Source organism: Hemicordylus capensis, chromosome 1 (assembly GCF_027244095.1).
Source record: "Hemicordylus capensis ecotype Gifberg chromosome 1, rHemCap1.1.pri, whole genome shotgun sequence".
NCBI lineage: Eukaryota > Metazoa > Chordata > Lepidosauria > Squamata > Cordylidae > Hemicordylus > Hemicordylus capensis.
In genome coordinates, this window is record NC_069657.1 from 77,716,747 (window position 1) to 77,823,208 (window position 106,462).

Below are 106,462 nucleotides of genomic sequence, written 5' to 3' on the forward strand. Positions count from 1 at the left end.
TTCATTAGCAATTTGTATATACACATGATAAGCCACTTCATTCTGTACTATTTTATCGGTTTCACTCAAGCAAGCTGATACATGATAGTTGCAGCTTTCATATGATACACATGGTTATGTAAGGCCAACCATGAAGGGGGAAAAAATACCTTGAATGGAAAAAATACTTTGGAAAATATGGTCACTATTTCTCCCATTGTGAGGGGTCCATATCCAGTCCCTTTATGGTAGACATCCACCTGAAACTAAGCATGGGACATGTGCTGGAACTGTTGGCTACTTGAAATTGGGCATGCATGACTAAAAATAAAATCTGGAAAAAGGCACCTGATGATATGAAAAATAGGCATGTGAATTCCCCCTCCCTCTCCTTCTCTCCCCCTCCACCCATCTCCCACCCTCTCTTCCCCCGCCCTCTCTCCCCCATATTATAGAGAGTGGCTGACATGATGCACAGCCTACTGTCACCATAAAGCGCTGCGCCAGACTGCTGTGCACTCATAAGGACCCCAATGCTGTTTAGAACCAGCAGTTGCACACGCAGCACTACCGGTCCCCCGCTCATATGCCACAGTGGGGGGAATGGTAGTAGCACTGCTTGCACATCCCTCAGTTTCGAACAATGTCAGGGCTCCTTACGAATCCACAGCAGCCCTGAGACGAAGCATTGTTCCCTCAGGAAAGACATTCCACTTTTAAAAAAACCTTTGTCCAGTCCTGTCCCCTGATAACTCCCAAAGCCAAACCACTTGACCCTTCTTTAGCACAGCTGACTGGATCATGAGAGACTGTAGGCCAAGGAGGTGTCTGATACTTCCATAGAATATCTACCTATGTTATTGCATCACACTGAAAACATATTGGTGGGACTCCTTGTATTTTGCTGGATTTTGCTAATAGGTGCAACAACAAAAAAGTATCTAAAAAGTTATATTTGACAACTCTTCACAATACAAAGGAAGCAACTGTCAGCCTCTCAAGCAGCATGCGATCTGCTAATTAACAGTAATGGCTCCTTGAGAGTCATTTTTAGGTTAGAAATGCTATATTCATATGACTGTCAAAAAACACTTTAAAACACGCACTCCTCAAAATCATATTTGATCCAGGATTTTTCATCTTCTGTTTTCCACGATTTAAGGAAGAAGAAAAAAGTCATTATGAAAGTGTTGTTTTCTTGTTATTTATTTACATCAGCAACTATAAAAGCATGTCTTTTTTAAAAAGCCCTCAAAAGCTGCCTCTACTAAAGGTATCAGTATAAACTTCAGTTCTATTCTCTTTCCCCCCAAATAGAGTGCATTTTTCTAAATGGATAGATTGCATTGAAATAATGTGGGTGCAAAAAGGAAGTTTGGGGGTGAAATGGTCATCACATTCCCTCATGGCTTCTTGAACACCTTTTCAGCTATGTTTGCGGCCTCAGGGATCATGTAGCCCGCATTATGATGTCACAGTGCACTTAGCTAATCAGATTTGGCTGTGTGATGATGTCACTGAGGGCAAAGCCCTTGCATTGTGCTCTTTCTGAATGGCAGAACAGTGCAGCAAGCAGTACAGCAAGACACCCGCCCCCACACACACATACACACACTAGCAAACTTGGGGACATGAACATCTTTGTTAAAATGAACCCATTTCAGCTCAGTTAAAGAATAGTATCATTTGGTATGTCTGAAGAGTCCCTGAGAAAGCTGGGTACTATCGTACTCAGAAAGGAGATGCTTAGTTGCACTATAAGATAAGCTTCAGTACTGAACTGCTCCAACAGTATATAGGTAACAGCTTATGTAGAATATATATGTTTGCAGTATTTAGTGTTATTTATTTAATTCTTGTGATCTTTATATGTTATTTACCTCTATTACTTTTATTTACTTTAAAGGTAAAGTTGTGCCGTAGAGTCGGTGTCGACTCCTGGCTACCACAGAGCCCTGTGGTTGTCTTTGGTAGAATACAGGAGGGGTTTACCATTGCCATCTCCTGCACAATATGAGATGATGCCTTTCAGCATCTTCCTATATTGCTGCTGCCCAATATAGGAGTTTCAGCAAGGATTCGAACCAGCAACCTCTTGCTCCCTAGGAAAGTTACTTCCCCACTGCGCCATTAGGTGGCTTATTTACCTTACCAATTCTTTAATTAATGGCCTTATTTCTTTCATACCCAGTTTTTGATGCATAATTGTTGTTGGTTGTGATATGTTAGTCTTCTTTAATTTACATATTGGCCCAGTTCAGATGTGATGGGAAACCGGAGGTCCCGGTTCCATGTTATGTCTGAACCAGACCATTGTTTAATACTGTAGCATATATTATTCATTTTGTGTACATTTTTAAAAGTTCCTTAATGAAGAGCACATGCTCAAAACATGTTTGGATCACTATTTGATTGTCCCTAATAAATTTATCTCCTGCATCCACTGGATTCTGTTTCTGTATTTGATGAGGAAAGCATTTGCACATATCATTATTAATTTATTATTATTATTATTATTATTATTATTATTAAATATTAATAATTCAATTTCTATACCACCCTTCCAAAAATGGCTCAGGACGGTTTACAAAGAGAGATAACAAACAAATAAGATGGCTCCCTGTCCCCAAAGGGCTCACATTCTAAAAAGAAACATAAGACACACACCAGCAACAGTCACTGGAAGTACTGTGCTGGGGGTTGATAGGGCCAATTACTCTCCCCCTGCTAAATAAAGAGAATCACCACAGTAAAGCATGCCTCTTTGCCCAGTTAGCATGTCAGACCAGCATCACTAACTTGCTTGTTATGGAGCTAACCTGGGTTCAGAAGAACTCATAGCTCATCATGAATCATAAGGAAACCTTAGCCCTACCAATCAAAGGCATATTGTTGTCTTAGACTATGGGTATTCCATCACCTTCATTTTGTCTGGATTCAGTTTTCTTCTGTTCACTCCAATTGTCTGGAGCTACCAACCTGTGGTTCAGATTGGAGACAGCAGCAGCTTCTGGGTGCTCAGTGAAAGAAATGCAGAGTGGGTTGTCATAAGCATAATGATGGCCTCCAGTCCAAAAACTCCAGGTGATCTCACTCGGTTTCATGCAGGTATTAAATAGCTTGGTGATGACCATGAGCCCTGTGAGACTTTGCATATTGTATCTCATGAAGCTGAAGTAGCATCTCCAATGACCATCCTCTGTGTCTTGTGGCAAAAATGAACAAAACCACTGGAGCAGCCTTTTTGGCAGACCCATACAAGAAAATAGTATGATTAAAAAAAAAAAGGCCACTGAAAAGTCAAACAAGATCAAGTGGCATTTTGCTGGTCAATCCATAGGTGAAGATCATCCACAAGGGTTACTAAATTTAGTCAGATTTAAATGAATTGCTAATGTTGTAGAGACTACAGTTGTCCAAACAACCAATAACAGCATGCAATTCAAGATAAACAGGAAAGAAAGTGAGGGGCTTCAAAAATGACATCCAAATCTCTCGGATTATGAAAAATTCAGCAATCTTATTAGTACTTACAATTTATATAGCATTATTACATTAACAAAACACTTTATAGCATTTTTGGTGATTATTGTGTCATAGGAACATTAGAAGCTGCCTTCTAATCAGATCATTGTCAGACCATTTGTCCATCTAGCTCAATATTGTCTACGCAGACTGGCAGCAGCTTCTCCAAGGCTGCTGGCAGGAATCTCTCTTAGCCCTATCTAGAGATGACAGGGAGCCAGAGAACTTAACTTGGAAGCTTCTGCATGCAAGAACACAGGTACTCATCCAAGAGCAGCTCCATCCCCTAAGAGGAATATCTTACAGTGTTCACACATGTAGTCTCCCATTCAAATCCAAACCAGGATGGATTCTACTTAGCAAAGGGGACAATTCAGGTTCACTGCCACAAGATCAACAATGCTGTGAGGCAGAATGTCCTTATTCTTTGTGTGTTTTACAGTTTGCATGCGGAGAAATGAGCTTGAGGGAGAAAGATTTGTCTTTAATGGCCTGGTTCATACAATTATTTGAATTTAGGTTTAATGTGACCTATCAGCATTAGCATGATTGTGTAAACCCATGGCAAGGTGGTTTGTGGCCCAAGATGAATCTGAGATTCTTGCCTAGGCCCATGCCAATGTCCACACAATCATGCTAATGTCGCTAACCCACATTAAACATAGATTCAAATTATTATATGAACACGCCAATGAACGTATGGCAGAGGTGGGGTTTGAAACCAGCACTTACATAAGGTTGGTAGCTGATCTGCACAACCGGCCAACGGCCAGCAACCAGTTCACCTGAAGCCCAGGAACTTGATCTGAAGACTGGAACATTTTAGGTGACCTTGTTTAGTCTCTCCCACCAGACCTACCCAGCAAAAAAGTCTATTTCAACACACAGAGGCTGTGCCAGCACTTATAATTCTTGTAAACTGTACCCAGTGCTATCAGTTGCTGCCTAGATTATCCCCAGAGAGCTCCCAAGAAAGTATCTATGTGTACTGAGTGGCCCGCAGTAGATCAGCTGAACCCTTGCTCTGCAGTCTCAAGGGGGCAGGAAGGCTGGCTTCAGGCACCACATTCATCAAGGCTGCTGGTAATTTTTCATTCTTGGATTGCACTCTGGGTGCTTGCGCTTGTCACCATGAAGATTACATTTAACAAAATAACTTTTGCTGAAGTCGTAAAAAGGTCTGGAAGCAGAAACCAAATTATCACCTGGGTGGAAATTATTCAGTCCAGTGGGAAGCAATGGGATGTTGTTGTTATCAAAAAGGTAGCAATTTAGGATCCAATCGGTCTTCTTTATAATCTGTGGAGTTTTGCCATTGAGCTCAGTAGGAGCTGGATTGCATCTTTGGACAGAAGCCCAGGATGGACTAAATGCTGTACACAAATTCAGAGGCACACGCACACCTCTGACATTGCCGGATCCTGAAACATGCCCTGGCAACTTGTACATAGTGAGGCATGCATTTTGACTCCTTATCCCCTTCTCCCTGTGTGACTCAAGCTACCCCGCTCTTCTTTTTTAAAATGGTGGTGTATGAAATTATCTGCCTCAACCAAACTCTGTATGAATTAATGGGAACATGTTCTCTTGGGAAAACAAGGAACAGAGAAAGGACACCCGTGAAATAAAACGGCCCTCCGTCCCTCGCTCAAGACTGGCAGGAATTGCCCCCGCAGGCAGGCAGGCAGGCAGGCAGGTAGAGCTTTTACTTCTCTTGATCAATATGCATGTATGCCGGATCTTTCTTTCCAGTCCACAAGAGACAGGAGGAAGCCAAGATATCTCGCTCTCTCCTGCTGAATGGTCCGCATGCAGCTGGGGAAAGCATTCAGCTGTTGCCTCTGAAAAGAACGGGGAATGCTGGGCGATGCTGATGTAACAGGCTCTCCGCAATTCTCATTCAGATGTGGTTGGCTGCAAGCTGGCAGCGAGCCTCAGCTACGCCTCCAACCCCGATGAGGTAATCCCAGCTCCCTTTTTTGGCTACTCCAGCAGGATCTGCGCTTTTCCAGCTCTAAGGTCAGCTTCCTCCCCTCCCCGAAATCCACTGGCTAAGGGAAGACATCCCCCGACACCTCCCCCTCCCCCAGGCTCCCTCTCCCCGCTTTTGAATGCACATCCCACTATGGTTTTTTTGGGAGGGGGAGGGAGGAGCAAGCACAGGAAGAAATATACCGCAATGGGTTTCACAGTTTATTCTGGCCTCCAGCTCCGATCTGAACAGGATTGACGGGGTTTCGCCAAGAATTTGCAGTGCTGCCAGAACCCACAGTCCCAACTAACCGCGGGACAGGAGAAAGTCCAGAACAAGCACCCCGCTCCCCGCAAGAAGTCGTAACTGCCATCTCTGCCCTCATTCGTTAGCTCCTGGTTGGTTCAACGTCTCCCTTCGGAGATGCATCACCTCAGGAAAAAATGGAGTGGTACTCTTCAGCTTTTTCCAGGCACCGGGGGATGTTGCTGTTGGGACGAACGGGTTCAGAATTAAGGGGCATTTTTAGCCCCCCAGTGCTGAGACGAGCAAAGACTTTGCACTCAGAATTCCCCGGGTCGCTGCTGCTCTGCCTCGAGCAGCTGGAGAGCAATTTGCCCGCTATTCTCCCCAACAGGGACCACCAAGAGCATAGTTCCGCGGGATGGACGTTCGAGTGGCTTCAGGACCCTGGACAGCTCCCCCGGCCTCCCACTGAATGTTTTGGTGCAGGTCCCATTTCCCCTTAAGGCAGCTCCCCCGTTGGGAATTTATTCTGGAGCCTGAAATGGTTGTCCAAGCCTTTCCTTGCTATTTTAAATAACCCCGAAGAGCCGGCTTATTTGTCACAGATCGGTCGAGGAGTCAAGGTTTGGACAGGTAAACTTCAGTACCTCGATAGCTCCCTCCAAGTGCAAGTCTTTGGGGGAAAGTGAAAGAAGAGAACCAAATAAGCCTCGGCCGCCCTGTTCTTTCTCCTTAGCTGAGTTTAGAGGTTCTCTGTACACGTAGGCGCACTCGCCCTGTATGCGAGTGATGTGGTGCTGATCTTCGCTCGAAGCTGGCTTTCAGAGCACCTCACCCCCCATGCCGCTACATATTTTGAAGCTCACTTTAAATATTTATTTCTGCTTCGCTGTAACACTACTCTGGATTCCTCCACCCGCCCCCAGTTACTCCTTTCTTGCCCCTGCGATGTTTCCCCCCTGTTCCGGGAGATTTAGAGCCAGGGCTGGTCTCTAAGCAAAGAAGCTCGTATTTGGTGTTGGTTGGGATTTGCAATTAGGAGACAGAACGAGGACTCCTATGAAGATGCTGTGCAAATACCGCCACATCCATCAGCTGCAGCATTCACACGAGTGACTGTCCTGTTTCCGGGTGGAAAAGGAGAATCTTCACCAAGAAACTTTGGCATCAAAGAGGGGGGAAAGCCCTCCCCGGATATTCCCAGTGTACCTGACTGTTCATAGGGTTATTGTAGCATGGGGATTGTTTCCCCTGGTAGCTAAGCTTATCTGAAAGAAAAAGGAAAAAGAAAATAAAATAAAAGAGAAAAATCCCATTCCCTCGGGCACTGCTGCATCTGACAGGGATTTAAGGGCTTACATTCAGCCTTCGCTGCAATCCACAATGGCAAATGAACCGGTGATTTTGAATGTTTATGACATGGTGAGTAAAACACAATCTGATGCCTCGTTCAGGGCGGGAGGTGAGGAAGACGATCCCAGGATGTGATTGGACAAGAGATGCTATTATGATGAGCCAAGCACTGGCCGGGCTGGATTTCCACAGCCATTCGTGACTGAGAGATGCTGCCGAGACATACTCTCACTCTCTCTCTCTCTCTCGCCTTCTGCAGCCCATCAGAGCAGGCGAAAGGTAAAAAAGGCAGGATTTCCCGGAGATTATGTGAGAAGCCCCCCCCCTTAATTTACAAAAGCCCATCTAGGGATGGGAAGAGGCAAGGAGAGATGCGACAGCATGGCTTATTCTCAGAGCTGGATAACCTTGACTTTCAAGTAGATTAAATACCCTGCACTAGGGAGGAATGGGGAGAGAGAGCAGAATAGAGCACTTTAATGTGCTATGGCAATTATGCAGCATGATCATATATGGATTTACTCAGGAATAATGTCCAACAGAGTTCAATGGGCTTACTCCCAAGTAAGGGTACAGAGGATTGCAGCTCTAATGCTACTAGCAATTTAGATGCTTTGCACTGGTGCAGCAAAAGAGCAGCCTAACAGAACTTCCCGACTAACTGCATCAGTGCACTAGGGAAGGAGCAACTTTAGATACCCTCCCCTTTCCCAGGAAGCCCTCTGTGCCACCCAGAGATATATCCCTGAGCATTGTACAGCCCTCAGAGGCATATTTTCAGGTGGCACAGAGGGCTCCTCGGGAAGGGGAAGGCATAAAACATTGCCAATTCCCTGCTGCACTAGTGCAGTTAGGAAGTTTTGTTAGACCACTCTCTTGCTGTACCAGTGCATCTTTGCTCTGTATGTCAGCAGTAGCATTATAGCTGCAATCCTATGCATGCTTTCTTGGAAGTAAGCCCATTGAACTGGGCCAGTCAATTCTCTGTCAGCTTAACTTACACAGGGTTACGAGTAGGTTAAATCACAGTTGTGCGGATAAATATAACTTGGTATACTGCTCTGGGCTCCTTGGAGGAAAAGTGGGATATACATGTAAAAATAAAATGAAATATTAAAGGTCTCAGGTATATGGGTATATGGAGCAAGGCCTTAAACGGTAGTTGGGTGTGTTTTATGATGACCATCATCACTAGAGCTACAAACTATTTTAACTAGCAAAGCCTCCACCCCTATGTCATAGGAAAAAATGACACACCCACACCCACAACCAGTCATGCTCATGGGAAACATTTATTTTAGTGGCTACATCAACTTTTTCTGCACCAGCCTCTTTCTTATTTATTTATTTGGGAGTGGGGGGTGAAGGGAGGAGCAAATGTCTGCTACACTGAATAGCAAAAACAGGATAGTCAAATAAATATTTGTGACACTGATTAAGGTACAGGAGAGCTCTGAAGACAACATCCTGTTTCGTTTGTTCCTTGTGCAAACTTTGAGAATTTGTTTACAGAACAACTCTGCATTGTAAGAATTGGCTTGGCTAAAGAGATAGCAGTTCCTCTTTGCTGACCAGATGTTTTCCCTGTCCTTTATGATCAAAGAATCCAAGAGTTATTAGACTCACAACACTATAACTATTTTGTTGTCAAATGAGACCCACCAACCTTTTCATAAGTGTCAGCTCTACCTCTCCCAGAAGTACAAGATACTTTATGAGCAGAGCTAGCAATAACAGAGAATCAACTAATGCATTATGGCAAAATATTTTAGGGGACGTAAGTGGGAACAATGATGAAAACATAAACTGAACCAGCAACTCGTATTTGAATATTAGACAATAGTAGACAATAGTAGAATATTTGAATATTAGACAAATAGTAGACAGTACAAGACAGCAAGTCAAAAGCACACCTTGGTTGTACCACTTCCCCATCAAAAGTGGGGCTCACTGATGGACCAGGCAGCTTAGCTCGCTCTGGGCAGCTTCATAATTAATAAGTGGGGAGACCAAAAGCAGGTGGCATTCCTTCCCCTGTGGGAAAGGAATAGTTCCTCCACTCTAATTTGCCTTCAGGGAAAGATATTGAAGGCATCCCTTTCATTAAAAATTGAAGTGCGACTGTACTGAAACAAGGCCTGCTATCTGGGCATTCAAAAGGGTGTGTGTGTGTGTGTGTGTGTGTGTATGCTTGTTAAAACTGTTCACCTTTTAACAGCTCTGTTAAAACAGCTCCCACAAAGCCACCTGCAAGGCAGTGTTTTGTGTTGCTGTTTTTGAAAACACACACGCACCCATTTTTTGTTTTGTTGACCAACATAAATTTGACAAGATTTCAGTATAATTTTATAGTTAGGTTGTTTTAGGATCACACTTAGGATCTTCCACTTGACTCACCTGGCCCAAATAGCAGGATGTGACATGTATCAACTAATTTGGCCCAATAGCAGCCCGTGCCATCTGCCTCACTAACCTCATTCTTCTATGTTTCCTCTTCTTCACATGTGCAGATTCCCCCTCTCTTGTATTATCTATGTTCCACCAGTGGGAAACTCAACTGCATCCCAAAAGTATGGTTTGATTTTAAGAATGAAGAGCTTGTAAAGAAATAGGTAGCACTCGGAGACTATCTGAAAAGATAAGATATGGCATAATCTTTCATGGGTAACCCAACTTCATCAGATGCTGAGTTGTTAGGGGAGAAACAGGAAAACTTGCAGTTGAAATAAGAGCATGGGAACATTCTAAGATTCTTACAGGGACAGGTGTTAAAATATAACAAGTGCAATCCTTCTAGTGTAGCAAGAAAACAGTCTCTAATCCTTGTCCAGAGAAGAGGTTTCAGTAAAAACCATCAGTTCTCCCCTCGCCCATATTCCAAACTATAAAAGCACCTTACTCAAGAGTATATCATCCCTTGATATTATGAGGCATTCAATAAGTAACTGATACAACAAATGTTCCTAGAATACACTTTTTACTTGGAAGTAACTCACTGAATTAAGTGGAACTGACTCTCTGGTAAGTGTGTGTAGGATTGCAGTAACAATCTTGATTATTCCTGTGAGCAGGCCTTTAAACTGTCTTGTCAATCATGTCCACAGGACTCTCCCTCTCCCAAAGTGAAATAGCATCTCTAAAGCAAATCCCTCAGAAAGGTTTTCAAATTACTGTTGATCAGATTCATTTCACTACCAATTGTTCCTTCATTTTCAGAAAACAAACATTTGGTTCCCTCAGAAAAGTGTTAGATGGGCAGCACTAGATGTGGAAGCCTGGTTAATATGTTTTTTTATCCAGAATGGTATGGTCCAAGTAGCAGGATAAGCTCTCCTTCCAATAATCCCCAAGTCTCAAAACCAAGCTGAAAGGATTTCTTCCAAAAATGAGTGTCATATTTTCAGTGACCAGTTATTTGGTTTTTTACTTTTCCTCTGCAAATGTCAGCAGAAGTGCATTTGGGAGAATGCTGTCTCTGTAGATTTGTGTTTTATGAAGTGGGGTGCCATCCACTAGGGGTGTGCATTCATTTTCACAATGAATAGAAACAGAACCAAAAGGGGCCTCTCAGTCCAGATCCCATTTGTATTTGTTATTGGAGCTCCATTCATTTTGGGGCCTGATGAAAATGCAGAACTCTTTCTGCTATTTGGTTTTAGTTGTTGCCTGTGACAGATATGGCAGGAGCTGCAGTGGGAGTTGCATCTTGGTGGGTGCCATCTTGAATATTTACACTGCCTCAGGATGCAGCTTCATCTTGGGGCACTGTGGGTATTCAAGATGGTGTCTGCTAAGTCGCAGCTCACATTGCAGCTCCTGAAGCCACCAAAAGGAGAGGAAAGCTGGTCTTGTGGTAGCAAGCATGACTTGACCCCCTAGCTAAGCAGGGTCCACCCTGGCTGCATATGAAAGAAGTGTGAGCACTGTAAGATATTCCCCTTAAGGGATGGAGCCGCTCTGGAAAGAGCAGAAGGTTTCAAGTTCCCTCTCTGGCTTCTGCAAGATAGGGTTGAGAGAGGTTCCTGCCTGCAACCTTGGAGAAGCTGATGCCAGTCTGTGTAGACAATACTGAGCTAGATAGACCAATGGTCTGACTCAGTATACGAAAGCTTCCTATGTTCCTATGTAACACAGGTGACAAAGACCAAGTATAAGTAAATTTTCTTTATTTTATGCAAAAGTTAATGGGGGTTCTAGAGCAAATGAGATGCTGCAGAATAATTACTTATCCTCTATAAGTAATTGGAGAAGCCAAGTTTAGCTGAGAAACAAGAGTTTGGGGTTTGTTACTTGCTGAATATGAGCTAAGAAAACAACAAACAGACTAACAGTCTTTTATGCAGAGGGAGGGAGAACCTCTCAGTTAGGGGTATAGCAATAGCAATAGCAATAGCACTTACATTTATATACCGCTTTATAGCCGGAGCTCTCTAAGCGGTTTACAATGATTTAGCATATTGCCCCCAACATTCTGGGTACTCATTTTACCGACCTCGGAAGGATGGAAGGCTGAGTCAACCTTGAGCCCCTGGTCAGGATCGAACTTGTAACCTTCTGGTTACAGGGCGGCAGTTTTACCACTGCGCCACCAGGGGCTCTTTGTATGAACCAGGGGCGTATGCATGAACCAGGGGCGTAACAAGGCTGGAGTGGGCCCAGAGACAAAATTTTAAAATGGCCCCTCGCTGATACACACACACTTCACAATATATAGTCATGTGACTTGCCTCTGGGGGGCCCCTCGAGGCGTGGGGGCCCCCAGGCAGCCGCCTCCCCTTGCCTAATGGTAGTTACGCCCCTGGCATGAACTGTTTGGTGCCAAACTGGTTTGTCTCAATCTGGGCCAGTTCGGCAGCTCAACTGCGAATCGAACTGGGGGAGGTCTGGTTCGTGATTGAACTGAACCAAGCCTGGTTCAGGTGGACCAGATTGGTGTTGATTAGGTGGGGGGGGCAGCAAGATGGGTAGTTATAGTGCCTCTTACCTGGCTGGCGCGGCTGTTTGCACCACTGCTTGCCACCCCCCTCCAGTGCAGCCCACAGCTAAGCGAGTGCCACCATGCCTCATAAGAACATAACAAGATAAGAACAGCCCTGCTGGATCAGGCCCAAGGCCCTAGTCCAGCATCCTGTTTCACACAGTGGCCCACCAGATGCTGCTGGAAGCCTACAGGAAGGAGCTGAGGGCATGCCCTCTCTCCTGCTGTTACTCCCCTGCAACTGGTTCTCAGAGGCATCCTGCCTTTGAGGCTGGAGGTGGCCTATAGGCCACCAACTAGTAGCCAATGATAGACCATAAAGTTATCCAAACCCCTCTTAAAGCCATCCAGGTTGTTGGCTGTCACCACATCTTGTGGCAGAGAAATTCCACAAACTGATTATGCATTGTGTGAAAAAGTATTTACGTTTGTTAGTCCTAAATTTCCTGGCAATCCATTTCATGGGATGACCCTTGGTTCTGGTGTTATGCAAGAGGGAGAAGAATTTCTCTCTATCCACTTTCTCCACACCATGCATGATTTTATAGACCTCTATCATGTCTCCCCACTGTCATATTTTTTCTAAGCTAAAAAGCATCAAGTACTGTAGCCTTGCCTCATAAGGAAAGTGCGCTAGGCCCCTGATCATCTTGGTTGCCCTCTTCTGTACCTTCTCCAGGTCTACAATGTCCTTTTTTAGATGTGGTGACCAGAATTGTACGCAGTACTCCAGGTGTGGCTGCAACATAGTTTTGTATAAGGGCATTATAATATTAGCCGTTTTGTTTTCAGTCCCCTTCCTAATGATCCCTAGCATGGAATTGGCCTTTTTCACAGCTGCCGCACATTGAGTTGACACTTTCAACTGTGTACCACTGGCAGCTTTGTAAAGGAGGCATTGTGGCACTCGCTTAACTATGGGCTGTGCTGGGTGGGGGTGGGGGTGGGGGCAAGCAGCTGCCCTGGCAGTCATTCCGGCCAGGTAAAGGTAAAGTGTGCCGTCGAGTCGGTGTCGATTCCTGGCAACCACAGAGCTCTGTGGTTGTCTTTGGTAGAATATAGGAGGGGTTTACCATTGCCATCTCCCGCGCAGTATCAGATGATGCCTTTCACACTTTAACTACCTCTCTTGCTGCCCTATACAGCCTCCCACGACCCCCACCCCTTTGCTTGTAAAGGGGAATCCTCACTGGATTCCCCTTTAGAAGTATAGCTGTGCTTGAACTGCTGAACCAGTTCAGTCAAACAAAGCAGACCGGCCGATACCACTTCGGCAACACACAGTTTGGTTTGCATTTGAACCGAACTGCGCATTTTGGTTTGTGCACTTCCCTACTCAGTTTGAATTCAAGACAAGTGAGGAGCAGACAAATTGTGACTCCACCCACAAGTCAGTATATAGATACATTCAAATAAAGAAGTATGCCTTGTATAAAGGACTGAGACAATGTCTGTAGCAAATCCCAACATTCCCCTTTTCATGGTTTTGTTCTTTAAATGAATCCCAGTATCGCTTGCAAATTCTGTAATTGTTCTCTGCCTAGAGTCTTTGTAAGAATGTCTGCCACCATTTCCAATGAGGCACAGTACTTTAGCTGAATCAAATTTGTTGGTGAGTTCACTCTACTGCACAATATCCCAGCCACTGCTGCAATGTCTGGTCATAAAACAGCAAGTTTCCAATTCCCATTCTGTATTTGTTATTTTCTAATAGTTCACTGTGTTCTTTTTCTTTCAGACAACCCACTTCCATTGGGATGTTTGCTTCTATTAAGTCCACAATCTTTTGTTTTTTATTTAGGGTATAACTCCGATCTTGTCTTTTTACTCAAATTCCTAGGTAATATGAGAATTCACTCAGATCTTAATTTCCAATTGTTTACTTAAGCATTCCACTAACTCATCATGATCTATCTTATCTTGATGGCACACTATCTAGTTTGTATTCGGACTGAACTGCCGGTCTGTGAACTGGTTTTGGTCGAACTGGTCCATTCTGTTGGCCCAGCTCAATGGTCCAAGGGGCTATATTTTAAAGGGGAATATGGCAAGGATTCCCCTTTACAAGCAAAGGGGAATCCTGCCTTGAAAAGGCTTCTAAGGGCAGCCACTGATGTAGAGGCTGGAACAATGCTGCTGGTGGGGGTGGGGGAGTACCGGGTTTCAAGGAGCAGCCACCACTGCCTTCGATAAGCACCTACCTTTATAGGTGCCCTCTCACTGCCCCACCTGGCCGCTCTTAGAAGTCTTTTCAAGGCAGGATTCCCTTTTCAAGCTTTTGGTTTGAGCACCTTGAATTGGTCTGCCACAGACCAGACTTGGTTAGATTGCAGAGCAGCCCACCTCTCCTGGAGGCTGGTTCGGTTCATGATGAAACCAGCCCAGTTTGTTGCAGATCTGTTCAATGTTGAATGGTTCATGCACACTCCTACTGACCAGTGCTTCTTTTTTTGGCTCCTCAAAGCCGGTGGTTGTTACACACACTCATTTATATTTATACCTCCTGCTTAATGTCACCATATAGAAATGCTGTCTTAACATCCAAGTGATGTACTTCCAATCTCCTTGATGCAGCAGTCTAATGGATGCATATTTGACCACAGGTGCAAATGTTTCTTCATAATCTTGTCCATATTTTTGTGCATAACCTTTGGCAACCAATCTAGATTTATGTCACTGGATATCCCCTTCTGCAGCATGTTTGGTTGTAAAAACTCATTTTCATCCTATGGCTTTTCTACCCTCTGGTAGCTCTACAAGAGTCCATGTTTTTAAAGTGATACAACGTCTTCTTTTGCTGCCTGCAGCCATTTATCTGTCTCTGAATCTGTAGGTTCTGGCATTTTCTTTTTTCTGGCTGCCAGTGACAATGTTTTAGGTGGAATCCCTTTATTGATTCTGCTTGAGCATCTCACTTCTTGTTCCATCTCAATCTCCCCCTTTTGATTGGATTCCTCTTGTTCTGTCTCAATCTCCCCTTCTCGATTGGACCTCTCAATTGTATCAAAGTCTATGATTACTTCATTTTGCTGCTGTGGTTGCTGCTTAAACTCTTCACTTATTGGAAAATCCAGGTCACAGTTAGACATCCCATTGGCATTTGACTATTGCCTCATCAAAATATGCAACACTGTGCAGTTTAACTGTCTCTGTGATAGGATCAATTATTTTGTAGCTTTTGCTATTGATATTCATTTTGCTATTCATTTGAATATTCCTTCTTCTGCAACCTAATTTTCTTCTTAGTTCTTTAGGAATGTATGCATATGCTTTGCATCCAAATACTCCAATATGCTTTATGTGCACACTCACTTGCAACATTAGCTTGCTTTCTTTTGCAATCTTTTTCATACATTTGATCATTTTTCAATATGCCTTTCATCAGAGGTTCTCTTCCTTTGAAAATAAAGCAATGGTCTCTTCTGAAAAGGACTCTACATCAGTGTTTCTCAACCACCGGTCCGTGGACCACTGCCGGTCCCCGAAGGGTTGAGTGCCGGTCCCTGACTGGGAGTCAAACCCCCCCCCCCCAACTGAAATCAAGGCACTCACTTACTCAATTTTGCACATGGCACGGAAGAGGACGAGTATCACGGAGGCATGGGACCCTTCTTGTGCCTTGCCTCCACGTGCTGCTGAGATCTTCCTACAGCTATCTTATTCCCTATCTTTACAGCTTCAAACTGTATGCGATGCGGGGGCATGGAGGAAAAAGTATGGCAGTGGGCGCCACTTGAAGGGCTGCTGGTTCTTGCATGCTCATTGTTTGCAGCCAAAGGTTGGTTGATTGAAACCCAGCTGCCTGTTGTGATCGAGGCGCCTTGAGAGGGAACGCTGTTTCCCTCTTGCATCAGTGGGGCTTGCTTGTATGTTGTTTTCATTGGCCCCATGTAGCTTTTGAATTTTTCTAATGGCCCAACATCCCCTCTCCACTGAGTAATCACAAGCACCTCCACTCCAGACATACTGGAGACAAATTTGTTCACCCAGGCTTTTAGATTCAGGGGTTCTCAGCCTTGGGTACCCAGACGTTGGTGGACTTCTACTCCCATAATCCCCAGCCATAATGGCCAAATGCCATTGTTGCTGGGGGTTATGGGAGTTTAACTGAGGGACCCAAGGTTAAGAACCCCTAATATTCCATGTTTGCAAAAGATTCCAAATTTAATTATTTTAATGCTTATATTATTTTCATTCTAAACTGCCCAGAGATGCAAGTTTTGGGCAGTATAGAAGTCTGATAGATAGACAGATAGATAGATAGACAGACTTGAAACCCCTTTACTAACTGCTGGTCCGGGAAACTGCACATGAAGAATGTAGCGGTCCTTGAAACTCTGCACGAAGAATTTAGCGGTCCTTGACTCCAAAAAGTTTGAGAAACACTGCTCTACATCCATGCCTTGTAGCTGTTTTTACACTCATTAAACTGTTTTGCAAACTGGGAACATAGTATGCCCCTGGAATACACACTTCATTTCCTCTATTTGCACCAAGATTATACTTCAGATAAACTGAAGGACATAAACTTAGGGCATGCATTCCTTAAATATAAGGTGCTTCCACATATAAAACATTGCCTACCATCAGCAACTTTGTAGGCTTGATTTTTAACAGATTCCTCTCTTTGTCTTCTTTGATTAAATTCTTGCAAACACCTGCACAAACCTCAAAGTCACATTTTATTTGATTTGCATAAAATTGACAATATTCTCATTCTTTAGGTAAGGTATTAAGCAAAAGTTCAATATTTGCTGGTTCAGGCATATTTATATTTAACTCAATTTATTTCCAACTTTTTCAATATCCCCCAAAATAAGTATATGTACTCTTCCAAACTCTCCCTCTTAGAATCTTTTATTACACAACTGCAGCATAAGAGAGACTTGACTATTCATGATTCTTTGTTGAAAGACCTCCTTCAGTCTTCCCCACATCTCTCATGCTGTATTTGTCTTCTATATAATAGATTAACTGATCACTTACAGTCAGAGATGTGTGTCCCATAGCTTGCTCATTTGCAGAATCCCATTTTAACTGTTTTTCATTCTCTGTTGCTTTTTGTTCCTCCAGAGCATAAGATAGTTCAAGTGTATCCAGCAACATCTTTACTCTGAAGGACCATCTTATGTAGTTTGTTTCATTGAGCAGTCCAGTGGGATACCTCCCCACAGATGCAAAATTAGTCATCTTGTCCCGCTTTCTTGCCTACATACTCTGTTATCTCACAAATTATTGCTTAACAACTGGGTCCATAACCCAATTTTAGGTAGTTTACAAAAGTTAATACAGTAAAACTCCATAAAAACAACATTTAAAACCTTAAAATCAGTTAAACAAAAACCATAACACACCCCAAAAACCCACCATAAAGATACAAGTATTTACCATGTTGCAGAGTAATTACTTACCCTCTATAAGCAATTGAATAGGAAACCAATTTTAACTGAGAAACAAGAGTTTGATATGTATTACTAACTAGACTAACATTCTCTTATGCAAAGAGGGAGAACCTTTCAGTTTGAATTCAAGACAAGTGGGGAGTAGACAAATTGTGACTCCACCCTAAAGCCAGTACATAGATACTTTCAAATAGATAAACATGCCCTGTACAAAGAACTGAGACAATATCTGTAGCAAATCCCAACATGGGTTCCCTCTGAATGGAACCGAAAATGAACTGTTCAGCCAGGGCCTGAATTGTCCTGAAATGAATATGCAAAAAATGCAAGTCCTGACTCCTGAAAATGAATGTCCTGCATACCAATGCTTTCTACTGGGAAATGGTCAGTTACACCCAGATGCACAGAAAGCCTTATAATAATTCTGCTGGTTATTTTCTGTGTTCCTACTACCTCCTACATTTTATATGTAGGATTCTACCAGATACTATCTTTTGTCAATTATCTGCCTACAGCGCTGTGTTGATTCATATGGCCAAGAGAATGGCTTAAAGGTTTACTGTGTGATGCCTTATAAAAGAATCCTGGCTCTGTGCCAGTATTATAATTATGAGTGTGTGGCATGCTATGAACATGATAGCAGCCATGGTCTAACCTACCCAGTTCAGAAAAGGTGAATGAAAAAAAGCTTTTGCAAGAATGTAGATAACACTCCAATTAGCATCCTTCTGTAGCTCATAAGATTTCCCTTTCTAAAAGTTAGTACACATCTTTGCCAAGTATAAATGCTACCTTCTGGCTAGAATAGTCACAGCTGTGGCCAAATCAATTGCCCAACAAATTCAGAATGTTTTCTGTGATGCACGAAGTACTTGCTGTTTCTTCTGCCAAATACAAATTATGAAAACCTTGGGTATGATCCAGCCAAACTAAAGCACTTTGAACTCCCACTGATTTCAGTGTGAGAGTTCAGTCTCTCCCATTATAATCAATGCAATTTCAAGATTTTTTAAATAAAAAATTATTTTTATTTTACATTTTTTTAACATCCCGCTCTTCCTCCAAAGAGCCCAGAGCGGTGCACTACATACATAGGTTTCTCCTCACAACAAACTTGTGAAGTAGGTTAGGCTGAGACAGAAGTGACTGGCCCAGAGTCACCCAGAAAGATGCATAACGGTGGCTAGATTGGGCCCTCAGCGAGATCACTGATTTTGAAGAGTGTGAAACAAACAAGCCTCACTTAACAGAAAGTAAGATCCGATTCCTTTAGGAGTATTTCTTTAAGTCAAATATACACACAAATAATACTTTCAAATACAGTAAAGTTTAATTATAAGATCCCATTCCTAAACACAGTGGCCGATATCCAGACTAATGTTACATGCACTGGAAAACATTCCCCATGTGCAGTGGGTGTGATTTTTGCCAGTCTTGCCTTCTCTGTACTGTGTACTGTGCTGCCTGAAACTATGTCCCTGAAGGTTACAGATCCCCCAGAACATATTTTCTGGAGGCACAGGCAGGGCCAGATTAAGCTAGTGCGGGGCCTGTAGCATATGTTATAAAGGGGCCCTAAAATTTTTAAAATGCACATAAATATTAAAACATAAGTTATTTACTTGCATAGTAAAGTAATTCAATTTTTTCATTTGCTATATTTTGGAGTATGGGAAACCAAGCCACAAACTTACACTTACTACCACAACAGTGAAGATTTATATACTGTTTTCCAATCAAAATTTTCAAAGTGGTTTACACAGACAAATAAAGAGTGGATAGATTATTCTCTGTCTCCAAAGGGCTCACACTCTAAAAAGCAAAGTGTGGTAGGCACCAGCAACAGCCACTGGACAGATGCTGTGCTGGGCATTCTCTTAAAAGGCACATTTAGCAGAAAAGGGATATTTTATCTAACATGGACCAAATAAAACAGGTAAAATTTTAACTTTAATTCCCAGAGTTTTTGATCTAGGAATGAAAACAAACATGCCAAGGAAAAGTGAAGGGCAAGATTGGAAAAAGGCACAGACCATATAGTCTGTTAGTTCTGCTATCATTTAAATCTACAGTCTAGCATTTAGAAATAGTACAGCTGGAAACCTATGCACCTGAACCCTGGAAGTGCCACAAACCATACAGGACTCAGGAGGCCAGAAGTTTCTCCCTGCCCCACCCCGCCAAGAAAGTCTACTGTTTACAGGAATCTTTCAGCCATGCCACAAGGGAAATATATTACATACAGTGCTTCAAATGCAGAACAGGGCATTTGCTTTGCAAATGGGTCGGGACAATGCATGATTGCTACTACAAGACTAGCAGCTTATCAAGCAAAACTAAAGCAATTACAGTCAGAAGTTTTTTCTCCTGCATCAGATTCTTATCCTGCAATTAATACCCACATAGTTGAGAACCAGTGTGGAACTGTGTAGTGATTAGAGTGCTAAATTCTAGGACTGGGGGACTTGTGTAGAAAAGTAACCAGCAAGGTCTTGTATGAGCTTTGCAAGACTCTCTGTGCATCCTCCCAGCTACAACTCGTTTGGCCAAAACTAGCAACACAACTGGAAATGTTATGAAGGAAAGGGGTGGGGGGTGGGGAAGAAAGGTCCAAAAGGCATCACCAACCTGCAGCTTTAGCTTTTGCAAGCAAAAGCTAAGGCTCCCTGGAGAAGGTCTGGGCTCTCTGTGTGTATCTTTGTTCTGCTCTCCTGCTCTCCCTCCCTGTTTCCCAGGCCCGGGATTAAAAAAAAAAAAGACTGCTCGCACCTTCGATTTTGTCCTAGCCTCTGCTTCAGATGATCTGCCTGCCTGGTCTGTCTCCAGCTTCACTTGGAACATTTTTTTTTCTGGCCTTGGGGATTTCTTGAAGTAAAAAAGTATTTTCCTATTTTTTTCCCTTGGAGACGTTGGAGTCAGGGCTGGAGAAGGATCTCCTGCAGGCTTCACGGTCACTTTCTCTCCCTGTCCCAGCTACCCATGCCACCTCACCCTTGCAGTGATTACTGCCTGCCCCCTACCACTCAGAGAGTGATAAAGATAAAGATCTGCTGAAAACTTTGCAAGTAATGGCCCATTACTTGTTGACAGGGGAGGGGCACACTACAGCTGAGCCTGCTAATCGGAGGCAACTGAAGTGAGAGCAGGCACTCACTGAAGCCACGGTGGAGGCAGGAGTCAACAGAGCCCACCTCTCAGCACACTCTTCCCCACGCACCAAGTAGAGAGAGAAGAAGGGGCAGTTGGAAGCTGGGCGTGCGGGGCCCTCGAAAACACGGGGCCCATAGCAAATGCTACATTTGCTACTACGTTAATCCACCATAGGGCACAGGCAGTGCAGAGGGAAAGGGGAGATTCGCAACAACCACCCCTCCCTGATTGTGCATGCTATTTTATTTTAATTTTTTTTGGCATGTGCAACATTAGTCTGGATGCCAGCCACTGAGAACAATCCAGAAAAAGTTAGGTGCATTTACTTTGCATTTAAACTGACACTTTATTAAGCACTTAACTTAAGAGCCACCGATTTCGACAGATGTTATGAATGGCTGGAACCACTGGTTATTACTTCTAAAAGGTTTTATGGAACTTAGATCAAATGAGTTCTAGTCTGACCAAAACTCCAGAATGGATTCTAAAATCCAGAATAGAGTTCACATTCCACTCTAGACATGAACAGCATGTACCCTTTTCCTTTCTGGAGTACTTGAGAGGGCACACCTTGGACATTGCATTGGACCCTTGTTAAGCAGGCAGAGAGGCACCTATCAAAGTGGTGATCCTCTTATATTTATTAGGGGAAGAACAACCAGCTCTATTAAAGCCCAGCACATCACCCTTCCAGTGTTTGTCGCTGGTGTCTGCCTTGTGTTTCTTCTTAGACTGTGAGCCTTTTGGGGATAGGGAACCATCTTCTTATTCCTTTTCTGTGTAAACCACTCTGAGAATGTTTTCATTGAAAAGCAGTATATAATAATAGTAGCAGCAGCAACAACATGATATAGGAGTATATCTACCTTTAGGTCTTGCCTTGCATGTTGTTTCTGGATCAGAACCCACCAGAAATAAGCAGTTCCCACATCCAGTCACTGGCCTGTCCCAACTGGAACCTGGAAATATGACCTAAAATTAAGGGCAGAAGATAGGAAAATATATGAAGCTGCCATCTACTGAGTCAGACCACTGATCCATTAGTTCAGTATTGTCTCCTCTGACTAGTAGTGGGTCTACATGGCTTTAGGCAGGAATTTTTCTCAGCCCTACTTGAAGATGCCAGAAATTGGAACCTGGGACCTTCTGCATGAGAAGCAGATGCTCTACCACTTACCTCATCCCCAGACTGATGGAACTGTGAGAATTAAGCATGGCAAACTTTCTTTGTAGTAATTTTCTTTGTAGTAATTTACCATAGTTCTGGTAAACTAACAGGATTTACAAGATGTGATTTGTTTAGATTTGTTGTAGAGTCCAAAATTCCTGGGATGTTTCCAAGGGTTGACTCTATGCCCTATTTGGAGCCAGCCTCTCAGAATCACAGGCTTATTTAGAAAAGATCAACATGTGAACACACAGACACAAACACACACACAAATTGTTTTGTGCTTATGGGCCATACTAAGTATCTCCTAACTAGTTACCTCACCTGCTATGGAGTTTAGAACGTAGCTGCATCATATTTGCCCAATAATGGTATCTCTGGCGGGTGGGGCGGTGATACAGTGGAGAAGCCATTGCTACAAAACTGATGGAATGGCATGGTGGCAGTTGGGATTGGAGTTGACATCTGGGGATAACAATTAACATGAATTTAAAGCCCTGCCTTGCCTGACAGAGAATGTGACCCTGCTGCGGCACATAGGAGCACTTGAGCCACAGGAAAGCTTAGCCCGAGGATGAAAGTTCAATTAAGGGCCTCTGTGCAGATATGAAGTAGCTGCTTCTTGAGGCCTTGATGTCTTGTGTATTCAGAGAATGCCGCTATTTAACTTAATCCTGCTAGAGATGAATTGGAGATACTGTGAATGCCTTGTCTTTAATAAAATGTTAATAGCTAGCATGAGGAGCTCCACATGTAGGATTTATTTTTTGAAGGATAAAATAAGGGCTACCAAGTTCCAAGGGCTCAATTTACTCTGAATAAGTTAAGGTAACCTCTGTTAACTTGGCAAAGGGGCAGTTTGGTTCTCTCTTAGTGGTGGCTCCCTAAGAGTAGCAGTGGGAGAACAACCATTCCTATTCTGCCAGAATCGTGTCTCTCCAGTTGCTGTTGCTGGTATTTCTTTTTAGGGACCATTGGGGACAGGGAACCATTTTTGCAATGTCAACTCCTTTGAGAGCTCTTTTTGTATATACATATTTTAATAATAATGATGATATTAATAATCTGCTGCTGCTTAAACTACTTTTCCTTTACTTAAACAAGCACTGCACAGGAGAGGGCACAGGTTTCTGTCCAGATAAGAAATCTGTAGAGCAAAAGGTGATCAGCTGGACAACTAATTGAAACTGGGTACTGAAAAGAGAAGCATTTCTGTCTCCTTTGTCCAACTCATCAACCCAAATTGAAAATTCTCTGTGGATTTTCTCAAATTGTCCTGGTTTGGCCCTTAAAATGAGCATAGCATCACAGCTTATAATATAGGAGAGTTATGCCACTGGTAATAGATTATGTGCTTCTACTGGAAATAGATTATGTGCTTCATCTGGAGAGGTTCATCTGTGGTTGCTGCCAACTTGTCTGGTGGCTACTCAGGAACAGGCCTTCTCCGTTGATGCCCCTGGACTTCGGAATGTGCTCCCTGTTGAAATAAGAGCCTCGCTTCCTCTGGCAATTTTTCAAAAGGCACTAAAGATGCATTTTTTACGCAGGCTTTTAATTAGATCTATGGTTTTAATATTTTTAATGTCGGGTTTAAAATGATTTTAATGTTTAGATGATTTTAATTGTTTGGTTGATTTAATGTTTGGTTGATTTTAATTGTGAATCTCCCAGAGATGCAAGTTTTGGGTGGTATAGAAAATTCTAAAATAAATAAAATAAAAATAATAAATACTGCCATTCATAGGATTTAACTGTTGGACATTCTGTTTGGTGTAAGAGCCAGGTGATGTGCGCAACTTTCGTTATTTGCTCTGTGACAATGATACAAGCAGCATAGGCAAATAGTGGCTGACAATGAGAAGAAATTACGCAAAATTGTCCCATTAAAATGGAAAGTTAGGAATTTCCCAATTTGGCATTTCAGTTTCAATGGGATACTCTGAGAAATTTTCCTCATCCTGTCAGCCAGTGAATGTATTTAGAGCATCAATACCTTGCTTCCCCATTAAAAAAAATCCCAAGGTAGCTTCCATTTAAAAATGCAGGGGAGGGGAGAATAATAAACACAATCAACAATCAAATCCAGTATCAAATTAAACACAGCAGATCAATAAGACAGCAAAAAGGGGGCAATTATTACAGAGCCATGCAGCAACAACATTCAGACGCAGCAGTAGAAACATCAAGATTCATTAAAAGCACAAACAAAAGCTTATCCCGGTTAGAGCCAAGCAGAAATAGTTGAGGAGAGGGCTCCACTATAAGGGCACCACTGTGGAAAAGCTCAAAGCGTCACCTTCCCAACCTCCCAAGCTGGGGGTATGTGCAGAAGGGCCCCCAAAGGGTATCTTAAAAGTCAGGTAGGTTCCCAAGGGAGCAGGAATTTTGTTCCTATAAGCAGCTACTTCCCATAAACATGTGCCATATGACTGCTGTGCATCTTTTAGCTGTCTTCGCTTCTGTCCTGTTTGAAAGCATTAGCATCTTAGCAGTCTCATTTCTCCACAGACTTGAACTGTGAACAGTCTTTTGCAGCTCTGCAAAAGACACGGGCAAAACCAGTGAGCTGGTGTCATTTTTGCACTGGGCCTTAATAAGTACACATTGCAGCCCACTGAACCATTATCCAAACACGATGCATTTGGCCAGATTGGTCCAAGCCCTGTTGGTACCCGAGGACCTTGGTGAGAGGCTGCCCCCTTCCCCATACTCATGATGTCCACAGATGAGTTTCCCTTCCAGACAGACCATTCTACTTCTCCCCCTCTTAAGAGCCCATTCCCATGATGCATTTCCCCCTCCTCCTGCCCACACGGATCCTCCCCTCCCCCTCCTTCCTTCCTCTCTTTCTTCCCCATCCCCCTTTCCTTGCCTTCTTATTTTGTGGTGGCCATAGCAGCACCATTGCTGCTCCTCAGTCACCAGTCTCCCCACTCTCCCTGCCTTTTGAAATGACAGGATTCAGACTTCCTGCTCTCCGTTCCTTGTGCTGGTCTTAGGGTGAGGGGATTAGTGGTGGCAGGGCAGACAGGGCAAAGTGAGGTGCCATGGGGTGCCAAGAGACATGGCAGCCAGCACTGTACCTCACGCAATCCACCTTCTGAGGTTGCTGGGTCACCATGACTCATTAGTAGGCCAGCCTTGCCTTTAGTCTTCACGGTCATGGCTTGATAATATTAGCCTGGCTCTCATCTCAGCAGTAATACCCGTGTACTCCCACTGATAACTCTGCAATTACTCAGAATTTGCATTAGGGAGTGAATGGAGAATCAAGTACTATACGTTTTAAGAAGAGCTTATTTGAAATGCTTTTCTTATGCTGACAGTCTTCAGCATGGCTGCCAGGATGTAATGAGTTTACTTTGGGGGCTGTTGGCTTCTCTGAATTTTCCAGCTGCCCTTTCATCAGTTATATTCTGTCATCCAAGTGGCAAGCAGCCAGTGGCTTGTAATAGGGGCTGTCTCCGAAACGGAAAGCATGTTTGGCTTATTGTGAAAGCAGTGGCTCCTGCTTTCTTGAGTGGCATCATCCATCACTGTATGCTGTAGGCATCATGGAAGGTTTTGTCCAAGATGTGTGGCTTTATTGTCAGAATCATTCAGTTGATGTTGGGTAGCTTTGTGGCCATTGTCATATTTTCCCATGGGTGTCGTATGGCTCCAGCTTCACAGATCAGTTGCCAAGGACCTTTTTACCTTATAAATCTATGCTTCTATAATCTTAGGAGTAGTGACATGGAAATCATGGTTGGCCTGGATCGGCTAATTAGTTCCCAACTCTTAAAGAACTTGGAAAATAAGGACAAATTTTACTTTTAAGACATGGTAGTGAAATCGGCCTGCAAAGGGGTGGGGGGAGAGATGGCAGTGGTTGTACTTTTGTAATCTAAAGATGTTTTAAGAGAGATCAGTGAGAAAGTAACAGGCTGTTGCCTTTTAAATGTATAGTAATCTATGGGAGTTTTGGCTGAGCTTCAGATTGTATTGCTTCTGATCTGAACCTTAGAATGCCAGGTCTTGGGATGCCATTGGGTTGGGGTTCACGTCTTGACACCTTCATCTGTCAATAGGTCTTTGGCATCTCCTTGGTTATTAGGGGCTGAGCTGCAACATTAGAAAGGTCAAATAGCTACAATTTCCTCCAAACCTTGTGTTGCTCCTAAGGGATCAACAAACCTCCTCTTTGGGGAATCCCTGGCTTTCTGCAACAGATGTGAGGCTGAAAGTAAAAGGCTCTGCATGTCTCTTGCAAACGATGTTTTCCTTGCTGTATTTAGATTTTGGCTTAGTGCATTTATTGATTGATTGATTGATTGATTTGATTTCTATATATTTTCTTAAGAGTTTTTGACTGCAATGTCATTTGCTAATCAGTCATGAAATTTGTCATGGACATTCATTAGTCAAAACAGCTTGCAGGTTTTCCTCTGGTCACTGCTTGGGAAATAGGATGAAGCCATGCTGGTAGTAGCTAAGGATGTCAGCAATTGCCACACACCTTGATTCACCTTAAGACAAATGTGGAAAACACTGATCAAAACCTTTTAGAATCCCCAATCATTCTTCATTTCTAATTTTGTTGGTCGGTGATATTTGGATGCAGCCTGAAAAATTTCTCCCTCTGCAAAGCTCATTAATAATTATGGAAAGGCAGTGGGAAATTCTCACTGAAGATTACATTGATGGCAGCAATGTATTTCCAGGATGGAGGTTTAGCTATGCTGTAAACCATTCTCACCACCTTTAATGAGCTCCATAGTGTGGGTGGCTGTGTAATACCGTTCAATGGTTTTGCTGTTACTGATGGAGAGATTGTGCTTAGCAACATTGCTTGGCAACCAATTGCCAGCATCTTGAGTTGTAGAAATATCACTTGATGCTGCTAAGAAGAAGTAGAAGATATATTACCTTCATTTGCTGTGTACAATGGCTTCTCTTGAGTACATGGCTCCTAGGCTAGTTGTCTCAGTATGTGTGCATGAATTAGAAATGCATGCTTGACCGATTCAGATGCATGTAACATAAACATGGACATCCTTCAGGAGAGAGTGCACAGTAATCCCAGCAAAGTTGTGATCTGCTTATATTTAGCAAGGGGAGAACTGGCCCCATCCAACCCCAGCACAGTATCCCTCCGGGAGTTTCCACACAGGGCTGTTACCGCAAATCTCCTTCAGAAGACAGTGTGTGTGTTCACACACTGGCCAGACTTACCCCAAAGTCCATTCAAGATCTTTGGAAGCACCACACACACAAATTGGGCTTTGTCTTCCAAATTCTAGCTTGTCTCGATGTATTTCTGGGTTTTTGAAATGTTTTAAAAGCAGCAGCACCTAGTTAAAGCCACTGGGGCCACTGGTCCAATTAAAAATAATTTTTAAAAAGAAAGAAGAAGAAGAAAGAAAAAGGAAAGCAGTTGTTGACACTGTAGGAGAAGAAGCAGGCACTCTTGGGCCACTTTCAGACATAATGTGGAACCACAGGTCCAGTGCACCCATGGTTCTGCACCCCTTTCCCTGCTTTCCCACCTGCATTCAGACATCCTAGAGAGCATCCTTTCTGCAGTCAATGAGATGGCAGAGGTGGGGAACTGGCTGTGCAGGCTTCCTTCTTTCATGAAGTCCACACAGCCAATAGCAACTGGAGTGAAGGAGGAGATTCCTACAACTCTGGTTTTGGAGAAGGCTACCAGTGGTGCCAGCATCCGGACACAACACTGGCACTGCCCAACCGGAGGCGGAGGTGGGTGGTGGCAAAACCAGGAGATAACAGAAGGTACAGAATTGAGTTTAGGAAGGGAAACTGTGGGTCAATTCTCTTTTAACTGTGGTTGTCCGTATTTGGACGTACAGTTTGAAAAAACCGGAGGTGAAGGATTTCATGTTAAGTGCAACTGCAGCCACTCTGTTTCTCTCTCCCCTGGGCTAGGTAAACCCCAGGCCACCACACTGCTCTACTCTGTTGCTGTGCTGCTGCAGTCTCTCCCTCTGTATCCTTCCTCTTCAAAAGGCACTGGCACACTATAAGAGCTCTCTGCCTTCCAGGCCCTTAAATACTTTTTGAAACTCCCTCCTTTGGTCTCCCTGCTCCCTCCCCCCAGCCAGTGGGGGCCCAGTTGCCCATGATTTGAAGGATAACAAGCCAACCAAGAAGTAAGGAGATCAAGCCAACTGGAAGCCAGTGCCAGAAAAACCAATCAGCAACTTGGAAAAACAGGACTCAAAATGTCACTCGAATCAGGCCCTTTATTTCAAGGGCATTTCAATTCGTTCAAATCACTCGAAATGGCTCTTTTCAAGCTCAAATCAATCTGAATCTAAGCAATTTGCACATCCCTACCTAGAATCCAACTTGTTACAACAGATCAACTCAGTAGCTATATTTCAATGGACGTCTCCGTTTTTCCTTCTAAGGCAGCCAGCAGGTAGTCCATGAGTGGACAAATGGCCAGATTCTAGCATGTGTTGATTGCCAAGACTAGTCTTGCAAAGAATGCTGGATTAATCTGATGACTGTCTGATCCAGCAAGGCACTCAAGATCACTTAATACTGATACTGAGCATATACTCTTGCTTTAAAAATTTAATACTGTACCCCATAGAGGATCACAGCTATGCTAATTAAAGAAATGCACTGTGCAAAGTTAAAGTTAGCCCACCTCTTCTTTATATTAAAGGAGTTTTTCGTATCAGATGAGTTCAAATGGTGGATCTGGAGTCTGGAAATAGTAAAGGCCTTGGAATGAAGCAGCTCTGAAACAAAATGTTAAGTGTACTACTTTGACTTAGGTACCCTTGGTATGTTATTATTATTTATTCTAAGATTTTTATCGTTAGCCAAAAAAGCTCTTAAGGGAGGTCACAATTGTTTACATATAAAATTACACGTAAGACTGTTTTTATCCAAACACAAAAAAACCAGGACATTTCACAGATAACTGAAAAAAACCCCAGCAGCAATAATATTGGGTAATCAGCCCAATGCCTTCTTGAACAAGGATTTATGGAATTTTCTGAATAAAATCAGGGAGCTGATCCTATAAGTCTCAAACATAAGAACAGCCCTGCTGGATCAGGCCTATGACCTATCTTATCCAGCATCCCGTTTCCCACAGTAGCCCACAGTGAGGGCTCACTCCTGCTGTTGCTTCCTTCCACAGAGAGAGCCCACCACAGAAAAGATCTTGCTTTTTAGTGCCATAATTTTCACCTCCTGAGGTTTTGGGACTGAAACCAGTGCCACACCAAAGATCTCAGATCTCTAGTTAATTTCACAAATACCCACTGTCTGTTGCACGTATGGAAATTAACACAGAGACCAACTCCAATTTGCAGTTTGGAGAAAATGTCAAGCTCCTAGACAGCTTTTTCTTCCAACATCAGTTCTAGATTTTGGACACGTGCAGTACTTTTGTTTAGCTGATGCAGTCCCTGAAGCTTCATGTCTTTGGGTCTCTCTTTATATGGAAGAATTTGAGTCCAAGGAAGATGAATAGGTATTGATCTCATTCCTTTCAGGCCTCCAGGTTAAAGCACAGATTATTCTTCTCTACAGGTAGATGGACGAGAAATCAGGCATCCTGACATCCACCACTTCACAAAGCTAGAAGTGGTACACCACAAGGAATGGAGCCATTTGTCAATGCACCATGAACACAGCCACTCTGTTCCTGTCCTAAGCTAGACAGGTCACTTGTCTGATCCAACCAGTATGGCTGTTCTTATGTTAGGCATCATCAATTCTGTCTGCCATAGGATTTATGGCAGGGTTTTCACGGATTAAATTATAATTGCCCAATTAGTTGTTGCGTGCAAAAGGCATTTTCTTGCATCCATCCCATCCAGTGGGGAGAAATCCAAATCCTTCCTGCCATGGATTTGCTTTTCCAATTCATTAGGATTAGTTTCCCCCCACTCCACTCACACAGTCATCAGGCCACCTGTCAAGGTTAGAAAGATTGGTGTTTTTCTGCAGCTGAAAAGCAGCCTTTGCTATTGACAATTCAATTTCATTTCCAGCTTACTCCATATTCCCCAACAGTGCAATGTATCCATGTGTTTCCAGGCACAATGAGTAGAGGTTATGTTCTTGATGTACCTAAAGCTGTGAGCATAATACAGTACTACTGTGAGCCACTTTGGACCTGGAGAACAAATCTTACATTAGCAATAACATTCCCCCTCATCAGTGAGGAATTATCTGAATGACAGCCTGTTCAGTCTAATTACAGTATCTTTGGAGAAGGTAGGCAGGCTTGATTCAGGACAATCAAAGCCTCATTATCAAACCTCTTAATTATTTAATTACAGAGCATTTATATCACCCTTCAGTATGTTCAAAGCACTTCACATACATTATCTCAGTTATCCTTGCAAGAGCCCTATTGCGTAGGTGATAGGACTAACACGCAGAGTCAAAACTGAGGCAGTTTGTGAGTAGTGTAGCCTGCACAGAAGTTGCCCCGCTGTCAGACACTTAGGCAGGTACCTCAAAGACAGGCAGGCTGTAGGCTGGGACAGTCAAGCTGGAAGCCATAAGTCTAGAGGCACACAGAGGATCAGCCAGCCTCTCTCAACTCCAAACCCTATTTGCTTTTAACTAGATGTTGAAAGGCAGGCTTAGGAACATAAGAAGCTGCCTTATACTGAAAGGTCATCCACACGACACAGGCTGCTTCGGTAAAATCCCTCCTACCCAAGAAGCCTGTATCGGGGAGGCCAGGCAGTCTCCCAACCCAGCAGCTGCAGCCCTAGGTAGCCCAGATTCGCTACCCAGACAAAAAATGAGGTAGGACATAAAAGGAGTCTGTTAGGGATGTACGGAAACATGATTCGGCTGTCTGAAATGGAGGAACCTCCCTTTACAATAGAGGGTTCATACAGCCCCTTTAAAGTGGAGGAGAAGCAGGTCCGTACCTGCTCCTCCTCCTCTTGCTGCCATCCCGGTGCTCCCTCCAGCTATGCCCATGTGCCACTGGGGCATCTCCCAGCTGCCCCTGCACAGCGTCAGCACACACATGGCCTCTCCACATGCATGGCAGCCATTTGTGTGGCCAGCATGGTTGCATGGCCACGCAAATGGCTGCCTCGCATGGGCAGGGGCTGTGTGCTGGCTCTGCACAGTGGCAGCTGGGAGATGCCCTGCCAGTGTGGGGGAGAGCTGGGGGAGTGCTGGGATGGCGGCAATGGCAGCGCGCGGAGAAGCAGGTACAGACCTGCTCTCCTCTGCTTTAAAGGGGCTGTGTAAGCCTTCAATTTTAAAGGGAGGTGCCCCTGATTCAGACAGCCTAGTCCCATTTTGGCACATCCCTAGAGTTTGTCCTACCTCACCTCTGGTTGTGTGCAGTGCCGAGGCTATGAAAATGGCTGCTGGGAGTAGCAGCCATAGAGCCCCAACTGCAGTGCAGCCGGGGAGAGAAGCTATGCTGCATTGCAGCTGGCTACCCATGTGGTGCATTGTGGGATATGGGAGGACTTCCTTCTCCCAATCTCTTTTCAAGCAACCACCACCACACCAGTCTTGTGGGCACGTGAACAGCAGTTCCCTAAAGAGGAGACGATTGTGGGGGAAGGTAGGTAGGCTCCGGCCTTCCCCCCAGCCCTCATTTTCATTTTCATTTTCATTTTATTTATTTAAATAAATATTATTTTAAAACAATTATTTAAAATTTATTTATTTAATTTATTTAAATTTAAACTTAAACTTAAACTTAATTTAAAAATTTAAACTTAAACTTAAATCCCGCCCAAACTTAGGTCTCATGGAGTTGGTCATGTGAACAACCTTTTGAGCTTCCCTCCAAGCTTTCAGGCAGGAGTCTCTCCTAGCCCTACCTGGAGATGTCAGGGTTTGAACACAGGAAGTTGCCTTATACTGAGTCAGACGACTAGTCCATCTAGCTCAGTATTGTCTACAGTGCTAGGCCTGCTCCACTTAGGCCCCTCAGCTGTTTTTGAATACAACTCCCATAATCCCTAGCCACAGTGGCCAATAGCCAGGAATTATGGGAACTGTAGGCCAACATCTGCAGGAGGGCCGAAGTTGAGCAGCCCTGGTACACAAGACTGGCAGCAACTTTTCCAAGGTTGCAGGCAGGAGCCTCTCTCAGCCCTATCTTGGAAGTGCCAGGGAGAGAACTTGGAACCTTCTGCATGGACATGGCCTTCTGTATGCAAGCAGATGTTCTACTGGTGAACGACAGCCCCAATCTCCTGAGGGGAATATCTTACAGAAGACAGCATTCACAGGGAGCCACCTATCCAAATGCAAACCAGGACCGGCCCTTCTTTGCAAAGGGGACAATTCATACTTGCTACCACAAGGCCAGCTCTCCTCCCCAACTACAAGTATGTATTTCCTTTCCCACAAAACAGCCACAGGGGCCTGATCCTAAGTGGGACTATGGCATGTGAATGTGGGGTGTTTATCTTTCTGTTCATGCAGTTCCTCATCCAAAAATGCTCATTTTAAGCATCATTAATTGTTAAAAATGCATCAGAAGTGTCTAAAAACAGACTGGTCTTTGCCTGGCACCAAAAGGACATCAATATAGGCACTAGGCAAGCCTTTCCGGGGGGCAAATTCCACAAACCAGGTACCAAAGCCAAGAAAGGCCTCTACCAACCTGCCACACCTAAATTGTTGAGAGCACCTGGAGGAGAGCCTCAAAATAACATCCCAGAGCATAAGCAGGTTGATTTGGTAGGAGTAGAGGTTACTTTCATACTGCGTAGGAGATGGCAATGGTAAACCCCTCCTACCAAAGACAACCACAGGGCTCTGTGATCACCAGGAGTCAACATCGACTTGACAGCACACTCAACCTTTAGATGTTACTTTGGAGACAGGGAACTATTTGATTCATTTATAATATATATATTTTAATATGCACACTGCTTTGAGAACTTTGGTTGAAAAGCAGTAAATAAATATTTGTTGTCATAATCCCAGGGGGGTAGTCCTTCTTCCCCCTCCTACCTTGCGGTCTTCCTCACACACAATCACAAGACGTAAATGCACAGAACTCCTGAACTAGGGTAGGATACTTGTCCTTCCTTAATTATAATCGTGTGAACGGCCTTCCTTTCTGTTTTTCACACTTCATTTTCTGTAGATAGCTGGGCTTCCTTGAAAGGAGGTGAACCAAGGCTGTTTTAGAGAGCTGTATTTGTGTGTGGTGGGGTGGGGTGGGGTGAGGAGAAAGAACACTTTCCCTGCAATCACATTTCAGTTGTCACAAAGCCAGCAGTTCTGCCCCAGGGACTCTCTTTGCTAATGAAAGAGAAAGATGTTGTGGCTAAATACTTCATATGCACTATGCGGTCAAAGGGCAGCAGAAACAAAGGCCTGGAACAGGTGCGTGGGCCAGTTCCTAGAGGAGCTTATTTTGTCTGAATCAAAGGGAACCTCTTTCGAGAGAGCGCAAACAAAGGGCAATTCAGCAGAGGCGCCAATCAGGAACAAGAAGGCTGTGCTGCACTTCAGAAAATTGAAACTGGGCACGGATTGTTCTTAAATTATCCCATTTCTTCACCCTCTGGGTGGTTGGAGGGGTTTTAAGATGCCAGGCCCAGTGGCAACTTTTCATTGCCCTTGAAGCCGATTTTCAGGGACAGAATCATTTCCCTTGCTAACTGAGCAAAGTGATACCTTTTAAAGTTGTAATTCTCTTTATTTACCACCTAGAGATCACTGCCTAGAGATTTACATATAAGGCGATATGAAAATATGATAAATAAATAGATATTTAAATAAATAAATATTTGGCAGGGGGAGAGCAACTGGCCCTATCCAGCCCCAGCACAGCATCCCTCCAGTGGCTGTTGCTGGTACCTGCCTTATGTTTCTTTTTATATTGTCAGTCCTTTGGGGACAGGGAACCAAGTTATTTATGTATTATTTATTTTTCTATGTAAACTGCTTTGAGGACTTTGGTTGAAGAGCAGTATATAAATATCAGTAGTAGTAGTAGTAGTAGTAGTAGTAGTAGTAGTAGAATCCTTCGTACACAAAACTCCAGGGAAATAGCTTACATGAAAGAGAAGGGATGGATCCTGCATGAACAGTAAGATACATAGGAAATTGCCTTATACCAAATCAAATCATTGGCCCATCTAGCTCAGTATTTTCTACCCTGACTGGCAGTGGTTCTCCAGGGTATCAGGCAGGAATCTCTCTCAGCCCTGCCTGGTGAGGCCAAGGATTTAACCTGGGACCGTTTGTGTGTAAAGAAAATGTTCTACCACTGAGCAATGGCCCCATCCCCTAAGGGGAATCTTTTCCAGCAGACAGTGCTCGCATGCAGTCACCCATCTCAATGAAAACCAAGATAAACCCTGTTTAGCAAAGGAGCAATTCATGCTTGCTACCATACAGCCAGTTTAAGAGAATGGCTGGATTAGCAATGGTACAAAGGAGTAGAGGCTGGAGGGATCCTTAATTGAAGTGAAGATTCCCAGTTGGCTTAATTTAAACCAATATAATTAGAGCTCTTCATGTTATGCTTCTTATAAGCAATTGGAAAATCTCACATGCTACCATTTACACATGTCTGCTCTTTTCCATACAGGAAAAGGAAACAGGAGATGCAGTGATGACGAATAGAACCAGGAGTGTAGGGAGGCTGGTGGTAGCCCGTGTGGCCGTGGCCCCCTGGCCCTGCCCTTGCGTCTGATGTCAGACTCAGGGGCCAGGCTAGCCATGCCCCTGCGTCTGACATCAGACGCAGGGGACGTCATCTCCCTTGCAAACGGGGCCACGCTGCCCCATTTGGAAGGGAGATTGGCCTGCGCTGCGTTGGGCAGCGTGGGCTGGAGCAACTTTCCCTGCCTTAAGTACATGCTTTGCATGCAGAAGGTCCTAGGTTCCATCACTGGCCTCTCCAGGAAGCTTTTCACATGGGGCTTTTGAAGCCCTTTAACTCGCATCTCCCCCAGAATGGAGGGGGTGCATTCACATATCATCTAGATTTACTCAGAAGTCCCTGAGAGTTATCGGGGAGCAGTTCACACACAATTCGGGGTTTTCACTGCATATTAGAATGTAACCCGATTTATATTCAGGGTAAAATAATCCACTATTTGTGTCAGTTTTTTGGGACAAGTTCAAGTTGGCAGAAAAGCCTCCCCATAAACCCGCGGTAAAACCTGTTGTGCCTAAATGTCCGAGGTAAGGCTGGGAAAGACCCCAGTGTGAAAAGTGGAGAACTGCTGCCAGTCAGCATTGACAATACTGTGCTAGATGGACCAATGTTCAGGCTTAGCTTCATATTTAGCTGCTTGAAGAAATACAGCAAAGTGCTTTTTTGGTAGGGCTATGAGGTTGTCACTTTGTGGTAGAACACCTGCAGAGTCCTAGGTTCACTCTCTGGCAACACCAGAAAGATCCATGTCTAAAATCTTGAGAATGGCTGCCAGTCAGTGTTGACAGTACTAAACTAGATCAACTAATGGTCTGACAGCATAAAGCACCTTCATATGTATATGCTCATTGGTGGAAGCTTAATCATTGTTTCAAAAGCAACAAAAAACCCCACGCCCCCTCAGCAGAAGGATTACAAAAGTGTGGGTCAGAAGACTGTGGAAGAGGGGACAGAGAGACAGCAGAGAGCCCCACCAGATGGAAGGGTGATGTGAGAGTTAAACAAAGGACAAAAGACAAGTGGCTTGTGTGAGACTGAATGAAGAAGCTAAGAGAGAGAACTGAAAGCTGATGAAAGGCACTTTTGGGAGCAGGGGTGTCTCTCTCGGGGAATCCAGTGTCACCTGTTGCTGACTTATAGGAATGCACTGTTCATCCAGAGGCGTAGCTAGGGGAGAGGGGGCCCACGTTTGCCCCTCTTTCTGATGACCCCTCGGAAGATAATGAAGAAAATAGGGAGGGGTGGAGCTGGGGGCTCCTCAGGAACTGGGAGGCCTGGGTTCTTTGAACCCCTTTGCTCAATTATAGCGACACCCCTGGTTCATCTCCACCTAATGCCCAGTTTGTATATTTGTACATAAACCAATTACCACAAAGTCACCACAACCTTTCTGTGATCTCTCTTTCAAAGGAAGCTAGAATCCGAGTAGCACTACCCCCTGGAGCTTTTCACTGCTTGGGGAAAGTGGGGAGCGTATAGTATGAAGGAAAACAGAGTGAGGAACTCAGAGCCCCCTAAATCAATAATCCTGAATCATGGTTAAAAGCATACCCATTGCTCAACCTGAAATGAATGATGCACCATGAAAAACATGCTTCAAGAAATCTCTGGAGAGATGGTGGGGGTGCAATAGGACAGGAGCGAGTAAGTGGTGTGGGGGGGGGGATGTAAAGCTGCTTTACGTTGAGCCGGGCTGTTAGTCCATCTAGTCCAGTATTTTCTACAGTATCTGGCGGCAGTTCTCCAGGGCTTTCGTCTTTCCCAGCCCGACATGGAGATGCCAGGGACTGAATTTGCATCGTCTGCAGGCAAAGAAGGTGCTCTACTCCTGAGACACAGCCCCATACAAAATATTATGCAACAACATTAGTTTAACTCCCAGAAGTCTCTTAGAAGAGAAAGAAATTACTGTTTCTGCTTTACTCATTGGACACTGTTTTCAAGAAAGAGAAAGGAAAGGAAAAGAAATGAGTTGATGCCAAGGCAACATTTCCCTTTCTAAATATGATGCATCAGAGAAAAGCTTAACATATTCTACCAGGGAGTATCTGCATATATTTTAAACAGGTATAATGCATTCTATTAAAAGCAGGGTATGAACATTTAGAACCCAATTACGGTGCATTCCCAGCACTTGTACTTTTCCAGCAAAAGTTTCAACTTGAAATGGTGAGAGGAAAAAGCTCTCCTCTCCTCCTCATTTATACCTAGATATACACAAATGGAGGCTGATCTCTGATTAGGACACTTCTTCCTATTGTGCTAGGAATACAAGAGAGCTCATTTGTGGCTGTGCCAGGGGCAGACGCTGATCATGTGTCACTTCCATACTCATGAAAGTAGTTGTGATCTCTAATCACTTCCAATGGACAGATGGAGGTATTCAGCAGCAATGTCAGGCACCTAAAAACAGTACAATCCCCACCCCACCCCAATAGCCCAGCCAACTCTACTGGTACATCTCCTCTGCTACACAGTCCAGTGTTTGCAATCTTAAGTCTGCCTGCGATATGGACTGCTCTTTTCTCTCTCTCTTCTGCTTTACTTTCCTTGAATTACTTTTCTTTCCAGGAGAACCACAGTAAACCCAAAGGGTTGCTGTGAATTGTGCTACGATAACTAGGTGTAAGATTAAGGATATAAGCAGGGTAAATTGGCAATAAAACCAAGTGCATGTGTATGAAAGGTAATAATGAAGCCAATCTCATGACCAGCCCAACCCAGCTAGCAGCCCCTTGGTAGGGCTGGTCATGAAAAGTACTGGGGTCACTCCCAGCCCCAGCACTCCTCCCCTAGAGAGCCCAGGTTTCAAACCCAGGATAAGTGAGGTAGGAAGGCACACATTTCCTCCCCCCCCCCAAAAAAAAAACACAGGTCATGGGGAAGCTCAGGTTGCCAGCAGCTCCACCCAGGCTGCCAGCAGCCATAGCTTCCATAGAGCCAGGGAAAAGAACAGCCCAGCAGTGGGAAATCCCCCAGTGCAGTGCACTGCACACAGAGGGCATTATGGGATTCCCAGAGGCCCAGTTCCCTCCCCCCTAACTCCCACCACTCATGTGGGCACACAGGTGGCAGAGTCCTGGCTAGGCCCAGGATCACCTGGGAGAAGACTAGTAGGCTCCTACCTTCCCGCAGCCTCAGCAGCTATAATCATGTGAACAACCTTAATAGGTATTATTAGGCTTCTCTCGCTACCAGTCTAGTCCTGAAGGCACTAGCCTGCATCAGGCTAGAGTGCTCTAGGGGTGTGCACAGAACCAACTGGCCCAGTTCAGTTCGAGTCCACACTGGACTCGAACCAGACCAGCCAAGTTTGTTCCGGCACCCATCGAACCCCTCCCCCAGTCCAGTCCGTAGGGTTTTTTTCATGATTCTCTTTTTAAAATTAAATAGAATTAAAATACCTGTAGCCCTTTCGGGGGGCTTCCTGTAGGCCGTGGGCGGGGGAGGTTTCCGTGAAGGTTCCCCCTCCCCCCACCGGCCTCTCAAATCACCGTCACGGCCGGGTAAATGGAGTATTTTCAGCCCTTTCGGGCCTCCGTAATGGCACACGGCGGCCATTTGGTGGATGTCAAGATATGAATAGACTGAAGGTTTGTTCATACCCATGCATGTACATCATTTGATTTCTCATAGCTTGTTTACTCAGCATTTGGTGGCTCACAGTTGAATGATTCCACTGAAAAGCATTGTGTCCAGGGTGAGGTGTTATTAAACTTCTCTAGTGTTTGATCTGTGATGACGTATTCACACATGCAGATCTCCACTTGATGCTACAGTATCAACTGATGGGCAAGCATGTGTAAACCAAGCTTACATTCTTGAATGGATTTACATGCTCACATCATCACCATGGAACCACAGTACTCAAAAGCCAGTTCAGGCCATTTTTGAATACTTTCACATACAAATTAATTCCCGTTGGAGACCTTCAGATTAATGGGTACAAATATGCTTGGATCACTGTTCGCATGGCCTGATGAAAGCAGTTCATTTAAACCATGCCAGCGCTAACAGAACAGATATGACATTAGGGTTTAATTTCTGTTTTAAAGGGGAAAATTTGACACCTCAAGAAGAATAATGGAAGCAACTATAAATTCCAGTGTGCAAAAGGGATGGAGACAGAGGGGAATTCATTTTAAGTGCTTAATATGTCAAAAAGCATGCAAGTGGTCTTCGCTTTCACTTTTTAAAATCTCCATAAGCATTTTTCCCAACAGGTAATGTTTTCAACGACACTGGAAATGTACACTTAAGCTATAAGCGTAAAAGAATATGCTGCAAAGTAATTGCGTGCCACAGAGGGAGGCCCTGGAGAGGTTTATTTATATTCTCTACAAGTGTAGACGTGTGAGGAGGAAAATGTGGTTTACATATTTTGTTCCTACCTTTTATTCTGTTGCGTGAATCCCCAGGGCCAGGCAAAAAAAAGGTGTAAGCTTTCCTCCCTTTAACCTCTTGCTCCACTCCCAATTCCTTGTCTAATCCAACCAAGGAGAGAGATCCTTTTCCGGAAGCAGCCTTCCACATGCTAATCACTTACTGGATCAAGAACTGCAGAGCTAAACGGGTTGTGTATCCAAATGCAGATCTGAGTGTGGAAGCTCCCAATCTCCACCTGTCCATTGAATGCACGCTGTTGGCATCCCAACATTTGCATGGCTGCATTTCAGTTAAGAAAAGATTGTCAAGAAATTGCATGCATCTTCCATGACATGCCTAATGTGGCCCTTCGACTCAGCACCAGTAGAAAACAGCACATATTTTTCTTATTGATTCCAGCATTTGTTTGTTCTTCCCAGTGAGTGTCCATATTAACTGTGGTGCTCCTGATGGTAGAACAGAGCACCTGGTGAATAAAAGACCAGTGCCAGATGTAGAAGCCAAGGGTGTAGGGACCTTGGAGGAAGGGGGGATGACCATACCCCAGCCGCCAGTGTCTGGGGGGTCTGCCAAGGCACCCCTCACCCTCAGTTAGGGTGCCCCCTTGCCCCCTCCCACACCCAGCTGGCAAATGAAGCACTCACCAGCTGGGAGCATGATGCATGCCCCTCTTCTCCCCAGCCAGTGTTTCACTGAAATGCGGGCTGTGCTGGGGGTAAAAACCCAGCAAATCAGCATTTCAATGAAACGCTGACTGGGGAAGATGGAGGAGGATCAAAACAGACCCTCTCCCAGTCATGAGAACATAAGAACAGCCCTGCTGGATCAGGTCCAAGGCCCATCTAGTCCAGCATCCTGTTTCACCCAGTGGGCCACCAGATGCGGCTGGAAGCCACAGGCAAGAGTTGAGGGCATGCCCTCTCTCCTTCTGTTACTCCCCTGCAAGTGGAACTCAGAGACATCCATTCCTGCCATTATTATTTCTTGTTTACAAAGTCAGACAGGTGTTATTGACTGATTTGTTTTATCCAGACATCAAGTCCTTCCCAAGGACCTGCGATGGCTGAATTTTATTATCAATGTTGTTGCTGCTGTTATAAATATCATCTCAGAATATAGGCTGTTCCCAGTAAAGTTGCTTTTTGTAATTCGCTGATGGTGATTTCTGTGGCCCCTATGGTATTGAGGTGCTCTTCAAGGTGTTTTGGAATTGCACCTAGGGCGACAGTTACCATTGGGATTACTTTGGTCTTTTTCTGCCACAACCTTTCAATTTCAGTTTGTAGATCATTGTATTTTGTGATTTTTTTTCTATTTCTTTTTCTTCTATTCTGCTATCCCCAGTATTGCTATGTTGATTATTTTAACTTGTTTTTCTTTCTTCTCAACTACAGTTATATCTGGTGTATTGTGTGGCAGATGTTTGTCTGTTTGTAGTCACAAGTCCCATAATATTTTTGCATCTTCATTTTCTACAACTTTTTCAATTTTATGGTCCCACCAATTTTTGGCTACAGGTAGCTTGTATTTTTTGCAGATGTTCCAGTGTATCATCCCTGCTACCTTGTCATGCCTTTGTTTGTAGTCAGTCTGTGCGATCTTTTTACAACAGCTGATTAGGTGGTCCACTGTTTCATCTGCTTCTTTACAAAGGCGGCACTTGCTGTTTGTGGTTGATTTTTCGACTTTTGCTCTTATTGCATTTGTTCTTAGTGCCTGTTCTTGTGCAGCCAGTATTAAACCCTCTGTTTCTTTCTTCAAGTTGCCATTCTTAAGCCATTGCCAGGTCTTATATTGTGCAAATATTGACCATGCAGTGGCTTGTTTTTCCATTTTTCTGCTCGGTTCTTGACTTATTCTTTCTTGTAGGCCTGCTTTGTTTCATTGGTGTTGAATAGTTTCGTGTTATTGACCATTTTAAGTGCATCTTCCTCACTGTCCTTGATATATTCTTCAAGGCCTCTTTTCTCCTCCTCTACTGTTTAATGGATTTGCAGCATTCTTCTTCCACCTGAGCTGCGAGGGAGGTATAGCCTATCTACATCACTGCAGGGGTGCAGAGCATGATTGATGGTCATGATTTTCCTGGTCTTACAATCTAGTGTCTCTAGCTCTGCCTGGGTCCAGTCTATTATTCCTGCAGTGTATCTGATAACAGGTATAGCCCAGGTGTTTATGGCGTGTATGGTGTTCCCGCCATTGAGTTTGGACTTGAGGATTTTTCTAACTCTCCTTATGTATTCACTTCCAATTTTTATTTTAACTTCAGTGTGTGCTATGTTATCAGCCTGGAGAATGCCCAAGTATTTGTAATGTTCTTTCTCTTCCAGGTTCTTGATGTTGCTTCCATTGGGCAGTTCTATTCCTTCTGTTTTTCTTATTTTTCCTCTGTTCATTATTAATGCAGCACACTTGTCTAGTCCAAACTCTATTGCTATATCACTACTAAAAATATGGACAGTGTTTAGCAGTGATTCGATTTCTGACTGGGACTTTCCATACAGCTTCAGATCATCCATGTACAGCAGATGGTTGATTTTACTTGATGTTTTAGATGTTTGGTATCCAAGGCCTGTTTTGTTTAGTATTTGTGAAAGTGGGGTCATGGCGATTACAAACAACAGAGGGGATAGTGAGTCCCCTTGGAAAATACCTCTTCTAATGCTAACCTGTCCAAGTGTCTCGCCATTGATTGTTAACTGTGTACTCCACATGCTCATTGCTTTTTTAATAAATATCTGAATGTTTTTGCTGACACCAGTTGTTTCAAACATTTTAGTATCCATGTGTGAGGCAATGAGTCGAAGGCTTTCTTGTAGTCAATCCATGCAACACTTAGCTTTGTTTTTCTTCTCTTGCAATTTTCTAAAATAATTTTGTCAATCAGCAGCTGGTCTTTTGTGCCTCTGGTGTTCGGGCAATTTCCTTTCTGTTCAACTGGAAGCTGTTTGTTAGTTAATACAGTAAGTGTTGCATTACTTCATCTGCTATTATTCCAGTTAATAATTTGAACATGGTTGGCAGGCAAGTTATCAGTCTTGGAACTGCATCTTTTGCTGGGTCTTTCATGATGAGATGAGTTTTCCCAGTTGTTAGCCATTGTTCAATATCACCTCCTTGCAAAATGTGATTGAACTGTTTTGATAGTTGTTTATGAAGGCTTGTTAGGTGTTTAAGCCAAAAGCCATGCAGCTGATCGTCACCTGGTGCAGTCCAATTTTTAATTTTCTTTGCTCTTTCACTTATTAATTCTTGTGTTATGATTAGATCTTGCATTTGTTGGTTACATTTTTCGACCTCTTTCACCCTTCCTGCTTTTTTATTATAATCTATTGGATTGTCCCATAATTTCCCCCAGAATTGCACTGTTTCTTCTTTATTTGGTGTTTCTACGTTTCTTGCAGTTTCTCCTTCTATGCTTTGGTAGAAACGTCTCTGATTCGACTGGAATTGGAGATTCTGCCTGTGTTGTGTAATTCTGGCTTCATATCTGCTAATCTTCTTTGACACTGCTGTTATTTGCTGCTTTATTATTTCCAGGACTTCTCTAATTTTCCTTGAATCTAGGTGGTAATTTTGGATCAGATACTGTTTGGTGTTTTCATTCTTCAGCTTCTTGTCTTTCATATCTTTCAATTTACTAGCATATGATCTAAGCCTGGCAATTTTATTTTCTAATCTAACCTTCCATTTAGGTGATGTACTACTTTCTTTCTTTTTTACAGGTCCACTGATCTTATATCCGAGCTCTTGTGTTGTTATTGTTGCTGCACTGTACATTAGTTGGTTTGTTTCTTGCAAATTATTGGTTGTTATTTCTGCAAGTGCAGCATTGACATCTTTTAATGCCTGAGTGAGTTGTTTTTTGGCAACTGTTTTTAGAGCTGGAAGTCGAACCCTGGTAGTTTTTTGGTTCATGTGCTCAGTTATTTTTTGCTTTAGTTCTTGTTGCTTTTCTGTTAAATGGCATTTGGGTTTTTGAGGTGAAGGCAAAAGGGAGGTTGCCTGGTTTTGATTTTGAAACAGTTGAGCAACGGTGGCATCCTCTATTTCCAACACCTCCTCCACCTGCGCCTGAGCAACTTCTTCAGTTGGTGGTAATTCTTCTTCCATATCTTGAGCCTGTGTTGCTCTTTGCAATTCTTCCAGCTCAACTCCTGTGAATACTTTATTTCTTATTATGAATCTTCTCTGATCTGCTAGCCTTTGTTCTGTTATTTCTGTATCTGGATGCTTCTCTTTCCAAATTTGGTACATTCTTTTTAAATAACCTCTTCTAGTTGGACTAGACTTGTAATAGCAGATCATTATTTCCTTAGCAGATCATTATTTCCTTTATTATTTCTTGTTTACACAGTCAGTTGTAAAACAGTTGTTACACAGTTGTTACACAGTCAGTCATTATTATTATTATTATTATTATTAATTCAATTTCTATGGAGGTGGCCCACATCCCTCCGACTAGTATCCGTTGATAGACCTTTCCTCCATGAAGTTATCCAAACCCTTCTTAAAGCCTTCCAGGTTGTTGGCTGTCACCACATCTTGTGGCAGAGAATTCCACAATTGGATTATGTATTGTGTGAAAAAGTCCTTCCGTTTGTTGGTCCTAGATTTTCCGGCAATCAGTTTCATGGGATGACCCCTGATTCTAGTGTTATGTGAGAGGGAGAAGAATTTCTCTGTATCTACTTTCTCCACACCATGCATGATTTTATAGACCTCTATCATGTCTCCCCACAGTTGTCTTTTTTCTAAGCTAAAAAGCCCCAGGTGTTGTAGTCTTGCCTCATAAGAAAAGTGCTCTAGGACCCTGATCATCTTGGTTGACCTCTTCTGCATCTTTTCCAGTTCAACAATGTCCTTTTTTAGATGTGGTGACCAGAATTGTACGCAGTATTACAAGTGTGCTCGCACCATAGTTTTGTATAAGGGCATTATAATATTAGCTGTTTTATTTTCAATCCCCTTCCTAATGATCCCTAGAGCATGGAATTGGCCTTTTTCACAGCTGCCACACATTGAGTTGACACTTTCAACGAGCTGTCCACCACGACCCCAAGATCCCTCTCCTGGTCAGTCACTGACAGCTCAGATCCCATTAGCATATACTTGAAGTTAGGGTTTTTCTTGTCCCAATGTGCATCACTTTACATTTGCCAACATTGAACCGCATTTGCCACTTTGTTGCCCACTCCCCCAGTTTGGAGAGATCCTTTTGGAGCTCCTCATAATCTGTTTTGAATTTCACTACCTGTCACTACCAGTCTTCTGTTTGTTGAAATTCACTACCAGTCAATGGCCCCATCTACTGCATCTCACATCAGATGGGATATGTTTGTATAATGTTTGCATAAGAGTCCTCCTCTTACGCCACTTCTCTGTCACTATATGGCAACATGAATCAACCAATGCACAAGGGTATAATTCAAAGCAGAAAAAGGAAAGGATACATCATCACCTTCCAAAATTAAGCTGGGAGGCATCCCCTCCCAAACTGACTAATGCTCGCTCCTACCCCTTCCTTGACTTCTGCTTCTGCAACACACTCCCACCAGTTCAAACAGAATACTTAAGACCCTGGGCCCAGGCTGGAACTGAGCATTGCAGGAGCCAGATGGCTGTTGCTACATGCAGCAGCCCATCTCTTCTCCTCCTCCTTTGGGGATGGAGCCATAGCACAGTGGAAGAGCATCGGCTTTGCATGCAGGAAGACTCGGGTTCAGTCTCTGACACCTCCAGGTAGGGTTGGGAAAGATTCCAAAGGTGCCTGAAATCTTGGAGAGCCACTGCCATTCAGAGTAGAGGTGACCAAGTGACTACACAGCTTCCTATGTTCCTCCTCCCCCTCCCCTCCCTCTCCCCCTCTCTACCCTGCTAATGTCTAGTACTACAAAACATATGAAATACACCAGGGCACTGCAGGTTCCCCTGCCTCTACTCCACTTCTTTGGCTGCCACTAGGGACAAGCAAACGTGCAGCACAGTATCATATCATGAGTGTTGTATAGCACTAGGCATTACCTAGGGAAGAGGGAAGAAAGAGTTACTGGCTGCTGCATTCAGAGGCAGCCATGTGCCTTCTAAAATGTTTAGTTTCCAATTCAGAAAGGGTTCAGTTGCATAATTCCATACAGTTAGCCCAATCTTATTATCCATAGAAGAGAATAGAAGACATGGATGTTGCTTCAGAAGAACTGATCTTTTACTACCAGATGCACTAGATTTGGTCCCCTAACATAATAGAGAACTTAGGTTACATTATTCAAGAGATGTCCACATTACCCTCTTAGACCAGCACAAAAGCAGAAGTGTTGCAAGCAGTACCTGCGATACGTGGAAGAGCATCTGCTTTGGAAGTGTGTGTGTTCATAGGCAACGATATGATGGGCAAGTCCTACAGAAATGTGAGGGTATTGCAGCGGTGCTGCTATGGACACAAGCAGTGGCACCCCTTGGGAGGATGGCAGTTGTGCTACCAGTGTTACCATAGTTTCACCCATTGTGGCAAATGGGAGAAACTACAGTAATGCTGGTAGCACAGTTGCTGTTTTCCACAGCGCTGCTGCCGCTTCCATGTCCATAGCAATGGTGCCACAATATCCTCCCATCTCCATAGGATTTGCACCTTATGTCAGCCAATCTGTCCAGACTGTCAACCAGGTTCAAAACCAAAATTAGTTGGGGCCTAGTCTGAGGGCACCAGGGATGCTGTGGCCTCACTGAACCCAGATCATAAAGTTTAAAATATCTTTGAGAGGACCTTTGGAAACTAACCCCACTCCAGTATGCTTCCCCCAACCCTCCCTTAAAACCTTTGTAAGCACTTGGGCCCACCTGGGCCCTCTTTAAGTCTTGACTGAAACAATGGCCACATTCAGACGTAATGCCAAACTGGAGTTAAACGTGGCTGAGGTTTTAACTCCAGTATGCCCAAATGTGCAAAACTATGGTTATGGGCCGAAAGTGACCTCCAGTTTGCCTCAGCAAATGCCAAATTGAACTTTCCGTTATCTCTAAGGTTGGCTGCTGACACCGGGGGTGTCACAGGGGTTTTGCCTCCAAAGTGTTACATTCAACTCATGAGAAGAACCATCTGTGAGGACTAATTTCAAATGCACAAAATGGTATCCCATTGGTTATAATATCCCAAGAGGTTATAATTCTTAGAAGAGGCATCTGTCATGGCGTCAGGCATGCCTACTACATCATCACAGTGCAGAGAGCATGGGGGAGGAGGAGGAGGAGGAGGAGGAGGAGGAGAAAAAAGCTCAGACTCAAATGGGACCATCTTGTGTATTTGAAATAAGTCCTCACACATGGTATTCTAGGTGCACAAGATGGTACTTGTGATGTATGCTGCAAAGTACCTCATTATCCCATGGACCGTTCTCTCACAAGACTGCCTTTCACTGGGGTATTCGATACCGAGCCAGGATGCTCCATGCAGAAAAGTCATGGGAATGGGTACTTGGGTGAGTGCTTTCCTGGTCTCAGCAACTGCTGCAAAACTGCTTTCAAACCTTATGCCCTGCCAGCCAGCCTGCCCATGTGGATTTGTGCACCCTTGCCCATGGCCCTGAAGTGTGAGCCCACTGTCCCAGGGCTGCTGGAAACTGGGGGTCGCCTCTCCCAGGAATCCCCATGATGTATCAGGGTAGCCTTGACCCCAATAAGGAGGTTCGTTCCTGGGTAGATGGAGCCAATAATCAGCCCATATGAGAGGACTTATAATCAAAGTTTTATTTACTCTTAAGTAGTAAAGGTATTGTTTGGCTCATGCTCAAAACAAGACAAAGGATCATTACAGAAAGCAATACATTTATACTCTCAGACAAACAGCTTCGTAGCAAACTCGTCACCATGACTGGCTAAGATTTCAGCCGTATCTGCTTCTGCGTTATCTTTCTCCTTCAACACTCGCAGGTTGCTTTGACTCTAAGGAAAGGCCCCAACAGCATTCTTAACTGCTGACAGGGATTTCTTACAAAATCCTTGAGACTAGGTAAGCAGGCTGGCATTATATTAAGCCATGCACTTCTGTGTTCAATTTGCTATACATCACCCATGCTGGGAGATATGCATACGGTGCCACATCAGACCAGATCCAGTAACTTTGAATGGGTTTAAAGGTCTGTCAAACCCAGAACCCGGTGTCTCCCCCATCCATGCAAATGGCTGTGTGTGTGTGTGGGCAATGGGAAGGGTTCGAAAGGCAGCCCCCAGCAGGGATTCCCAAGCAGCCAAGTTCTGTTCTTTTCACAAAAAGATTGGGGAAGGTGGCCTCGGCCCCTTTCACTTTTGAGGGTTCTTGTTCACCAGGCTTACTCATTATCAAGGCCAGTCACCGGGATCAGTAGTGGTAAGCCAAAATCCTTCTCCAGCAATATGGCCACCTGACCCAGGGCTCACTGCTCCGTCATGAGAGTGAAAGGCCATGGGAACACCCCACACAACTCATGAGGACCATTAGAGGGGAGGGGAGAGAATTGCTGAGCAAATTCAGTCATGATGCCTGGCAGCAAAACATCTCCTTCTCCCACGGACAACTCCCTCATGAGAATGTCAGGAAATGGGGGCTTTAAATAGAGCCAGATTGCTGTGTGGAGGGAAGCCATGGAGAGGAGGTACCCCAGAGACTGCTTTCCTCATCTTGGGGACTGCATCCAAGCTGTTGCTGAAATGTGCCCGCCACTAGCCCGTCCTCCCATGTTGACTTGTGTGGTCTTTCCAGTGCCCCGGAACAGCCACCCTACTGTCCTGGAGTGGCCAGTGAACAGGTGCTCCCCTCTCCCACGATTCCCTGCACCCACAGATCTGCATACAGTGTGACGCCAGACCACGACCTTGGATTTTGAATGGGTTTAAAGGTCTGTCCCAGTGTCTCCCCACACCCATCTGTGTACACATCTGGGCCATGGCACATGGAGCAGCTAAATGTCATCTGGGCGCTTTCAAGGCTTCAGAGGGATTGGGGAGGGGGGAGTTGCAGAGAATCATTTCTAATTTTTACCATTGAGAGTTAGGGGGCACACATTAGCAGGGGCCCCCTTGGGTGCACTGGTGAGTGGGTGGGCTGGCTCAACTCATGAGCTCACAGTACAATGGGCTGGGCAAAGCCCTACATGGGCACAGCCTTCCCCAGTAGACTGTTCCTCTCATGAGAGGGTGAGTCCACTTGGCAGCAAGCTGCCAGACAGCAGATTTCAGCTCAGTCTGCATGGATTGCTTTACTGGGGTTACACCTCGTGACAACTTCCTACGTTATGGTGGGACAGACCCCCAGCATCCTTTGCCCTCCCTCATCTACATATCCCCGCCTAGGAAATTTCAATGTTCCCCTCCCCTCCCTTAATTAAAGCATAATACCAACCCCCCTCCCTGAGAATTCATGTTTGTGTGGGACTATTGCGATGCAGAGCTACTTGGGGGACAGCAGTACCATCACTGGCAGAAGAAGTGCTGCCATGGTATGGCAGGGCATTTAAATGGGTTTCAATGCCCCTTCCATGCCAAGGGTGGGTCGAGTGCTCTGAAAATGCACCGTTGTGCTTGGCACGCCGCCTTCCAGGTTGTGACCAATCATGGCTGCCCCACTGATGTGGTGACACTTTGCCCACAGTCTGGCCATGTAGCTTGCTGGGATCTGTCTTGGAGGCCGAGCAGCAGGGAGAGGGTCTCCTCTCCTGCAACTGGAGTTTGGCGGGCCGCAGTTTGGCAAACGTCTGCGGCACGATTTGGAGTTACAAACTGAAACCTCAGCCATGATTATCTCCGGTTTGGCATTACATGTGAATGTGGCCTAAGTGAGTGTGGATCTGGTCAACAATCTGAATGGGAGATCACTAGATGATCTGTGTAAGAGCAGGATATGCATATAATAAATATTAGCTTATCATGGGGTGGTTGGCAGGCTGAACCATGGTGAACCATTCAGGCGAGTAGCTTCCAATATGCAAAAGGTTACTCAAGTCTGATCCCAGCCTACCTCCCACCATGTCAGAAAGGCTTTTCCTCCGATTCTGAAAGTGAAGACACAAGGTGTCAGTAACCAGATGGTGAGGCTGTTCTCGTGACCAGGAGGAACCGGGCTAAGGGAGGGAGCCTAGTGTGGCTCCTGGCAGCAAACCTCACAAAATACCTTCCCCTTCAACTGTCTAGTGGATCGTGTGCTGCTGCAGTGACACATGAGTAGACCCCCGACCAGGAAGCTCCAACAAGCTTCCCAGCCTTGGGGTCTCCCCAGGATGCCCTGTAGGGCATCCTGGGACTTCCAGGGGCCAGGCAGCCCCCGATCCCTGTTGCCCTATTGGCTCTGTGATGGAGCCGGTAGTCATGTGGGCAGCCAATCCGGTTGCCCAGGGACGGCTTCCTGCTCGTGTGCGGGGAGACCCCGGTTAGGCTCTCCACACTGCTCATGTGGGGAGCCTCGGTGTTTAAGATCTTTATGTTTTTATACCTTCTCCCTGTGCAAATTTGTACCGCAATATTCTCTAAACAATACATCACTATCTGACTAATCCTTCTTCTAGCAGGCCCTCTCACTGCTGAGATAATCCCTCCACGTATAGCAGTGAGCCATGAAATTATATCACACAACATGGTTATTTCTAAATGCTAATTGTCTCCTTCAGCACATAGCTCTCTTTCTGAGGAATAAATACTGCTTTTTGTCAATAACTTCCCATTAGTGTTAGAATCAGTAGAGATTGTATTGTTGACTTAGAACAGACAGGGATATCTGAAAAGCCTGGCCCATAGAATAAACATCACCTTTTGTTTCATTTGCTTCCTGTTTCGCATTTCCTAGATAAGTACAGAATCCTCCAACAAAAATTCAGATAATCTGAAATTGTTTGTGTTGTTTTGTAATTTTTTCTCTTGCAGCTTTGCCATGACACTCAGTAGAATTGTTATTTGTAAAACAATATGTGCAATTAGGTTAAATCTGTAACAATTAACCAATTATATTTGACTTTAAATATTCAAATATGTTTGTTTTATTAAATTTCTCCAGTGAATTCATGCTTTGGAAGATAAAGGGCTAAAGTGAGAGTATCAGTTGTAAAGTAGCACAAGAAAGGCAACAGTACTGAAATCCTGGATCCCATTTGGTTTATAACTGAGGATCCCAGAAGCAAGGTATTCTTAATTTTGTGTATTTGTAATTGAGACATAAGAAGCCTTGCATCATGTCTGTGGAACAGGGATGTGCACAAAACGGATTTTGCATTTTGTTTTGAGCTCGAAACAAAACACAAAATGCTTGAAGTGTTTTGTTGAAACAGTGGCCTAGCCAGCTCTTTCAACAAAACAAACTTGAAACATTTTGAGTGTTTCAAGTGCCATTTTGGAGACTGTTTTTCTGGGGAGAGATGGTCTACCAATCGGGGTCAACAGATAGACCAGGCCTCTGCTCCGGACGTGTAGATTCGTCATTGAAGGTGAACTGAAGCACTAGGTCTGGAGTGGAGGCCTGGTCTACCTGCCTCATGTGGCAGGTAGACCAGTCCTCCAAGGTGGGCCAATGCGCCAAGACTGGGTTAGAGGCCTGGTCTACCTGCCAACCCCAATCATTAGACCAGTAAATAAGGAAATAAAGCAACAAGTGTTACTCTCTGAGATCAGTCAAAGACTAGTCTGTGTGCTGACCATCAGTGTGTAGAAGTTAAGATTTGTATTCAAGTTGTCAGTGGCTGACATACTAGCAACTTTGTATGCACTTGTGCAACATTGCATGGGAGTCGGCTCATTGAAAATAATTTACTTACTCTTGTATAAAATCATTTGCGCAGCTTGTGTGCATGCAATGTTACTAGGCTGATGTATTATTGCACAGTGTGTCAGCCAGTATTTGTATTTGTGTATTTATTGAAGAAAAGTCCACCCGTGTCTTGAAAGCCAGTGCTTAGCTGCAAGGCATATTGTTGTGAAGGTTGCTGAGGAGCAGTTGCATTTCAAGGTGGCCAGAGGAAGTCAGGTTCATCTTAGCCAAATTTTGTGTTAGCTTTGAGAAGCTGCCTTCCCTGAACGCCATATGCAAGTGGGGAACTTGTGTGATTCCCTGGAGCCACAGCTCAGTTTGAATCCAAATTTCACTCCTCCTAATGGACAGAAAACAGTTTCCTTGGTTAGCACAACACAGCATGTTGCGATCTAGGAGCATTTTGTAAAGGTTTGTTAGGAGTGTTCTTCTCCCCAGGCAATGTACTTTTATCTATAATAATCCTTATCTCATGAGTGGAAGGCCAGAGGGTGTACTACTAAATACCAATATTATCTTGCAACACTAAAGTGCCTTACTATATTTGTGTGCTTTCCTTTTGTTTTTTTCTTAAGAGTCCCACGAAAGAATTCAAGATTTTTTAAAAAAAGAGTGTTTAAGCTGTTAGGGGGCGCTGGACTGGTTTTCTAAAGTAGTAATTCCGCTGTCCTTCTTCATGATCTCATATTTCACATCAGGATCAATACACACCAAGAAGTTAATGTTGAGCTGTACTATTCTCCCCCCACCGCTTGCTTCCCCACCCCATGCTGGCTCACGGAATCAATATGGTGCTGGCTCTAATAACGATTTTGGCTGCTTTTCAGCTTTCATGTCATGAATGGATTTTTCCTTGCTTTGCATGAATTATGAATCTCTGTGTTTGCAGTTGTATAGGCATTCTTAAACATGTACGTGTGTGTAAACATCTCTGTCCGTAAACACAAGACTGGATCAAAACCATCCTCCAGTCATGTTCAAATGCTGAACACGAGACTTTTGTTCCAAATTGTTGTACCCCAACAAAGGGAGGTTCTTTTCTGGGTCAGTAGCCAAACACTTCACCAGCCGAGAAGGATGTAAAAGGCTTTATTTGCTCTATAGTAGCAACGTTCATGGATAGCTCTCGCTCAAGTCCAAGACCCCGTTCATTTACAAGCATGACATATTTATAACCTAGGAGATACTGCCCCTTTCCTTTGTCTGGACTTTCAGTAAATTTCCAGCTAACTTCTGCGCATGTACTCTTTTAGGTGAATACCTCATCACCCCTTATCTAGTCTCTCCTGGCCCTCCTTGGTACAGAAAAGCAACTCCTTATAAGGAATCCCCTAGGCCCCCCTTACACAGACAGAATATATCAAAGGTAACATGGCTTCGGTCTGGTTCAGGCCTACACCAAAATGACTGACTGGCAAGCAGTATATCACAGGGTAAACCTTCCCTGGACTGCAACACTTCAGACAGCAGGTGGAAAACCACATGACTAATTGCTGCCCCCAAATTAAAACTATTTGTGAACATACGGTAGATAACTCCAAGTCAGGGGGAAAGGTTCTAGTCTAGCTTATGGCATGATAGTTTTGTTTGTATGTGCAGACCTGTGCCTACAGTCTGAAGCTGTGCAAACCAGGAACAGCTTTACCTAAGAATCTGCTGCTTATATAAACAAGGGGCTTCATCTTCATCTTCCTATATCGCTGCTGCCCGATATACGTTTCCCATAGTCTGTGAAACATATCAGCGGAGATTTGAAGTGGCAACCTCATGCTTGCTAGGCAAGTCATTTCCCCACTGCCCTTGAAAACCACCCATCTCCACACTATTCTTCCACTCAGTATGGCAGCCCCCCCAAAGCTGCTTTTCATTCCAGAAACCTGCCATTACTTTGTTACGTGTATTGGCAGGTAATGTGTTGTTTCCCCCAAGGTCTTGTAGGCTTGGAGAAATTATGTCTCTCTCCCAGTAAGAGATGTTGTGCTCCCAGTGCAGTGACATCTTGTACATCAAGATGAGTTAGTTACCCCTTTGTAGAAAACCTCCAGAAAGCTCCTGCCATGAATATTACTCTAATTATCAGCACAAAGAGTACATCTAGAAGCCATGTGACTGTTCCCAGGATGATTCACTCAGTCTGAGGATGCTTCTTTGGCAGGCAAAGCCTGTTGAAGTATAATGCAGATGGTCGGTAGCAAAATAATACTAGGTCCTTTGCATAATAATAATAGCAATTATGTTGAACATTGAGCCTCTGCTCAATGTGGCATATATTAGTTTAGATCCAGTTGCAGCAGCTTGAGTCTAGATCTTGCAGAAACATTTGGAAGTCAAAATCTAAATTTACCTCCTTCAAGCTTTAATTTCATTGGTTGGTGGAATCAAAGGCCTGAAATACCATGTCCCAAAAACATTTTGTATGCTCCAGTTCTACACTTGCTTTCAAATGTTCAGTGTGGCATACATCTGTGATTTTGAAAGGTTTGATGGAATTTTCCCCACATGTTCAGTGTTGCTCATTTTCAAGCTGCTCAGCACAGCTTAATTGCAGCCAATACTGAGGCCTAAACTTTACAATTTTGGACTTGGTCTGAGTCCCAGATTGTGCAATTCTTCTTTCTCCCAATATTTTGGTAAAAAGAATAAAACACGAAACAGCCCTAGAGGCTATGAGTGAGAGACTGAGAAGAACAGCAGGAGATGGAGTACTTTACCTTCCCCCTACAGCTATGTTTCTGCTCAAAATTGCTCCTTTGTTAGCTGCTTTCTCATCTATGGAAGAGAAGGGTTGCCATATCTTTCTGGAAGCAGCTGTGGGAAGTGGGGATTTAAAGCAAAATATGGATGGGGCGGAAAGGGTTAAGTGGTCCCTTCCCAGCTCCCTCTACACTCACCCCTGTTCTCCCCACCCTCAATCACAGCTTCTGAGGCTGCTTTGCATTAAAACAAATCATTTGGGGAAAGAATCACCAAACCTATTTCTCTATTCACAGTAAATTATGCAATGCCTGGAATTTGAATAGTCCTATAATTTATTCTGATTTTCACAGAACTCCGATCTATTCCACACAGAGTTGGGCAGTTAAGGGCAAAGAAGGAAATAAATCATAACTCAGTGATAGGGACCTGAAGAAGGATGGGTAGGACCTCTTGTAAGGCTGTATAAGAGAGCTGTACCCAAGCCAGTCCTCGTATGATCTCCCTTCCCAAGACCTTCTCTGGTTTCCAGACCTTCAGTAGACTCCACACGTTTTCAAGCATGCCTCTGAATCCTGGTAGTAGGCAAGATGTGTCTTTCAGAACATACAAATGGAGTGAAAAAATCATAATAAGATCCCATCTTTCCTTGAAAATGCTCAGGGTTCTTCCTACTCCATTTAATCTTCACAACAGTCCTATGAGGAGGTTTATAGGTTGAGAGCGAAAGAGAGAGAGGATTATGTTGTCAACCAGTGAGTTTCATGGCCAAGTGGGGATGTGAACCTGGGTCTCTGAATCAGTCCCTGCTCATGAGTGACCCCTGCTATAGGAGCAAAGAGGCACCTTTTAAAGTAATGGTAATCTTATGTTCAATAGAGGGAGAGGAACTGTTCCTATCCAGCCTCAGCGAATATTTTTTGGTTTATTTATTTATTATTTTCCTGTGTAAACAACTTGAAGAACTTTTGTGGAAAAGTTGTATATAAAATTAAACCAAAAAGTGTGCCAGACATCTGAACACAGGTACAACATATTAGGGTGTTCACATGAACATAATGAGGCTCCTCACATGAGAAGGAGAGCTGGTCTTGTGGTAGCAAACATGAATTGTTCCCTTTGCTAAGCAGAGTCTGGCCTGGTTTGCATTTGAATGGGAGACTACGTGTGAGCACTGTAAGATATTCCCCTTAGGAGATGGTAGAGGATGGGGCCGCTCTGGCTACATGCTTGCATGCAGAAGGCTCCAAGTTGCCCCCCCTGGCATCTCCAAGACAAGTCTGAGAGAGACCCCTGCCTGCAACCTTGGAGAAGCCACTGCCAGCCTGTGTAGACAATACTGAGCAAGATGGACCAGAGGTCTGACTCGGTATATGGCAGCTTCCTATGTTCCTATGTCCCTTCTACCCAGGTCCCCAGTTGTGTGACAGAGCCAGGGGCCTAGAATGCCTGGCTGAGGGGGAATCCCTCAATGCATCACACTCGCGTGGTGGATTTAGGCATATCTGGAGGCTGGGCTGTGTTTTCTCGGCTGCCAAAATGCTGTGCTGCCAGGAGCAGTGCAGTACATGGAAGCGCGCAAACCAAGGAACCCCTGAAGAAAAGAAGATCATCTGGGAGGAAGGTAGGAGCATTCCTGCCTTCCCCTACAGCCCTCCCTGCCCAGCAAAAAAGGTCGTGTGAATGACCTGAATGACTGAATAGGTCTTAGATAACACCCCCTTTTATCTTACTGACCAGAACTTTTATTTTGTGGTTAGTTAGGTCATATTTTGTGGTAATATTGAGTGGTCTATTTATTTATTTATTTATTTATTTATTTATTTATTTATTTATTTATTTAACATATTTTTATGCCGCCCGAAACCTAAGTCTCTGGGCGGTTTACAACTAGAAACAGAAAAGTTAAAACATCAATTAAAACACAGAAATGACAACAGAGAAATTAAAACATTGGTTAAAATAAATGACAACAAGAAGTTAAAACATTGCAACAATTTAAAACCTTATAACAATATTTTAGTTGGAAAGGTAACTCCAAATGCTTTAAATAAAATAAAATAAAATACAGACCTTAACGCATCTCTTGTGCTTTTACAAGGAATGTGCATGCTCAGAAAAAATGCAGCATATCTCAGAATCTCCCATTCCAATGGAAGGGAGTGTGTGTGTGTGTGTGCCCCTTAAGAGAAAAAGTGTACAGGGCCATAGCTTTCTACATTCTACCTCTACTCATAGTTTATGCAGGATGATGCAAACTTACACAGAAAAAGCTGCTCTGATAGGGACATATTGGGGCTAGTACCATAGTGGAAGAGGTGACAGATGGGCCGGGGACTGCACAGAGGCTCAGGTCTTATGCCAGCCTTTCTCCTAAAATGGGAGCATTAATTTTCTGGCCAGAGACCAAGGAGCATTAAGGGCCTTTCTGGCAGGGGAGCAGACCTGTCAAGCTAGGGGGAAATGCTGGCATGGCATTTTGGAATTAGGGGCTTATACTGTTTGGGTTGGGCTTCCTCCTTCTAGTCACCTTTGAGATTCCTGTGTTGAATAATAAGGCTGCTCTGTTTTTTATATGAAACTGTAGTGTTCATTCAAAATGCATCTCCAGATACTCAGAGAGCTAATAGGGTTGGCAGAATCATCAATAATGCAAGTAAAAAGGCAAGGAAAGTGGATTAAGAATATCCACTAGGAACACACTGATTGATACTACTACATATCAGGGCCACCCAGAGACAGGTGGGGATACAATCCAGATGGCAGAAAATCTCACTGAAGACAATGAGGGATTTTCGCAACTGAGCTGATGAGCTGAGAGAAGCAAAATGGATACTCTAGCCAATTCGTTATCCTCAGGGCTACACTGGAAGTCTACCACATGCATGATACTGTATCCTTGATATTGGAAGTAGAATTCAGCATCCTAAGATTTTTTGAAAAAGAAAAGTTCTAGGCATCAAGGCTGCAAAGGATAGGTTCAAAAGTGTGAGGGCAATACCTGGTTAAATATCAAAAACTGGGGAGGGGAGGGTCTGGAGTGGATTTCTGGGGGTGAGGGAGATTGTTTTGGTGTTCTCCATAGCTTCTTGCCATTCCTCATGACTAGCAAATATGTGCAAATTTACATCAAGGGCACACAGGTCACAGAATCAAACCTTTTTTAATGCAGAGTTAGCAATACCGTGGAGCAAAATTTTGATTTGTAGAGTAGTATCAAAGGCACTCCTACCCCTGGACTTCTGGGCCGAAGTCCAGGGCCTTCACACACCCCGGGGGCCCCCAAATCCTCTTTAGAGACAGAGGGGGGAGGGGGAAGAAACATGTGGGATGGGGATATGTTAAGTTGAATGTCGAAATCTTCCTGCTATTGCATATTTGCATAAATATACCTGTTTTATATTCTTACATTCTTGTGAGTTCAGTTATTGTATGTGTCCTCAAGAACCCATGTGTTAAAAATACTGTCATGGTGTGTGTGTGTGTAGGGGGATGATGTGTAATTTGCAGTGGCAGGGGGGTGGGGGTGCTTCAGCAGGGTGGGGGACCTCCAAAGGCCTTTAGGTCTAGGCTCCAAAATTACCTAGGTGCACCTCTGAGTAGCATATACACAATCCAGGATTATTAGTTTTATTACTAAATTGATCAAGGACTGAGAGACATCTAACTATCAGGCCCAGCTCCTGGGCAGCTGAGGCAAAGGATGTTATCTACAAAATCAAGCTATCAGGTGAGCAAGCTGATCCGGGTCTACTCCAGTTTTGTGCATGGCGAGCCAGGCCCCAGTCCAGCTCAAGTCTGAACCCATCGGGGCCCGGCCCAAGTCTGAACCCATCAGGGCCCGGCCCCTGAATTTTTTAAACTTACTGCCTCAGTGGCCCCAGGGAGGGTGCTGCTGCAGCCGTGGATGTGTGTGTTTCTTGGGCAGCATCCTCTCTCTCCGCCAGCCTCCTGCTGCTCTCCAAAGCACTGGTTTGACCCATTTGGGGGCCATTTTGGACCTTTCAATGTCTGTGGTGGTGAATTGGGAGGCTGCAGGGGGGGGTCTCCAGACTCCCCTTGGTCTCTGAAGGTTCAGCCCATTTTGGTCCTTGTTCAGCCCTGTGAGTGTGTGTGGTGGCAATTTTGGAGGCCACTGCCCATGCACCCTGGCCATTTGCATGGCCAGGTCACAACCTGGCCATACAAATGGCCAAAGCACATGGGCAGCGGCCTCTAAAATGGCTTCTGTGAGCTCAGAGAGGGTTGAAATGGATCCAAAATGGACTGAACTGGCCCTTCAGAGACCAGAGAGGCCTGTAGAGGGAGGGGAAGCCGGCAGAGACCCACTCCCCACCATGGCCCCAGCAGCACTCCCTGGGGCGAGGTGGTTAGTTAAACAAATCCTTTTTGCTGTTTTGTCCCCGAACCAGCCCCGAGCCAGTTTGCACATCCATATCCGTGTGTGTGTTATTCTGCTCATGTAAGATAGGACCCAGCCCATTGTTTTAAATATTTTATTGTACACTAGCTTGGGTACAATTTGTAGAAAGGTGGTAGATAAATTTCATGTAAATACAAATATAATAACCTTTCCCCATGATGAATCCACTAAATGGGAGACCAATTTTGTGACTGCTCCGACACAAGCATTTTTTTGTTTTACTTAGAAGGTTTATATACCACTTTTCAGCCCAAAAAGTTCACAACGTGGTTTACATAACCAAATAAATACAATCAAAAAGAAAAATCAAAAAGAAGACAACAGCAGGAACCACTGGGAGTGACTCTAATATGCTGGGCTGAAGAGCAACCATGGCTGTCCCTTGCCTTGCTAGAGAAGAAAGCCACTACTTTCAAAGTTGCCCCAGTTGTTATCCAAATACATGTCAGAGCTTTCAATAACCAAGGAATGGTTATTCTAGAAAGAAGTGAACCAAGCTCTTCTCATGATCTGTGAGAAGAGCTTCTTCCAGGTCTGCGGGACCTGGGCTTAGCCTGCTATCCCTGCAGACAAGCAGCCACTCGTAGCTCGTCATGGAGCTGGTGGGGGCCATGGGGATTGGGGGCTGTGCAGCCCCCGGAAGGTCCAGGATAGGGTTGCGCGTTTTGTATTTTTTCTGTTTCGATTTGTACCAAATCCGAATCAACCCCATTTTGTATTTTGTCCGAAATGAAGCCTTCCGAATCACCCCAGTTTTGTTTTGTAGGAATCCAAATTAATTCAGATTTAAAAATGGGTCACATGGTCTAAAGAGTGGGTGGGTGTTATAGTGCCCAATGAGTGGAAGCTACCACAAAAATTTCAAAGGAATTGGGCAAACTGCTGATTTTTGGTGAATTTTTGAAGTTTGCGTGTCTTTCAGATTTTCCCCATAGGATATGATGGAGGTTTCAGGAAAAGTATAGCTTCATGCGGGGTGGAGGGGGGGAGGGGTGGCCCAGAGTTGAGTGTGGCTGGTGGTAGCGGCGGCGCCCAGTTGATACAAGGAAACTACCACATTTTTTTCCGAGGAATTTGGCAAAAGGCTAATTTTTAAAGAATTAATGAAGTTACGTGTCTTTCCAATTTTCCTCATAGGGTATACTCCACTTGAGGGGCACTGGGGTGGCCCAGAGCAAGTGGCAGTGTAGTGCACATAGGGTGCCAACCACCCACATGGGTTGCCAACCCATGAAGTACAGGGTTTTGTTGTTCTAGAAGTGTTCTAAGAGTAGATTCTCTGGTAGCATATGAGAGTGGATTCATGGTTTTTCATTAAAATCTCATTTGCTACTAGAGAATCTAAACTCAACACCTCAGAAACAACAAAGCCCAGTACCCAAATGGGTTAGCAATCTGGGGGGTGGTTGGCACCCTCTGTGCACTACACCACCACTCGCTTCGGGCCATCCCAGTGCCCCCCAGGTGGAGTTATGGGGCTGCTGAAACCTCCATTATTCCCTATGGGGAAAAAATCTTAAAGACGTGTAAACCTCAAAAATTCTTAAGAAATCAACCCTTTGCCTTATTTGTAATCTGGGTTCACCACGCTTGGGGCACTGCCACCCAACCCACTGTTATGCCCCTGAAGCTCCACATAAACAAGTTGAAAGAGTGAAGAGAATGATGAACAACAACAACACTTAATTTTTTGGCAGAGTTATTTGAGAATTTTGCAGCGAGTATGAGCCTGTCCCTGTGGCACTAGGACAGCAGCACAACCCATTTGTGGATTCAAGCAATCTTTCAATAAAAACACTCCCTCCCGATGGAACAGTGACCACAGGTCATTTGAGATAGCAAGATAGACCAATGAGCCAGCATGGTTTAGTGGTTAGAGTGCTGGATTAGGACCGGGGAGACTCGAGTTCAAATTCCTATTCAGCCATGATACTAGCTGGGTGACTCTGGGCCAGTCACTTCTCTCAGCCTAACCTACTTCACAGGGTTGTTGTAAGGAGAAACCTAAGTATGTAGTACACCACTCTGGGCTCCTTGGAGGAAGAGCAGGATATAAAATCTAAAATAAAATAAAATAAAATAAAATAAAATAAAATAAAACTGCCTTGGTACTATGGAACAGCTTCAAATGTTAATTTAACTGAAGTGGAGTGAGCCATAGCCCAAACAAATCAGCCTACTGTTCAGAATTGTTGAGATTTATCATCACTGCATTTAAGAAAGTGCAAAACCATGGATCATGGTTATTAGAAAGAGAGAAGCAACTAAGATTCCTGGGGATGTCAAATTGACCGGGATATTCCCCACCCCCCTCCTTTTGTCACCTGTAGTCCCATGTGGATGACCTGTCCCTGCAATGGCAAAAGTTGTGAACCACTGGCTTAGACATCATGTCCCACCAAATTACATTGTGGCCTAAATTACATTATACTGCTCAGCTTGGGCAATAAAACTTAGACACCACTATGACTCATACAAATCAGAAGAAAAACAAAATAGCTCTTCAAAAGACCCCTGAACAAGTCAAGAGATTCTTTCTAAACCTTTGGAAAGAAACACCTGTGTAATTTCAGAACTTCCCTAACCAGCTTCTGGAAAAGCTTCTCCACACAATTTATACCATGGCTTTTAGCAAGAGCTTTGGAATTGCATTGAGCTCCCAAAGATATTTGGGTATTTCTGTCTCAAAATGCTGTCTTCCAAATTCCTTTGCAAGGTCAGTTTGCATTTCAATCAGACTGAATACAACACATACTTAACTAAACCATTCAAGCTCAAAAGCTTTTTGCATATCTTATCGTCTGCTAATCACTCAGTGCCTCAGCTGGAGCAGAGAGAGTCAGAGAGGTCAATTTCAATTTCAATGCTTTTCCAAAGAACAAAGCATTCTGTCCGAAACACAGTCATTTCGATTTGGAAACAAAAATCTCTGTTTTTTAATTCTTGATTTTGTTTTGGTTACAAAACCTCTGAAATTGCCATTTTCGGGCACAAAATGTTTTGTACCCAAATCAAAATGCACAAGCCTAGTCCAGTATGCCCCACGCAAGCGCGCTGGGCATCCTGGAGAGACCCCCTAGCCTGGGAGGCTGCTTGCAGCATCCCGGTTGAGGGTCTACAGAGCAATGAAATGAGGTTAATGGAGCGCTCGCTCTGTTTACTTAATTTAAGGGGAGGGTGTTCTAGGCGGGCTAGCCACCTTGGGAGCACCAGGCTCACCCGCTAGCCCGGTGGTTCCCATGATACACAGAAAGTGGGCTAAGCTCCCTTAGCCCGCTTTCCGTGGATCTAGGGAATAGCTTCAACATCTTCTAAGGGCTAGGACATAGTGGGGTTAAGCTGTTGCTCAGTTATTGGTTTTTAATCCTGTTGGGTTTTGTGCAACTTTAGCGTGATATTTTATGTTCCAGAAGCTTATGTTTATGTTTTAAATGCTTTGCAACCTATCCAAAGCCTTCAGGATAAGGTGAGATACAATGAGGCTATTCACACACATGTGCAAAACTGGGCTAAGGGAGCCCAGCCCAGTTTTGCACACGCATGTGAACCACCAGGACTGGGCCAGTCCTAGCAGCACCATGACGGTACACCCATCTGTGAAGCCTCCCTCTAAAACAGGGTTAGGAGAGCGAACACTCACTTGCATTCACAGCTGCCAGACTGCATGGAGTCTGGGGAGGGGGAATCCCCACAACGCACCACGCACTCACATAGTGCATTATGGTATTTCCAGGGGGCGGGGCAATGTGGAGCAATGCATCCCAGTGCCTTGACCCCACTGGCAGCAGCTGGTGCCCGTCTGGGCGGGTGATCCACCTGCCCAGGGAAGCCTAGAGGATTATCTGTGGGGAGGTAAGCTTTTCTGGGCTTCTTCCCCACAGACAGGGTAGCTCTTTCTCACTTGGCATGAGAAAGGGCTCAATATTTTTTTTAAAAAATGATAAACACATAATAGGGTTTTTTTTAAAGTAGGCTTCTGTTTGATTAATGCTTCCAAATCTCTCTCTCTCCCTCCCTCCCTGCTTCCACCTTTTATCTCTAGTACTGGATAAATGAATATACATCCACATTGGGTATTGGAGTCTTCCACTCTGGCATTGAGATCTACGGCAGAGGTATGGCTCTTTCTGTTAATTATGACTGAAATGGATGGGATTTTCCAATATGTTCTAATACACACACACACACACACACCATGTTACTGTTTGTCATCAGCAGGAAGCTTGCCTTTACCAGGAGTGGCATCTTTACACCCACAGTTGCTTACGTGGTTCTCTTCTGTCTTGCATACTGCAATTGCTGTCCTTAAAAAATAAAATAAAAAGCACAGGAGAGCCGGAAGTAATAATGTCATCCAACATTTTGCATCAAGACATTATTATTATTTTTAATAGGACAATGTCTTGGAGACAGTGTAGATAGCTTACATGCATTAATGTTGTAACATGATGCCTTTCAAGACAAGGCACTGCTAGAGAAGTCTCTAAGTGTAGCTCCTAAGCACAATTTCTCCAAGGCACTATGAGAATCTCTAGCATTAAAGATCATTCTAATTTCCCCCCTATATTTAAATACATGTCTTCACTCAGTTGTTGAAGACAATTTGTCATCTGGGGTTCTTGAATTAATGCCGGGAGTGAGTTGGAAACATTGATCCTATCATGACCTCTTTCTCACAGCCAGTTTCAAATTGTGCTGGCTGGCAAAAGGGTAGAGAAGGCAGGGCCATAAAAATGGAGGAAGCTGAAGAGCCCTGAGCCAGTCTGGCAGCTGCTGGAGACTGCTAGGTGTTGAACAGACTCGGGAATCCTGCAGAAGCTGGACACCCCCCTTCACAGAATTACTGTTGATACAAAGGCTGCCTGTTATTATATTGGCTATAGAACCAAACTTCTTTAGGTTGCCAGGCAGGAGTGGCTTTTGGAATTAAAAAATAAATAAATCCCAATACCTGAATCTAGAGAGGGAAACTGAGAGTAAGTCTGGGGACAGAGCCTGGGGATGGAGAGTCCTGTCTTTGGGTCTCTGGCTGGTCCAAAGGCAGAGGTCTGCCCCAAACCTGTCTATACACTTCAGGTGCATACTTAAAAAAAAAGTAGAAGGGGAAAAATCCCCACTTTTCTAGTAACTATCCTGAAAGCAAACAGTCTTGCCAGGCCATTTCTTCTCCTGGGAGTTCTCCACACAGCAGGCTTTACTGCGAGTTTTCTGAGAGGCTCTTTCTATCTATCTATCTATCTATCTATCTATCTATCTATCTATCTATCTATCTATCTATCTATCTATCTATCTAATTTAGTTACATATTTATATACCACCCAAAACGTAAGTCTCTTGGGTGGTTTACAATACAATAAAAACAACACATAAAAAGATTAAAACATTACAACAATTTAAGATTTAAAACAACGTTAAAACTATTTAAAACCATCAAACAACTAAAACAGTATCTAATTAAAAGCCTGGGTGAACAAATGTGTCTTGACTGCCTTTTTAAAAGTTGTAAGAGATGGGGAGGCTCTTATTTCAGCAGGGAGGGCATTCCAAAGTCTCAGGGCAGCAATGGAGAAGGTCCGTTCCCGAGTAGCCACCAGATGAGCCAGTAGCAACTGCAGATGAACCTCTCCTGATGATCTCAATAGGCAGTGTGGTTCATAGCAAAAAAGACATTCTCTTAAATACCCGGGACCCAAGACCTTGTATTTTGCCCAGAAACTTATCGACAACCAGTATAGATCTTTTAAGACAGGAGTGATATGGTCTCTCCTAGATGACCCAGAGACCAATCTGGCTGCCACATTCTGGACCAACTGCAGTTTCCAGACTATGTACAAAGACAGCCCCACATAGAGCGCATTGCAGTAGTCAAGTCTGGAGGTGACCAGCAGATGTACTACTGTTCTGAGGTCATTTATCTCAAGCAACAGACACAGCTGGCGTATCAGCCAAAGCTGATGAAAGACGCCTCCGGCCACTGCCTCAATCTGGGACACCAGAGAGAGGTTTGTGTCCAGAAGCACCTCCAGACAGCATACCTGTTCCTTCTGGGGAAGTGTGACCCCAGAACTTACAGATCAAAATTATCTCCCGAGTTCTGACCCTGCACAATAAGTACCCCCGTCTTATCTGGATCCAGTCTCAGCTTGTTATCTCTCATCCAGCCCATCACAGTCTCCAGGAAGGCATTTTGGGAGGTTATGCCTTCTCCTGATGACGTTGACATGGAGAAGTAGATCTGGATGTCACCAGCATAATGATAACACCCTGCACCAAATCTCCTGAGGATCTCTCCCAGCGGTTGCATGCAGATGTTAAGCAACATCGGAAACAATACGGAGCCCTGAGGGACATCATACTGAAGTTCGCTTTACTGTGAACTCAATGCTATCTAAAATATCTGATGCAAAAAGTGGATTTTTTTTTGCCCCGGATATAAATCGGGTTGTACTCTATCAAGCAGTGGAAAACCCAAATCATGTGTGAAGTGCTCCCCAATAGCACGCAGCGCAGGGACTTCGGGGGAAATCTGCCCAATATGTGAATGTGGCCGGTCCATTCCAGAGGAGATGCAGGCTAAAAGCAGGGTGTGGAAAACTTCCCGGTCATTTGGCAACCTTAGTGCTTGTGAATACGAGTGCTTGAGGATGCACGGCAGATCTGGACCAAACCCAAGTGATGCTATGATGTTTCCAAGACAAACTGACAGTCTATCAAATTTCAAGAGTTGCTGTTGAGAAACTATTGAGAATGATTAGATCAAATAAGCCTTGTCAGTGGTGGCCCCTCAGCTTCGGGCCAGCATTGGTTTCCCAGGAATGTCTGACAAATCCAGAAGTTTGCCCATTTTTAGTGAGCTTCTATATTGCATATGAAGTGTTCTGAACATGAAAGAGTTACAGTATATATATATGCTAAGGATGATTATTAGCCAATTCTGTGAAGATGATGGAATGTATATAACACTGCTATCACATGTGACTTTTAAACCTTTCTTTTCAGACAGACTTTTAAATCTGTGTTTTATTGATAGCTTTAATGCTAAAACTTGATTTCAGTTTGTGCCTCTTATTGTAATTTTATTTCTATCATTAAACTCTTCTAATTGTATCTTGCTTTGTAAATCTGATGGGACTGAAAAGTGGGCTAAAAAAACCCCTAAATAAATAATAAAAACACCCCTGCTAACTTGGCAAAGAGACACCTTTTGATGTGGTGATTCTCTTTATTTAGCAGGGGGAGAGTAACTGGCCCTATCCACCCCCAGCACAGTATCTCTAGCGACTGTTGCTGGTGTCCATCTTATGCTTCTTTTTAGACTGTGAGCCCTTTGGGGACAGAGGTCCATCTTATTTATTTGTTATTTCTCTGTGTAAACTGCCCTGAGCCATTTTTGGAAGGGCGGTATAGAAATCGAATAAAAACAAACAAACAAACAAACACACAAACACACAAACAAATAAATAGTGTTAGGTATTGAGAGTTAGTATAGCATATTTGCTAACAGACTGATCCACAAGCCTGGAGATCCACAATTCCAATTATCCCTCTGCCGTGAATTCAACAGGTTGGCTTAGACAACATCCTGTTAGCATCCCTATCTCCAGTATTGGGACTGACCAGCCTTATACCATGTTAGATGAGGACCGGGGAGACCTGAGTTCAAATCCCTATTCAGCCATGAAACGCTGGGCCAGTCACTTCTCTCTCAGCCTAACCTACCTCACAGGGTTGTTGTGAGGATAAATATAACCATGTTCACTGCTCTGGGCTCCTTAGAGGAAGAGCGGAATATAAATGCATAAATACATAATATGTACATACATATATACATACTATATATGAAGTGCTTAGAACATGAAAGAGCTCTATAGATATTAAGGATTATTATTAGCTAATCCTGTGAAGGTGGTGGGATGTATATAACACTGCAATTCCATATGGCTTTTAAACTTTGAGCTCTGCACAGATAATATAAAGGTCATGCGATGTCTGGAGAGTCTTGCCATTAGCATTGGTTGTGTATGGCAGACCACCAACCACTGCAGCATCCATACATAGCATAGGAAATATGGCCCTTACCTGATGGTAACTGCCTTGAAATATGTACAAGAATGGAATGACTCAATTGTTTCCTTTCTTCAGCCACCCAAATGTTCAACCCAATCTGGTTTAAGGCTGTGCTCTGCAGCCAGGGATGTGATATGTGTATAGAGCCCTCACTCCAGAAAGGTGGGGATGTGCGAACTGGTTTGAATTTGAACTGGTTCGGACATCCAAAAATTGGTAGGATGGTAGCTGGCGCCCAGGGGTACCTGCCACCCAAACCCCAAAGCAATTGTACGATTTTTAATGAATTTTTGAAAATTATTTATATTTTTTTCTCATAGGGTATAATGGGACTCAAACCAGGCCATTATACCTTATTGCGGAGCACCCATGGGTGCCAACAACCACCCAAACCCTGAAGCAATTGGACAGTCCTACGATTTTTTATGAATATTTGAAATATTTTAATTATTTTTCTCATAGAGTATAATGGGACCAGAACCAGTCCATATCCCTTATTGTGGAGCACCTAGGGGCACAAAAGCGGGGTGGGTAGTAGACAGACAGGGGTGCCTACCACCCACAGAACTCCAAGGCAATTGGACACTCCTCTGATTATTGGTGAATTGTTAAAGTATTTTTGAATTCCTCATAGAGAATAATTAGGATTGCAGCAAATGTATAGCTTCACATCGGGGGGAAAGGGGTGTCGTAGAGTGGAGTGTGGTGGGTGGTAGTTCCTAGGGTGGGCAAGGAAGCTATCAGAATTATTTGAAAGGAATTGGACAAAGGGCTGATTTTTAAGTGATTTTTGAAGTTTATGTGTCTTTAAGGTTAGCAATGAGACTGGATTCATAGTTTGTCATTGAAAATCTTATATGCTACCAAAGAATCTACACTCAGAACACTTCAGAAACAACAAAACCTAGTACCGCATGGGTTAGAAACCCATGGAGGTGGTTGGCACCCTCTTTGCACTAGACCAGCACTCACTCTGGCCCACCTCAGCACTCCACAAGTGGCTTTAAGGTTTTTCTCCATGGGGAAGAATGGAGGTTTCAGCAGCCCCATAACTGCACTTGGGGGGTGCTGGGGTGGCCCAGAGCAAGGGTGCCAACCACCTCCATGGGTTTCTAACCCATGGGGTACTGGGTTTTGTTGTTTCTGAAGTGTTCTGAGTGTAGATTCTTTGGTAGCATATCAGATTTTCAATGACAAACTATGAATCCAGTTTCATTGCTAACCTTAAAGACACATAAACTTCAAAAATCACTTAAAAATCAGCCCTTTGCCCAATTCCTTTCAAATAATTCTGATAGCTACCTGGCCCCCCTTGGGCACTACCACCCACCACACTCTGCTCTAGGCCACCCCTTTGCCCCCGAGGTGAAGCTATACATTTGCTGACACCTCCATGCTTCTTTATGGAGAAAAACCTTAAAGACGCGTAAATTTCAAAAATCACTTAAAAATCAGCCCTTCACCCAATTCCTTTCAAGTAATTCTGATAGCTTCCTTGCCCACCCTAGGAACTACCAGCCACCAAACTCCACTCTACGACACCCCTTTCCCCCCGACGTGAAGCTATACATTTGCTGCAATCCTAATTATTCTCTATGAGGAATTCAAAAATAATTTAACAATTCACCAATAATCAGAGGAGTGTCCAATTGCCTTGGGGTTTTGTGGGTGGTAGGCATCCCTGTCTGTCTACTACCCACCCCACTTTTGTGCCCCTAGGTGCTCCACAATAGGGGATATGGACTGGTTCTGGTCCCATTATACTCTATGAGAAAAATAATTAAAATATTTCAAATATTCATAAGAAATCGTAGGACTGTCCAATTGCTTCAGGGTTTGGGTGGTTGTTGGCACCCATGGGTGCTCCACAATAAGGTATAATGGCCTGGTTTGTCTCCCATTATACCCTATGAGAAAAAAATAAAAATAATTTTCAAAAATTCATAAAAAATTGTACGAGTGTCCGATTGTTTTGGGGTTTGGGTGGCAGGTACCCCTGGGTGCCAGCTACCATTCTACCAATTTTTGGGTGTCTGAACCAGTTCATACCAGTTCAAACCAATTCGAACCAGTTCGAATTCAAACTGAACCAGGGGGAGGTTCGAACAAAACCAAAACTGAACCACCCCCTCCTGGTTCGAACCTGGTTCAAATTCGAACCAAACCAGGCAAACCGGTTTTGTGCACATCCCTACAGAAAGGTTTTGCGGGGAAATTCTACATTTCATTGGCAGAGACAATCCCCTACCATCCCTGACTCTTTTATTGCCCACTGCAGTTACATGTTTCTTTTTTGGGGTCACAAATTGATAGATGAGCCTATCCTTATGTCACAAATAGGATGTTTTGTCAAATAAAATCTTTTCCTCAATGAAACTCTTGTAATAGAAAAGGAATTTTATAATTGCTTCCCGCATTGACACAAAACAATCTTATGTGGATGTAACTAAGACTTTATTCCAGAAACAACTCCATTTTTGCCTTCTCCTTTCCCTTCCTTTTCTTTCTGACTCTGCCCACCACACTCTCTCTACAGGATCCCCACTGGGACAGACTTTAGGCCTTTCAGCAATGGTCAAATTGATAGCATGAAAACTAGCCTTGCAGGATGCATCCCAGTTAAATGTTTCATTCTTTTTAAAAAGAAGACACAATGGAGCAACTCTGGAGGCAAATTGTCTAACAAATCTAGAGCAATGCTCACAGAGTCCTAAAAATGAATGAAGTACATCCTTGTTGCTCTGATGCTTCTCGAATAACCTTCACCAAGTCTGCTTTGGGATGTACATTACTTTGAGTTACCAGGGGCATAGCAAGGTTGGAGTGGGCCCAGAGATGAGATTTTAAAATGCCCCTCCCCTCAAAGTCCAGGGCCTCCGCACACCCCAGGCCCCCAAGGATTTAAGTCTGATATTTCAAAATAAGTATGCTGCCTGGAAATACATTTCACTGAATTTACACACGCACACGTCACAATATATAGTGATATACATTAAGGATGTGCGAAACGTTTTGGATACAAAACGTTTTGTACCCAAAACAGCCTGTTTCGGGTGTTTTGTAGACAAAACAAAACACCCATTTTCCAGATCCAAAAGTTTTGTATACAAAACAAAACGTCCCTGTTTCGGCTACAAAACGTTTTGTTGTTTCAGACCTCCATTTTGTGTTTGACATCTCTTTGAATTTCCCACCCTTCCAGCCTTCTGATCGGTGACCTAAATCATGGGCTGACCTGCTGACAATTCCCTCCTTGTTCCCCATTGGCTCTTTTGCTTCTTGCCACTCTTTACTGACCCCACATTGGCCAAGGGAAGTATTGCTAACCCATGGGGTTCTGGGTTCTGCTGTTTCTGTGATGTTCTGAGTGTAGATTTTCTGGTAGCATATGAGAGCAGATTCTTGTTTTTCACTGAAAATCTCTCATGCTACCAGAGAATCTACAATGAACACCTCAGAAACAACAAAACCCAGTACCCCACAGGCTTGTGGGTATGGGGGTGGTTGGCACCCTATGTGAAATACACAACCCCTCACTCTGGGCAACCCCAGTGCCCCCCCAAGTGGAATTATGGGGCTGCTGAAACCTAAACCTCCATTATTCCCTATGGGAGAAATCTTAGACACGTAAACTTCATTAAATCACAACAAATCAGCCCTTTGCCCAATTTCTTTGAAATAATTCTGGAAGTTTCCTTACCCCTTCATCAAATCTTCATAAACTTCATCAAATCACAACAAATCAGCCCTTTGCTCAATTTCTTTGAAATAATTCTGGAAGTTTCCTTACCCCCACTGGGCACTACCACCCATCACACTCCGCTCTGGGTCATCCCTTTCCCCTTGATTTGAAGCAATACATTTGCTGGAATCTCCATTATTCCCTAAGGGAAAATTCTTAAAGATGTGTAAACTTAAAAAATTCACAAAAAATCAGCCCTTTGCCTAATTCCTTTGAAATTTGGCTGCTAGTTTCCACCCATTGGATGCTACCACCACCACCACCCACTCTTTTTGCCCTGGGACCCTTTTTAAAAATCCAAATCGATTCAGATTCAGATTCGGAAAATTTGGCTACAAAACAAAACAGGGCTGATTCGGATTCAGAAAGTTTGGGTACAAAACAAAACGGGGGTGTTTCGATTCGGATACAAATCAAAACAAGAAAATTCCAAAATGCACACCCCTAATATACATTGAATACTATATATTTGTGCTACTTTTAATGCCTAGAACACACTAGAAACACTAATTATTAAAACGGGCCCCTCACAGCAGATGAGCAAAGGCTTAGCCCACTCTCCCCGCAAACCCTCTGGAGGCGGGTCTCACCGATCATGAGACCTGCCTCCTTGTCTTGCACCTGTTGCAAGTGACCTTCAGTGAAGGACAGTGAGCAAAACTGGCATTGTGGGCAGAGTCTCCACATTGGTAGCATTGGTAGCTCTTCTTTACCTGTGCTGCCACTAACCAGGGCAGTGCCATATGAAAAGATTGGGCTTGGAAGGATTTAGAATGAATAGCCAGGATTTGAGAAGGTTGGTTTGGGGCTACCAAAGAGAGCAATTTTTTTCACCCTCCTAGCCATCTCTATAACTATATCCAAGGTACATTTCCCCTTCCAGTAGCAATCTTTCATGCAGTTTGAAGCAGTTTGTTTTCATAACAATCTGATCCCTGATCATTTCATCAGTAAAGTTGGCAACTCACAGATTACACTGAAGGCACGCAATGCTGTGACTTACTGATCGATAGATTTACCAGGCAGCTGGGATTAGAATAGAACTTGTAACATTCAGCAATTGCATTCACAGTGGGACTGAAATGATCATCTAAGGCTTAAAGAGCAGTTTCAAAAGGTTTGGCATCCCCTTCCAAGTTGGTAGGAAAGGGCGAATGAGTATATATTCTTTGGCTTTCAGGGCCCAGGCAGTGAAGCAATATAGCCTTCTGCTTTGCTGGAGTAAAATGAGGGCTATACAGCAAGGGCTATGCAGTGGCTATACAGTGAAGAAGTAATTGCAGAAATAGGACCTCCATTGTTTCCAGGGAAGAGCAGATTCTCCTGGGGTGGACAAGGAAAAAGTTGGTGGTGAAATTTAAGGCATGCTGCAGTGGGTATCCAGTGAACAACAGAGTCCAGGGCTGATAAGGAAAAAGTATATTCAGAGTTGTGCAGCTTGGGAAGTTGGAGAAACAATCAGCAGCAGCAATAGCAGAAATCAGTTCAGAAGTGTAGGCCCAATAATGCAAGGAAATGAATATGCAGGAACATTCAAAAGCTTTGAATGCTCACACAAATAGCTGGTTCAAAATCCCGTTGCCACATGTTTTATAACTGCTTCCCACATCAACACAAAACAATCTTATATAGAGATTTAACTTTTAATCCAGAAACAACTCAATTTTCTCCTCCTTTCTCTCCCTTTTCTTTTTGATTCCACCCACCATGTTCTCTCTACAGGGACAAACTTCTAAAACACACAACATACAAGATTACTGGATAAAATACAACAAGGAATTTTCTGCGAAAGAAAATACTTTGTCAGGAACTTTTCCTGTAACTTGTTTAACTATGCACTAGCCAAGTCCTTGGGGGTGGTGAGAAACAGAGAGAAGACGAGGAAAGAGGAGGAAAGGCAGACAGAGAGAAGGAGAAAAACAGAGAGTGAAGAAAGATTTACATAACTGATATCAATTAAAAGTGATACCCATGTTTCAGGATAAAAGTTAAAGCAGAGTATTTGGGGCCAACTGTACTCATGAAATGCATAACGAGGACGTTGAAACTATCTTTGAGAGCACCTGGGAGGGTGTGAGGGGGGAAGGCAGGATAGTACTTACCTTCCCCACAGATGATCCGGCGTGGTCCCAGGCCCCGCGGCTCACATGTCCACATGACCAGCACCTTTTTGAGCCATGTGGCATTCCAGAGGCCGGGAAAATGCATCCCAGCCTCCAGATATCGCCCAATGCATCGTGCAATGAGCACATTGCATTGAGGGATTCTTCCATGAGTTGGGCACTCTAGGTGCCCAGCTCTGTGTCTGCTCAGGCTGAATGCATGACCCTGTACCTGGGTAAAAGGGCACGCTCACACCCTTTTACCCAGGTAAACACAGTCGGGTAAAAATCCCAGGTAGGCAGCACCAGGATCGGCTTCGATACCGGTGCTTCACACAAGTAGCCCTGCCCAGGTAGGGCTTCCCAAGCCTGGGGAGGGCTGCTCGTTTGAACAGCCTCAGTGCATTCTTTTTTCTTAACTTAAATAGAAGCTGAAGGTGATGCTGATCACAACTGGGAGAGATGGCGTATGAGGAGGGGTATTTAACTTTTTCCGTTTGCACCTCAGACCTGATGAAAAACATCTTCCTCGGAGCTGCTATTAGTCCCAGCAAGGAAGCTTATGTGGGTGCCTCCTCCACAACTTCTACTTAAGATAAGAAAAAAGAACATATAGGGAATATATGTTTTAATTCAAGCTATATTATTAATATAGCATATAGTTTGGCTCTAAAATACTATAGACCACTGATTTAGGTGGAAATTCCTCCCTACCAGCTTGCTGATAGGGAAAACTGCATAATAACAACTGGTTTTGTCAAGGTATTTAGGTCAACCGCTGAAGAATAGTGGCCAGTCTACATAAATGGAAAGGAAAAGCAGGAATGGCGCAAAGATGATTTATTGAAACAACTGAGTCTTGAAGCATATTGGGCTGTTTCGCATTGGGACTCAGTTTTTTCAACAAACCATCTTTGCACCGTTCCTGTGTATTGCACCCCCAGGCCCCAATGAAGACAGGACACTCGTAGATGGAGTAAATAAGGGCCACTTTATTATTGTACAGCAACGACCAAACTTGCAATGAGGTCCCCAACTAATTGGAGTGCGGGTACTCTTCTGTGTGGTGGCCGTTCCTGTTGAAGGGCATCCCACACCAGGGTGAAGGGCTGGGTCCTGATTCAGTCAGTCTCCATGTCCTGATCTCCTCTCACCTTCACTCCAGAAGGGCTGTTCCATGAACCCCCCCCCCACCTGAACTGGTCCTCCAGCCAAACACTGATCCCTGACTCTACCTGCCCAACACCCGCATTCACCTGCCACCGAAGTGGGGCAAACCTCTGTTTAGCCCCGCTTCCCCACCCAGCCAGTACCTCCCGGAGACCACATTGCAACTCCCAGAGGAACACTTCATTCCCCCGGTCGGAGAGATGTATTCCATCCCCTCTATACAGGGCTGCGTCTTGCGCCTGTATGTCAGGATGCCGTATAACTGCCCCGCCTAATGCGGTGACTGCTCTCCCTACCTCCATATTCACTTTTCTGCATGCCCTGTTGAAGCACAAGGGGCCACCCTGGCCTCTCCATTTCTTCCTCGGGAGCAAGTTGGACCATACCAGCAGCATCTCTGGCCAACGGGCTGTTTTGCATTGGGACTCAGTTTTTTTTCCCAACAAACCATCTTTGCACCGTTCCTGTGTATTCTTTCAGTTGTTGTTGGTATGGTGCTTCCCTTCTTGTTTGGTTTCAATCTACAGAAAACAGCAGATCATATGGCAAGGGTTTCCATAGCCTCTTGAAAGGGAAAAAAAATCTACAGCACAGAAAATGAGTATGCCAGGGGATAAGATACTATATCATCTATCTATATCTGTATCTGTATCTGTATCTATAATCATTGTCGATTAACAAAACAGAAGGTTCAGCTTCTGCCTTCTTCCGCTGCTCTGATGTTATAGGAAAGGTACAGTAGCTGCATTTAATCATGACATCCACCTGTACATGACCTGGTGTTTATGCAGACCAACAGTCTGTCCAGGAAGAGTTTTATCACATCGTCTGCTGTTTGTGTAGACTAAGAAAGCTCATGCTAGTCTAGTGAAGATACCACGAGTCTCTCCAGCTGGCATCTGAAGCAAGTTTAAAAAAAGAGCACTTACAGGAATATCATTGTCTTTTTATCACTCTTGTAATCAAGGGGCTTTTCTGCAATTTATTGGGCCATTTTCAGGCGACAGTCTACAGCTAAAAGAATGCAGACACTCACTGTAAGCCAAACCTGGTTTGTAGACGACTCCAAAGCAAGTCATCTACACATGATGGGTCTATTACTTGCATGATGAGCAATCTCTTCTCTGTAGACCTGGACATGACCCCAGTTTCAAATGCCTCTGTTAAGCGGGGACTATATGCTGCTACGTACAGGCTCATGGTAGATGTTGTGTGCTTCAGGTATACAAAACTGCTATGGAACTACATCCTTTGCTGAAGAAACTAGAAGGCCTCTGACCAACAACTAATACTGTTGTGGGTCTTTGCTGACATTTCCATTAAGCCAAGAGTCTCAAACTATAGCCCTCCAGCTATTGTTGGACTACAACTCTCATGCTCCCCAGCCACAATGGCTAGTAGCCAGGGTTCATGGGAACTGTAAGCCAACATGTGCAGTTGGGCTGATCACCTGAGGGATCTGGATATAAGAGACACTGCTTCACATTGGTTCTTCTTCTATATCTTGGGTAGATTCCAGATGATGGCATGGTGACAGTTGCTCCTCAAAATGGGAGCTATCGTATGGTGTCCCTCAGGGCTTCATTGTGTCACCAATGCTTTTTAACATCTACTTAAAACTGCTGGATGAGCTTATCAGAGGATTTGGTGTTGGGTGTTATCAATATGCTGATAACTCCCAAATCTATTTCTCCTTGTCATCAATATCAGAAAATGGTGTTAGCCCCTTAAATGCTTGCCTACAGGCAGTAATGGGCTGGATGAGGAATAATAAACTGAGGCTGAATCCAAGCAAGATGGAGGTGCTCGTTGTTAGGGCTCGTAATCTGCAAGATGGGATAGAACTTCCTGTTCTGCATGGAGTTACACTCCCCTAGAAAGAACAGGTTCATAGATTGGGAGTGCTCTTGGATCTAGGTCTCAACCTGGTGTCCCAGGTTGAGGCCATGGCCAGGAACACTTTTTACGAGCTGTGATTGATTCTACAACTTCACCCATTCCTTGTGGAGAATGACCTGAAAACAGTGGTACACCAGCTGGTAACCTCCAGGTTGGATTACTGCAATGTGCTTTATGTAGGGCTGCCTTTGTGCGTAGTTCAGAAACTTGTTATTCCAAAATACGGCAGCCAGGTTAGTCTCTGGGACATTCCAGAGGGACCACATTATGCCTGACAGTTCCACTGGCTGCTGCCAATATGTTTCTGGACAAAGTACAAAGTGCTGGTTATTACCTTTAAAGCCCTGAATGGCTTGGGTCCGGGTTACCTGTGAGAGCGCCTTTCTCTACAAGATCCCCACTGCTCTTTAAGATCATCAGGAGGAGTCCATCTTCAGGTGCCACCAGCTCATCTGGTGATGATCTGGGATCAAGGCCTTCTCAATTGTCGCCCCTACATTGCGCTCTCCATGGATATAAGAGGATTATCTTCCTTGGAGGAGAGCCTTAAAGATTCATCTCTTCAACCTGGCTTTTAAAAAATGGTATCTAGTTTTTTATTTTAATTTTACTGAGTTTAATCTGGTCTGGAAGTTTTTTTATTTTAATTGTGTTTTTTAGTGTTTTTGATTTTAATGTAAACCGCCCTGAGCAATTTTAGGAAGGGCAATATATAAATCAAATGAATGAATGGATAGGTGAATAAATAAATATAGTGACCTTGTCCTTGATATAGCCTTCATGTGACCACTTACAGTTTCTTTCTTTCCTTGCCAGAGTTTGCCTATGGAGGGCATCCATACCCATTCAGTGGGATTTTCGAGATCACACCAGGCAGTGCTGTAGAGCTTGGCGAGACCTTTAAGTTCAAGTAAGGGCCCTTCCTTCTCCTCCCCATGTTCCTTATCCTGCCGCCCATGTACTGTCAACAGGGCAGTCCATTTTTCATGTTGTTCTCCTATCCCCTTCTCCCTTCCCGACTTTGTTCCTGTTACTTTCTAACTCTTTCTGACAGTCCAGCGAAGCATACAAGAGAGGCAGTATGTGGAAACATTCGCCTGCAGGGTGGGGAATGAGAGGAGAGACATTAGACATGGTGCTGGGAAGAGGTCTGCTGCTGGTAGCTATCTCTTGTGTTTAACAGCATGATTTTAAGCAGCCCAAGACCTGAGTCCAGAACTTGTTTTTTGCTATAGTGGTTAGAGTGTAGGACTAGGACCAAGGAAGACCCAGATTCAAATCCCCACTCTGCTATGAAGTTCACTGGGTGACCACGATCTCTCAGCCTAAACTACTTGGAATAAAATGGGGAAAACCAATGCATCCTGAACTTCTTGGAGGAAAGGTAGGCTACAAAAACAAAAACAGATACATACAAATTCATTCTCTAAATGAATAAGGCTCATCACTGAAAAATGAATAGCAATAATTAAGGGTTTGCCTCTGAGCATATGCAGAGTCTGCTTCCCTCCCCTACTAAGGAGTCAAAATCCTCCAAAACTTCTTTGATCAATGGACAAGACTTCTGAAGCAAAAGGAAATCAGCACCATGACTGCACCGGTGCTAATCCAGGGCTTCCACGGCTTCCTTCTCTCCCAAAGCCTTCTCCTGGAGAGTGGGTGCTTATCTTTCTCCAGCAGTGTGAGAACTCTTGCAAAACACCTCTTGTTCTGGGGAAGTGTGTCACGCTGTGAGAGACTGTGTGAGAGGACTCCATGATGTGGCTTCTCTCCATGTCAGCATCACCCTTTCAGAAGCTGGGGTAAGACTGGTGTGAGGCGAAGCCGCGCCTCTCTCTTCTGTGGCGTATCACATTACCCTGGCAATGCTAGCGCTACACTGCCTCACACACCGCTGGGATACTATCAGAGCTGAGCCACACAAGAGCTAAAAGCAGCAGCAAGCAACACCGTAAGGAAGAGGCAGGCCACTCTCACTTTCCCTCATAGGTTCCTAGCAAGGAGGCATGGGATTGGCTGGCTGAGTCTGGGCACAGCAGACTTGGTCTGGGCAAATGAATAGTTTCTGTTCTGCTTGTATATAGGTCCCTGCCCTCTGATTACTAGCTTCAGCTCATGCCTTATGCAGCCATTTGGCTGGGTCGTAATAGCCTCTAACCTGTTGTTTAAGGATTAATCATTGTTTGGTCATTCTTGTATTGATGCCCTAAGGTAAAATTGGAAGTTAGTAGCAGGCATAAGGAGTTCAGGAGCATCACATTTTGCTTCTTTATACAAGTCTTAATACAAATGTCTCATTGACAGCCTGAGGGGGAACTGACTTTTTAAAGAGATGTCTGGAGGACCTTGGATGACAGACATTAAAACACTGTAAGGGAGGTCAGATACTAGCAGGACCAAGAGAGGCACACACCAAGCAACTGCCACCCAAAAGTGGTTTTAAATGGCTCCTCAGGGTGGTTGTGTCTGGATGACAGCCATTTGTGTTAAGCTTCATGCTACGTGGACTAGGTGGTTTTCTCCATGCCACTACAAACTTCTAAAAAGAAAAGGTGGTTTAGAGAAAAACACACAACTTGTGTGGCAAGCCACTGTAACACTCTGGTATCCATCCAGTCTTAAGTGGCCTCCATGTGGCAGTCGATGTGTGTGAACTGGCCTTCAGTAAAATCCAATCCTGATAAGATTTGGCTGCAGTGACAGCCCTTGGAGACTGGCTTGTGGGCTGTGCATATATATGCAGATGGAGTCTGGGAATGAGAGGAGAGTTCAGCTCATTCCTAACATCAGGCATCTATAATGCAAATGTTCTCAGTGGCAACACGAAGCCTGCTTATTCAGCAGAGAGTCCTGTGGCACCTTAGAGACTAGCACACTTCTTGGTGGAGTAAGCTTCATCAACCAGATGCATCATCATCTGATGAAGTGGCCCTGGCCTATTAAAGGTCATGCCACAATAAATGTCTTAGTTGTTAAAATAAATAATTCAAATAAAATTTAAAATCCCTTGTGGCAGTTAAAGGCTAACACATTTATTACAGCGACAGTGCTTGTAGACATGAGTATTTCATCAGATACACAATGGAATGGACCCTAGTTCATAAAAGCTTATGCTACAATAAAAGTGTTAGTCATTAAGGTGCCACAAGATTTTGTGCTACGAAATCTAAGGTGGCAACAGCATGGTTGTTGTCAATCACAAGAGAGAGGCCAAGGATAGAAATGGGATGTTAACTAGGCCTGTGCAAAGATTCAGCCTTGAAGCAAATAGTTTGCACCTCACCTCTGGCCCCGAGTGGAGGCAGCTGCTCCCAGTGCTTACCTCCACACAAAGTGGCCTTTTGTGCAGCACTGGGGAAGGCTGGTAAAGGGCCCTGGAGCTATGGGAAGCCCCCATTACATCATGGAAGCCTCGTGGGATGACATGCATGGAATGCTGGGAAATGTCCTTCCTAGCTCTTTCCTCATAGAGCCCTATGTGGAAAGTTCTAGGAAGGACTATTTCCCAGCATTCCATGTGCCATCCCATACAGCCTCCATTACATTACTTGCGGCTGTGGAGCCCTTTAACAATCATTCCTGGCACTACATAGATACATAACACATACATAACAATCATCCCTGGCACTACATCCCACCTAACTGCCACAGCTTCCTCATATAAGCTTGGAAACTTGTTTACTATGGTCCTGAGAATGCTGTTAGAGATCTCTATGTCCCTTCACAGAACTACAGTTTCCAGAATCCTATGGGAAGCAAGTAATGGCTGTTAAACCAGATTAAACCTTTAGCACAGCTATGGTCTGACTTTTCACCAGGACTATTACGCAGTAAGCTCAACCCGCCTTAAACTCTGTCTCATGTATATATTGTCTCTAGCTTGTATTGCATCAGCCTCTTTCACAATATCTTATGATACATTTCTTGTTCTTGACTATATTTCTTTTAACCAGAGAATCCATTGCCTTGGGCACCACAGATTTCACAGAAGAAGATGTGGATAAAATCATGGAGGAGCTGGGCAAAGAGTACAAGGGCAACGCCTACCATCTCATGCACAAGAACTGCAATCACTTTTCGACTGCTCTCTCAGAGGTTGGCTCATCCTCCATTCTTTCTCTGTGTAATACTTTAGACTCTCTGGCAATGGTGGTACAGCAGTCTGAGCTATCTCTTATCACAGCATTATCCGAGAATCTCTGTTCCTAATAACCAGGCAGACGTTTCTCTTTGTAGACATTTACAGGCATAGTGTAGAGATGATTGTTGGCCTATAATGAGAAGTTAATCACAGATAACTATTTTAAATGGCCTCCCCAAAATACTATTTTTGTATTATTCTGAATATTTTCTACTACATTGTTCAGTCCAAAAAGGATAATCAGATCAGTTCACAGAAGAAAGAATTAAAATCCACAGACAACAAAAATAATTAAAATAATGAACAATGATGGAACAGTTTTGCTGGGCAGCAAACAATGGCCAACATAATTCAGCCTGTGCTTGTAAAATGGGCAAAAGTTGCACTGGTGGAAGAAGTGTAGCTGTGTGATGTTGTGAGAATGCTTGTAGCTGCACTCTTGTGCAAAAGTTCCCTGCAGAATATTTGAGGGAAAGGTTTCACAGCAGGAGGGACGCCACCGTGTTACACAAGTGCAGGCATGTTTATGCTAGCACAAACATGCTTGCACTAGTCTGGAATGCCAGCTCTTGATTTAGCACATCTGGCTAGCCCAATATCCTTGCAGTAGCACAACATGTTTGCACAAGCAGGGCAGTAGTCCGGATGTGGCCATTGTACCAGCATAAAATGACTTAAAACCACCAATGTGGTGTAGTGATTAGAGTGTTGGACTAGGATGGGGAAACCTGGATTCAAATCCCTGCTCAGCTGTGAATCACACTGGATGACCTTGGGCCAGTCACTCTCTCTCAATCTAACCCACCACACAGGGTTGTTGTCAGAATAAAAGTGGAGGAGTTGGGGAAGAATCATGTATACCACTTTGAGCTCCTTGGAGGAAGGGTGGGATACAAATGTCATAAATAAATAACAAATCTAAGTGGCTTAGAAAAAATCAAAAGAACTCCATCTTGGGCTCAGCATCAGGCAGGTATCCCTGGGGAGATAATTCCAGAGCCAGGGTGCCACAACCAAAAAGGCACTATGTATGTTTACCACCCACCTCACCTCTGATAGAGGAGGGGGCATAGTATCCTCTCCAGGGTTCTGTACCTAATGTGGTGTCTGGAAGAGCAAGGCAAGCTTCAAGTGAGCACTTGATCCAACTGAGTCCAAACTGAGCTCTTTTATGGGCATCAGAGGCGTAGCAAAGTTGGAGTGGTCCCAGAGACAAGATTTTAAAATCCCCCCCCCCACTGAAGCTCAGCTCATAAAGTAAAGAAATCTTAAATGAGGCTGAATAGTGGTAACAAAAAGCATAGTGTGTGTGTGTGTGTGTGTGTGTGTGTGTGTGTGTGTGTGTGTGGTACTAGAGAAAGACATGCTGTTCTGGGAGCTCCAGGTCTTAACACTCACATCAATTTCAGAGGATGAATACAACTGAAGGAAGCCTGGGCGGGTGCGTGCCTGGGGGAGTCAGTCATGTGACTTGCTTCTGGAGGGGCCCCCAAGGCAGTGGGCCCCCAGACAACTGTCTCCCCTTGCCCTATTTTAGATATGCCCCTGATGGGCATGGGGAGCAAGTGGGCCCTGGCATTATGGGGAGTCTATGCCCAGAGGAGTCCAGATCAAGAGGCACCATCTCTAGAGGTGGGGGTTCAGGTTTCAGGTGCTTCTGTCTGCCTAGTTCATTCTCAGTGTCTGGGTCTGGGTCCTGCACCTCTGCAGCTGATACTAGTAACATAGATCAAAGAAGTTCTTCCCCTCTGAGTCTGAATCTTGGCCATTGCTTGAGGCTGGGGTCATGGCAGGGGGACCCAAAGAAGGGCCCTGCCTGATGGTGATCTTAGTAAATGGACAGCGTCATATAATATATCTATTTGGAATATTAAGGAAGGGATTGAAATTGTCCTGGCAAACAAAAGGTTTCATAGTTTGTGGTGATGCCATAGCAATGCACTGAGAAGCAGTGTCATCCATTGGTTGGAGCTTTGCATGTAAAGAACCCAGGATCTCTTTCCATCCCTGCCACTGAGTAGTTTAATCAAGTCATTTCACTGTTTCTGCTCCTGATCTTTTAACTGTTTTGCCTAGTTCTAATGCAAGTTCTTTCTGGACAGGGTGTTTAAAAAAAATACAATGATTCTCTGATCTCACTTGTTTTGAAATAAATAGATTTTTATTTTGAGTTTTTGTATGCTATGTCTAAAATTGCATTGTGGAACCCCTGATATTAGGGAGCATTCTTAGTCGGTTGTTGAGAGGGACTCTCTGCTTTTACAAACCTGTCTCTGGGTCATTTATGGACTCACTTCACCAGCGTTCCTCTGTCTTCCCTATCTTTCTGCCAACATCAACCCTTTCATTTCTAGATCTTGCAAGGTTTCCCCCAATAACCCTATATTTTCAAAGGCTTGCTTTCCCCTCCTTTTCCCTTTGCTAGGGGTTCCAAACTTGTGGTACTCCAGTTGTTGCTGAAGTACATCTCTCACCATCCCTAGTCACAATAAATTTAGCTGAGGATGATAGGAGTTGTAGTTCAGCAACAGCTGGAGAACCACAGGTTGGGAACCCATACCCTAGGCCAGGGATGGGGAACCTTGGCACTCCTGCAGATGTTGGCCTACAATTCCCATAATCCCTCGCTATTGGCCTCTGTGGCTGGGGATTATGGGAGTTATAGTCCAAAAACAGCTGGTGTGCCAAGGTTCCCCATCCCTGCCCTAGGCCATTGTCTCCTCTACTCATCCTTCCCATGAGCCCCTGCTTCTTAAATAATTGCCACCTCTTGTTTACTTTTCCCATTCTGCCCCTGGGCCTCCTGTCCTTTTGCCTAGCTTAGGGACAGCCTTTCCATGAGGTGGGGTGAGGCACTTGTCTCAGCCAGCAGATAACTGGGGCACCAATGAGGTGGCAAGATCCCCTCCTGTCCCCCCAGGGGGGTGGAATTTGAGGCCCTGCCTCAGGTGCACAGAGGTCTTGAGCTGTCTGTCTATGCCTGATTCTAATGCAGGGTCTCAGTCTCTTTGTGTGTCAAACCCACTTCCCTCTATGCCCCCAACCCTTGCAGCTAATAGCACATAGAATATCCTGTTGCAGGGACTTATGTTTGTTTTATTCCAACAAGATAGCTCTTCAGTTCCTTCACTGAATGCTGAAGTATTTGGCAACATTCTACTGCTCACTGCCTCCCACTCTATAGTTAAATGTTTGTGAACAGTCCATGACAGGACAGCAGTTCAGCCAATAGCTAGTAGGGACTCACAAGCAACAACCAGTTTTTAGCTGATGATGATGATATATTGTTGGTTTGGCAGATTGCCTTTCCTACAAAGCCATAAAAACAAAAAATGTTACAAATAGACAATTGCTACGATAATGCCTATCAATAAAAATCACATAAACTATGTAGACCTAGTTCCTCAGGGGACATTTTCTGGCAGCAAACAGCATTTATTTTTTTATAAATCCCATCTGATTTTGGCTGCCATGCTTAAATAGGCTACCACATTATAGGTTGCTGCCATATCTTTCTCATGGAGTGAAAAAGCCAAAGCTTCCCCTTGTCTGCCTTGTGCCTGCACCAACCGAGCTGTATTTAGCCCAGATCTGACTTTTGCCAAGCCACTGCTGACATCCATTTTGTGTCCATAGACCCTGTTCAGAATCCATGCTGAATTTGGCACATACTCATTTCCAGCTCAACAGGCTTAGTTTTTGCCCTGCCTTCCATACCGTGATATGGATGTGCAATATGGGCCCCAAACTAATTTATGCAAAATGCGAAACTATTCATACTGTTGTCCTTTGGTCTAGGGATGAAACCCTCAGCATGAGACCTTTGACATAAGACACTTCATGGTCATAAGAACAGTGCTGCTGGATCAGGCTGAAGGCCTATTTAGTCCAGCATCCTGTTATACTCAGTGGCCCACCAGATGCTTCTGGGAAACCCACAGGCAAGAGGTGAGGGCATGCCCTTTCTATTGCTGTTGCTCTCCTGCAAATGGTATTCAGAGGCATCTTGCCTCTGAGGCTGGAGGTGGCCTATAGCTACCAGACTAGTAGCCATTGATAGACCTGTGCTCCATGAATTTGCCTAAGCCCCTTTTAAAGCCGTCCAAGCTAGTAGCCATCACCAGAGAATTCCACAGATTATGCACTGTGTGAAAAAGTACTTCGTTTTGTCGGTCCTAAATTTCCCAGCCTCCAGTTTCACGGGATGACCCCTGGTTTTAGTGTTTTCAGAGAGGGAGAAAATTTTCTTTCTGTCCAATCTCTCTACTCCATGCATGATTTTATACACCTCTATCATGTCCTCCCATAGTCGCCTCTTTTCCAAACTAAGAAGCCCCAGATACTGTAGCCTTGCCTTGTAAAGAAGGTGCTCCAGGCTCCTGATAATCTCTTCTGTACTTTTTCCAGTTCTGCAATGTCCTTCTTAAGGTACCATAACCAGAATGGCACCCATATGCAAATGCGACTATATGTGCCTACACCATAGATTTGTATAAGAGCATTATAATATGAGCATTTTTATTTTTAATCCCCTTCCTAATTATTCCTAGCACAGAATTTGCCTTTCTCATAGCTGCCGCACACTGAGTCAACACTTTCAAAGAGCTGTCCTCCATGACCCCTCCTGGTCATTCTCCGACATCTCAGATCCCATTAGTGTATACGTGAAGTTGGGATTTTTTGCCCCAATATGTATCACTTTACACTTGCGTACTTTGAATCACATTGATCATTTTGTTTCCCACTCTCCCAGTTTGGAGAGATCCTTTTGGAGCTCCTCACAATCAGTTGTGGATTTCACTACCCAGAATAGTTTAGCGTCATCTGCAAATTAGGCCACTCCGCTAGTTATCCCAACTTCTAGATCATTTATGAACAAGTTAAAGAGCATTTATGAATAGTTAAAGAGAAACCCTTTCCTTTGCTCCCTTTTGTAGCCATATAATTTAGCACACTGATTACTCATCAGCCCCTTATTGCTGCTCCCAGCTGGCTTCTTTGGTGATGCACCTTCAAGATGAAGCCTCCCTAATTAGGAAATGTATAAGGAGTCACACATTTGCTTTATCTGAAAAGCAACCTTATTAAAATTACAAAGCAGCATTGCTCTGACTAAAAAGCTGGTGCTTTCCTCCTCCTCCTTCCTCCTCCTCCTCCTTTTAGAAGAATTTGTCTCTTTGCTCTCTACTCTGCTACCTTTTAGATTTCTATGTGCAATCTATATGAAGTGTCATAGAAAAGGTCATAAACTGCTGCTATCTCATAGCAGCTCCCCATCCCCAGAGTTATTTATGAGTCTCATGGCTGCTGTTCTACATTTTTAAAAAAGCTAATGAGACAGGGAACAGAGGAAAAGGCCAAATCTATATGATTTCTGACCTGCATGGCAGTCTCTGGGGCCACAGGTGAAAGAATCACAGAGCTCTTGACAGTTGGGCATTCTACACATTACGCTATAGCTGTGTGTAATGAAGCCTTGATGGACATGTCTGCTTAACCCTCCCTCCTCCTGCTGGTTGCTTTTCCACTAGTACTCTGTCCTCCACTTTAGCTGCTATTGTCTCTGTGGCCATTCAGATCTGTGATTGTGAGGTAAACATAGAACAATGGCAAGTGTCAAAGCAGATAGTGGGGAAGAGCTTCAGGGAGAAAGCAGCTGGTAGAGGAAGGGTTAAGCACCCCTTTCCCATCTCTCCTCAGATGCATATTGTCCCCTCCTTAGGGGTCTCTGCAGTGGAAAAGATGCTGTTGGTATTTCGATACATGTGGCTGCAACAAGAAATAGGCTAGCTAGTTCACACAATTCTCAAGAGGATTCTTGTCCTACCCAAATTCAGAAGCTGGGCCTACTCCAGTTTTGTGCTCATTATCTAGACCCATTTCAAACTGGCTTTAGAGCTGGCTGTGGGGTTGAGACAGCCTTGGTTGGCCTGAGGGATGACCTTTACCGGGGTATCGACAGAGGGAGTGTGACTCTGCTGGTTCTTCTGGATCTCTCAGTGGCGTTCGATACCATCGATCATGGTATCCTTCTGGATCGCCTGGGGGAGTTGGGGATAGGGGGCACTGCTTTGCAGTGGTTCCGTTCCTATCTCTCAGGTAGATTCCAGATGGTGGAGCTTGGTGACAGTTGCTCCTCAAAACAGGAGCTGTTATATGGAGTCCCTCAGGGATCCATTCTGTCACCAATGCTTTTTGACATCTACATGAAACTGCTGGGTGAGGTCATCAGGAGGTTTGGTACTGGGTGTTATCAGTATGCTGATGACACCCAAATCTACTTCTCCTTTTCATCTTCAGGAAATGGCACTCATTCTCTAAATGCCTGCCTACAGGCAGTAATGGGCTGGATGAGGGATAACAAATTGAAGCTGAATCCAAGCAAGACACAGGTGCTCATTGTGGGGGCTCAGAATCTGAGGGGTGAGTTAGATCTTCCTGTGCTGGATGGGGTTACACTCCCCCAGAAGGAGCAGGTACGCAGCTTGGGAGTACTCCTGGACCCAGGCCTCACCCTGGTATCTCAGGTGGAGGCCATGGCCAGGAGTGCTTTCTATCAGCTTCGGCTGATTCAACAGCTGCGCCCATTCCTTGGAGAGGATGACCTCAAAACAGTGGTGCATCAGCTGGTAACCTCACGGCTTGACTATTGCAATGCACTCTACATGGGGCTGCCTTTGTATGTAGTCCAGAAGCTTCAGTTAGTTCAGAATGTGGCAGCCAGATTGGTCTCTGGGGCAACCCGGAGAGACCATATGATGTCTGTTTTGAAACAGTTACACTGGCTGCCAATATGTTTCCGTGCAAAATACAAAGTGCTGGTTATTATCTTTAAAGCCTTGAACAGCTTGGGTCCAAGATATCTTAGAGAGCGCCTTCTTCTGCATGATCCCCACCGCACGTTAAGGTCATCTGAGGTGGTCCGTCTCCAGTTACCACTGGTTCGTTTGGTGGCAACTCAGAGGCGGGCCTTCTCTGTAGCTGCTCCCAGGCTGTGGAATGCACTCCCAGCAGAAATTTGTAATCTTAATTCTTTACTGTCCTTCAAGAGAGCCCTTAAAACCCATCTGTTTGGCCTGGCCTTTTAGGGTTTTTAATTAGTTTTAATTGTTTTAATGTTAACCTGGTTTTCAGGGTTTTAATTGTTTTGATAGTTTAATAGTTTTTAAAGATGTTTTTAAATTGTTGTTTATGTTTGTATTTCTGTTTTAATTGTTTTTAATGATTTCTGTTTTTTAATTGTAAACTGCCCTGAGCCAGCTCGGAAGGGCGGTATAAAAAACAAATCAAATCAATCAATCTATCTATCTATCAATGTGTGAGTCAAAAGCAAAGTAGGTGGCTGGGGAAGTGATTATGTGAAAGGCTCTCACTGGGCAGAAAAGCTTTTCCTCCTTTCTCAGTAAACATCTGCATAATGCTGCTGGGTAGCATGGAGCCATCCCACCCAGCAGAAGATTCACACATGATCACTTCTCTGTCCTCCTATCCTGCTTTTTACTCAAACACAGTTGCAAAGCAGAGTGTGTACAACTCCCAAACATGTGTAGGATGCTTGTCCTACCCCACGACTGTTCATGTGAACATCCCTGGTATATTTCAACTAGGGATTGGAAAGCCTGAGGGGAAACTAGAGGAAATAGGGGTGGTGGTTTTTTTCATTCCCCCCTGGAAAAAATGCCTCCCCAGTCCCCCCCCCCCAGCCTTCACATCTCTAATTTTAACAGGACAAACCCCTCAAGTATAACTGTGTAAATGTGCGTACCTTCTCTGAGGTCCTTGAAAGTTGAATTGGGCTGTGTAGGCGAGATATGTGTTCTTCTCCTGCAGGACTCTGTGGGATGTCAAGGCAGAGAATTAAGCATCTCAAGGCATTTTCAAATTGCCATTTTCCTTTTTGCTTTTTAAAAAAGAAGAAGCAAGTAGATGTATTTTAAGTTAGGCATTATTAGACTTCAGTACAGGTTTCAAGTGCAGTTATTATTTTGAAGGTTCCTTACTCCTACATTTGTCTGCTTGGATTTGATGGATAAAATCACTTCTGGAAAGCATGTGTGTCTTAGTGACAAGATACTCTTTTTTTTCTTAGGGCCCAATGGTTTTTTTTTGTTTTGTGTGTTTTTTTGGTCTGGAGCAATGAAGCCAGAATAAGTATATCATCTTGCTTCTGTTTTAATTTAGCACAAACTTAAATGACTGATAAATGTTCAGTGGAAATCAAAATCTACACAAAGAGTGAATTCTGGAAAAACTGTAGCAGAATTTGATTTCTTTAAGTGTGAACACTTCCAAATTTTGATCTGGATGGATGCTTATGGAAAATTTCAATCTCTCTTTGGTAAATTTTAAAGGCAAGTATCAGCTTGTATACAGAGATAATTTTAAGGGATTAGAATAGTGATCTTCAGCATGTCCGCCATCCCCATTATGCCTGTTTTTTTGTTCCTTTTATCTTCTTGCTTCCTCCACTCATATCCAGGTTCCCATTTGCTTCATCATTTAATTTATCTCAAAAATCAACAAAGGAATGGCAATAATCAGAGGTAAAGTTCACCTTGAATTCAAAAGGTGAACTGATGATATAAAAATATGGAGGCATGTGGAAACCTGGTACAAGCAAGTGCTACAGCTATTTGAATGGTTGTTCCATTGTTTTAATTGAGGGTGTGTGTGTGTGTGTGTGTGTGTGTGTGTGTGTGATTCCTCCATATTCCTCTGAAATATTTTGATTCTGTTATTCCCCATTCTAGAATACAGAATAAACTGTTTGTATAATCACATTTTCCCCACATTATAAATTTGTTCAGATGAATAGCCATGGATACTGCATGCACTAAATACAAAGATGGCATCCCATATAATAATTCTAGGGATACATCCAGGAATTATCCTTCTTGAGGTTATTTAAAGGTTGGAATGACTCCAACAAATGACAACTGAGAAATCTGAGCATTTAAAACTTGATGACATCATTATGGAAGAAGCAGTAGAAGGTCCAGAAAAGAAAGCTGCTGTGCCATTGACATTACAGTGTTGCACTGGAGGGGCGGGGTATAAATATTTTAAATAAATAAATACAGTGCAAGCAAATAGGACAAAGAGGAAGGGAGATAGATGATCATAAGACAACTGAAATAGTAACTGTAGACTCCTGGAAGTAGACAATTGTGCAGCCTTTGTGGGAGACACTGCAGACCAACCCAAAGACAGCAAACCAGGAAGCCTAGTTGACTCATGGCTACTCAGATGACCTAATTTTTAGGCTATGCATACTTATTTGGGTATTCCACTGAACGCAGTAGGATTTATTTCTGATTTATTTATGCATATATAGGACTGGACCACTAGAGTTATTTGCTTGAAAGGAATTTCCCATTTTGTAGGGAATGAATCTAATCCATTTTAAACCTAATCCAGTAGATTTGATCCATTTCCCCCCCAGCAACTTTTATTTGAGAAATCTTCCCAAGGAGAGACTCCACAGTTTCTTTAGTCAACATGTTTCACTGTCTAGTTGTTCTTACAGTAATGGAGTTTCTCCTAACACTTAACTATTGCCAGCAATTCCAATTGTTTTTCTGTTACCATATTTTATGGACTATAAGACTCACTTTTTTCCTCGAAAAACATCCATCAAAATTCAGGAGCGTCTTATATGTTTTAACCGTTTAATATGTTAAAACTCTGAAAAACTGGATTAAAATTAAGGTGCGTCTTATAGTCCGTAGCGTCTTATAGTCCGTAAAATACAGTATTAGTAAGAAAGTGTGTAGGGTTTTATCTTGTACAGCTATTTGCTTTATTCTTTCCTAGCTGGAGATGTTGTACATAGATGGAGTTGTATGGATCACAATCCAAAGAACTGTGAAGCTGTATTCAAAACACTTTAACCTGATTCACACAACTGCTTGAATCTAGGCATAATCTAGGTTTACTGACATTTGTGTGATTGTGTGAACCCACACAAAGGTGGTTTATGGCCCAAAATAAATCTGAGTTTCCTACCTTGGCATGGGTTCACACAATCGCACTAAAATTGGTAAAAGGTAAAGTTTGCTGTCAAGCCGATTTTGACTCCTGGAACCCACAGAGCCCCGTGGTTTTGGGTTTTTTTTGTAGAAAACAGGAGGGATTTACTCTTGCCTCCTCCCACACATTATGAGATGATGCCTCTCAGCATCATCCTATATCACTGCTGCCTGATATAGGTGCAGCAGGGATTTGAACCAGCAATCTTCTGCTTGTTAGTCAAGCATTTCCCCACTGCAACACTTATTAAATATAGTTTCAAATGATTTTGTGAACCAAGCCTTCAGCTTTTTGAGCTCTGTAGTCCTGTTTCACATGAAAGGTACTCTTAAGAAGAATGACTACCCTTAGACAGGTCCAGCACAACCTTTACACAAAATGGGGTGTGGAATTAGCTAATCAGCTGCAATGCTGACGCCATGTTTTTGGAAAATTCACATACCCAGATGGATTCCCAGAGAGAACTGAGATGCAACAGTTTAGAAATATTTTGAATTCTTGCAAAGGACCAGTGCCCATGAAACTAGTCTAACTTCCAGATTGCTAGTACCTTTCAAACTATAACTGAAGGACTACTAAGCATAACCACTAATTTAGGTTACCTTCTGATGGTAACAATGGTTTAAATTCTCAATAGTTACAGCTAGCATTTTCTCTCTCAGCTGGAGTAACCCTGATTAGGAATCTTTGCTAGCAGTTTGCTTATTCAGCACCTTGAACAGTTCATTGGTTCCAGACTGAAGGCTCACTGACCCAGTTTTCATAAGGGTCAAGTCACAGTTTAGAGGAGAGTGCATGCAGCAGTAAAAACACTGCACTGCAATGAAAGATGAAGTGGACACATATATTTATAAACATGCAATAAGCATGTGCTAGGGAACTATGCCTAATCAGGCATGTCTCTGATACACACCTTATGGTGCTTACCACTCTGTCCTGTAAAATATGAATTGCCTTTGAGACATACGATTTTAAAAATAAAACTTCTTGAGATGAGAGGAAAAAGGCATGAGATGTGATGAGGAGAGCTCATCTTGTGCTAGCAAGCAAGACTTGTCCCCTTAGTTATGCAGGGTCTGCCCTGGTTGCATATGAATGGGAGACTACATGTCTGAGCACTGTAAGATACTCCCTTAGAGGATGGAGCCACTCTGGGAAGAGCAGAAGGTTCCAAGTTCCCTCCCTGGTTTCTCCAACATAGGGCTGAGAAAGACCCCTGCCTGCAACCTTGGAGAAGCTGCTGCCAGTCTGTATAGACAATAATGAGCTAGATTGACCTATGGTCTGACTTAGTATATGGCAGCTTCCTAAGTTCCTATGACACTCAGAACCCAATAGAGCATTTAGCCAATAGATTTCCCCATGGGTTCAAAAGCTCGTGCATCTCAAGCAAACCAGAGTATTCATCTGAAGCCTGTTCTCCCAATGAGAATTGCAACTAATCTGCAGAAGCCTTGGAGAACTTTGTCTAGTTTAGTTATGAAGCAGAAAAAGCTATTTCTCAAACTTTTATCTTTATATCATACTGCATTCTTGTCTCCACAAAGTTTAACTCACCCTACTGCAAAGGAGGTCTCTCTGATGGGCAAATTTACCCAGAATCAATTTGGAATAGGCTTCCCTGAAACTAGCTAGTTTGGACTTGGTGTAGATCAGCTGTTTTCAGCTAGAATCCAATTTGAGCACCAGGTCTTCTCAAGGCTCCCAATGTCATTGGAGCACAATGATGCGGGGAGGCCTCCCCAGCTCCTCATGCTTCCCCCTGCCCTTTCTTTCCAAACTTACCTGTCAACAGCACTGAAAAGAAGGGTTGGTGCTGTAGACTTCATTAGGTGGCAACAGCAGCATGGTGGGTCCTAGGCCTTCTGGATCCTTAGGAGGCCTCACATCCACAATTGTGCTGAACATACTTTCAGAAATATCCTGGGCATAAGGATTCTTGGGAATTATAAATTTCCCAGGGCTCCTGAATCCTTAGTCAGAAACCACAACGCCTAGGAAACTACACTTTCCAATGGCCTTAATGCCCACAGTACTTCTGCAGTGCAACAAAGGCTGCAGCAACATTCCTCCTTATTGCTATCACTGCCACCAGATGTTTCTGTGGGGAAAGGATGGGGTGAGCTGCTGCAGTGAGGATGGCTGTTACTTTAAGTGAGTGAATGATATTCAGAGAGGTTTAAGTTTGGACTTGGTTCACAATTAGCTCAGAACTTCTGAAGTGGAGAAATTCATATTCCAAACTTTCTAATTCCAAATCTTGGCTGAATACCTGGAATCTATGATTATAATGTAGAATAATGATTAGGCCAGTTTGGGGAATTTATTTATTTATTTATTACTTAGCATATTTTTATACCGCCCAAAACTCAAGTTCTCTGGGTGGTTTACAAGACAATAAAAACAACCAATTAAAAGATTAACATATTTCAGCAATTAAAATTTAAAAAGTTAAAAACACAATTAAAACAATATCTAATTAAAAGCCTGGGAGAACAAATGCATCTTGACTGCCCTTCTAAAAGTTGTAAGAGATGGGGAGGCTCTTATTTCAGCAGGAAGTGTATTCAAAAGCCTCGGGGCAGCAATGGAAAAGGCCCATCCCTGAGTAGCCACCAGATGAGCCGGTGGCAACTGCGGACGAACCTCCACAAATGATCTCAATGGGCGGTGTGGTTCATAGCAAAGAAGATGTTCTCTTAAATACCCAGGGCCCAAGCTGTTTAGGGCTTTATAGGTTATAACCAAAACCTTGTACTCTGCCTGGAAACTTATTGGCAGCCAGTGTAGATCCTTTAAGATAGGAGTGATATGGTCTGTCCAAAATGAACCAGAGACCAACTTGGCTGCCACATTCTGGACTAACTGCAGTTTCTGGACTACGTACAAAGGCAGCCCCACATAGAGTGCATTGCAGTAGTCAATTTGCACAAAGTGTGACCCAGTAGGTGCCAGGTCAGCATTCCCACATAATTATGTTTTTGTTTAGATCATATTATTTCTAGCAGAGCATAGTGATAATGCCCTTTTAGCAAATAACTTTATATATTCTAAGATATTGGCCTTGTAGCACATCTATTGGGGTAGAAAATTTGCATTTTGTGTCAGTACAGTTGCTGGAATGACTTACAGTTGTTAATCCATTCCAAGTGAAATCCATTATTCTCAAGTGTCGCCAGCAATCTTAGTCTTAATTATAACCGAGCTTTCCCCAGAGATCCACTTGTTACCTTCGCTGTCATCCGGCAGCTGCTCCCTGTACTTCAAAATCTCCGTCTCAAGGACTTTCATGCATAAAAAAGCATAATTGCATGGCAAACCTGCTTTGCATTTGAACCCCAAAATGAAGCTATTGGAGTGTGTAGAGGCATTGGGATTTGCACATATTGTTCACCAGGGTGTAACAGAACTAGAATTGCTTTGCTGAGCCTCTGTAATGAAGCCCCAGGCTAGGCTGAATTTAACAACTGAGCACTGTGGAAATCACTGCTATAGTGAGGGGTTTAAAAAAACAGCCCTGAAGCCTTGGGTTTATCACATCACACCCATTACACCCTGCAAGGTAATGCTTGCATCTCCGTTTACCAACAGTACTGCTGTAGATGAAAAGCAGCATTAAAAGGTCGCTCACTCGCTCGCATGCGCACATTGCACACATTGTGTGTGTGCGAGCGACATGCGCAGTTGCAGCTGCTACTTCTGGTTACGTCCAGATAATGTCCGAGCGGGGCGGCAGGGAGGTATGCTGCCGCCCCGATGGGCTTTTCGGGAGACGTGCACCAGCGGGGGAAATGTGGCAGGGTGATGGTGTAAGTTCATCCTCCCCCACCCTTAAAGCCACCCCCACCCCCACCATCGAACCCTCGAGCCGGGTAACGTTCAAACCGGTTTGGAGGCCCATAAAAGGGCCTCTGAACCAGTTCATGCACATCCCTAGTAACTAGTGAGGGTCTCCTTACCTGTCCCTGCTTGCCTCTGCTCTATGACCCCTGCTTTGACTCCTCAGGTACTTCCTGCAGTGAGTCAGTCCTCTTCCTTTCCTCCTAGAGAGAAGATGGAAACATCTCTCTCTCCCTACCTATACATTATGTAGCTGATAGATAGGATACGTCTTTTCTACCTCAAATGTAAAGTAAAGTACAGTGTCCCATAGAGTTGGCGTCGGCTACTGTGGAGCCCTGTGGTTGTCTTTGGTAGAATACAGGAGGGGTTTACCATTGCCATCTCCCGTGCAGTATGAGATGATGCCTTTCAGCATCTCACCAATAAATCAATTTAGTTGAGACTCTACAGTGATCTCCATGCGTGTTACTTAAATATCTGCAACAACTAAATTCTGCACTCTGTAACCAGAGTGGTAGCTTCCTAGGTGCTTTGCTAAATAATCACAAACCCCAACAGTATGGTGGTCCACAAGTAAATCTGTTAATCTCCTGGTTTTGCTGCCTGCTTGGAGCTACAAAACCATGAATGTACGTACCAGGCCACAATGCATGGCAAGTGGGCTGCCTTCAGCTTGATGATGAGTCACAAGTTGTGCAGGGCTGGACAATGCTTACATTTTAAATCTGCCTTGGAGATATGGTAACAGTTTTATGAGACCGTGAGCTGCTCTGATAGAAGGAACCTGGGAAAGGGAGCACCACAATCAGGCAAAAAGCAAATTCCTTTCCTTTTTGTTTGGTGTATGCTTAAGAAAGCACTTGCTGGGCCTCCTGTTGTTCAGAGTCTCTGGGCTATGCTTTATTATCGGTCCCTGTATTTTTGCTCTGCCCTGGTTCTGGTGCTCTGTTTGTTGCCTGTTCATTTATGTTTTGAAAATAACTGTTGTCTTTAGCACAAAAGAGAGAAGTATGGGTGCCAAATGTCAGAAAGTGAACCAAGATGTTTATATGATTCTGGGACACAACCAGTTTTCCCTCTAACAGGGATTCCCAGATGTTGTTGACTACAACTCCCAGAATCCCCAGCTGCAATGGTTTTTGCTTGAGTATTCTGGGAGTTGTAATCAACAATATCTGGGAATCTCTGTTAGAGGAAGCACTGGACACAACCACAAGTTTCAGTCCAGCTTTTCTCCATTTGTGACTCTCTAGGGGAGGTTTGGGCAAACTGGCTGCTTGTAAACCACAAGCAGATCTCAAGCTCTTAAACCAGTTCCCAAACTTGGGTCCCCAAAAATTAGGAACCTAGGAAGCTGCCATATACTGAGTCAGACCATAGGTTCATCTAGCTCAGTATTGTCTACACAGACTGGCAGCGGCTTCTCCAAGGTTGCAGGCAGAAATCTCTCTCAACCCTATCTTGGAGATGCCAGGGAGGGAACTTGGAACCTTCTGCTCTTCCCAGCGTGACTCCATCCCCTAAGAGGGATATCTTACAGTGCTCACACTTCTACTCTCCCCTTCATATGCAACCAGGGTGGACCCTGCTTAGCTAAGGAGACAAGTCATGCTTGCTACCACAAGACCAGCATATTGTTGGACTATCATTCCCAGCAATGGCCAGGCCACTGTAGCTGGGGATTATGGGAGCTGTCGATATCATCTGGGTACCCAAGTTTGAGAATTCTTGCCTTAAACCTTAGTCATTGGCTGTTCAAAAATTTGAATAAAAAGAAGCAAGCCTTCTTATGTATGTGTATTGGTGATGATGGAGGTCTTGTATATTCTTTGCCCTCTGGGGATTCCAAACCAGTCTAGCGAACTAAGGCCAAGGAGCTACCCAATGACTGGAGTGAGAAGCAGAGTCTAGAGCTGCCTGGTGACCGACCAAGCCCAACACAGCTCACCAGATGCAATACATGGGACAGGAACGGGTAGCATCAAGCAGGCCATAATACACAGTGGGCTTAGGCTTAGCAAGATGTTGTTGAGGCCTGCTCTGAAGGAACTGAAGCCCATCACTGGCTTCAGTTACACTGGCCTTAAATTGGTGTTACACTGGCCTTAAATCAGTGTTACACTGGCCTTCAGTTGGGCCTGGTCTACATGAAGCAAAATGAGGTGGAAGAATGCTGAGGTGGTAGGCTGGACTGCACCACTTAAGATGGAGGAATCACATTTTTGAATGTTCCCTGTTTCCAGTTGGTTGTCTTGCTCAAACTGTCAAACAGACTGTACCTTTCTAATAAATTCTGAGGCGGGTCTCACAATCCGTGAAACCCGCTTTCGCTGAAACTGCGGGGAGAGCGGGCTAAGCCCACTCTCCCCGCAGACGACTGGGCAGTGAGCCCTGGGCGGCTGGATCAGCCGCCCACACAATTGCCGGCTCCATGACAGAGCCGGTGGGGGCTGGGGGGAGCGGGGGCCACACGGCCTCTGGAAGCCCCAATATGCCCTGTGCGAGTGCGCAGGGCATACTGGGGAGACCCCTGGAGCCGAGGTGGCTTTTCACCTCCCGGTCGGGGGTCTACTTGCAAGTAGCCACAGCGCGGAGCCACACCGCAGCTACTCACGAGCAGATAGCCCGGGTTTGCGGAGTGCTTGCTCCGCAAACCCGGGCTAAGGGGCGGGCTACATGAGCAGGTTAGCTGCTCAAGAACCACCGGGCTCGCTTGCAAGCCCAGTGGTTCTTACAATTAACAAAAATCGGGCTAGGCTCTCCTATTGTTAATCGTGAGAACAGCCCCTTTATATTTTATTTAAAGTAAATGGTTTACAAAGCTCTCTCAAGGCCCATTCACATGTTCTGTTCAACACTCGTACAACAGTGTACACAGGTATAGATCTGTACACAGGTATAGTGCAGCAGTACACTCCCTATCTGTACCATGCATTTGAAGGGCCCATATCTAGGTTCATTTCTAATATGAACACAGAGTGGCCCTTAGCTTGTTCTTGGTTCTTCCCAGAAAGTCTAACATAACCAGCCTGTCACTAATTGGCTCTTTTAATACTGCTACGTCCCCTGTGTTTAAAAAAAACACCACCCCAAACCCCTCCATGTGAATATAAAACCAGCCCAGCAAGCAAAGAGGTAGGCTAGAAGTTTTCTTTCAAATGTGCTAGTCTCCCATATTCAGATAATGTATTACATGAGGAAACATTCCAGTGTGTTATCTCCGACCTGTAGTCTGAACCAGGGGCAGATCTACTATTGGGTAACTGTGTACAATGAACACGGGCCACCAAAAGGGACCAGGGCCAGAGGAGCCGCACACTGCCTGCCTCCACAGCCACTCACCCACCCTCCTGCCTCTCTTATGCCACACGCTGGACAGTGATGTCATCAGCCCACATGCCGGCTCAATACCACCAGCAGTGATGGGAAGAGAGGCAGCTGGGTGGGCAGGCAGCTGCAGAGAGAGTGGGAAGAGGGGTCCTAGTGGCAGCAATGGCAGTGGTGGGAGCTGCCAAAAAATCTATCTGCAGACAGAAACACATGTTGCTACACTAGTGGTCTGAACTGAAACAACAATTCAGTCTAACCCTGCAGGACTGCAGACATGTATAGACTAGAACAGTGTTTCCCAATCTTTTTTATTCTGAGGCACACTTTTAAAAAATGAGGCACACTCTTCCCCCAACACAAGCCAAGCCACTGTGTTATTTATTTATTTATTTTCACTCCCCTCCTCCTCTTTATTTTTGTATAATCTTTATTCTTATTCACAGCCATCCCTTGCATCCCTCCTGGAACTGACTCACTCCATAACACACAGGGAAGGACACTTCTCTGTTTGTCCATACAGAATTGAGTCAGTTCCAAAAGTGGGCAGTTTAAACTCCATGTTTTTGGAACTGACTCACTCCCTTACACACTGAGAGGGACGCATCCCTCTAAGTGCATTATGGGGCGAGTCAGCAGTTTAAACCGTTCGGCTTTTAGAGCTGACTGAGAACAAAGCGCAGCACGGTTGAGAAACATTGGACTAGAACTTGGTTCCATAAAAGGTCAGCTTTTATTGTGAAGCAGAAGCGATAGGACTGCAGAGGTCTCTAGGCCAGCTGCTCTTGGACTGGTTTCAAATGCTTTCTAGAGCGCCCATCACTTCCCTTAGGATCTCACTTTGCAGTATGCAGCACTGAGATGGTGTTCATGCATTCTCATGTACCATTCTCAGCTCTGCTCTCTCAGCACCACAAAATGAAGGCCATTCCTTCCCTAGAGCTTGCATGCAGAATGAATTTTGTGGCATGTTGCCATTTGCCCAGGTTGTTGTGTGTATACTCCTGTAGGCCCCTGTTTTTCTCTACAGGGAAGTTCATGTTCTCCCCGCTATTTGACCCTACTGCTCAGAGTAGTTGTAGAACAAATCCAGCATAACTACTCCATTAAGATAAAATTCTGAACACTATCATATAAAGACACAAGTAAATATTTTCTCTGGAATCTTCAGTATAAAGATCCAAGGATTGCATAGCTTAGGCTGCAAGTCACCCAAAGTGTTAAAACACGGCCTTATTGTCTATTCGCTCTTTGCTTTTTGAGTTTACTTTATACTTCTTGTCTCTGTGCTTCATTGCCAGTTCTTTGTTTCTTTTTCTCCACTGTGACAGAAGGAGTCATGGGAAGCCTATGGTGAATGAATAATCATCTCAAAATGCACACAACATAATGGCTCTGTGCTGTTTTGCTCTTGATTACACAGATCCTGTGTGGGAAGGAAATCCCACGTTGGGTGAACCGCCTGGCCTACTTCAGCTCCTGTATTCCCTTCCTCCAAAGCTGCCTCCCCAAGGAATGGCTGACTCCAGCAGCCCTGCAGAGCCACATCAGCCTTGGCCTCCATAAGGAAGAGCAGGGAGACACAACCGACGAAGACACCCCATCCACTTCTGCAGCTGCCTCAGCCTCAGGCCCCTCACGAACCTGCAGGCATACAAGGGTCTGAACTATACTCATCCAGCCTTTCATCCAAATCTCTCCCCTGCCCTGTTTTTTGCTCACTTTCCATTCCTTGTAACCTCGTTACCTTCTCCCAAGGACATGGTGGGGGGGGGATGTCCATTCATTGAAGAGATGGAACCTTCTTGCCTCTTTTTCAAAGTATTGCTGCTACTCAGCAAAGCGACTTGTCACTCTAGAACTGCATTGAAGACGGCTTGGTTTAAACTCCTGGGGGCAGCGTGTGCTTTCAGTCCAATAAGCCAGAACAAAACTGCAGGAACCTCTGGGACATGACAAAGTGGACCTGAAGGGTAGCCATACTGAGAAGTTCCTTGGCTGGAACTCTTTTAATCCTTTGATTCCTCCTGTCCTGCACATAGGCCGCCTTCTCTCCAGTTTTTCCAAGGTTACCTATCCACAGTGCACCTCCTTTAAGTACCAAAATTATGAACCGGAATCAGAGCTTAATTTTCTCATCCCTAAGACCAGCAAAAAGCTCCTGTTAACTCCGTCTCCTCCTTTCTCTCTTTTGTAATCACTAGTTTCTAAGTCATCAGAAGGGCAAATGAAAGGTGCTGCCATCCTACCACTGCAGATTTTTGTGTGAATTAAAATACTGTATGAGCGATTGAGGCCTCTACCCTTCAGTGACAATAGCAAAACTAATCTAGAAATGAATGTGTGGTTCTGACTTTTATTTGTTGAGGGAGCAAGCTAGGTTTAGGGTTGCTACTTCCTTTCTGGACAGAGTTCCTGAGCCTGTAACCTTCACACAACATGAAAAAATTTCAAAGGTGCAGTTTCCCACTGCTGAAGCTCCCTGATGCATAAAGCTGAGACTTTTGAATTTCACCAGGTCATGCAGAAGACCTGGGAACTTGCATTTAGAATGGAATTAGCAACCTTAGCTGGGGTTGGTACTTGGGCTGAGCTGGAGCAACTCTCTTTGGTCTTCTTTCAGCTCCCATTTACAATCTTTGCTTAGAAAATAGATTTCCAGAGCATGAAGGTGGTAACAGGTGGAGAATCAATTCCTTGCAACCTTTAAAAGAGAGAGCATAATCTATTCATACCTAAAGACCACAACTTTCCTATCACCACATATTCAACTTTCAGAGCTGACCCAGCAGTCTTTCTACCTTTGCTAGATCAGATCTGAGTTCTGTCTATGCCCACAGTGCCCAGTGGCACTGGGCAACAGTGCCCAGCCAGATGTCACTTGGAAGATCACAAGCAGGTTGTGATAGTGATAGCCACCCCCTGCTTGGCCTTAGTATATGATATTTAGAGGTATAAACCCACTGAAGGAGGGAGCTCCATTTTGCTGTCAGGACTAACAGCCTTCGATAGACCTGTATCCTCCATGAATCCGTCTAACCCTTTTTTTTAAACTAGTGGCAATCATTATGTTTTGTGGCAATGAATTCCAGTAATTATACATACTGGCTGATGTCCTAACTAACGAAGCACTGGCGCAATAGAGAAACACCAGTGCTTATGAAAAGTTCAGCTAACTCAGCTATACTGCTGGCTCAGCGGTGGGGACAAATTTTGTCAGCCTCATCTTCCTGAGGAAGTGCTCTGTGCCATCCAAAAATATCAATCAATCAATCAATCAATCAATCAATCAATCAATCAATCAATCAATTTATTACAGTACGTAGACTAGAAGACACCCAAAAATATGTCCTGAAGTTGGCACAGGTGACACAGAGGGCTTCTGGGGGCACAGGAGGTCACTGAAATCAAACACACACACACACACACACACACACACACACACACACACACACACACACACACACACGACCAGTGCAGCATTAGCCTGGAACTCTTCAGAAGCACTGGTGCTATGCTGATGCTTCTCCTATTGCATCAGTGCTTCATTAGTCAGGCTGCAGCCAGTATGATTACACACTCCTTCAGTTTGTCCTGAGCGTACTACCAAATGAAAGTCATTGGATGTTCCTGAGATCCTGTGATTTGAGTGCATAATTGATGTCTATCCACTATCCACAACATTTATAATTCTATTAATCTCCATCATGTTGCCTCAGCCTTGGTAATTTTTTTTCTAAACTTCAACTACTTAAGCCTTGCTTTAAAGGGAAAATATGGTCCAGCCCCTTGATCATTTTAGTTGTTCCTCTCTGTATCTTCTCCAAATTGATAATGTTTTCCCCCACCTGGAACAACCAGAACTGTACTCTGTATTCAAAATGTGGTCACACCAACAATGCATATAGTGGCATTATGGTTTTCTTTCTCTTTCCCTCTTGTTTCCACTTCCTTTCCCTAATCATTCCTGCCATGGAATTTGCCCAGCAAGCTGAGCTTTTATTTTCAATGGCTGACTAAATTACTGAATGGAAGTCCCATTATTAGGATATGTTAGTCATGACAAATGTGCTATTAATTTCATGGGACTTCTGCTGAGTAATTTGGTCAGGATTTGAGCCAGTGAGCTTTGCACTATGACCCCCAAATCTCTCTCATTCCCAAAATATAGGTTTTTGGGGTTTCAGTGGCAGGAAGTTGAATCTTACCTATGTCCTCTGTGTGGCCGCAACCCTGTCCACAACACCATGTTGCCTATCCTTGGTTTTGCCACTAAACCTTCTATACACAGCCATTAGGGGAATGGTAGAGAACATGTTTTGCTTCTTAAAGATCCACAGTTGAACCCGTGGCACCTCCGGTGAAAAAGATCTCTGGCCTAGGAAAGACCCTGGAGAGTCACTGCCGGACTAAACAGCACTGGTCTATTGCCAAGTCCCATAGCCTGAGCAAGGAGGGCTAAACAAGGCATAGGATTGGTGACCGGTGTGATTGCCAAGGCTAGAAGAGGAGCAAGCAAAGCATCAGACAGGGTTACTGGAGACTGGAACCCGAGAAGAAGGCTGTAGGGGTCTGCATGAACCATTTGCTGCCGAACTGGTTAGCCTCAAACTGGGCCAGTTTAGCGGCTCAATCATGAACCAAACTGGGGCAGTTCAGTCTGTGATTGAGCCAAATCAAGCCCAGTTCAGCTGATCTGGTTTGGCGGCTAAGGAGAGGTTGGGCGGGAGTGGTGAAAGAGGTAAAAGGGTCCTTACCCATCCAGCATGACTGCCGGCACAGCCGCTTGTCCCCACTCTCCCAGTGTGGCCCCAAGCACACACTAAGCTCAGTTTAGAAAGCTGCCCATGCAGCAGTAATGCTGTTCTGGCCTCCTCACATGCTCAGACGCATAGCCACACCATTTGCAATAAGTGATATTATTTATATTTTTATAATAAAGATTCATATTTATATTTTATAAATATATAAAGGATTAATATTAATGTAATTAATCGTAACATGAGGTTTACAGAGAGCTGTCCACCATGACCCCAAGATCTCTCTCTTGGTCATTCACTGACAGCTCAGACCCCATCAGAGTATATGTGAAGTTGGAGTGGGGGTTGCCCCCAATATGCATCACTTTACATTTGCTTACATTGAACTGCATTTGCCATTTTGTCACCCACTCCCACAGTCTGGAGTGCCTCACAATCTCTTTTGGATTTTACTACCCTAAATAGTTTAGAGTGATCTGCAAATTTGGCCACTTCGCTGCTTACCCAACTTCTAGATCATTTATGTACTAGTTAAAGAGCACTGATCCCCATACAGATCCCTCGGGGACCCCACTTCTTACTTCTCTACATTTAAAGAACTGTCCATTTATTCCTATCCTCTGTTTCCTGTCCTTCAACCAGTTACCAATCCACAGTAGGGATGTGCACAAAACCGGTTTCGGGGGTGTCGTAGAGTGGAGTGTGGTGGGTGGTAGTTCCTAGGGTGGGCAAGAAAGCTATCAGAATTACTTGAAAGGAATTGGGCAAAGGGGTGATTTTTAAGTGATTTTTGAAATTTACGCGTCTTTAAGGTTTTTCTCCATAAAGAAGCATGGAGGTGTCAGCAAATGTATAGCTTCACATCGGGGGCAAAGGGGTGGCCTAGAGCAGTGTGGGGTTGGTGGTAGTGCCAGGTAGGGGCAAGGAGGCTATCGGAATTATTTGAAAGGAATTGGGCAGAGGGCTGATTTTTGGTTAATTGTTGAAGTTTACGCGTCTTTAAGTTATAATGGAGCTTTCAGCAGCCCCATAAGTGCACTTGGGGGGTGCTGGGGTGGCCCAGAGCGAGTGGTGTTGTAGTGCACATAGGGTGCCAACCACCCCCATGGGTTTCTAACCCATGGGGTACAGGGTTGTGTTGTACCCCATGGGTTAGAAACCCATGGGGGTGGTTGGCACCCTATGTGCACTACACCACCACTCGCTCTGGGCCACCCCAGCACCCCCCAAGTGCACTTATGCTCCACAATAAGGAATAATGGCCTGGTTCGACTCCCATTATATCCTATGAGGGAAAAAATAATTTTCAAAAATTCATAAAAAATCGTACGAGTGTCCGATTGCTTTGGGGTTGGGGTGACAGGTACCCCTGTGTGCCAGCTACCATCCTACCAATTTTTGGGTGTCCAAACTGATCAGAACTGGTCCGAACGGGTCCGAATCGAACCACCCCTGGTTCGGTTTGAATTCGAACCTGTAGCCCGAACCTGATGACTGGTTCAGTTCGGATCCGAACCGCCGAACTGCCCCAGTTCAGATCTGAACAGGTTCGGATTCGAACCAGTTCACACATCCCTAATCCACAGTTGAACCTGTTCCCTTATCTGACTGCTGAGTTTACTCAAGAGCCTTTGGTGGGGAACTTTGTCAAAAGCTTTTAGGAAGTCCAAGTATACTATGTTACCGGATCATCTTTATCCACATGCCTGTTCATGAGAGGCTGAAGTAAGACCAAGGGTCCAGATGGAGAACATCAGATTCCCCCAGGATCTCAAGCTTCTCCTGGGGGCTGGCTCTGGTTGTGCCTCCAGGACTGAGGTTACTGCGAGATCAGGGTTATTTCTAGGGGCTCCTGCAAGGGTCAGCTCCTTTTCCTTGTTGGGGAGACTTCTTTGGGGTTAAGATCTGGCTGTGTTCTGTGTCTATATATTCACATATATCACACACACACCCTGAATGTCTGCAAAGAGGAAAACAGGATGCAAGTATGATTGCCACCCTTTCTCCCCCTTGGCTATATGATAGACAGAAATTCAAGAGGTGCAGCTTTTCTCAGCATGAAGTTGCCGCAATGCGTATGCATATAGCTTGTATGTAATTAAGTTATCTGGCCAATTTTTAAAGCTCATCCAGGAAGCCCAAATTTTCACCCAATACAATATTTAATATCCATATTTAGTTTTACTTCTAAGAGTGATCCCCTTCAAATCAAAGAGGTTCTTCTTAGTAGTTGCCTAGGTGATTTTTGAAAAAATTCCCTTTCCATGACTGTACTACCTTCTCACAGCAGACCCCAGTGAGGGAAAGTGTGAGCTAAACAATTACAGCATATTAAAAATATTAGGACTAGTGATATTGGACTTCCAATGCAGGTATTTATAGATGCAAATATGAATTATTGCTCATATATTGATGGTCAGAAACCAGCCAATGCTTGAGTTTGTTGAATGCAGAGGAGAGAGGGGGAGAGAGGGAGGGAGCGAGGGAGGGAGAGAGAGAGGGGTGAATCTTGAAGGTGGAATGAAACTCTGGGTAATTAAACAGTTCTGGTTCCTATTTAGGTAAGCTGATTCTGGAACAGACTCCTCGAAACTCACCTTTTCAAGCACTGTCTTAAACTCCCATTGTCTGATCTCCATGGCAGTGATACAAAATGTGCATGATGTAAATGTTTGCAGGATGTGCCCAAGCAAGTTTCAGAAAACCAGGCTCTATGATGCTGCATCTCATCCTAGGACTACACACTTCATTAAGCTTTTCTCTTCTTCCAATGGTCACACACAGGCCAGGTCAACAAAAACACAGCCACACAAATATCTGTATGGTAGCGCTTTGGCCATGTCCACATCTCGTCCATCCTGTTCTGTCTCTGAAGTAGTGCAGGATTCTGTAGTGCAGGATTCTGCTTCTCATGTTGTCAAAGATCCCAACATTCCATATTTTCCTGGAAATGGGACTATGGCCACTACAGTTGTATTGAGTGATAAATAAAGCAGTGCTTTCGTTCTGAACTAAACTTGCCTAGCACAAAGAGCAGATTGGCCTCTCTGGGAATCTCTGGGATCAGTTTTGCAACAGAAGGGCCCCAAGGAGAAGCTCTATTCCACAGCTGAAAGGCATTTATTTTGTTTTGTTTTGTTTTATTTGTTTATTTAATTTATTAGCTTTTTATACCGGCTCACTCAGATGGCTTTAGGTGGTTCACAAATATAAAAACAGATAAAAACCAAATAAATAACTCATTAAAACAAATAAAATAATCACTAAAGAATACTATCTCACTTACCAAGATCCCTGTCAGGGATTTGGCTTATATTGAATGTGTATACCTAAGTATAGGGACCGGGGACAGACTGGGACTTCTGCTGGTGTACTGATCACCCCACTGCCCAATGGAGTCCCTAACTGAGCTGACAGACCTGGTTGCTGAGTTGGCATTGGAGTGGCCCAGGTTGATAGTGGTGTGGAACTTCAATGTTCATTTTTGGACTGGGTTGTTGGGAGCAGCTCAAGAGTTCATAGCAGCCATGACGACTGTGGGCCTATTCCAATTGGTCTCTGGACCAACACATGATGCTGGTCACATGCTCAATTTGGTCTTTTGCTCTGATCAGGGTGCTGTTCCATGGGTGGGGACTCTTGTCATCTCACCATTGTCATGGACGGATCACCATCTGGTTAAGGTAGAACTTACAGCCACAACCCACCTCTGCAGGGGTGAAGGTCCAGCAACTCTTCTTATGGGATTAGATTGGATCATTTTCAGTTTGTGACTCCTGAGGAAGTGGACAAACTGCTTCAGACTGTGTGTCCTGCAACCTGTTCTCTTGACCCTTGCCCAGCTTTGCTTATCTCATCTAATAATTATATTATCAGAGAGTATCTGGTAAATATTATAAATGCTTCTCTGAGGGAGGGCAGGATGCCTCCTTGTCTTAAGGAGGCTATTATTAGACCACTTTTGAAGAAAGCTGCACTGGATCCCTTGGAGTTAGCTGATTACAGACCTGTTTCTAGTCTTCCATGGTTGGACAAGGTGGTTGAGCAGGTGGTGGCCTCTCAGCTCCAGGCAGTTTGGGATGATGCAGATTAATATCTAGACCTATTTCAAACTGGCTTTCGTGTGGGCTATGAAGTTGAGACTGCCTTGGTCGGCCTGATGGATGATCTCCAGCTGGCTATCAACAGAGAGAGTGTGACTCTGCTGATCCTTTTGGATCTCTCTGCAGCTTTCAATACTATCAATCAAGGAGACAGGAAGCTGTTTTATACTGAGTCAAACCACTGGTCCATCTAGCCCAGTATTGTCTACACTGACTGGCAGCAGCTTCTCCAAGATTTCAGGAAGGAATCTTTCCAAGCTCTGGAGATGCCAGGGATTGAACCTGGGACCTCCTACATGCAAAGCCTTCTACACTGAGCTATGGCCTCATCCCCAAGCTACAGCCCCATCCATAGGGGCTATGATATGAGTTGACCACCTAGAGTGGCAGATGTTTGGGCAACCAGTGGGGCAGCAAAATGCCCCATTGCCCAGCACCATGGGAGCAGCTGTTTGCTGAATAGTGCAACACAGCTTGGCAATGAGCCCCTCCACAACGACCCTCCTCCTTTGCCCTTGCTCCTGCAAAAGGAGCAAAAGGAAGTGGACTGGGCTAGTAATGTGCTGGCCTCGAGCATTCCTATGGAGCTGCTCTAGGTCAGCACTCTACTCGCTGGCTCAAAACACTGCCACGTCCACTCCTGGCTTTTCAAACCAAAGGGTGGCTGACTCTGGTCCATGCATTTCTTGTTGGGGTTTGTGATTATTTAGCAAAGCACCAAGGAAACTACCACTCCAGTTACAGAGTGCCGAGTTTAGTTGTTGAAGCTATTTAAGGAACATGCATGGAGATCGCTGGAGAGTCTAAACTAAACTGATTTATTGATGAAGTACATTTGAGATAGGAAAGACCTATCTTATCTATCAGCTACATAATCAATAGGTAGGGAGAGAGAGTAATGTTTCTATCTTCTCTCTAGGAGGAAAGGAAAAGGACTGACTCACTTTAGGAAGTACTTGAGGAGTCAAAGCAGCGGTCATAGAGTAGAGGCAAGCAGGGACAGGTAAGGTGACCCTCACTAGCTACCTCTACTCCCAATGCCACTAGTGGTCATTAGGATAGTTGGTGCAAAACGTCAGTGTACGGGAACTCCATATCCAACACTTCTGAGTGGTAAGGTAAATGGGGAAGGGGAGATGTGACATGTGTGCGTGTGTGTGTGTGCATGCGTGCACGTGCGCACACACTCACACACTCATGCAGATGCAAAGGGCTGGGTGGAGTATGTGGAAAGACAAGGAGTGAGAAAGAGAGGCTGGTGGAGGGGGGAAAATTGGGGGAAACAGTGCTGGAGAGCATGGAGCAAGTCTCTGAGCAGTATGGAGAGTGTTTCATATACTAAGGTAGTTCACATGATCAGAAACTGGACAGGATAAGCATCCAATCCAGCTTCAGGAGCAATGTCTAGGAACATAGGAAGATAGGAAGTTGCCATATACTGAGTCAGACCATTGGTCTATCTAGCTCAGTATTGTCTTCACAGACTGGCAGCGGCTTCTCCAAGGTTGCAGGCAGGAATCTCTCTCAGCCCTATCTTGGAGAAGCCAGGGAGGGAACTTGAAATCTTCTGCTCTTCCCAGAGCGGCTTCATCCCCT

The 106,462-nt window shown here is 44.2% G+C and overlaps 1 protein-coding gene across 1 annotated transcript; it reads left to right on the forward strand.

Annotated features, from left to right (window-relative positions):
• The first annotated feature begins 5,437 nt into the window (after positions 1-5,437).
• On the forward strand, positions 5,438-98,343 carry LOC128340020 (deubiquitinase DESI2-like). Its single transcript, XM_053284624.1, has 5 exons — positions 5,438-7,144; positions 61,726-61,798; positions 75,480-75,573; positions 78,617-78,758; positions 97,427-98,343. The coding sequence occupies exons 1-5, from the start codon at positions 7,106-7,108 to the stop codon at positions 97,667-97,669; spliced, it is 591 nt and encodes a 196-aa protein (XP_053140599.1). The 5' UTR covers positions 5,438-7,105; the 3' UTR covers positions 97,670-98,343.
• Positions 98,344-106,462: the final 8,119 nt, after the last annotated feature.

Bases quoted from the DNA above. Each gene is read 5' to 3' on its own strand.
- LOC128340020 (XM_053284624.1), top strand. From the start codon at position 7,106: ATGGCAAATGAACCGGTGATTTTGAATGTTTATGACATG. The intron at 61,799-75,479 runs GTATGGCTCTTT...TTTCCTTGCCAG, and splicing joins CATTGAGATCTACGGCAGAG to AGTTTGCCTATGGAGGGCAT. The intron at 78,759-97,426 runs GTTGGCTCATCC...TTGATTACACAG, and splicing joins TTTCGACTGCTCTCTCAGAG to ATCCTGTGTGGGAAGGAAAT.